Below are 144,179 nucleotides of genomic sequence, written 5' to 3' on the forward strand. Positions count from 1 at the left end.
ACTGGTCACCCCCAAAGTCAATTCCTCCTTTGGATGCCTTTCATTCCAGTTCTCTGCTGCCAATGACTGGAACGAACTGCAAAAATCAATGAAGCAGGAGACTCATATCTCCCTCACTAACTGCACCAGCTGTCAGAGCAGCTCACAGATCACTGCACCTGTACATAGCCCATCTGTAAACAGCACATCCAACTACCTCATCCCCATATTGTTATTTATTTTTCTAATTTGCACCCCAGTATCTCTACTTGCACACTCATTTTCTGCACATCTATCACTCCAGTGTTTAATGGCTATTTTGTAATTATTTTGCCACTATGAACTATTTATTGCCTTACCTCCCTTATCCTACCTCATTTGCACACACGGTATTCTATTTTATTATTGACTGTATGTTTGTTTATTCCATGTGTAACTCTGTGTTGTTTGTGTCGCACTGCTTTGCTTTATCTTGGCCAGGTCGCAGTTGTAAATTAAAACTTGTTCTCAACTAGCCTACCTGGTTAAATAAAGGTGAAATGAAATTTTAAAAAATGTAGCTCAAATTACCCAACTCTCCCCGACAGTTATGTGTTTTAATTCAGTCTGCCCACAAGCACAAGAAAATGGTAAAAGTGATCAGGATTTGGTTGATAGCCTAATTTTGGTGTTTGATTACAACTAACAACAATAATAGTGTTTCCTGGGTGTGTCCCTGTCAGGTGTTTCTCCTTTGGGGTCGGGGAGGGGGCCAGCACTGCTCTCATCTCTGAGGTGGCCAAGCAGGCCAGAGGGCACGCACAGTTTATCACAGGACAGGACAGGATGCAGCCCAAAGTAAGAGCTTATCAGTGTGTGTACATGTGTAAATTGAGGGCTGTATTGGTTACAAACATTTTCATCACCTTCCTTATTCTCTCTTGTTTTATCTCTTTCCTTTTTTAATGACATTTTTTACCACTCTCCCTCCTCCTTAACACTCCTCCCTCAGGTGATGCAGTCTCTCCGGTTTGCCCTGCAGCCAGCTGTGGTGGACATCTCAGTCAAGTGGAATGTCCCAAAGGAGGTGTCTGTCACCCTTCTGTCTCCACCAATCAGAGTGCTCTTCCAGGGTCAAAGGGCTCTTCTGTATGCCCAGCTCACTGGGGAGGTAAGGGCTCTGCCTTCTACTGTTATGTGTGTTAATATTATTTAACATACAATTTTTCAATGTTCAAAGGACATTGGTACGGTCATAATTTATTTGCAAGACAACATTTCCTCTTTTGTTTTATCTCTTTCTCTGTGTCTCTCTCCTTGACTCTTTTCCTCTCTCAAACCTCAGGGGACACAGAGGGCTCGATAACAGTGAAGTACAGCCTGGCCAAGCAGCCTGTTGAGAACCAGCTGATCTTCAGTCTTAAGCCTGCAGAGGACACTGGGTAAAAACAACACTGCAGGCCTTGGTCAGATGCATTAAGGGAATGTGCCACTATTTACAGGCAACACTGCCATGACACTCCATTAACAGAAACTGTGCCAGCACTTCTAATGCACTTCAGCTATGTAGTATGATTTGATATATATAGTACTGTGGGTACCCCCATCTTATTATCGACCCTCATCTTTCCCACTCCGTCTTAATCTCTATATCCCTCCTCTCCCCCACTCCAACACTAAGACATCATTTACAAGTGATGCATTTGTGTTTAGTGAGTCTGCCAGATCAGAGGCAGTGGAGATGACCAGAGATGCCCTGCACATCTGATGAGCGTCGGAGCCGGTGTAGTATGATTCAATCTTAGTCCTGTATTGACGCTTTGGCTGTTTCATGGTTCGTCTGAGGGCATAAGCGTCCAGATTAGTGTCCAGCTCCTTGAAAGAGGCACCTCTAGCCTTTAGCTTGGCGCGAATGTTGCCTGTAATTCATGGATCCTGGTTGGGAAATGTATGTACGATCACTGTGGGGACGAAGTCGTCGATGCACTTATTGATGAAACTGGGGACTGAGGTGGTATACTCCTCAATGCCATGGGTGAATCCCGGAACATGTTCCATTCTGTGCTAGCAAAATAGTCCTGTTGCGTATAGTATACTTTTTTCCCTCTTGTTGCACTTGTGACATTCTGGTAGAAATGAGGTAAAAAGGATTTAACTTTGCCTGCATTAAAGTCCCCGGCCGCTAGGAGCACCACTTCTGGATGAGCATTTTCTTGTTTGCTAATGGTTTTATTCAGCTCGTTGAGTGCGGTCTTAGTGCCAACATCGGTTTGTGGTGGTAAATAGTCGGCTACGAACAATATAGATAGTGTGGTCTACAGCTAATGAAGTATTCTACCTCAGGCGAGCAATACCTTGAGACTTCCTTAATATTAGACATCGCGCACCAACAGTTATTGACAAATATACACACTTCCCCGCCCTTCGTTTTACCAGACGTATCTGCTCTGTCCTGCTGACGCACGGAGAAGTCAGCCAGCTCTATATTATCCGTGTCGTCGCTGGGGTATCTGTACTTTACTTTATTATTTATATTCTGGACAACTTTTACTCTCTGCAGGGAGCCTAGTGGTTGGAGCATTGGGCCAGTAACTGAAACGTTGCTGGATCAAATCCTGAGCCGACAAGGTAAAAATCTGTCATTCTGCCCCTGAACAAGGCAGTTAACCCACCTTCCCAAGTAGGCTGTCATTGTAAATATGAATTTGTTCTTAACTGACTTGCCTAGATAAATAAAGGTTCAATTTAAAATACAAAAAATATTTTTTACTCCATACATTTACTACTTTTTACTCCATACATATTCCCTGACACCCAGACATAGTAGTTACATTTTGAATGCTTAGCAGGACAGGGAAATGGTGCAATTCACACACTTATCAAGAGAACATCTCTGGTCATCTCCACTGCCTCTGAATCTGGCAGACTCACTAAACACAAATGCTTCGCTTGTAAATTATGTCTTAGTGTTGGAGCGTGCCCTGGCTTTCCATTTTTTAAAATTGTGCTGTCTCATTTGTTTAATATAAGGAATTTGAAATTACTTTTACTTTGGATACTTAAGTATATTTTAGCCATTACATTTGCTTTTGATACCTGAGTATATGTAAAACCACATACTTTTAGACTTTTTCACAAGTAGTATTTTACTGGGTGACTTTTACTTGAGTCATTTTCTATTAATGAATCTTCACTCAAGTATGACAATTGGGTACCTTTTTCGCCACTGTTGAACACACCTGATTAATAGGGTCCATGAGGAGTGGTTCGGTACCTCCTTATGAGGATGAGTAGGCTAGAATAGCGCCCACACAGACACTCTAGGATGATTTTTTTCGGGAACACACTCTGGACGACGCTTCGGAATCTAACCTCCCCTGGAGTTGCAGGGATACTCCCAATACATCCTTCACACTGTCAGATCAACCCTACAACCGACTATTCTTAGCTGCTTCAACAGTGCCCAGACCTATTTTCAACTCACTTAATCTCTAAAATCCTTTTAGTTTTTTCTGCTTTAGTGAAATAAAACCATAACGTCTTATTAAACCTAATATGGGCAGCAGAATGTCGTAACACCGTACTTCAATCTCACAGAAGATATCTAATGAATTGACGGTCTACAAGCACAATGACCAGACGCCTATGTTTAGTGTTCAGTCCATTGACGAATTGCTATAGCCAATTGAAATATGTGCATAAGGTAGAAAAAAACTGCACTACAGACGCAAAAACAACGATTGGTTGAATAGGCCCAATGTGTCTTTTCACCAATGGTAAGGAAGATGGCAGGCGTGACTATGAACACTGGCCAATGAGTTGATTGGGCAATGTGTTCTATTGACGTTAATCTTTATATACCAGGAAGACGTAGCCTACTCTGATATTAATGCTACACGAACGTTGAAACGGTGTGATTTTATCTCCAGGACCAGTAAAAGGAAATCATTGAAAACTAGCCTATCACATATGTCAAGGTAATATGTTACATGACTGCGTCGTTTGGGGATGATTCTCCTATTTATCTCAAAATATTCAACATATGTTGAAATGAAATGAACCTACTTTGCTTATTAATGTTGGTGGCCAATAAATGTTCGCCAGAAATAGCCATTCATTTCGATTACACCCACATATCATACCATACTTATTTTATGGATGTATTTTATGGGGGTTTAGGTTGCTAGAATTAACGCAATGACAGCGGAGCAACGAGCAAAGTGACCACGCCTCAGTGTCTGTTCTAGAGTGCGCAACGTTACAGAACGTTCAGAAATTAATCATTTTGGGGAGACCAGAGGCAATTGTGATTTTGTGTGTGTTACTCTATTGCCCGGAGCCCACTTGAACTAGGCCAGTCATTTTTCTTATGTAAGACACTTCCATCCATAGCTGCTTGAAGTAGGGGTGTTGAGGGTGCTGCAGCACCCCCTGATAAACTTTAAAAAATAAACTCACTTAATTTATATTGTTGACGTCAGAAGTTCACATACACCTTAGCCAAATACATTTAAACTCAGTTTCACAATTCCTGACATTTAATCCTAGTAAAAATTCCCTGTCTTAGGTCAGTTAGGATCACCACTTTATTTTAAGAATGTGAAATGTCAGAATAATAGTGATTTTTATTTCAGCTTTTATTTATTTAATTTACCCAGTGGGTCAGAGGTTTACATGCATTCAATTAGTATTTGGTAGCGTTGCCTTTAAATGGTTTAACTTGGGTAGCTTTCCATATTAAGTTTGGTGAATTTTGGCCCATTCCTCCTGACAGAGCTGGTGTAACTGAGTCAGGTTTGTAGGCCTCCTTGCTCACACACGCTTTTTCAGTTCTGCCCACACATTTTCTATGGGATTGAGGTCAGGGCTTTGTGTTGGCCACTCCAATACCTTGACTTTGTTGTCCTGAAGCCATTTTGCCACAACTTTGGAAGTATGCTTTGGGTCATTGTCCATTTGGAAGACCCATTTGCGACCAAGCTTTAACTTCCTGACTGATGTCTTGATGTTACTTAAATATATCCACAATTTTCCCACCTCATGATGCCATCTATTTTGTGAAGTGCACCAGTTACTACTGCAGCAAAACATCCCCACAACATGATGCTGCCACCCCTGTGCTTCACGGTTGGGATGGTGTTTTTCGGCTTGCAAGCCTCCCCTTTTTCCTCCAAACATAACGATGGTGATTATGGCCAAACATTTTTGTTTCATCAGACCAGAGGGCATTTCTCCAAAAAGTACAATCTTTGTCCCCATGTGAAGTTGGAAACTGTAGTCTGGCTTTTTTATGGCAGTTTTGGAGCAGTGGCTTCTTCCTTGCTGAGCGGCCTTTCAGGTTATGTTGATATAGGACTTGTTTTACTGTGGATATTCCTCCAGCATCTTCAAAAGGTCCTTTGATGTTGTTCTGTGATTGATTTGCACCTTTCACACCAAAGTACGTTAATCTCTAGGAGACAGAAGGCATCTCCTTCCTGAGCGGTATGACGGCTGCGTGGTCCCATGGTGTTTATACTTGCGTACCATTGTTTGTACAGATGAACGTGGTACCTTCAGGTGTTTGATCTAGAAGAAAAAGAAATGCACACCTATTAAGACGAGGTGCTGGCTAGCGGAGTAGAAACTTGAAAATAAAAGAAAGCCGCACCTTCAGGTGTTTGGAAATTGCTACCAAGGATGAACCAGACTTCTGGAGGTCTAAAAATAAAATTATGAGGTTTTGGCTGATTTCTTTTTTGGATTTTGCCATGATGTATAATATAATATAATAATATATGCCATTTAGCAGACGCTTTTATCCAAAGCGACTTACAGTCATGTGTGCATACATTCTACGTATGGGTGGTCCCGGGGATCGAACCCACTACCCTGGCGTTACAAGCGCCATGCTCTACCAACTGAGCTACAGAAGGGCACTGAGTTTGAAGACAGGCCTTGAAATACATCCACAGGTACATCTCCAAGCTTCTAAAGCCATGATATCATTTTCTGGAATTTCTCCAGCTGTTTAAAGGCACAGTCAACTTAGTGTATGCAAACTTCTGACCCACTGGAATTGTGACAGTGAATTATATGCAAAATAGTCTGTCTGTAAACAATTGTTGGAAATATTACTGTATATCATTAACGTTTATGAATTAGCAAATTATCTAGCCTAGGCAGCCAATGTGCATATCGAGCACGCATTATTGGCTTCCTAGGCTACATATCATCATCATCATCATATATAGCTATTTCTTTACATAACCAATATTTACAGTTACACCCCTGTTTCTGCATGAACATTTTGTTCCTCTCAAAACATCTTGAGTAGTCTGATGGTGCCCAGAATATATTGTTTGCAACTTATTTGGCTTTCCACTTCTGGGAGTACTTGGCCCATCCACAGGGGGTACTTGAGAAGACTCATGAGACCATAGGCCTACTGGTAAAATATACATAAAGGGGGTACTTCAGTGGTACTCTGAACAAAGCAAAATGTACTTGGTGTTACATTAACTGAATAAGGTTGGGAAACCATTGCTCTACAGGATAGCAAGGCTATTTAAAGACATTTTTTGTAGAATTCGTACCATCTTCAGGTTAAAATCACTTGTTTTCATAATTCAGCTGCTTGGCTCAGGATCATTTTAATACTGCGCTACAATTGCTCCAACCCTAGCAGTCTTGACAACCTCACGTGCCTAGCAAGAGACAACAATAGTCATGTCATTTATGCTATCCAACATATAGACGTTAATGCTCAGAACAGTACAATGACCAAAATGGGCGTACTGAGTGAGTTTCATCACTCTAGCTTGTATCGGTTTGTAGAAATTCAAGGTGTTTCATTTGCTTCCGGTTACAATTGCCCCTGGTCTCCCCTGAACAGACATGAATCACAGGCTCAAACTTATTTATCTGCTGTGGTTAATGTTGCACTATTGCATATTCTACCTCAGGTATGATGGGATAAAGTAGCCTAAATGCAAGTGTGTGTGTTTGTTCTGAGAAGCTTCTTGCAAAATGTTTATAAAATCCTGGTTGATCAAACTAGTGTGAAACGTTTACTTGCATCTGTAACTCCGTTTGTGGTAGCCTAAATCTCTGAAAGATGACATGCCTGACCTCCAGGTGGCAGGTAGGCCTACCTCCTGACATTATTGACTACATATATATTTTTTTATTTATTATTATTTATTACAAAAAACACAAGGAAGGGGTAACATTAAAGTATTAGAACATGAAGGACAAACAATACAGCATCAAGACACTATCAAACATGTATCAGTCTTTCTGCAACAGAGCCATCCTTATGTGAGGGTGCATGATAGTGATATAAAATATGTAAGTTTCCTTTTTCATGATCACAATCTTGTGAAACCCGAACCCTCCAAGATCCCCCCACAGTTCCCCAATAGCCGTCCCTCAACCATTCGAGACCCATCCCACAGTCCCATCCCCAAGAACCCCCCCGAGAAAAAATAAATAGATCCAATGAATTCCATTTCCCATCCCCAAGAACCCCCCGACTGCACCAACAGCCAAGAGAATGAACTAATGAGAAAAAATAAATAGATCCAATGAATTCCATTTCCCATCCCCAAGAACCCCCCGACTGCACCAACAGCCAAGAGAATGAACTAATGAGAAAAAATAAATAGATCCAATGAATTCCATTTCCCATCCCCAAGAACCCCCCGACTGCACCAACAGCCAAGAGAATGAACTAATGAGAAAAATAAATAGATCCAATGAATTCCATTTCCCATCCCCAAGAACCCCGACTGCACCAACAGCCAAGAGAATGAACTAATGAGAAAAAATAAATAGATCCAATGAATTCCATTTCCCATCCCCAAGAACCCCCGACTGCACCAACAGCCAAGAGAATGAACTAATGAGAAAAAATAAATAGATCCAATGAATTCCATTTCCCATCCCCAAGAACCCCCCGACTGCACCAACAGCCAAGAGAATGAACTAATGAGAAAAAATACGGAAGAAAACAGCAAACAACAACACATTTTATTTTATTTTATATTTTTTAGAATACATTTTAAACAAAGGACATCAAGGACAAATCATAACAGCGATGCCTACTTTGTTTGTGTGCATGTCTGGCACTATTACATGTATGTGTGTGTTCTTTTATGTGTTTATTTGAATGAGAGTGTGTGTATATGCATGTGTACAAAAACCTGCATGGCATCAGTCTCAGGCAAACCGGCATTAGTTGTAAAAACACGGCCACTTAGTGTCATTCTACTTTTACTATGTTTTGTTTAGACTTTTTTTCTCTCTCTCACAGCAACTTCACTCCCACTTGTCTCCAATTCCACACACCAACCCTCAGCTTCCCTCAGCTCATCCCATCTATCTCTGCTGGCCACCCACTTCGTGTTTCTACACAACACATATCTTTCAACTATGCTGTGATGTTTAATGTACAATTTCAATCTATCTAATCGTATAAAATCTACAGATTGCGTGTTGAAGATAAATACTTTTACTAAGAGTATTAGTAATTGACTCACCCGGTCTCCAAATCTCCTAACAGTACTATTTATTATTGACTATTGCATTCCATTCTATTTTACCAGTTCAACCAGAGATTACACTGGCTGGACATATATTGACATTATTTCATCAGGCTGCTGTGGTTTCATACTTTGTTGTTAACAATAACTTCATGCTTGAAAATGTACATTTCTGCACAAAGCTTCTGTTTTTTCAGGAATTACTGTATGTTCTGGAGAGACCAATATTGTATTACTGTACAAAGCAATGTTCTTTTTCAGCAACCAGCAGTTCTGGTGCATGATCAACCAGGGCTTGATACAAACTTAAACCAATTTAATGAAGAAGCAACATTAGCACGGGAATGCCCCTGTCGGTGCGTGGGTCAGGGTTCCACGTACAGGGCTGCACAGTTAAGCTAAACACTCCAGGCCAGATGATCATCCCTGTCAGTGCCAGTTAAAAAAATAAAATGTTTGTAATAATGCTATTTTTAATCAACCTATTTAATTCCATTACAGATGAATTACCGAAGCTGTTTGTTGGTTATGTAGATTATTATTCACACGTGTGCTGCACACACAGCCTGTATATCAGGGATCATCAACTAGATTCAGCCACAGGACATATTTTTCTTGAGTAGATGGATGGGGAGCTGAACATAATTACAAATAATTTGTTGACTGATCTGTGGGCCACAATCTAGGGAACCCTGCCATAGATAGTCTCTGTCTGGCAAAAATAATGTGCAGCTTTGAAACAGTTGGTTATTGAGTGGTGCTGAAAGTGGTTCAAAGTGTTGGTTGAATCCTTGGGACATCCCTACCCTAACCCTTTACCTAATCATTGTACATTTCAACTTCAATAGCATGTATTTCAGAAGACATTGCAGAGCTACATTGGAAGTGTGTGTGTAACTGACCACAAGATGGAGTAGAAGATGCTCTTTCCTCATCCAGAACAATTCATAAACTTCCATTGGAATAATACAACCTTAACCAAGGACTGTTTACTTGAACTGATAGCAGGTGCAAATGGTAATACTATATGGATACCTTTTCCCAACCCATGTTAGAGCCGACAGGGAAACCTTCTTACAACTTACAACCTTCTTACAATCCAGTTCATGGCAGTTCAATGGCAGTTCAATAGTTCAATGGCAGATCCCCAGGCTTAGTTCAATCCAATCCATTTGCACTAAAGCATTCTGCCTCAATGAAGGAGCACTTTCTTGGCACAGCTGTCAGTCCTTCTTTCCCAACCGCAGTCAGGACTGGCTTTTAATACCATTCTGACCATGTGACCTGGACTGGCTGTGTGGAGCTTTCCCTGGCCAGTTACTTCCCTCTGTGATGCCATTCCATCCCTTCCCAACCCAATCCAACAGGAACTAACACTGGCATGCAGACCAAAGCATGAATTGCCTGAATGAATTTACTCCTACCTCCGCTCCCCCATTCTTAAGAACTGGAACTACAGTTTTGATGAATTCAAATATGTTCACTACTCATTTTGGGATCTTATGAGTGTTGAAACATTTGGACAGTGCAGTCTTTGTTTTCTTGTTTATTTATATGGGCTCCGAGTGGTGCAATTGTCTAAGGCACTGCATCTCAGCGCTAGAGGCATCACTACAGACCCAGGTTAGATTCCAGGCTGTATCACAACCGGCCGTGATTGGGAGTACCATAGGGCGGCGCACAATTGGCCCAAAGTCGTTAGGGTTTGGTTGGGGTAGGCTGTCATTGTAAATAAGAATTTGTTCTTTACTGACTTGCCTAGTTAAGTCAAATTAAACGGTGCAATCTCGATTGCATCAATTCCTTTGTTTGGAGAGCATATGTCTGGTTTGTCCATAATACGTAGAATGTATGCACACATGACTGTAAGTCGCTTTGGATAAAAGCGTCTGCTAAATGGCATTTATTATTATTATTATTATAATGTTTCATGTGTGAACCCGCATGCTTGAGCATGCATAGATATACCTGGCCTGGGCACCAAGAATAGGTATGGCCAAATGTTTGGGATGTTCACGTATGGTAACTCAATGGGGAGGCTGCATTTAAGCCTAGGAGTCTCTACCTGTGCCTTGTATGGTTAGGTTTTGCTTGAGAAGAGGCCCTTTTTGTTTTGAATGCTCACATTTTTAAAGTCAGAAGTTTGTAAATATAATTGAATTCTACATTTATCATGTCATCACCAGCGCTGTGTAAATAAATCTAATATTAATTTCCACCTCTCTGCCTGATTACTGCAAAATCTTTGTCCTTATGACTGCTACACGGTCCCTATTTTACAGCAGTATGCTGTCTATTTAGTCAGGCAATGCCCACATTATTCACATATTTAGAATGTGGTAATGTTTATTTGTTTCATTTTTTTTCTGTCGGCTATTAAAACGATTAAACATCAAATGTAGGTCTTTGAAAATTACAGTTAAGTGCTTGAAGTGCCCAAAGAGGAACAAGAATGTGGTCCTCCTGAGCACTGCACAAAACGGCTGAGATCAGTGATCGTGAGAACATGAAGCCAGCCATCATCCTAGACTACAATCACAACAAATGCGGCGTGGACAACCTGGACACGGTAATTGGAACTTACAGCTGCAGGAGGATGACTGCCCACTGGCCCCTGGTCATCTTCCATAACGTCAATGATGTTACAATGCCTTTGTAATATGGAACAAGATCAACCCTACCTGGATGCCTGATAAGTGGAACAAGAGGAGGGTGTTTCCGGAGCAGGTGGGAAAGGCACTTGTAACACCACACATTCAAAGAAGGGAGCGCCTCCCCCGTACAGCAGCCTCTGCAGTGCTTGTGAAAGCTGTTCTGAGGCTGCAGCTGGGGCAGGCAAGAAGAGGAGATGCCAATTCTGCCCCCCCCCCCCCCCAAGAAGGACTGTAAAACCAATATGATGTGCTGCACATGTGAGAAATACATCTGCAAAGGCCATGCACACACACTTGCATATTGTCCTACATGAGCTAATTAGAGTTGATTGATTTATGTTCTTTAAGTTTTTGTTTTGTATCTATCTTATTGTATTTGTATTTATTGTTGTTTATACACCTTGTGGGTGGGGACAATAGTTTAAAAAAATGGGAGAAGAATAGTGTTTTGTAGTTGAATTCCTCATTGTACAGTATATAAGAATATATCACCATGTTGCCAAAATTGTTTGACTGTTATTGTTTTCCTTCAATAAAATGCATTCAAAACTACTTTCTGCATATTTCTGCTACTTTCTTAGGTAATCTCTTGCTAAAACAGTTATTTTTACACTTATGCTGTACCTTTAGCAATAATAATAAACCTCTACTTTAGTAAAGAAAACAACTATGACAGGTGTGTTGTAATAAAAACGAGTGGTGTCCACTGATTAAAGGCAGGCTCATTATGGGACACAGGCCAGGTCATTATCAATTATAAAAAGTGAGACCAAATCATGTGATTGGTGCAACACCTGAATGTTGGTAGCAGTAGACCCCAGAATAAATACCTGTCCACCGAGAGAGCCACAAGATTGAACTTCTCTCCAACTTTCTAGAGTTTTCCCTGTTAACACCATCAGCATTTCCCTTTACCGTGTCAATTGGGATCGAATTGACGTAATATTAGCCACTTTAAATGCAACGCACCAAAACAAACTATGCAAGAGATTTTGTTGTAGGCAGAAGGCACCAGAGTAGGATTCTATGGTACTCCTTTTGTGCACGACTCAGCCCCTACACTACACAGACCGGTGCAGCATTAACAGAGTTGCAGCAGGCTTATATGCCAATACACTATTGCCATATATGGATGTGTGCAATTTAGTTTTAACTGGTCTGTGTTTACAGCTGTGAACGTGAGTAGCTGTGCTTGATTTGAGAAGAAAGTTGCATGTGCAAATTTTGTTCATATCCTTTGCTCGTTAGTAATTAGCCCAGTTGTTATAGATCATTTGTAGTCAGAAATAGGGGAGTGAATGCTTCCTACAAGAGCACACAATGTGTGCTTGAATACGCTAAGTAGCCAATAGGCAGAGGGAAGCATCATTTGTCTGATTCTCTGTAATAATGGTATGGGAATAATAATGCATAATATTTTGTAAAGTGATTTATTGCATCAAACACATTTTCATTCACCTCCTTATATGAAGGACAAGTGGATAAACAGGTTAATGTCAAACCCTGCATGTTTAAAAAAATATATATTTTTTAAGTCTCATGTAATGTATTCATACATTGAACACCACACATTGTCTGTGACTGTAGGCTGAATGATAGAACAGCTATTTCCATGTTAAGAAGTTATGGGATGCATTTTTCTCCATTGTTTTGATGGTAGGCCACTGGTAGACCTTCAGTAGGATCAAATAGCCACTGTAGCCTACTTGGCCACAGTTAAAACTGTAACTGAAAGTGGGTACAGCCTCTGTGTTCACAATTAAACGCGCGCTGGAAGTTACACAATATTTAAAACATGTCCAGTTTGCTTTCAGCAGACTTGAAATTTGCTCCGTGGTAAAAAAATGTTTTTAGGGAACATTGTTGGAGAGCCCTGCCAACATAGTTAGATAAACCTCTCAATGACTGTCATCCTACTGTCAGTGGTTGCATTCTGTGGCTGCCTTTATAAAACAATTCATCATAGACACTTGGCATATTACCATTAACTGTTTACTGTTGTACTGCAATGAACTTTATTCATGTAAGATGCCGGTAAAAGGACAATGATATGACACCTGACTTCTCCATACAGGAGCCAAAATGGAGAACTGCTGTGGATTGGTAACTGTCAAGAATGAACCAGGTACGGTTTGAAAGCAGACATGATTGTTTACTTCCAGTGTCTGTTTCTCTTCCTTTTTATGAAATAAATACTTCAGAACATTTCACCACATTTATATTGTTTTTCACTAAATTAAACATTTACATGAGATGAGCCATGAATTACATTGACTATTTCCAAGTTGTTTCCAAACATTGTCATTGTCAGTTCTCTCTTCCATCTGTTGCTCCATCCATCCCTACCTCTCTCAGTGCCTCTGAAGAGTATTGCTGTGGAAGTGAGTGTTCAGGGGCATGTGGCCACTGTGAGCTCCACTCTGCAGTATGAGAACCAGGAGCAGAGCCCTCTGGAGGCCATCTTTGTTTTCCCTCTGCCGGGAGAGGCTGCTGTCTGCAGGTTCAGCGCAAAGATAGGACAGACTGAGGTGGTGGCTGAGGTTCAGGAGAAACAGAAGGTGAGGAGAGATGACAAGTCAATAATGAGACAAATGCAACTATAGACATTTGTATGAAATTTTCTGAGATCTACAAAAGTATAATTTATTGCAGGATTTGGGTTGATTTCATGTTAATACCAATCAATAATATGTTAGTACAAATGTTGTTACTAGTGTAATTAGAGCGTTACTACACAGTTTTAAGAGCAACTCAGTTCCATGGCAACCTAATAATTATCCTCACCTCCACCATGTTATCTGGTGTGTGGTGAGCATTCTGGCACAAAATGGTTGCTGTGTATCACCCAGGTGGGTACCACACATTGATGGTGGATGAGATGAGTTCTCCCCCTTACTATGTAAAGTGCTTGTGGTACCTCAGTTGGTAGAAAGGCTCTATATAAATCCAATTTAGAACTCTAAAGCCAAAGATGTGTTTGGGATGGACTCTACCTTTCTTAAAAACTACAAAGAGTCACTCATTGGCCCCATTACTAAGGTCACCAACACATCTATTGGTCTCGGTGTGTTTCCAAGGGTATGGAAGTCGGCCATAATAACGGCCATCTTTAAATCAGGCGACCCTGCTGACGTGAGTAACTACAGGCCCATTAGTATACTACCTGTGGTGTCAAAAGTTGTTGAAAAGTGTGTAGCAGAACAACTGATTGCCCACCTCAACAACAGCCCCTTCACATTACACTCCATGCAGTTTGGCTTCAGAGCGAAACACTCCACAGAAACGGCCAACTGCTTTCTTCTGGAAAATGTGAAGTCCAAGATGGACAAAGGGGGTGCTGTTGGGGCTGTGTTTCTGGACCTAAGGAAGGCTTTTGATACTGTTAACCATGAGATTCTCATCACAAAATTGTCCAAGTTCAACTTTTCCCCTGATGCCTTGAGATGGATGAAATCATACCTTGAAGGCAGAACTCAGTGTGTCAGAGTGAGCAATGAGCTGTCGCCCACTCGTAGCTATGATGTGGGCGTGCCCCAAAGGTCAATACCGGGGCCCCTCCTGTTCAGCCTGTACATTAATGATCTGCCTTCTGTCTGTACTGGGTCTGAAGTTCAAATGTATGCAGATGATACAGTGATATATGTGCATGCAAAGAGCAAACAACAAGCTGCACAAGAACTCACTACTGTAATGGTCCAGGTTACAAAGTGGCTCAGTGACTCGTGTTTGCATCTCAATGTGAAAAAATCTGTTTGCATGTTCTTCACAAAGAGGGCAACAGATGCTACTGAGCCAGATGTCTATGTGTCAGGGGAGAAGCTCCAGGTGGTATCCGATTTTAAGTACCTTGGCATCATACTTGATTCCAACCTCTCATTTAAAAAGCATGTGAAAAAGGTCATTCAAATAACCAAATTCAACCTAGCTCATTTCCGATTTATACGAAATTGTTTGACTACAGAAGTAGCAAAACTGTACTTCAATTCTATGATACTCCCCCACTTAACATACTGCTTGACTAGTTGGGCCCAAGCTTGCTGTACAACATTAAAACCTATTCAGTCTGTCTACAAACAGGCTCTCAAAGTGCTTGATAGGAAGCCCAATAGCCATCATCATTGTCACATCCTTAGAAAGCATGAGCTCTTGAGTTGGGAAAATCTTGTGCAATACACCGACGCATGTCTTGTATTCAAGATCCTTAATGGCCTGGCTCCCCCACCACTCAATATTTTTGTTAAACAGAAAACCCAGATATATGGCAGCAGATCCACAAGGTCTGACATGAGAGGTGACTGTATAGTTCCCCTAAGGAAAAGCACCTTTAGTAAATCTGCATTCTCTGTGAGAGCTTCCCATGTCTGGAATACACTGCCATCAGACAAACAGAACTGCACCACATATCACACTTTCACAAAATGCTTGAAGACCTGGCTAAAGGTCAATCAGATTTGTGAACATGGTCCCTAGCTGTGTGTTGCCGCTTTCCATGTTGTCTGTTGTCTGTAGCTTGTGAGGTGTGGAAACACTTTGTTGCTTTTATGAATTTTGTTTTGCTGCTTTTTGTTCTATGTTGCTCTGTCTTTATGCTATGTCTTGCTTGTCCTATGTTGCTATGTCTTGCTTGTTCTATGGTGCTATTGTCTATATTGTAATTGTTTTTAATAACCTGCCCAGGGACTGCGGTTGAAAATTAGCCGGCTGGCTAAAACCGGCACTTTTACTGAAACGTTGATTAATGTGCACTGTCCCTGTAAAAATAAAATAAACTAAACTAAATCCATTACTTATTATTATCACTTTATGGTTAACCAGCAGTCTATGACCTAGGGGCCTTCAAAAGTTATTCAGATGTTTGTTGACAGCTCTCTGCTCTCAGTATTAGACTTTGACCCTGTAAAACTGGTTCCCAACCTACTGCTTTGTCAAAGCGACTCTCTGTCAAACTCCATTGACCTGAATAGTGTCAGTCGGACGGCACCCTCCCCTGGATGTATGCTACTGTACTATACTGTGTCAGGCTGATGATGCGTCCTTGTGGTCCTCTGTCCCTCCTCAGGCACAGGAGCAGTATGATGATGCATTGAGTTCGGGCCAGCAGGCCTTCCTATTGGAGGAGAGTGATGAGAGCCCGGACGTGTTCAAGCTGAGTGTGGGCAGTCTGCCTCCAGGGGAGAAGGCCTCTGTCAGCCTGGACTATGTGACAGAGCTGGCTGTACAGGCTGACGACGGCCTGAGGCTCTGCCTGCCCGCCGTGCTCAACCCCCGTTACCAACCCCAGGGTAAGAACATGGGCCCCTGTATAGAGACACAAACCACTAATACATCATAGGGCAGTGCAAAACAAAGTAAAAACCTTGTGGGCAGCAGTGTGACTAGGAACCAGTACCTGGTCCCATAGGGCAGTGGTCTTCAGTCCTGCTATTGGAGACCCACAGGGGATGGTGCAGGCTTTCGTTATAGTCCCGTTTTAATGAATGAATCATTATTGAATTAATCAAAGTCTTGGTGAGTTGTTGATGAGATGAAAGGAGTGTTAGTGTTGGGCTGGAACAAAAACGTTTTATTCTCTCTCCCCTCTCTCTTCCTCTCTCCCTCACCCATCTCTCTCTAAGGGTCAGACAGTGGCAGTGCTGGCAGTGCCCAGGTATCCTCGGTCCCCGCTGGTTCTGTCCCCTACAGTCTGTCCCTCAGTGCCCATGTGTCGTCCCCTCATCCCATCTCTGGAGTAGAGTCCAACTGTCCCCTGGACCCACTCAACTACCTCAACACAGAGAAAACCCAAGCCACGGTACTGTGTGTGTGTGTTCATATGTGTAAGTGTGTTGCTTTACGTACGTATGAATGTGTACACTGTGTATGTCTGTGTGCTTGCACTCTCACTAGCATCATAAACCATCAGAATCCTTCATAGTTGTTCAATTCCCCCTCTGACTGCTCTGCCTTCATGTGAATGTTCTAACTGCAGGTCAGTCTGGCTGCAGGTCATCAGTTTGACCGGGATGTTGAGCTGTTGTTGTATTACCAAGACACCCATCAGCCTACTGCTATAGTAGAGGCAGCACAGGCTTCTGCCAAGCCAGGTGAGGGGGGGGGGGTGTACTCTGTTGTAGATTGGTGTATATGAGATCAATGAGTAGTCTAGTCTACTACCGTCATCCATGTTTATAGAGAGGGACATGGTAAGACTGAAGGAGAGGCGTCTTACAGAAATGGAGAAAAACTGTTGAACACGTCTTTCTCTCGTTCTCCCCCCCAGGCTCTCTGATGGGTGACCCAGTGGTCATGCTGAGCTTGTACCCAGAGTTCCCCAAGGATGTGATGTCATCTATGACCTCACACGGGGAGTTCCTGTTCGTAGTGGATCGCTCTGGCAGCATGGAATTCCCCATGCACCTTGGGTCTGGGTCACAGGACCGTATTGGCAGTGCCAGGGTACACACACACACACACACACACACACACACACACACACACACACACACACACACACACACACACACACACACACACACACACACACACACACACACACACACACACACACACACACACACACACACACACACACACACACACACACACACACACACACACACACACACACACACACACACACACACACACACAGCAACCATATTCTAGTGAATGAACAGCTGTATTTAGTAGTTTGGCGTTTAGATAGTTTGGCGTTAAATCCAGTACAGTGGTTACTCTGTACGAGTTCTTTAAGACCTCTTTCCCAACTGTATTTAATTTATTTATTTATTTTGCTCCTTTGCACCCCATTATTTTTATTTCTACTCTGCACATTCTTCCATTGCAAAACTACCATTCCAGTGTTTTACTTGCTATATTGTATTTACTTTGCCACCATGGCCTTTTTTGCCTTTACCTCCCTTCTCACCTAATTTTCTCACATTGTATATAGACTTGTTTATACTGTATTATTGACTGTATGTTTGTTTTACTCCATGTGTAACTCTGTGTCGTTGTATCTGTCGAACTGCTTTGCTTTATCTTGGCCAGGTCGCAATTGTAAATGAGAACTTGTTCTCAACTTGCCTACCTGGTTAAATAAAGGTGAAATAAATAAAATAAATAAAAAAGACTGTCCTATAAAGTTTATTGAAGAGTAAAGACACTGGACTTCTCTCTTGCAGGAAACTCTGCTGCTCTTGCTGAAAAGCCTGCCCATGGGCTGCTACTTCAACATCATCGGCTTTGGGTCCAGTTATGAGTCCTTCTTTTCGTGAGTGTTTTCTCCTTCCAACCCCTGTTTCAATCTTGTTTTACATCTAATCATTTGCAGCAGGTAGGGGAAGGATTCAAATGTCCATGGCTTGGGTCTGTATTATGTTGTGGTGATGACCCTTTGACCTTGTGTGTGTATATCTATCTGGACATCAGTAAGAGTGTGGAGTACAGCCAGAAGACTATGGATGAGGCCCTGCAGAAGGTGAAAGAAATGAGGGCTGACCTGGGAGGTACAGAGATCCTCCAGCCTTTAAAACATATCTACAGCCAGCCCTGCCTCCCCGACCAGCCCAGACAGGTATCTAACACACCTTACATTCCTTACAGTGCCTTAGACCGAGAGGCACAGCAGTCTCGGGCACTGCATTTCAGTGCTAGAGGCGTCACTACAGACCCTGGTTCGATTCCAGGCTGTATCACAACCGGACGTGATTGGGAGTCCCATAGGGCGGCGCACAATTGGCCCAGCATTGTCCGGATTAGCGTTTGGCCGGGGTAGGCCGTCATTGTAAATAAGAATTTGTTCTTATCTGACTTGCCTAGTTAAATAAAAATAATAATATACACAAACACTCCCACAGAGAAATGTCTGTACTTTCTGTAACAATGCTTCCATTGTAACAGAACCTCATGCGTTGCTTTACTGTGGGTTATACAATGACAGTCGGGATGATGTTTTTCGTCAGCTGTCCAGCCAAAATGATAGTTAAAATGATCTAGATGAAAATAATAAATTGTGTGCAATGTTATCAGGTAACAATAATGTAAATGCCTTTGCTAAAGCCTGCCACTGTATCCTCCAACAAACATTTCTTTGGAAGTTTCTGAATGTCCTTTTATCTACTTTAGTTTATGCATACGTGTATAGGTGAGGCAATGTATAACGACTGTTACCCAAAATACAGATGATGTATTTTTGATGATGCCAAAGGAACCACTGTATCATGTTTGACTAGGTTTGTTTTTTAGTGTCTCAACTATCTGAGTGGTCAACAAAAATCTGTCAGTTATTGTATCATTGTGGAGTGGCATTTGAATATTTGTTTCTTATAATCTCACTCATTGGCCTTCTATATACCTTACACGCACGCACGCACGCACGCACACACACACACACAGTGATTCATACCGGTTCCTCTTGAAACACCTGAAACTCCTCCCACCTTTCAATGTGTAACACGCAGGATATGAACCCTGGTCTCCCACGGGAGCAACCAATGTCTTAGACCATGAGGGAATTCCCTTTTGGGCATGTTTAGTTACAGAGTACCACACTAGAAAACAGTGTATTTTGAGTGTGGTATTACTGGGACACCAAATAGACTTGTGTTTTTGGTTACTAAGGAAACATTCTCAGTATCAGTGCTGCACGTACATTATTTAACGTTGACACATTATCAACATACCCGCTCTGTCCTCCACAGCTCTTCTTGTTCACTGACGGTGAGGTGGAGAACACCAAGGAAGTCCTGGATCTGGTGAAGACGAATGCCGGTTCTCACAGGTGGGCCCACAAGCACTGTTTCCCCTATCATTACCTAGTTGGGGCAGAGATCCCATAGCTAGCTCTGTCACCTCCCACCTGAAAGAATTGGACTAACTGGTTTTAATAGAGTTTGTTACAGACCCCATTGCACCTGTCTGGAAAGTCAAGGTCTAAACACTGGTCTTTTTGACTCAAAAGATGAATTGTAAAACCCAATCTAAAGTACACCTACCCAACCTGTCTGTGTTTTCAGTCACCCCACGAGGACAAGAAAATGATACAAGTGATAAGGATTTTGGTGTTTGATAACAACAATAATAGTGATTCCTGGGTGTGTCCCTGTCAGGTGTTTCTCCTTTGGGATCGGGGAGGGGGCCAGCACTGCTCTCATTTCTGGGGTGGCCAAGCAGGCCAGAGGGCACGCACAGTTTATCACAGGACAGGACAGGATGCAGCCCAAAGTAAGAGCTTATCAGTGTGTGTACATGTGTAAATTGAGGGCTGTATTGGTTATAAACATTTATCACCTTCCTTATTCTCTCTTGTTTTATCTCTTTCCTTTTTTAATGACATTTTTTACCACTCTCCCTCCTCCTTAACACTCCTCCCTCAGGTGATGCAGTCTCTCCGGTTTGCCCTGCAGCCAGCTGTGGTGGACATCTCAGTCAAGTGGAATGTCCCAAAGGAGGTGTCTGTCACCCCTCTGTCTCCACCAATCAGAGTGCTCTTCCAGGGTCAAAGGGCACTTCTGTATGCCCAGCTCACTGGGAAGGTGAGGAATCTGCCTTCTACTGTTATGAATGTTATTATTGTTTAACATGCAGTTTGTCAATGTTCAAATGACACTGGTAAGGTCATAACTTATTTGCAAGACAACTATTTTTTTGGGTCACGGTCCACGTGTTTCACTCAACCCTGTATTTCCTTGTTTTCTTTCTCTCGTTCTGTCTGTCTCTTTCTCGCTCTCTCTCATTCTCTCCCCTGCTCAGAGCTCAGGGGACACAGAGGGCTCGGTGACAGTGAAGTACAGCCTGGCCAAGCAGCCTGTTGAGAACCAGCTGAGCTTCAGTCTTAAGCCTACAGAGGACACTGGGTAAAAACAACACTGCAGACCTTGGTCAGATGCATTAAGGGAATGTGCCACTATTTACAGGCAACACTGCTATGATGGTCCATTAACAGAAACTGTGCCAGCACTTCTAATGCATTTCAGCTATGTAGTATGGTTTGATATATATAGTACTGTAGGTACCCCCATCTTATCATCGACCCTCCAACTCCCCCACTCCACCCTCTTAATCTCTGTATCCCTCCTCTCCCCTACTCCACCCTCTTAATCTCTATATCCCTCCTCTCCCCCACTCCACCCTCTTAATCTCTATATCCCTCCTCTCCCCCACTCCATCCTCTTAATCTCTATATCCCTCCACTCCCCCACTCCACCCTCTTAATCTCTATATCCCTCCTCTCCCCCACTCCACCCTCTTAATCTCTATATCCCTCCTCTCCTCCACTCCACCCTCTTAATCTCTATATCCATCTCCCCTGCTCCACCCTCTTAATCTCTATATCCCTCCTCTCCCCCGCTCCACCCTCTTAATCTCTATATCCCTCCTCTCCCCCACTCCACCCTCTTAATCTCTATATCCCTCCTCTCCCCCACTCCATCCTCTTAATCTCTATATCCCTCCTCTCCCCCACTCCATCCTCTTAATCTCTATATCCCTCCTCTCCCCCACTCCATCCTCTTAATCTCTATATCCCTCCTCTCCCCCACTCCATCCTCTTAATCTCTATATCCCTCCTCTCCCCCACTCCACCCTCTTAATCTCTATATCCCTCCTCTCCCCCACTCCACCCTCTTAATCTCTATATCCCTCCTCCTCCACTCCACCCTCTTAATCTCTGTATCCCTCCTCTCCTCCACTCCACCCTCTTAATCTCTATATCCCTCCTCTCCTCCACTCCACCCTCTTAATCTCTATATCCATCTCCCCTGCTCCACCCTCTTAATCTCTATATCCCTCCTCTCCCCCACTCCATCCTCTTAATCTCTACATCCCTCCTCTCCCCCACTCCACCCTCTTAATCTCTGTATCCCTAACTCTTATCTCTCTCTCGCTCTTTCCTCTAATTCTTCTCTCTATCCCTCCTCTCCAGAATGACCGTCCACAGGCTGGGTGCTCGAACCCTAATCCAATCCCTGGAGGTGGAAGAGAGGGAGCAGGATGGTGAGAAGGAGGGAGTGAAAGAGAAGGTGATAGAGCTCAGCGTCCAATCAGGAGTGAGCAGTGCCTTTACTGCCTTCATCGCTGTCCACAAAGGAGATGGACAGGCCCTGCAAGGACAACTGCTACACAGACATGTCCCCACACCAAGTGAGTGAGTGTTTGTGTGATGGGGAGAGGCTGTGCAAGGACAGCTGCTACACAGACATGTCTCCACACCAAGTGAGTGAGTGTTTGTGTGATGGGGAGAGGCTGTGCAAGGACAGCTGCTACACAGACATGTCCCCACACCAAGTGAGTGAGTGTTTGTGTGATGGGGAGAGGCCGTGCAAGGACAGCTGCTACACAGACATGTCCCCACACCAAGTGAGTGAGTGTTTGTGTGATGGGGAGAGGCTGTGCAAGGACAGCTGCTACACAGACATGTCCCCACACCAAGTGAGTGAGTGTTTGTGTGATGGGGAGAGGCTGTGCAAGGACAGCTGCTACACAGACATGTCCCCACACCAAGTGAGTGAGTGAGTGTTTGTGTGATGGGGAGAGGCTGTGCAAGGACAGCTGCTACACAGACATGTCTCCACACCAAGTGAGTGAGTGTTTGTGTGATGGGGAGAGGCCGTGCAAGGACAGCTGCTACACAGACATGTCCCCACACCAAGTGAGTGAGTGTTTGTGTGATGGGGAGAGGCCGTGCAAGGACAGCTGCTACACAGACATGTCCCCACACCAAGTGAGTGAGTGTTTGTGTGATGGGGAGAGGCCGTGCAAGGACAGCTGCTACACAGACATGTCCCCACACCAAGTGAGTGAGTGTTTGTGTGATGGGGAGAGGCCGTGCAAGGACAGCTGCTACACAGACATGTCCCCACACCAAGTGAGTGAGTGTTTGTGTGATGGGGAGAGGCCGTGCAAGGACAGCTGCTACACAGACATGTCCCCACACCAAGTGAGTGAGTGTTTGTGTAATGGGGAGAGGCCGTGCAAGGACAGCTGCTACACAGACATGTCCCCACACCAAGTGAGTGAGTGTTTGTGTGATGGGGAGAGGCCGTGCAAGGACAGCTGCTACACAGACATGTCCCCACACCAAGTGAGTGAGTGTTTGTGTGATGGGGAGAGGCTGTGCAAGGAAATGATTTTATGCAGATATGTAAATGGCGCTAAATAAATTGTAACCGCGAGCTGAAGTGTCTCAATCTGTGCCCCCTGCACATGTAAGACAGAATCCTCATCGTTTAGTCATTAATGAGTTTGGTGCGTGTACCTTCATGTTTGTAACCCAGTGACCTGTGTTTTTCCCTTCTTTCTCAGTGTTGAATCTAAGGGGATGTTCACTGACAGGTTTGTGCTACTTTGCCACGGTTATATTGTTACTGTTGCAGATTCATTTCATTTGAACAAACAATACAAGGTACTTATACAAATTGAATTGACTAATTTATTCTTTAAATTAATACCATTGTTGGTGTGGGTGGAAATCTAACCACTTTATAATTTGTATTGTGGATCTTCATGTTTTGTGCAGATTGTGATTTTAGCAGTAGTGTACTTGAGCGCGATATGAAACTATCTGAACTCGATGACCGATCTGATCAGCTTCTGTGCTCTGCGTCAGAGTTTGTGGTCGGCACAAAGAGTAAGTGTAAGTTGCACAAAAGAAGCAGTAAGCCCCCAAGTCTATTTGGTTTAGAAACAAATTTGCATGATTTGAGGATATTACCATATTTCAATTATGCAGAAGTATCCGTTTATGAGTTTATAATAAACATACTAATTCTAGACCCTGTTAATACAATCACTGTTCATTTGTATTAAGGTATGTCTGCTAAAAAGAAGGCCGAAGGTTCGCTCGCCTCTAGGGTGAAGGGTACGTTTAAACTACACTTGTTTAGTTTTAAAAAAGAAATACATTTTAATTTTTGATTTTCGTTGAATGATTGAGGAAGTTACTAATACTGCTCTTCGTCCTTGACCTCCTGGTTTCTTGTGTCCTGGTGCAAATAGGATTCTTCTTTAAACAACGTATGTAATTTGCAAACTTTTTAATATTCTATTTTGACTGTATTATTCCCAGCACAAATATTTTACCGCGATAATTAGGGTCAGGGTTCCAGTTAGGGTCAGGGTGACCCAGTTAGGGTCAGGGTGACCCAGTTAGGGTCAGGGTGACCCAGTTAGCCACTGGCGATTATAATGGGGGGGTTGAGTTATTAGATAACAGTATGTAACCGTTTCGATCATTTGTTGTCCCATCAAACTTTGCCCATTCTGAAGGGAAGCCATTAGTGCCTGGAGATTTGTTTAGTTCTAAAAAAGAAATGCATTTTAATTTGTGTGATGCGCGTTGAATGATTGAGGAAGTTACTAATACTGCTCTTCGTCCTTTATCTCCTGGTTTCTTGTGTCCTGGTGCAAGTTGGATTCTTCTCTAAACAAGGTTTGTAATTTGCAAACTTGTAAAAAAAATAATATTTGGACTATTATTCACAGCACAAATATTTTACCGTGATGATTAGGGTCAGGGTGACCCAGTTAGCCACTGGCGATATAATGGAGCGGTTGAGGTATTAGGTTCCAGTAAATCAAATCAAATTTTATTTGTCACATACACATGGTTAGCAGATGTTAATGCGAGTGTAGCGAAATGCTTGTGCTTCTAGTTCCGACCATGCAGTAATATCTAACAAGTAATCTAACAATTTCACAACAACTACCTCATACACAAGTGTAAAGGAATGAATAAGAATATGTACATAAAAATAAATTAATGAGTGATGGCCGAACGGCATAGGCAAGATGCAGTAGATGGTATAGAGTACAGTATATACATATGATATACATATGAGAAGAGTAATGTAGGCTATGTACACATTATATAAAGTGGCATTGTTTAAAGTGGTTAGTGATACATTTAATGACATCAAGATGGCAAGATGCAGTAGATGGTATAGCGTACAGTATATACACATGAGAAGAGTAATGTAGGCTATGTAAACATTATACATTTACATTTTACATTTAAGTCATTTAGCAGACGCTCTTATCCAGAGCTATGACATTATATAGTGGCAAAGTGGTTGTGATACATTTAATGCATTCACCTTATGACATCCAGTGGAACAACCACTTTACAATAGTGCATCTAAGTATTTTATCCAGTGGAACAACCACTTTACAATAGTGCATCTAAGGGGGGTGAGAAGGATTACTTTATCCTATCCTAGGTATTCCTTAAAGAGGTGGGGTTTCAGGTGTCTCCGGAAGGTGGTGATTGACTCCGCTGTCCTGGCGTCGTGAGGGAGTTTGTTCCACCATTGGGGAGCCAGAGCAGCGAACAGTTTTGACTGAGCTGAGCGGGAACTGTACTTCCTCAGTGGTAGGGAGGCGAGCAGGCCAGAGGTGGATGAACGCAGTGCCCTTATTTGGGTGTAGGGCCTGATCAGAGCCTGGAGGTACTGAGGTGCCGTTCCCCTCACAGCTCCGTAGGCAAGCACCATGGTCTTGTAGCGGATGCGAGCTTCAACTGGAAGCCAGTGGAGAGAGCGGAGGAGCGGGGTGACGTGAGAGAACTTGGGAAGGTTGAACACTAGATGGGCTGCGGCGTTCTGGATGAGTTGTAGGGGTTTAATGGCACAGGCAGGGAGCCCAGCCAACAGCGAGTTGCAGTAATCCAGACGGGAGATGACAAGTGCCTGGATTAGGACCTGCGCCGCTTCCTGTGTGAGGCAGGGTCGTACTCTGCGGATGTTGTAGAGCATGAACCTACAGGAACGGGCCACCGCCTTGATGTTAGTTGAGAACGACAGTTTGTTGTCCAGGATCACGCCAAGGTTCTTAGCGCTCTGGGAGGAGGACACAATGGAGTTGTCAACCGTGATGGCGAGATCATGGAACGGGCAGTCCTTCCCCGGGAGGAAGAGCAGCTCCGTCTTGCCGAAGTTCAGCTTGAGGTGGTGATCCGTCATCCACACTGATATGTCTGCCAGACATGCAGAGATGCGATTCGCCACCTGGTCATCAGAAGGGGGAAAGGAGAAGATTAATTGTGTGTCGTCTGCATAGCAATGATAGGAGAGACCATGTGAGGTTATGACAGAGCCAAGTGACTTGGTGTATAGCGAGAATAGGAGAGGGCCTAGAACAGAGCCCTGGGGGACACCAGTGGTGAGCGCGTGGTGAGGAGACAGATTCTCGCCACGCCACCTGGTAGGAGCGACCTGTCAGGTAGGACGCAATCCAAGCGTGGGCCGCGCCGGAGATGCCCAACTCGGAGAGGGTGGAGAGGAGGATCTGATGGTTCACAGTATCGAAGGCAGCCGATAGGTCTAGAAGGATGAGAGCAGAGAGAGTTAGCTTTAGCGGTGCGGAGCGCCTCCGTGATACAGAGAAGAGCAGTCTCAGTTGAATGACTAGTCTTGAAACCTGACTGATTTGGATCAAGAAGGTCATTCTGAGAGAGATAGCGGGAGAGCTGACCAAGGACGGCACGTTCAAGAGTTTTGGAGAGAAAAGAAAGAAGGGATACTGGTCTGTAGTTGTTGACATCGGAGGGATCGAGTGTAGGTTTTTTCAGAAGGGGTGCAACTCTCGCTCTCTTGAAGACGGAAGGGACGTAGCCAGCGGTCAGGGATAAGTTGATGAGCGGGTGAGGTAAGGGAGAAGGTCTCCGGAAATGGTCTGGAGAAGAGAGGAGGGGATAGGGTCGAGCGGGCAGGTTGTTGGGCGGCCGGCCGTCACAAGACGCGAGATTTCATCTGGAGAGAGAGGGGAGAAAGAGGTCAGAGCACAGGGTAGGGCAGTGTGAGCAGAACCAGCGGTGTTGTTTGACTTAGCAAACGAGGATCGGATGTCGTCGATCTTCTTTTCAAAATGGTTGACGAAGTCATCTGCAGAGAGGGAGGAGGGGGGGAGGGGGAGGAGGATTCAGGAGGGAGGAGAATGTGGCAAAGAGCTTCCTAGGGTTAGAGGCAGATGCTTGGAATTTAGAGTGGTAGAAAGTGGCTTTAGCAGCAGAGACAGAGGAGGAAAATGTAGAGAGGAGGGAGTGAAAGGATGCCAGGTCCGCAGGGAGGCGAGTTTTCCTCCATTTCCGCTCGGCCTTCCGGAGCCCTGTTCTGTGAGCTCGCATTGAGTCGTCAAGCCACGGAGCGGGAGGGAGGACCGAGCCGGCCTGGAAGATAGGGGACATAGAGAGTCAAAGGATGCAGAAAGGGAGGAGAGGAGGGTTGAGGAGGCAGAATCAGGAGATAGGTTGGAGAAGGTTTGAGCAGAGGGAAGAGATGATAGGATGGAAGAGGAGAGAGTAGCGGGGGAGAGAGAGCGAAGGTTGGGACGGCGCGATACCATCCGAGTAGGGGCAGTGTGGGAAGTGTTGGATGAGAGCGAGAGGGAAAAGGATACAAGGTAGTGGTCGGAGACTTGGAGGGGAGTTGCAATGAGGTTAGTGGAAGAACAGCATCTAGTAAAGATGAGGTCGAGCGTATTGCCTGCCTTGTGAGTAGGGGGGGAAGGTGAGAGGGTGAGGTCAAAAGAGGAGAGGAGTGGAAAGAAGGAGGCAGAGAGGAATGAGTCAAAGGTAGACGTGGGGAGGTTAAAGTCGCCCAGAACTGTGAGAGGTGAGCCGTCCTCAGGAAAGGAGCTTATCAAGGCATCAAGCTCATTGATGAACTCTCCGAGGGGACCTGGAGGGCGATAAATGATAAGGATGTTAAGCTTGAAAGGGCTGGTAACTGTGACAGCATGAAATTCAAAGGAGGCGATAGACAGATGGGTAAGGGGAGAAAGAGAGAATGACCACATGGGAGAGATAAGGATCCCTATGCCACCACCCCGCTGACCAGAAGCTCTCGGGGTGTGCGAGAACACATTATATAAAGTGGCATTGCTTAAAGTGGCTAGTGATACATTTATTTCCTCAATTTTTCCATTATTAAAGTGGCTAGAGTTTAGTCAGTGTATTGGCAGCAGCCACTCAATGTTAGTGATGGCTGTTTAACAGTCTGATGGCCTTGAGATAGAATCTGCTTTTCAGTCTCTCGGTCCCCGCTTTGATGCACCTGTACTGACCTCGCCTTTTGGATGATAGCGGGGTGAACAGGAAGTGGCTTGGGTGGTTGTTGTCCTTGATGATCTTTTTGGCCTTCCTGTGACATCGGGTGGTGTAGGTGTCCTGGAAGGAAGGCAGTTTGCCCCCGGTGATGTGTTGTGCAGACCTCACTACCCTCTGGAGAGTCTTACGGTTATGGGCGGAGCAGCTGCCGTACCTGGCGGTGATACTCTCGATTGTGCATCTGTAAAAGTTTGAGTGTTTTTGGTGACAAGCCGAATTTTTTCAGCCTCTTGAGGTTGAAGAGCTGCTGCTGCGCCTTCTTCACCATGCTGTCTGTGTGGGTGGACCATTTCAGTTTGTCCATGTTGTGTATGCCGAGGAACTTAAAACTTTCCACCCTCTCCACTACTGTACCGTCAATGTAGATAGGGGGCTGCTCCCTCTGCTGTTTCCTGAAGTCCACAATCATCACCTTTGTTTTGTTGACATTGAGTGTGAGGTTATTTTCCTGACACCACACTCCGAGGGCCCTCACCTCCTCCCTGTAGGCCGTCTCGTCGTTGTTGGTAATCAAGCCTACCACTGTAGTGTCGTCTGCAAATTTGATGATTGAATTGGAGGCGTGGATGGCCACGCAGTCGTGGGTGAACAGGGAGTACAGGAGATGGCTGAGAACGAACCCTTGTGGGGCCACAGTGTTGAGGATCAGCGGGGTGGAGATGTTGTTACCTATCCTCACCACCTGGGGGGGGGGGGGTGGCCCGTCAGGAAGTCCAGGACCCAGGGAGGGGTCGAGACCCAGGGTCTCGAGCTTAATGACCAGTTTGGAGGGTACTATGGTGTTAAATGCTGAGCTGTAATCGATGAACAGCATTCTTACATAGGTATTCCTCTTGTCCAGATGGGTTAGGGCAGTGTGATTGTGATTGCGTCGTCTGTGGACCTATTAGGGGCGGTAAGCAAATTGGAGTGGGTCTAGGGTGTCAGGTAGGGTGAAGGTGATATGGTCCTTGACTAGTCACTCAAAGCACTTCATGATGACTGAAGTGAGTGCTATGAGGTGATAGTCATTTAGCTCAGTTACCTTAGCTTTCTTTGGAACAGGAACAATGGTGGCCCTCTTGAAGCATGTGGGAACAGCATACTGGAATAAGGATTGATTGAATGTGTCTGTAAACACACCAGCCAGCTGGTCTGCGCATGCTCTGAGGACGCGGCCAGGGATGCCGTCTGGGCCTGCAGCCTTGCGAGGGTTAACTCATTTAAATGTTTTACTAACGTCGGCTGCAGTGAAGGAGAGCCCGCAGGTTTTGGTAGCGGGCCATGTCGTGCTTCTACACCTGCATTGCTTGCTGTTTGGGGTTTTAGGCTGGGTTTCTGTACAGCACTTTGAGATATCAGCTGATGTATGAAGGGCTATATAAATAAATTTGATTTGGTCAGTGGCACTGTATTGTCCTCAAAGAAGTTGTTTAGTCTGTCTGGGAGCAAGACATCGTGGTCCGCGACGAGGCTGGTTTTTCTTTTGTAGTACGTGATTGACTGTAGACCCTGCCACATACCTCTCCTGTCTGAGCCTTTGAATTGCGACCCCACTTTGTCTCTATACTTATGTTTAGCTTGTTTGATTGCCTTGCGGAGGGAATAGCTACACTGTTTGTATTCGGTCATGTTTCCGGTCACCTTGCCCTGATTCAAAGCAGTGGTTTGCGCTTTCAGTTTTGCGCGAATGCTTCCATCAATCCACGGTTTCTGGTTGGGGAATGTTTTAATAATATGTAACTGTTTCGATAATTTGTTGTCCCATCAAACTTAGCCCATTCTGAAGGAAAGCCATTAGTGCCTGGAGATTTGTTTGCTTAGTGCCTGGAGATATTGCATTATTCATTTCTGAAGTGGTTATTTCTGAAGTAAGTCTATCGTGTTGCTCTGTCCCAATTGAGGGGGGATGAAGTACGTTTAAAAACATGCTCTTTCTCTGGTTGCTTGTACAGATTTGTATAGTATGACTCAAATGCATTCTGTATTTCATCCAATTTGCATGTAATCTTTGTTTTAGGGTCTTTTATTTTGAAAATGTTATTTTGTGCTTGTTTCCATCATTCAGCATGCTTGTATTAAGCCTCTATACCGTATTTATTGGTTTGCGGTCAAGGAGTTGAGTTAGGCAAACACCCTTATGATCTGATAAGTTGCTCTGACCGACCCTACAATCCTTAAGCTTGTGCCTTTCTGTACTGCATATAAAAAAGTAGTCTAAATTGGAGTATTCAGTGTGGCGGGCTTAGGGTAAATAAATAAACCATATTCCCTATCTGACATATGGATGTCACGCCATACATGAAGGAGTGCTAAATCCTGTAATATCCTATTGATCTTTTTAGCAACCAGGTTCATTTTCCTATTTAGATTTGTGCTGTCCTATTTTGAGTTTAAAATCCATATTAAAATTCCCTCCACAGATAAGAGTGCCAGAGTTTCTGTGGCAATTACTGTAATTTCTGGACTATTAAGCGCACCTGGATATAAGCCGCACCCACTGAATAAAATAAAAAAAGTATTTTGTACATAAATAAGCTGCACGTGTCTATAAGCCGCAGGTGCCTACCGGTACATTGAAAAAATTTACTTTACACAGACTTTAAACGAAACACAGCTTGTTACAAAAATTAATAGGCTCCGCTATCTTTGCATCAGTGAATTTGCGGAAGTTTGAAACTTTTTCCTCGTAGTTGGGAGGGAGCTGCTGACACAGACTCGTCTGTACCCTGATGGACAGGCTTTTACGTCTCATAAATCTTAGACACCACGATGGTCCACCTCTAAAATCCTCAAACTTCATTCATGGGAAGTTTGAGCTCGCTCGATTTACGTCACATTTTGTGACGGTGCTCAGTTTTTTGGCGGCATGAATCTTGTGAAAGCGGGAAAAATCCATAAATTAGCCGCGTCGTTATATAAGCCGCAGGGTTCAAAGCGTGGGGAAAAAGTAGCGGCTTATAGTCCGGAGATTACGGTAAATCAAACACCTTCCTGTACAAGACCATGTCACTCTCCAGAGGCACGTATGCATTAAATAATGTAAATTCCTTGTTATCCAGTTTACATTTAACAAATATAAATCTACCCTTTTACCCTCTGATATAAACTCAAAGTTAACTGAATTTGGGATCAAGATTCCAATTCCCCTTCTACCCATGTTATAAGAAGAAACAAAGGTATTCCTATGTGCCATTTTCTGGATAAGGAAGTATCCCGCCAGAATAGTATGTTGACTCTCTCCCGTTTCTTCTTTGCTATTACCTTACTTCTCTTGATGGCACTCCCCAGGCCGTTTGAGACTGATGACCTTAAATTCTCGATGACTCATCGATATAAACCATAAAACCTGTGCACCATAACAGCCTGCTTAATATGAACCTAAAAATGAACTCTAAAACAAGAACAATAAAAAGGTAAACCAAAGTGGGAAAATAGTTTGTTATTTGGACTCCCGTGTCAGTGGACTGTCTCTTGCCTCTGGAATTTGAAAGGCCCCTCACTCAAATATCAAAATCCGTGACGCACCTGTTGGAACCAAAAATAAAAAGGGCACCCTTTTCGTCACTTAAACACATTGGTTAATTACAAGAGAAAAAAATAAAGGGAACACTTAAACAACACAATGTAACTCCAAGTCAATCACACTTCTGTTAAATCAAACTGTCCACTTAGGAAGCAACACTGATTGACAATAAATTTCACATGCTGTTGTGCAAATGAAATAGACAACAGGTGGAAATTATAGGCAATTAGCAAGACACCTCCAATAAAGGAGTGGTTCTGCAGGTGATAACCACAGTTATCACCTGTTGTTCCTATGCTTCCTGGCTGATGTTTTGGTCACTTTTGAATGCTGGCGGTGCTTTCAATCTAGTGGTAGCATGAGACTGAGTCTACAACCCACACAAGTGGCTCAGATAGTGCAGCTCATCCAGGATGGAACATCAATGCGAACTGTGGCAAGGTTTGCAAGGTTTGCTGTGTCTCAGCGAAGTGTCCAGAGCATAGAGGCGCTACCAGGAGACAGGCCAGTACATCAGGAGGCCGTAGGAGGGCAACAACCCAGCAGCAGGACCGCTACCCCTCCGCCTTTGTGCAAGGAGGAGCAGGAGGAGCACTGCCAGAGCCCTGCAAAATGACCTCCAGCAGGCCACAAATGTGCATGTGTCTGCTCAAACTGTCAGAAACAGACTCCATGAGGGTGGTATGAGGGCCCGACGTCCACAGGTGGGGGTTGTGCTTACAGCCCAACACTGTGCAGAACATTTGACATTTGCCAGAGAACACCAAGATTGGCAAATTCGCCACTGGCGCCCTGTGCTCTTCACAGATGAAAGCAGGTTCACACTGAGCACATGTGACAGACGTGACAGAGTCTGAAGACGCCGTGGAGAACGTTCTGCTGCCTGCAACATCCTCCAGCATGAGCGGTTTGGCGGTGGGTCAGTCATGGTGTGGGGTGGCATTTCTTTGGGGGGCCGCACAGCCCTCCATGTGCTCGCCAGAGGTAGCCTGACTGCCATTAGGTACCGAGATGAGATCCTCAGACCCCTTGTGAGACCATATTTTGGTGCAGTTGGCCCTGGGTTCCTCCTAATGCAAGACAATGCTAGACCTCATGTGGCTGGAGTGTGTCAGCAGTTCCTGCAAGAGGAAGGCATTGATGCTATGGACTGGTCCGCCCGTTCCCCAGACCTGAATCCAATTGAGCACATCTGGGACATCATGTCTCGCTCCATCCACCAACGCCACGTTGCACCACAGACTGTCCAGGAGTTGGCAGATGCTTTAGTCCAGGTCTGGGAGGAGATCCCTCAGGAGACCATCCGCCACCTCATCAGGAGCATGCCCAGGCGTTGTAGGGAGGTCATACAGGTACGTGGAGGCCACACACACTACTGAGCCTCATTTTGACTCGTTTTAAGGACATTACATCAAAGTTGGATCAGCCTGTAGGGTGGTTTTCCACTTTAATTTTGAGTGTGACTCCAAATCCAGACCTCCATGGGTTGATAAATTTGATTTCCATTGATAATTTTTGTCTGATGTTGTTGTCAGCACATTCAACTATGTAAAGAATATTTCATTCATTCAGATCTAGGATGTGTTATTTTAGTGTTCCCTTTATTTTTTTTAGCAGTGTATATAGGTCATACGTGCATATCATGAATCCTCCCCATGATATGCCTTTCTGCCACCCTGTTGTCCCTGTGTCATTCATTGTTAGCTAATAGATATGTTATTAAGTTGACCAGACATAATGTGTCCATAAAGGCACATACTTTTGGCTACTCACCCTTGCTCAGTAGTGGGGAAAAATAGGGGAGACATTTACCTATTGTCAACCGTAACAACCCAATATGTCTAACAGCTAGCGGTAACTATTAAGTCTGTTAAATCTAATTCAGTGTTTTGCATCTTCTCACTGGAAATGCCTGAGTCTCTGTCGAATGTGAGCATCCTGTTGCCGAGGTGACTTGCTTGAGTCTTTCCGCCGGTGAAGACTACTTTCTCCTGGTGGTATACTTCACTGAGATGCCCCTCGACTTCAGGTCCTCCGCCGCCTCGTCTGCATTGCTCGTATGTAACCGGGCCATTACATTTTTGCCGGGAATGGTGTTTAAAAGTGAATCCCTTTGTCTTTTAGTGCCTTCTTGATAGGGGTGTAATTCCTTACTTCCTTTTCAGTATTTCTCCCGTGTAGTCATGATCAAAGAACACTCGTTGGCCTTGGAAGTTAACAGGCTTTTTCCAGGCTGCGCGGGAAAAAACGATGGGTTTTGGTGGGACACAGCTTTGAGGCCAGAACTCGGTGTGCTCTCTCGAGTCCCAGGTCTGTGTCATTAAGTATTTATTTGAATAGACCCTCCACGAAGGTGGGCATCGAGTCTTTTTCTGTGCCCTCTGCCACGGAATAAAGTTATTATGTTATTATGAAGTGAAAAACTGTCGTTCTGTCACTTTTGCCTGTAGTGCATGATGGCTTTACAAAGACTGTACAAGTGCACCCTTGACTGCAGTGTTATATGTGTCTGTTTCCCAAATGTGCTGATCTGCACCCCACATTTTTGTAGATATGCTGTGAAGTTATTTGTTTTCTTTGAGTTTGTGGTTAATGTCCATGTTGAACTCCTTTAGTTATTTTTGTACATCTTCTCGAAGTTCCTCTTGAAAGCCTGTGAGCGCATTGCGCAAATCCTCCTTTATCACCTCATGAAATTAGGATACTTTTGCTGCTGCTAACTTATTTGCGCTACCATGAGCCATCTCTGTTTAGACTACGATTTTAGCTTCTCCTGTCTTGTTACAAACTATTGTTGTAGCTCCACAACCTTTTCCTGCTTTCTTATTTTCCATTTTAAAGTAAGTTACTATAATGCTCAGAGTAAATACTTGAATTTAGGGGGGGGGGGGCAACCAATGTGCAGTATGAAAAATCAGGCAGCCATTTCCTAAATTGCGTCACAGGAAGCCCTTGACAATACACATTTTATAGCTTTATTTCACATTTCATAGATTTTACAGAAGTGTTGGAATCACATAATTCATATTGATTTATTTTAGATAGAAGTAAACTGTGATTAGATTATTTAGTTAATCAATTATTGATAGACTTGTGTTAATGGGAATATTCAACAAATATACGTTTTTCAGGTGCTCGTGAAGTATTAGAATGTGACGAAGACTGTGATGAAGGTAATTTGGGACAGGTGTTAATGTCTGTTTTAACCTAATTCCAAATACCTGCAAATTGTTACTGTGTTTGATGCTCCCTACGTTATTTTTTTATTGTGACAGAGCAAAAGGATTTAACTGCAATGGTTAGGATTAGAGTTCGGGTTGAGGTATTAATGTACATTAAGGAAGCATTTTGATTTCAATTATGTTGTCCAATCCCAATAGACTCTCCAGCCCCAACCACTAAGTCTGTGAGGGACCCTCTCCTCCAGCTGATCTCCCTTCAGAAGGCCTCTGGTTCCTGGGTCCTGGAGGCAGCATTGGCTGAGGTGCTGGAGAAGACAGAGGAGGAGGTGTCCAAGCCAAAGCCTGAACAGGTAGGTCCACAGAATTAAACTGATACGGCGTTTCGACAGGCAGCAGGATGAACCGAAAATAGATGAGCATGCTGCAAGATGATACACTTTCACAGAATGTCTGCGCGTGTGCTCTACAGAAAGACCATCAGATCTGGACAAAGGCATGATGACCATTGAACTTAATCTCATGTCTCAGTGTCCTTATCTTCTGCCTCTTTCCTCTCTCTTTCTCATGATCTTTCTCTTTCTCTATCCCTTACTCTCTCTGTCTCTCATCAGTCTGTCTCTCCCTATCTAAGGTGGACCAGGAGGTGTGGGCCACAGTTTTAGCCCTGGTATGGCTCTATGGTTTCAAGATGGAGGCTCAGGAGGATTGGCAGTTTCTGGCCATGAAGGCAGTATCATGGATCCAGGCTCAGAAAGGTAGCTATAGCTTACACTCATATCAAATCAAATCAAATCAAATTTATTTATATAGCCCTTCGTACATCAGCTGATATCTCAAAGTGCTGTACAGAAACCCAGCCTAAAACCCCAAACAGCAAACAATGCAGGTGTAAAAGCACGGTGGCTAGGAAAAACTCCCTAGAAAGGCCAAAACCTAGGAAGAAACCTAGAGAGGAACCGGGCTATGTGGGGTGGCCAGTCCTCTTCTGGCTGTGCCGGGTAGAGATTATAACAGAACATGACCAAGATGTTCAAATGTTCATAAATGACCAGCATGGTCAAATAATAATAAGGCAGAACAGTTGAAACTGGAGCAGCAGCACAGTCAGATGGACTGGGGACAGCAAGGAGCCATCATGTCAGGTAGTCCTGGGGCACGGTCCTAGGGCTCAGGTCCTCCGAGAGAGAGAAAGAAAGAGAGAATTAGAGAGAGCATATGTGGGGTGGCCAGTCCTCTTCTGGCTGTGCCAGGTGGAGATTATAACAGAACGTGGCCAAGATGTTCAAATGTTCATAAATGACCAGCATGGTTGAATAATAGTAAGGCAGAACAGTTGAAACTGGAGCAGGAGCATGGCCAGGTGGACTGGGGACAGCAAGGAGTCCTCATGTCAGGTAGTCCTGGGACATGGTCCTAGGGCCCAGGCCAGTTGAAACTGGAGCAGCAGCATGGCCAGGTGGACTGGGGACAGCAAGGAGTCATCATGTCAGGTAGTCCTGGGGCATGGTTCTAGGGCTCAGGTCCTCCGAGAGAGAGAAAGAAAGAGAGAAGGAGAGAATTAGAGAACGCACACTTAGATTTACACAGGACACCGAATAGGACAGGAGAAGTACTCCAGATAAACAAACTGACCCTAGCCCCGACACATAAACTACTGCAGCATAAATACTGGAGGCTGAGACAGGAGGGGTCAGGAGACACTGTGGCCCCATCCGAGGACACCCCCGGACAGGGCCAAACAGGAAGGATATAACCCCACCCACTTTGCCAAAGCACAGCCCCCACACCACTAGAGGGAAATCTTCAACCACCAACTTACCATCCTGAGACAAGGCCGAGTATAGCCCACAAAGATCTCCGACACGGTACAACCCAAGGGGTGGGGGGAACCCAGACAGGCCGACCACAACAGTGAATCAACCCACCCAGGTGAGGCATCCCCCCAGGGACGGCACGAGAGAGCCCCAGCAAGCCAGTGACTCAGCCCCGTAACAGGGTTAGAGGCAGAGAATCCCAGTGGAAAAAGGGGAACCGGCCAGGCAGAGACAGCAAGGGCGGTTCGTTGCTCCAGAGCCTTTCCGTTCACCTTCCCACTCCTGGGCCAGACTACACTCAATCATATGACCCACTGAAGAGATGAGTCTTCAGTAAAGACTTAAAGGTTGAGACCGAGTTTGCGTCTCTGACATGGGTAGGCAGACCGTTCCATAAAAATGGAGCTCTATAGGAGAAAGCCCTGCCTCCAGCTGTTTGCTTAGAAATTCTAGGGACAATTAGGAGGCCTGCGTCTTGTGACCGTAGCGTACGTATAGGTATGTACGGCAGGACCAAATCAGAGAGGTAGGTAGGAGCAAGCCCATGTAATGCTTTGTAGGTTAGCAATAAAACCTTGAAATCAGCCCTTGCTTTGACAGGAAGCCAGTGTAGAGAGGCTAGCACTGGAGTAATATGATCAAATTTTTTGGTTCTAGTCAGGATTCTAGCAGCCGTATTTAGCACTAACTGAAGTTTATTTAGTGCTTTATCCGGGTAGCCGGAAAATAGAGCATTGCAGTAGTCTAACCTAGAAGTGACAAAAGCATGGATTAATTTTTCTGCATCATTTTTGGACAGAAAGTTTCTGATTTTTGCAATGTTACGTAGATGGAAAAAAGCTGTCCTCGAAATGGTCTTGATATGTTCTTCAAAAGAGAGATCAGGGTCCAGAGTAACGCCGAGGTCCTTCACAGTTTTATTTGAGACGACTGTACAACCATTAAGATTAATTGTCAGATTCAACAGAAGATCTCTTTGTTTCTTGGGACCTAGAACAAGCATCTCTGTTTTGTCCGAGTTTAATAGTAGAAAGTTTGCAGCCATCCACTTCCTTATGTCTGAAACACATGCTTCTAGCGAGGGCAATTTTGGTGCTTCACCATGTTTCATTGAAATGTACAGCTGTGTGTCATCCGCATAGCAGTGAAAGTTTACATTATGTTTTCGAATAACATCCCCAAGAGGTAAAATATATAGTGAAAACAATAGTGGTCCTAAAACAGAACCTTGAGGAACACCGAAATGTACAGTTGATTTGTCAGAGGACAAACCATTCACAGAGACAAACTGATATCTTTCCGACAGATAAGACCTAAACCATAGTCCTGGCCACTCTTGTCCTTCTGCCCTGATTGGAAAGAAAAGGTTTAGGTGAAAGCAATTTCCTAGTAGGAATCTACCGTACTGTATTACTTAAATGGCAAATATATTTGTATTTTGAATATAATCATTCACAAAACAATGTTGGTGGTATTTTGTCTTCAAACAAGTGTTGAAGATACATTTTGCCCATCCTTGCCAACATGATGCCACAGTATAATGATGCCTGTCCTGGTGATGTTGTGTGTTTCAGTGGCCAGTGTGTCTGAGTGTGTCCAGGCTGGAAACACCCTTCTGGGTTGCCAAGTGCAGAAAGACACCCTGGGGCTCTGACATGTTCACCCTCCCAGTCCTCAATCTGTCCCCCATACGCCTGCTACTCTACACACAACCCTGCCTGCTCCTAGTCCCCTACTCCAAGCAAACTGGTGGAGCTAGCAACTGTATCTGCCTAAACAATTTTATTGAAATAACGTGGAAACAACATTCTATGTATATTGTATGTATCCATTATCCATGTATATGAGGCCAAATGCATGCAGGAAGGAGTTGTGGATAATATGCAAAGCTGAGTGCCTATCCCAGTGCCTTTACTGTGTGATCATGTAACACTGTGTCTCTGTATTCATGTAATTCCTCATATATGACTGCACTTGATTAAAATCTATCACAATCTACATCTTAATTGGTCATTGTATCTATTTTCTTAATGACTTCACTCTGTTCCTTCTGCATGGAACCTAGAATAGGAGTAGCCAAACCCTCCTGGAGAGTCACTGGGAGTGCAGGCTTTTGTTCCAGCCCTGCTTGAACACACCTGATTAATATAGTCCATGAGGAGTGTTAGGTATGATGAGTAGGCTAGAAGACCCCATTAACGTCTTTTTAAGCCTAATATGGGCAGCGGAATGTGGTGACACCATACTAAACTCTGAGTAGATAACCAATGGATTGACTAGCCATAAACACAATAACCATACAGATATGTTTAGTGTTCAGTCCATTGACGAATTGCTATAGCCAATATAAATAAATGTCTAATAATACGTTTAAAGCATTATAAGTTCGTAAAAACCCGCGCTACAGACACAAAACAACGATTGGTTGAATGGCCCATTGTGTCTTTTCACCAATGGTAAGGAAGATGGCAGGCGTGACTATGAACATTGGCCAATGAGTTGATTGCGCAATGTTTTCTATTGACGTTAATCTTTATATACCAGGAAGACGTAGCCTACTCTGATATTAATGCTACACGAACGTTGAAACGGTGGGATTTTATCTCCAGGACCAGTAAAAGGAAATCATTGAAAACTAGCCTATCACATATGTCAAGGTAATATGTTACATGACTGCGTTGTTTATAGGATGATTCGCCTATGTATGTGAAAGCATTCAGGTTCTCAAAATATTGTACATTTTATTAGACATTTCGAAATGACGTATTACCTACTTTGCTTATTAATGTCGGTGACAAGAAATAGCCATTCAATTCGATATCATCCACATATCACACTATCCTTATTTTTTGGATGTTTGCGTCTATTCAAGTAACCTAAAACCATGACTGTGCAGAGCAACAAGCAAAGACCACACCTCAGGGTCTGTTCAGAAATCGGTCATGTTGAGGAGGCCGGGGGCAATTGTGATTTTGTGTGTTTTTATTTAAATTTTTTAAAATTCTAATCCGCAGAGATCACTTGAACTAATCCTGTAATTTTTAAATATAAAACACTGGGGGTGCTTGTCTTATCATGGGGCGGCAGGGTAGCCTAGTGGTTAGAGCGTTGGACTAGTAACCGAAAGGTTGCAAGTTCAAATCCCTGAGCTGACAAGGTACAAATCTCTCGTTTTGCCCCTGAACAGGCAGTTAACCCACTGTTCCTAGGCCGTCATTGAAAATAAGAATTTGTTCTTAACTGACTAGTAAAATAAAGGTAAAAGAAAAAAGAAAAGAAAAAATCCTCAGAGGGTACTTGAGAAGACTCATGAGACCATATGGTAACTGGTAAAATGCACTTCTGGGGGTTCTTCAGTGGTACTCTGGACAGAATAAAGTGTTCTTGTTGGTACATTAACCGAAAGAGGTTGGGAAACCACTGCTCGAATTGACATCAAGGCTATTTTACATTTATTATTTGTATAATTCATACGATCTTAATTAAAGTTAAAATCACTTGTACTCATCATTTGGCTGCTTGGCTCAGCATCATTGTATTACTGTGCTACAATTGCCCCCAACCCTAACAGTCATGACGGAACCTGATGTGCCTAGCAAGAGACAGTAATAGTCACATGTCATTCATGTCTATGTTTATCCAACATATAGTTTGAATTGTTGGATGTTAATGCTCAGGACCGTACAATAAGTATACAAATGAAATACCTGACCTCCAAGTGGCAGGTCGGGCCTACCTCCTGACATTATTGACCATTGCATTCCATCCTATTTCACTAGTTCAACCAGAGATTACACTGGCTGGACAGATATTGACGTTATTGCATCAGGCTGCTGTGATTTCATTATTTGTTCACAATAACTTCAGGCTTGGAAATGTCAATTTTTACACAAAGCATCTGTTGTATGAGGAATTACTGTCTGTTCTGGAAAGACCAGTATTGTGTTACTGTACAAAGCACTGTTTTATCAGCAACTAGCACTTATGGCGCATGATCAACCAGGGCTTGATACTGCGACCAGAACAGTTGTATTTGTGACCATTTGACTTGGCAGTGCGACACACATTTTGAATTGGTCACAATGGTGCCAATGAGAAATGTACCTGGTCACGGTAGTTTTTAGTTCACCATTTGCTTTTCAAATGTTTATTAAAATGAAATTATTTAATTAAACAGTAATGACCCAAATTGAACCAACCTTCTGAAGAAGCAACCACAGCAGGGGAATTCCCCTGTCCGTGCGTGCATCAGGGCTCCACATACAGGGCTGCACAGTTAGGCTAAACACTCCAGTGCAACATTGACTGTCTGTGCCAGTAAAGAATGTTCTTGTGATAATGCTGTTTTTAATCTAGGCTATATAATTGATTATTAATCACAAGTGCGTTGCACATATAAATGCATATAAATCAGAGATCATCAACTATATTCAGCCACGGCCAATATTTTTCTTGAGTGGATGGTCGTGGACCATAACATAATTACAAATCATTTGTAGACTGCATATTGACTGCAAGAATCTCAAATATATTTGACTAAAACAATCATTTGAAACCTTGCATACATTTGTGTACAATCACTTGGGTTTCTCTATTATGTGTGGGAATACTTGGGATGTCCAAAATAAAAATCACTTTGAGCTCATTTCCTGGTGTTTTTACAGTTTTATATCCAACAATTAAAAATATATTTAAAAATGAAAATTTAAGTTAGGGAAGCCTGCAATAGTCTCTCTGGAATAGAGAATGCACAGCTTTCAAACGTTTGGTTGTTGAGTGGCGTTGAAAGTGTTATAAAGTGTTGGTTGAATATTTGCAATGCCAAATTCAGTCAACGGAATAAGCCTACATGAAATGATATTTTGGCCTTGAAAAGTAATTGAAGTTATGGTAGCATATTTAGAAGTTCTACTGCTCCAATATAATTATTCTGTGATTTTATTTGATTTCAGTTCAGTTTATATGATAGATGTTGCCGCTTTCATTTTGTTTCCCACTGTGTCAATTGAAGGGTGTTGCACTAGTCTGTTGTGCTTGTTGAGGTAAAACCATGTGCGGTTATTATGAGCAAGGCATCAGATGTTTGTTTCAACTTGGTTTTCCATACAAGCGCCTTGCAGTCAACTTGGTTTTCCATACAAGTGCCTTGACGGTCTCCATGTCACCCCTGTTGATGAGGATGGAGTCTTGTCCAGCCTGGTTCCTCCTGAAGTCAACAATCAACTGCTTTATTTTGCTAATGTTGAAGGAGGGGTTGTTTACATGGTGCCACGCCATCAGAGTGCCTACCTCCTCCCAGTAGTCTGACACGTAGTTAATGGTAATCAGGCCTACTACTGTCGTGTCGTCAGTGAACTTGATAATGGAATTGGAACTATGTTAGGCACGCAGTCGTGGGTACACAGGGAATATAGGAGGGGACTGAGGACGCACCCTTGTGGGGCCCCAATGTTGAGAATCAATGTCAAGGAGGTAATGTTGCCTATATTCATCGCCTGGGGGGGACAACCCATTAGGAAGTCCAGGACCCAGTTCAGAACCAGGGCTGTCAGCTTTGTAATGAGCTTATAGGGCACTATGGTATTGAAGGCTGAGCTGTAGTCGATGAACAGCATCCTCACATATGTATCCCTTTTGTCAAGGTGGGTAAGGGCAGTGTGTATTGCAATGTCAATTTCTTTATTTTCTTTGTTTGGAGAGCATGTGTCTGGTTTCTCCGTCATGTTAAATGTGTGAACTTGCGTGCTTGAGAATATATAGATACACCTGGCCTGCCCTCCAAGATATGGCCGGCCACACCTATTCTTTAGAAGTGCCTGATTTGGGATGTTCATGTCTTTTCACGTTTGATAACTCAATGGGGAGGCTGCATTTGAGCCTAGGAGAACCCACATGTGCTTTGTATGGTAAGGATAGTTTTTTTCCTGATAAGAGGCCATTTTCTTTTTGAATGCTCACATTTTAAAGTCAGAAGTTTGTAAATATAATTTAATTGTACATTCATCACCATCACCAGCGCTGTGTAAATAAATCCAATATTCATTTGCACCTCTATCTGCCTGACTACTGCAAAATCTTTGTCCTTATGACTGCTACAAGGTCCATATTTTACAGCAGTATGCTGTCTATTTAGTCAGGCAATGCCCACATTATTCTGACATATTTAGAATGTAAAAAATAATCATCTGAATGTCAATTCGCACATGACTGTAAGTCGCTTTGGATAAAAGCGTCTGCTAAATGGCATATATTATAATTCATAATGCCATTGGGTAGGCCTGGTAAAACATGTTATCCTTACGGTGGTAATATATATACTTTAAAAAAAAGTATATATATATATATATATATATATATACTTTAAAATATATATAATTCTGTTGTCTATTAAAACAGTTCCACTTTTAAATGTAGGTCCTTGTCAATTACAATTCAGTGCTTTAAAAAGTCATTTTAAAATTGTCTTGGTAATGTCTGTGTAAACCCTTCATTGTGGCTACTTGCTCAGTCCACAAATGAAAGATCAAATCACCTGCTATTGAAATTATGCACTCATTCGCTCCCCTGTCACATTTTTACTTGGGCACAAGGGCATGCTAATTTAAAAGATGGCTTGTCATTAATAGGCAGGTTCTATATGGAATTCAGGCTCATTATGGAACACAGGCCAGGTCATTGTCAATTATAAAAAGTGAGACCAAATCATGTGCTTTGTGCAACAACTGAAAAAGTTGGTGTCGAGAAATGTTCCCTCTAAAGTGCGTAGTAGTGCGCAGAAGCTATAAAGTACCTGTCAAAAGTTTGGACACACCTGCTCATTCAAAGGTTTGTCTTTATTTTTACTATTTTCTATATTGTAGAATAAAAGTGAAGACATCACAACTATGAAATAATCATGTTGCAACCAAAAGTGTTAAACAAATCAAACTATATTTTATATTTGAGACTCTTCAAAGTAGCCACCCTTTGCCTCAATGACAGCTTTGCACACGCTTGGCATTCTCTCAACCAGCACCTGGAATGCATTTCAATTAACAGGTGTGGGATTTCTTTCCTTCTTAATGTGTTTGAGCCAATCAGTTGTGTTGTGACATGGTAGGGGTGGTATACAGAAGATGGTCCTATTTGGTAAGAACAGCTCAAATAAGTAAAGAGAAACAACAGTCCATCATTACTTTAAGACATGAAGGTCAGTCTATCTGGAACATTTCAAAAACTTTGAAAGTATCTTCAAGCACTATGATGACACTGGCTCTCATGAGGACCGCCACAGAAAAGGAAGACCCAGAGTTACATCTGCTGCAGAGGAAAAATTCATTAGAGTTACCAGCCTCAGAAATTGCAGCCCAAATAAATGCTTCACAGAGTACAAGTAACAGACACATCTCAACATCAACTGTTCAGAGGAGACTGCACGAATCAAGCCTTCATGGTCGAATTACTGCAAAGAAACCACTTCTTGAGGACACCAAAAAGAAGACTTGCTTGGGCCAAGAAACACGATCAATGGACATTCGACCTGTGGAAATCTATCTTTTGGTCTTACGAGTCCAAATTGTATATTTTTGGTTCCAACCGCCATGTCTTTGTGAGACGCAGAGTAGGTGAACAGATGATCTCTGCATGTGTGGTTCCCACCGTGAATCATGGAGGAGGAGGTGTGATGGTGTGGGGGTGCTTTGCTGGTGACACTGTCTGTGATTCATTTAGAGTTCAAGGCGCACTTAACCAGCATGGCTACCACGGCATTCTGCAGTGATATGCCATCCCATCTGGTTTGCGCTTAGTGGGAGTATAATTTTGTTTTTCAACAGGACATTGACCAAACACACCTCCAGGCTGTGTAAGGGCTATTTGATCAAGAAGGAGAGTGATGAAGTGCTGCATCAGATGACCTGGCCTCCTCAATCACCTGACCTCAACCCAATTGAGATGGTTTCGCATGAGTTGGACTGCAGAGTGAAGGAAAAGCAGCCAACAAGTGCTCAGTATATGTGGGAACTCCTTAAAGACTGTTGAAAAAGCATTCCAGGTGAAGCTGGTTGAGGGAATGTCAAGAGTGTGGAAAGCTGTCATCAAGTCAACGTTACATGATTTCATATGTGCTATTTCATAGTTTTGATGTCTTCACTATTATTTTACAATGTAGAACATAGTAAAAATAAAGGAAAACCCTTGAATGAGTAGGTGTGTCCAAACTTTTCACTGGTACTGTATATCATCCCATGTATAGAACCACAAGATTGAACTTCACTCAACGTTCTAGAGTTTTCCCTGTTAGTCCTTTTGTGACTAGGGGCCAGTGTTTTAATTTTTGGAAAAATAACGTTCCCGTAGTAATACGGGATATTTTGTCATATAATTGTATATAATTGACAGCTTAGGATAGAAAACTCTCAAGTTTCCCAAACTGTAAAAATATTGTCTGTGAGTATAACAGAACTGATGTTGCAGGCGAAAGCCTGAGAAAAATCCAATCCGGAAGTGCCTCATGTTTTGAAAGTGCTGCGTTCCAATGAGTCCCTATTGAGCAGTGAATGGGCTATCAACCAGATGACTTTTTCTACGTATTCCCCAAAGTGTCTACAGCATTGTGACGTAGTTTTACACATTTATGTTGAAGAATACCTGTAAGCGGATATATTGCGAAAGTGATTCTCGCGTAAAATACAGAGGTAGCCATTATTCCAATCGGTCCTACTGAAAAACCTACTGAAAAACCAATTGTCCCGGTGGATATATTATCGAATAGATATTTGAAAAACACCTTGAGGATTGATTATAAACCACGTTTGCCATGTTTCTGTCGCTACTATGGAGCTAATTTGGAATATTTTTCGGCGTTTTCGTGATTGCAATTTCCGGGCGATTTCTCAGCCAAACGTGAAGAACAATTTCACCTACAAAAATAATATTTTTGGAAAAAAGGAACATTGGCTATCTAACTGAGAGTCTCGTGAGTGAAAACATCCGAAGCTCATCAAAGGTAAACTATTGAATTTGATTGCTTTTCTGATTTTGTCCAGCTGCTAGCTGGACAAAATGCTATGCTAGGCTATCGATAAACTTACACAAATGCTTGTCTAGCTATTTTGAAAATCTGAGATGACAGGGTGATTTTCATGAATAGGAATATTTTCTAGGAATATTTATGTCCGTTGCGTTATGCTAATTAGTGTCAGTCGACGATTACGCTCCCTCATGCGGGATGGGGAGTCACTTTTAACACTGTCAACGTTTCTCTTTACTGTGTCAATTGTGATTGAATCAACACAATATTACCCACTATCAATTCAACATAACGAAACAAAACAAACTACGCAAGAGATTGTCATATGAAGAATTCATTAGAGTAGTATTCTATTGCGCACAACTGAGCCCATACTTTACACCGAACGGTGCGGCATAACTAATCAGAGCTGCAGTAGGCCTATATGCAAATAGACCATTGCCATATTTGGATCTGTGCCATTTACTTTGAACTGGACTGTGTTTACAGCTGTGGTCTTGAGTAGATGCGCTTGTTTGGAGATCAAAGCGAGAGCAGCATGTAGCCACGTGTGCACATTTAGTTCATATCCTTTTCTAGTTAGTGAGTTATTAGCCCAGTTATAGATCATTTTTAGTCAGCAATAGGGAGGGATTGTTTCCTGCAAGAGCACAAACCATGTACATTGTTTGTGTTGTACTTTGAGACAGGCTTGAATACGCTAAGTAGCCAATAGGCACAGGTTAGCATAATTTGTCTGATTCTCTGTAATAATGGATTGGGAATAATAATGCATTATATTTTGAAAAGTGGTTTCTTGCATCGAAATAACACAACATATTTTGTCACCTCCTTGTCTGAAGGACAAGTGGATAAACAGGTTAATGTCAAGCTCTGCATGTTTTAAGTCTCATGGAATGAAGCCTACATTGAACACCACTCATTGGCTGCTACTGTAGGCCGAATTATAAAACAGCTATGTCCATGTTAAAATGTTACATTTTCTCCTTGTTTTTGATGGTAGGCCACTCTGGTATACCTACATAATGATCAAATAGCCACAGTAGCCTACTTGGCCACACATGGCAATTAACTTCAGTACCAGGACAATGATATGACACCTGAATTGTTCATACAGGAGCCAAAATGGAGAACTGCTGTGGATTGGTAACTGTCAAGAATGAACCAGGTACGGTTTGAAAGCAGACATGATTGTTTACTTCCAGTGTCTGTTTCTCTTCCTTTTTATGAAATAAATACTTCAGAACATTTCACCACATTTACAGTTGAAGTCAGAAGTTTACATACACTTAGTTTGGAGTTATTAAAACTTGTTTTTCAACCACTCCACAAATGTCTTGTTTACAAACTATAGTTTTGGAAAGTCAGTTAGGACATCTACTTTGTGCATGACACAAGTCATTTTTCCAACAATTGTTTGCAGACAGATTATTTCACTTGTAATTCACTGTATCACAATTCCAGTGGGTCAGAAGTTTACATACACTAAGCTGACTGTGCCTTTAAACAGCTGGGAAAATTCCAGAATATGATGTCATGGCTTTAGAACCTTCTGATAGGCGAAATGACATCATTTCAGTCAATTGGAGGTGTACCTGTGGATGTATTTCAAGGCATACCTTCAAACTCAGTGCCTCTTTGCTTGACATCATGGAAAAAATCTAGAAGAAATCAGCCAAGACCTCAGAAATAAAATTGTTGACCTCCAGAAGTCTGGTTCATCCTTGGGAGAAATTTTCAAACACCTGAAGGTACCACGTTCATCTGTACAAACAATAGTACGCAAGTATGAACACCATGGGACAACACAGCCATCATATCACTCAGGAAGGAGACACATTCTGTCTCCTAGAGATGAACGTACTTTGGTGTCAATGTGCAAATCAATCCCAGAACAACATCAAAGGACCTTGTGAAGATGCTGGAGGAAACAGGTATCTATCTATATCCACAGTAAAACAGGTCCTATATTGACATAACCTAAAAGGCAGCTTAGCAAGGAAGAAGCCACTGCTCCAAAACTGCCATTAAAAAAAGCCAGAATATGGTTTGCAACTGCACATCGGGACAAAGATTGTACTTTGTGTAGAAATGTCCTCTGGTCAGATGAAACAAAAATATAACTGCTTGGCCATAATGACCATCGTTATGTTTGTAGGAGGAAAAAGGGGGAGGCTTGTGTCGTGTCTTTGGCATCATTAAACATAAGACTTATTTATCAAATAACTCAGTAATTATTATTACGATTAAACTGATTAATCATGTAACTGCAATTAACTAGGAAGTCGGACCGAGGAAAAATATTCAGATTACAAAGTTATCATTTCCAAAAATAACTTTTCTGATATTTTATCTGATCAATTAGTCTTCGAATTAATGAATTATTTACTTTACCTCACGTTAGTGTTATGCAGGTGAGTGAAGACCCAAAAGCGACTTAACAGAAACAGAGTTTATTCAAGTCCAAACAGAAAACGACAAATCCTGAATCCTTAACAGGAAATGTCCAAACGGGGAATAACTGAAATCCTCTAGTCTGTAGAGGGGAATAACAGGAGAAGCGGCCACAGACTGCAGGTCGCTTCGGGTAGGCGCAGGACGTAGCTGACCGATACACCTGCTCACTCGCAGCATCTGATGAAGGCAAAAACACGACAGGACGGAACAAGAACACAGCACAGCAAACAAGGATCCGACAAGGACAGAGGAGAAAACAGAGAGAGAAATGGGGACTTAATCAGAGGGCAAAATAGGGGACAGGTGTGAAAGAGTAAACGAGGTAGTTAGGAGAATGAGGAACAGCTGGGAGCAGGAACGGAACGATAGAGAGAGAGAGGGGGAAAGAGAGAGGGAAAGAACCTAATAAGACCAGCAGGGGGAAATGAATAGAAGAGAAAGCACAGGGACAAGACATGACAATCTATGACAAAACATGACAGTTAGTCTCATTCCAAACGTCGTAAATTGTTGGTTATCTGCACGAACCCAGTCTTCACTATGAGTCATCCATACATCAATTGTCTTAAATCATGTATTTATTAAATAACTAAACAATCACAGAAGTGCACACACAAACAAACAAAGTAAATATGGTTACAAGAAATGATAGGGGAATGTGCCCTAGTGGGCTAAACTGGCAAAAGGGGAGTGGGGGTCAGATGAGAAGTCACGACAGAGTTGATAATTATAACAATTGAAATGTGAATCCTTTGCACATGAACTTCCCTCATTCGGGAACAATTGCAATCAATATATAAATTTACGCTCAGTGTGTCGTCTTGATCGCTGTTGAAAAGTTTGATTATTTTGTAGAATTGTCCGTCTCTCTCACTCTGCCATGTTTAGAATGGATAGTTCAGTGACATTCATTCATGTCGTTATGGATAGATGTTTCAGCGGATGTCGTTCTTCGCGTTCAATGATACCGAATTCCTAGCTGCAGACTAGTAATTCATATCAAAGATTTGTTCTATTTCTGTCTGTATCGATAGTCTAAGAGTTTAACCACGTGGGATGGTTAAAAGATTCAGCCATCTACTCAAACCTTGGCCCTCTCATTATCGAGGTAAGCTGGTCTGCAACATTTGTCCTCTCGTGATTGAGAGAAACATGGTCTGTTGAGAAATTCTCACGGTGGGGTTTTATTGCAGAAAAGTGCCAGTACCAGGATGCCTGACCTTAACTGGGCTCATGGGCGGTCCTCTGATTTAGTTCAACTCAAAGGGGAATTGGAGTTTCCTTCATTAAAAAGTCCAAAATCACATTACACAATTTTACAAACAGTATCATCCTCACTCATTCATCTTATACAACAATTAGATGTAAACCTCATATCTGAAGTTATTATATAAACAGTGTTATGGTAATGTGGCCGCACCGTCTACCATGAGCTTCACCAAATTGTACCAACCGGACCAGTTCGTAGCTGGATTCTTCACCAATCTTTTATACCTTCTCCGGAACATAAATGTTGTTCAGACCTCAAGTTCTGTGAGGTGGAAGAAATTCCTTTGTTCTCTTCTATGAAAATTCACTCTGTCTCCTCATGGCCACAGTATAGAGACAATCTCCTCCAGGAATTTACGACCTCTCTGACCACAGCAGCCTAGTTGTAGGAGAGAGAGAGATTGGGATGGTGCTCGCTGTACCCAAAGAGGGCAACGTCATGACACTTGCATGCCGAAGAACACCATCCCAACAATGAAGCACGGGGGTGTCAGCATCATGTTGTCGGGATGCTTTGCTGCAGGAGGGACTGGTGCACTTCGCAAAATAAATGGCGTCATGAGGCAGGAAAATTATGTGGATATATTGAAGCAACATCTCAAGACATCAGTCAGGAAGTTAAAGCTTGGTCCAAATGGACAATGACCACAAGCATACTTCCAAAGTTGTGGCAAATGGCTTAAGGACAACAAAGGCAAGGTATTGGAGTGGCCATCACAAAACCCTGACCTCAATCCTATAGAAAATGTGTGGGCAGAACTGAAAAAGCGTGTGCGAGCAAGGAGGCTTACAAACCTGACTCAGTTACACCAGCTCTGTCAGGAGGAATGAGACAAAATTCACCCAACTTATTGTGGGAAGCTTGTGGAAGGCTACCCAAAACGTTTCACCCAAGTTAAACAATTTAAAGGCAATGCTACAAGTACTAATTGAGTGTATGTAAACTTCTGACCCACTGGGAATGTGATGAAATTTCAGCTGAAATAAATAATTCTCTCTACTATTATTCTGACATTTCATAATCTTAAAATGAAGTCCTGATCCTAACTGACCTAAGACAGTGAATTTTTACTAGGTTTAAATGTCATGAATTTTGAAACTGAGTTTAAATGTATTTGGCTAAGGTGTATGTAAACTTCTGACTTCAACTGTATATTATTTTTCACGGAATTAAAAATCTGTTGCTCCATCCATCCCTACCTCTCTCAGTGCCTCTGAAGAGTATTGCTGTGGAAGTGAGTGTTCAGGGGCATGTGGCCACTGTGAGCTCCACTCTGCAGTATGAGAACCAGGAGCAGAGCCCTCTGGAGGCCATCTTTGTTTTCCCTCTGCCGGGAGAGGCTGCTGTCTGCAGGTTCAGCGCAAAGATAGGACAGACTGAGGTGGTGGCTGAGGTTCAGGAGAAACAGAAGGTGAGGAGAGATGACAAGTCAATAATGAGACAAATGCAACTATAGACATTTGTATGAAATTTTCTGAGATCTACAAAAGTATAATTTATTGCAGGATTTGGGTTAACATGTTAGTACAAGTGTTGTTACTAGTGTAATTAGAGCGTTACTACACAGTTTTAAGAGAAACCTGGTATAAAATGTTACCGGCCAGCTAACCTGGCCCCATTTCCATCATGGCAACCTAATAATCCCTTCATTCTTAATTGGTAAATATCACTCCTCACCTCTCCACCATGTTATCTGGTGTGTGGTGAGCATTCTGGCACAAAATGGTTGCTGTGTATCACCCAGGTGGGTACCACACATTGATGGTGGATGAGATGAGTTCTCCCCTTACTATGTAAAGTGCTTGTGGTACCTCAGTTGGTAGAAAGGCTCTATATAAATCCAATCCATTACTTATTTGTATCACTTTATGGTTAACCAGCAGTCTATGACCTAGGGGCCTTCAAAAGTTATTCAGATGTTTGTTGACAGCTCTCTGCTCTCAGTATTAGACTTTGACCCTGTAAAACTGGTTCCCAACCTACTGCTTTGTCAAAGCGACTCTCTGTCAAACTCCATTGACCTGAATAGTGTCAGTCGGACGGCACCCTCCCCTGGTTGTATGCTACTGTACTATACTGTGTCAGGCTGATGATGCGTCCTTGTGGTCCTCTGTCCCTCCTCAGGCACAGGAGCAGTATGATGATGCATTGAGTTCGGGCCAGCAGGCCTTCCTATTGGAGGAGAGTGATGAGAGCCCGGACGTGTTCAAGCTGAGTGTGGGCAGACTGCCTCCAGGGGAGAAGGCCTCTGTCAGCCTGGACTATGTGACAGAGCTGGCTGTACAAGCTGACGACGGCCTGAGGCTCTGCCTGCCCGCCGTGCTCAACCCCCGTTACCAACCCCAGGGTAAGAACATGGGCCCCTGTATAGAGACACAAACCACTAATACATCATAGGGCAGTGCAAAACAAAGTAAAAACCTTGTGGGCAGCAGTGTGACTAGGAACCAGTACCTGGTCCCATAGGGCAGTGGTCTTCAGTCCTGCTATTGGAGACCCACAAGGGATGGTGCAGGCTTTCGTTACAGTCCCGTTTTAATGAATGAATTATTATTGAATTAATCAAGGTCTTGGCGAGTTGTTGATGAGATGAAAGGAGTGTTAGTGTTGGGCTGGAACAAAAACTTTTTATTCTCTCTCCCCTCGCACTTCCTCTCTCCCTCACCCATCTCTCTCGAAGGGTCAGACAGTGGTAGTGCTGGCAGTGCCCAGGTGTCCTCGGTCCCCGCTGGTTCTGTCCCCTACAGTCTGTCCCTCAGTGCCCATGTGTCGTCCCCTCATCCCATCTCTGGAGTAGAGTCCAACTGTCCCCTGGACCCACTCAACTACCTCAACACAGAGAAAACCCAAGCCACGGTACTGTGTGTGTGTGTGTGTTCATATGTGTAAGTGTGTTGCTTTACGTACGTATGAATGTGTACACTGTGTATGTCTGTGTGCTTGCACTCTCACTAGCATCATAAACCATCAGAATCCTTCATAGTTGTTCAATTCCCCCTCTGACTGCTCTGCCTTCATGTGAATGTTCTAACTGCAGGTCAGTCTGGCTGCAGGTCATCAGTTTGACCGGGATGTTGAGCTGTTGTTGTATTACCAAGACACCCATCAGCCTACTGCTATAGTAGAGGCAGCACAGGCTTCTGCCAAGCCAGGTGAGGGGGGTGTACTCTGTTGTAGATTGGTGTATATGAGATCAATGAGTAGTCTAGTCTACTACCATCATCCATGTTTATAGAGAGGGACATGGTGAGACTGAAGGAAAGGTGTCCTACAGAAATGGAGAAAAACTCTCTCGTTTTCTTTCTCCCCCAGGCACTCTGATGGGTGACCCAGTGGTCATGCTGAGCTTGTACCCAGAGTTCCCCAAGGATGTGATGTCATCTATGACCTCACACGGGGAGTTCCTGTTCGTAGTGGATCGCTCTGGCAGCATGGAATGCCCCATGCACCTTGGGTCTGGGTCACAGGACCGTATTGGCAGTGCCAGGGTATACACACACACACACACACACACACACACACACACACACACACACACACACACACACACACACACACACACACACAAGCACCCTATTCTAGTGAATGAACAGCTCAATCTGCACAGGATTCACCACATGGTAGTTTGGCGTTAAATCCAGTACAGTGGTTACTCTGTATTAGTTCTTTAAGACTGATAAGGTTTATTGAAGAGTAAAGACACTTGTTGGACTTCTCTCTTGCAGGAAACTCTACTGCTCTTGCTGAAAAGCCTGCCCATGGGCTGCTACTTCAACATCATTGGCTTTGGGTCCAGTTATGAGTCCTTCTTTCCGTGAGTGTTTTCTCCTTCCAACCCCTGTTTCAATCTTGTTTTACATCTAATCATTTGCAGCAGGTAGGGGAAGGATTCAAATGTCCATGGCTTGGGTCTGTATTATGTTGTGGTGATGACCCTTTGACCTTGTGTGTGTATATCTATCTGGACATCAGTAAGAGTGTGGAGTACAGCCAGAAGACTATGGATGAGGCTCTGCAGAAGGTGAAAGAAATGAGGGCTGACCTGGGAGGTACAGAGATCCTCCAGCCTTTAAAACATATCTACAGCCAGCCCTGCCTCCCCGACCAGCCCAGACAGGTATCTAACACACCTTACATTCCTTACAGTGCCTTAGACCGAGAGGCACAGCAGTCTCAGGCACTGCATTTCAGTGCTAGAGGCGTCACTACAGACCCTGGTTCGATTCCAGGCTGTATCACAACCGGACGTGATTGGGAGTCCCATAGGGCGGCGCACAATTGGCCCAGCGTTGTCCGGATTAGCGTTTGGCCGGGGTAGGCCGTCATTGTAAATAAGAATTTGTTCTTATCTGACTTGCCTAGTTAAATAAAAATAATAATATACACAAACACTCCCACAGAGAAATGTCTGTACTTTCTGTAACAATGCTTCCATTGTAACAGAACCTCATGCGTTGCTTTACTGTGGGTTATACAATGACAGTCGGGATGATGTTTTTCGTCAGCTGTCCAGCCAAAATGATAGTTAAAATGATCTAGATGAAAATAATAAATTATGTGCAATGTTATCAGGTAACAATAATGTAAATGCCTTTGCTAAAGCCTGCCACTGTATCCTCCAACAAACATTTCTTTGGAAGTTTCTGAATGTCCTTTTATCTACTTTAGTTTATGCATACGTGTATAGGTGAGGCAATGTATAACGACTGTTACGCAAAATACAGATGATGTATTTTTGATGATGCCAAAGGAACCACTGTACCATGTTTGACTAGGTTTGTTTTTTAGTGTCTCAACTATCTGAGTGGTCAACAAAAATCTGTCAGTTATTGTATCATTGTGGAGTTGCATTTGAATATTTGTTTCTTATCATCTCACTCATTGGCCTTCTATATACCTTACACACACACACACACACACACACACACACACACACACACACACAGTGATTCACACACACACAGTTCACTCACACAACACCTGAGACTCACTCCCACACTTTCCACAGTGATTGTAACACTCTTGAAACAGGATGAGACTCCTCCCACCTTTCCTGATATGAACCCTGGTCTCCCACGGGAGCAACCAATGTCTTAGACCATGCTAACACCTTAGCAAACAGTGTATTTTGAGTGTGGTATTTACAGTAACACCCCCTGGCTTACTGGGAGACGAAATAGACTTGTGTTTTTGGTTACTAAGGAAACATTCTCAGTATCAGTGCTGCACGTACATCATATAACGTTGACACATCAACATACCCGTAACATAACTTATGCAAATTACAACAGTGAAAAGGTAACAGTGAGAACGGACAACCACAGACAACTTAAATCTACCGTCAAACACTCATGGTGTATTTGGTAAAGGGGGGGGGGGGGCAGAAAAAGGGACTGAGCTGGACCCAAGGAAAGAAACAAATGTCCAAAAACACCCCTAAGCTAGACTAGCCTACTTCAATACAGCTAACTAACCAAAAGTACAGTGGGTGGTCCACCCAGTTCTAACTAGTGTTCTTAGACAATGTATTCCTACGGGTAATGTAGGCCCATGGGCGACTTGTCTAAGTACCCCCTTTTCCCACCAGCATACAAACAGTCAAACACCATAACAAAAACAATAACTAATACTCACAGGGTAATGGACAAAGTGACACGTAGTTGCTAAACCAAACAAGAGATCTACAGAGAGATTGAGCTCTAGAGTAAACAACTGACAGGGTTTTTAAACCAAGGGAATGTGATCGGGTAAGGGAAAAGGAGCAGGTGTCTTCTGATTGGAGAATGATGATTGTCATCTGTGAGGGGAGAAGGAGAGACAAGAAATACACACCGGATACCTGTATCCGTAACACTCCCACCCTTAAAAGAGCAACCCCGGGGATTGCGACCACAGTATTTACAAATCATTCAAAAATCATAATTTTTAAACACGAGACAAAGCATCTGCCAACACCTTTTCAGAACCTTTTTTGTGGCGGATCTCCAAATGATAATTTGCGCAATAAGCGTCCAACGCATAAGGCGCTGGTTCTAGTTGTACATCCGGTGGAGAAACACTAAGGGGTTATGGTCAGTATATAGGGCCACTGGTAGGGCACTGGAACCAATATATACTTCAAAGTATTGCAGAGCTAACAACAAAGCTGAAGCATCTTGTTCGATGGTTGCATAGTTTGTCTGACATTTGTTAAGGAAATTTACAAGAAAAATAACAAACAGGATGATCCACTCCACTTGTCCTGCTGCAGTAGAACAGCACCAGCACCTCTGGCACTAGCATCTACCTCAAGTTTAAACAGTTGTTCAAAATCCGGAGCAGCAAGTACAGGGGTAATGCATAAGAGTGCTTTCGCAGTATCAAAAGCTACCTTAAAATCAGGGGACCACTCAAATGATCTAGCTGGACTGAGCAAATCGGTCAATAGAGCAACTACAGCAGAGACATTTTTACAGAAACTACGGTAGTAGCCAACCATCCCTAAAAAGCGGCGTAGCTCTCGTCTGGTGGTAGGTGCAGGGAATGCAGTTATAGCCAAGACTTTGGCATCAACAGGGCGCACCTGTCCATGGCTGACCTCTTTGCCGAGATTGGGAAGGCTACTGTTACCTAACTCGCACTTTGCCAAGTTCAGGGTTAGAGAAGCAGCTGCCAAACATTCACATAATACCCTTAGAGAGTCAACATGATCTGAGGTCCAACTTAGTTACATAAGTCACAGCACCAACAGTGTCGATACAGTCGTCCAGTCTGGATAACGGGAACCAATCTGGCATTGTGACAGAATTTACCTTTCGATAATCCGTACATAATCTGGATGTACCATCAGATTTATGAACCAGAATGCAAGGAGAACTCCAAGGGCTTGAACTTGGCGTAGCCACGTCATTCTCCAACAAATATCTCACCTCATCCCGCATTATCTTCCTCTTGGAAGCGTTGATACGATATGGGTGTTGAATGACAGGGGCAGCATTTCCAACATTAATGTCATGTTCCAACACGTTGGTGCGAGTAGGAACGTCATTAAAGAGACATGGAAAACTGTGCAGTAGCCTCACAATATCGTCGGCCTGTCCGTCCGTTAAATGAACCAGAGAGACAGCAGCATTTCTGAGTTGGGCAATCTAATGCACTGCTGCTGAGTATTGCACAACTCTAATCCATCTCCATCAACATCATTAATATGACAGCCCACGATCATAGCAGTAGAAGCAGAGGAGACAGCAGTACCTTCCGCTGTTTTTGAACTATCTACCTGGGTGATGGGTCGGGTCTGGTATGCTTTCAACGTGTTTATGTGGCACACCCGATACTTGCGTTTCTATCAGGAGTTTGAAGCACATAATCAGTTTCACTTCATTTCTTTTCAATGAAATACGGACCAGAGAAACGAGCTGACAGTGAAGATCCTGGAACAGGCAAAAACACCAGTACTTGGTCACCTGGCTGTAGTGGACGAGAAACAGCCTGTTTATCATAATGTATTTTCATACTCCTCTGTGAGGCAGAAAGAGAACAACGGCATTTGGAGCTCAAAATGTGCCAGCTGGAACTGGAGGCAGAGACTGCGAGGCCTCCTCACCAGCTGTCTTCCAACACTTTTGATATTAGTAGGCAGATTGCCTTAGTAACTTTGTATTCTGAGAGTCAGAGGTTGATTCCTATTTTTGTGTTTTTGAACGTATAGCCGTAGCATTGAAATGGCCTGAAGAGGTATGGTGCCTGTTACTTCAGTGTAAATGAACTGGTAAAGCCCAAGAGGTTTTGTCAGTGCTATCTCCGTAACACCTGCTCTGTCCTCCACAGCTCTTCTTGTTCACTGACGGTGAGGTGGGGAACACCAAGGAAGTCCTGGATCTGGTGAAGACGAATGCCGGTTCTCACAGGTGGGCCCACAAGCACTGTTTCCCCTATCATTACCTAGTTGGGGCAGAGATCCCATAGCTAGCTCTGTCACCTCCCACCTGAAAGAATTGAACTAACTGGTTTTAATAGAGTTTGTTACAGAACCCATTGCACCTGTCTGGAAAGTCAAGGTCTAAACACTGGTCTTTTTGACTCAAAAGATGAATTGTAAAACCCAATCTAAAGTAAACCTAGCCAACCGGTCTGTGTTTTCAGTCACCCCACGAGGACAAGAAAATGATACAAGTGATAAGGTTTTTGGTGTTTGATAACAACAATAATAGTGATTCCTGGGTGTGTCCCTGTCAGGTGTTTCTCCTTTGGGATCGGGGAGGGGGCCAGCACTGCTCTCATTTCTGGGGTGGCCAAGCAGGCCAGAGGGCACGCACAGTTTATCACAGGACAGGACAGGATGCAGCCCAAAGTAAGAGCTTATCAGTGTGTGTACATGTGTAAATTGAGGGCTGTATTGGTTACAAACATTTATCACCTTCCTTATTCTCTCTTGTTTTATCTCTTTCCTTTTTTAATGACATTTTTTACCACTCTCCCACCTCCTTAACACTCCTCCCTCAGGTGATGCAGTCTCTCCGGTTTGCCCTGCAGCCAGCTGTGGTGGACATCTCAGTCAAGTGGAATGTCCCAAAGGAGGTGTCTGTCACCCCTCTGTCTCCACCAATCAGAGTGATCTTCCAGGGCCAAAGGGCTCTTCTGTATGCCCAGCTCACTGGAAAGGTGAGGACTCTGCCTTCTACTGTTATGAATGTTATTATTGTTTAACATGCAGTTTGTCAATGTTCAAATGACACTGGTAAGGTCATAACTTATTTGCAAGACAACTATTTTTTGGGTCACGGTCCACATGTTTCACTCAACCCTGTATTTCCTTGTTTTCTTTCTCTCGTTCTGTCTGTCTCTTTCTCGCTCTCTCTCATTCTCTCCCCTGCTCAGAGCTCGGGGGACACAGAGGGCTCGGTGACAGTGAAGTACAGCCTGGCCAAGCAGCCTGTTGAGAACCAGCTGAGCTTCAGTCTTAAGCCTACAGAGGACACTGGGTAAAAACAACACTGCAGGCCTTGGTCAGATGCATTAAGGGAATGTGCCACTATTTACAGGCAACACTGCTATGATGCTCCACTAATAGAAACTGTTCCAGCACTTCAAATCCATTTCAGCTATGTAGTATGGTTTGATATATATAGTACTGTAGGTACCCCCATCTTATAATCGACCCTCCAACTCCCCCGCTCCACCCTCTTAATCTCTCTATCCCTCCTCTCCCCCGCTCCACCCTCTTAATCTCTATATCCCTCCTCTCCCCCACTCCACCCTCTTAATCTCTATATCCCTCCTCTCCCCCACTCCACCCTCTTAATCTCTCTATCCCTCCTCTCCCCCACTCCACCCTCTTAATCTCTGTATCCCTCTAACTCTTATCTCTCTCTCGCTCTTTCTTCTAATTCTTCTCTCTATCCCTACTCTCCAGAATGACCGTCCACAGGCTGGGTGCTCGAACCCTAATCCAATCCCTGGAGGTGGAAGAGAGGGAGCAGGATGGTGAGAAGGAGGGAGTGAAAGAGAAGGTGATAGAGCTCAGCGTCCAATCAGGAGTGAGCAGTGCCTTTACTGCCTTCATCGCTGTCCACAAAGGAGATGGACAGGCCCTGCAAGGACAACTGCTACGCAGACATGTCCCCACACCAAGTGAGTGAGTGTTTGTGTGACGGGGAGAGTAAGTGCAAGGACAGCTGCTACACAGACATGTCTCCACACCAAGTGAGTGAGTGTTTGTGACATGCAAGGACAGCTTTACACAGACATGTCCCCACACCAGGATGAGTGAGTGTTTGTCCTGCTGGGGAGAGGCTGTGCAAGGACAGCTGCTACACAGACATGTCCCCACACCAAGTGAGTGAGTGTTTGTGTGATCCGGGGAGAGGCTGTGCAAGGACAGCTGCTACACAGACATGTCCCCACACCAAGTGAGTGAGTGTTTGTGTGATGGGGGAGGCTGTGCAAGGACAGCTGCTACACAGACATGTCCCCACACCAAGTGAGTGAGTGTTTGTGTGATGGGGAGAGGCTGTGGACAGCTGCTACACAGACATGTCCCCACACCAAGTGAGTGAGTGTTTGTGTGGTGGGGAGAGGCTGTGCAAGGACAGCTGCACACAGACATGTCCCCACACCAAGTGAGTGAGTGTTTGTGTGATTGGGGAGAGGCTGTGCAAGGACAGCTGCTACACAGACATGTCCCCACACCAAGTGAGTGAGTGTTTGTGTGACGGGGAGAGGCTGTGCAAGGACAGCTGCTACACAGACATGTCCCCACACCAAGTGAGTGAGTGTTTGTGTGATGGGGAGAGGCTGTGCAAGGACAGCTGCTACACAGACATGTCCCCACACCAAGTGAGTGAGTGTTTGTGTGATGGGGAAGGCGTGCAAGGACAGCTGCTACACAGACATGTCCCCACACCAAGTGAGTGAGTGTTTGTGTGATGGGGAGAACTGCAAGGACAGCTGCTACACAGACATGTCCCCACACCAAGTGAGTGAGTGTTTGTGTGACGGGGAGAGGTGTTGCAAGGACAGCTGCTACACAGACATGTCCCCACACCAAGTGAGTGAGTGTTTGTGTGACGGGGAGAGGCTGTGCAGGACAGCCTACACAGACATGTCCCCACACCAAGTGAGTGAGTGTTTGTGTGTTGGGGAGAGGCTGTGCAAGGACAGCTGCTACACAGACATGTCCCCACACCAAGTGAGTGAGTGGACCTTGTGTGATCTTGGGGATGGGGAGAGGCTGTGCAAGGACAGCTGCTACACAGACATGTCCCCACACCTGTGCAAGGACAGCTGCACACAGACATGTCCCCACACCAAGTGAGTGAGTGTTTGTGTGACGGGGGAGGCTGTGCAAGGACAGCTGCTACACAGACATGTCCCCACACCAAGTGAGTGAGTGTTTGTGGACGGGGAGAGGCTGTGCAAGGACAGCTACACAGACATGTCCCCACACCAAGTGAGTGAGTGTTTGTGTGATGGGGAGAGGCGTGCAAGGACAGCTGCTACACAGACATGTCCCCACACCAAGTGAGTGAGTGTTTGTGTGATGGGGAGAGGCAGTGCAAGGACAGCTGCTACACTGAGACAGCTGCAGTGTAACACACAAGTGAGTGAGACATGTGCAAGGACAGCTGCTACACCATGTCCCCACACCAAGTGAGTGAGTGTTTGTGTGATGGGGAGAGGCTGTGCAAGGACAGCTGCTACACAGACATGTCCCCACACCAAGTGAGTGAGTGTTTGTGTGATGGGGAGAGGCTGTGCAGGACAGCCTACACAGACATGTCCCCACACCAAGTGAGTGAGTGTTTGTGGGGAGAGGCTGTGCAAGGACAGCTGCTACACAGACATGTCCCCACACCTGTGTCTTGTGTGATGGGGAGAGGCTGTGCAAAACCCAATCTAAAGAATGTCCCCACACCAAGTCTGAGTGTTTGTGTGATGGGGAGAGGCCCACGAGGACAGGACACAAGTGATAAGGTTTTGGTGTTTGATAACAACAGACATGTCCCCACACCAAGTGAGTGAGTGTTTGTGTGATCGGGGGAGAGGCTGTGCAAGGACAGCTGCTACACAGACATGTCCCCACACCAAGTGAGTGAGTGTTTGTGTGATGGGGAGAGGCTGTGCAAGGACAGCTGCTACAAGACATGAGTGAGTGTTTGTGTGATGGGGAGAGGCTGTGCAAGGACAGCTGCTACACAGACATGTCCCCACACCAAGTGAGTGAGTGTTTGTGTGATGGGGAATGTGCAAGGACAGCTGCTACACAGACATGTCCCCACACCAAGTGAGTGAGTGTTTGTGTGATGGGGAGAGGCTGTGCAAGGACAGCTGCTACACAGACATGTCCCCACACCAAGTGAGTGAGTGTTTGTGTGATGGGGAGAGGCTGTGCAAGGACAGCTGCTACACAGACATGTCCCCACACCAAGTGAGTGAGTGTTTGTGTGATGGGGAGAGGCTGTGCAAGGACAGCTGCTACACAGACATGTCCCCACACCAAGTGAGTGAGTGTTTGTGTGATGGGGAGAGGCTGTGCAAGGACAGCTGCTACACAGACATGTCCCCACACCAAGTGAGTGAGTGTTTGTGTGTGCAAGGACAGCTGCTACACAGACATGTCCCCACACCAAGTGAGTGAGTGTTTGTGTGATGGGGAGAGGCTGTGCAAGGACAGCTGCTACACAGACATGTCCCCACACCAAGTGAGTGAGTGTTTGTGTGATGGGGAGAGGCTGTGCAAGGACAGCTGCTATAACAGACCTGTCCCCCACCAAGTGAGTGAGACATGTCCCCACACCAAGTGAGTGAGTGTTTGTGTGATGGGGAGAGGCTGTGCAAGGACAGCTGCTACACAGACATGTCCCCACACCAAGTGAGTGAGTGTTTGTGTGATGGGGAGAGGCTGTGCAAGGACAGCTGCTACACAGACATGTCCCCACACCAAGACATGTCCCCACACCAAGTGAGTGAGTGTTTGTGTGATGGGGAGAGGCTGTGCAAGGACAGCTGCTACACAGACATGTCCCCACACCAGTGAGTGAGCAGTGTTTGACAGCTTCACAGACATGTCCCCACACAAAGTGAGTGATGGAGAGGCTGTGCAAGGACAGCTGCTACACAGACATGTCCCCACACCAAGTGAGTGAGTGTTTGTGTGACGGGGAGAGGCTGTGCAAGGACAGCTGCTACACAGACATGTCCCCACACCAAGTGAGTGAGTGTTTGTGTGATGGGGAGAGGCTGTGCAAGGACAGCTGCTACACAGACATGTCCCCACACCAAGTGAGTGAGTGTTTGTGTGATGGGGAGAGGCTGTGCAAGGACAGCTGCTACACAGACATGTCCCCACACCAAGTGAGTGAGTGTTTGTGTGACGGGGAGAGGCTGTGCAAGGACAGCTGCTACACAGACATGTCCCCACACCAAGTGAGTGAGTGTTTGTGTGATGGGGAGAGGCTGTGCAAGGACAGCTGCTACACAGACATGTCCCCACACCAAGTGAGTGAGTGTTTGTGTGATGGGGAGAGGCCGTGCAAGGACAGCTGCTACACAGACATGTCCCCACACCAAGTGAGTGAGTGTTTGTGTGATGGGGAGAGGCTGTGCAAGGACAGCTGCTACACAGACATGTCCCCACACCAAGTGAGTGAGTGTTTGTGTGATGGGGAGAGGCTGTGCAAGGACAGCTGCTACACAGACATGTCCCCACACCAAGTGAGTGAGTGTTTGTGTGATGGGGAGAGGCTGTGCAAGGACAGCTGCTACACAGACATGTCCCCACACCAAGTTGAGTGAGTGTTTGTGTGATGGGGAGAGGCTGTGCAAGGACAGCTGCTACACAGACATGTCCCCACACCAAGTGAGTGAGTGTTTGTGTGATGGGGAGAGGCCGTGCAAGGACAGCTGCTACACAGACATGTCCCCACACCAAGTGAGTGAGTGTTTGTGTGATGGGGAGAGGCTGTGCAAGGACAGCTGCTACACAGACATGTCCCCACACCAAGTGAGTGAGTGTTTGTGTGATGGGGAGAGGCTGTGCAAGGACAGCTGCTACACAGACATGTCCCCACACCAAGTGAGTGAGTGTTTGTGTGATGGGGAGAGGCTGTGCAAGGAAATGATTTTATGCAGATATGTAAATGGCGCTAAATAAATTGTAACCGCGAGCTGAAGTGTCTCAATCTGTGCCCCCTGCACGTTTAAGACAGAATCCTCATCGTTTAGTCATTAATGAGTTTGGTGCGTGTACCTTCATGTTTGTAACCCAGTGACCTGTGTTTTTCCCTTTTTTCTCAGTGTTGTATCAAACCTCCATGTACATGACGCAGTCGTGTTTTATGGCTCGGTGCAGCCCGCTGATGATGGCGAGTAGTCTGCAGATGAGTGCCCCAGGCAAGTTAAAGTTGAGCAAAAAGAGTAAATGTAAAGGTCAGCACCGAGTTTATTTGTTTAAAAAACCAGTTACATGTCTCCTTTTCAATATGCTTACGTATCACTATTATGAGTTAATACTAAACCCTGTTAATATGATCCCTGTTGATTTGTATTAAGATTGTGATCTTATGGGTTCATGTTTAAAGTCTGCATGTTTTGATGAAACTACATGTTTTATTCATTTCAAATAATTCAGTTTTACAAAATGTGTTTTGACACATTTCATAACTTTTACAGAAATGTTGGAATCAACATGGTTCATGTTGAATTATACTGAACAAAAATATAAAATGCAACATGCAACAATTTTAATAGATTTTACGGAGTTAGAGTTCATATGAGCAAACCAGTCAATTTAAATGCATCCATTAGGTCCTAATATATTGATTTTACATGACTGGGAATATAGATACTGTGTGCATCTGTTGGTCACAAAAAAAATTGGGCCTTAGGATATCATCACGGTATTTCTGTGCATTCAAATTGCCATCGATGAAATGCATTTGTGTTCGTTGTCCGTAGCGTATGCATGCCTGTACCATAACCCCACCGCCACCATGGGGCACTCTGTTCACAACGTTGACATCAGAAAATCACTCACCCACACAACACCATACACATGGTCTGCAGGTTGTGAGGCCGTTTGGACGTACTGCCACGGCGTTGGAGGTGGCTTATGGTAGAGAAGTTAACATTCAATTATCTGGCAACAGCTCTGGTGGACATTCCTGCAGTCAGCATGACAATTGCATGCTCCCTCAATTTGAGACATCTGTGGTGTTGTATGAAAAAACTGCACATTTATTGTCCCCAACACAATATCATGCTGTTTAATCAGCTTCTTGATATGCCACACCTGTCAAGTGGATAGATTATCTTGGCAAAGGGGAAATGCTCACTATCAGGGATGTAAACCAATTTGTGCGCAACATTTTATTTGAGCTTACCGAAAATTTCCGGCATCTTTTATTTCAGCTCATGAAACCAACACTTTACATGTTGCGTTTATATTTTTGTTCAGTGTTTTTTGGGTAGAAGTACTGTAATGTTGAATTGTGATCTTTAATAGATAGACTTCTGTTTGTGGGAATGTACGACACAACATAAACCATTTACATTGGGTTTCAGATTTGGATGATTTAGAAGTATTCGGCTATGACTGTTCTGAAGGTAATTTTTGTAATTTTATTTTTATTTCACCTTTATTTAACCAGGTAGGCTAGTTGGGAACAAGTTCTCATTTGCAACTGTGACCTGACCAAGATAAAGCGTAGCAATTCGACACATACAACAACAGAGTTACACATGGAATAAACAAAACATACAGTCAATAATACAGAAGAACAAAAGAAAACAAAAAGTCTATATAAAGTGAGTGCAAATGAGGTAAGTTAAGGAAATAAATAGGCCATGGTGGTGAAGTAATTACAATATAGCAATTAAATACGGGAATGGTAGATCGGCAGAAGATGAATGTGCAGGTAGAGATACTGGTGTGCAAAGGAGCAAAATAAATCAATAACAGTATGTGGATGAGGTAGGTAGATGGGCTGTTTACAGATGGGCTGTGTACAGGTTCAGTGACCTGTAAGCTGCTCTGACAGCTGGTGCTTAAAGCTAGTGAGGGAGATGTGAGTCTCAAGCTTCAGAGATTTTTGCAATTCGTTCCAGTCATGGGCAGCAGAGAACTGGAAGGAAAGACGACATAAGGAGGAATTGGCTTTGGGGGTGACCAGTGAGATATATCTGCTGGAGCGCGTGCTACGAGTGGGTGCTGCTATGGTGACCAGTGAGCTGAGATAAGGCAGGGCTTTACCTAGCAGAGACTTGTAGATAACCTGTAGCCAGTGGATTTGGCGACGAGTATGAAGCGAGGGCCAACCAACGAGAGCATACAGGTCGCAATGGTGGGTAGTTTATGGGACTTTGGTGACAAAACAAATGGCAGTGTGATAGACTGCATCCAGTTTGTTGAGTAGAGTGTTGGAGGCTATTTTATAGATGACATCACCTAAGTCGAGGATCGGTAGGATGGTCAGTTTTACGAGGGTTAAGGGTTAATGTCTGTGTTAACCTAATTCCAAATACCTGTTATTCAAGGAATTGTAACACTGTTTGATGCTCCTCAGTGTTCTATTTATTGTGATTGTATTACTCAAGCACAGCACAAGGATTTTACCGCAACTGTTAGGATTCCGGTTAGGGTGACCCAGTTAGCCACTGACGCTATAATGGAACAGTTAAGGTATTAGGTATGTAATCATTTAGATCATCTCTAACCGTTCTAACCATTATGTTGTCCAATCCCATTAGACTTTGACTCTCCAGCCCCAACCTCTAAGCCTGTGAGGGACCCTCTCCTCCAGCTGATCTCCCTTCAGAAGGCCTCTGGTTCCTGGGTCCTAGAGGCAGCATTGGCTGAGGTGCTGGTGAAGACAGAGGAGGAGGTGTCCAAGCCAAAGCCTGCACAGGTGGGTCCACAGAAATAAACTGAGATGCCAGGGTTTTTCTTTGTTTTTACTATTTTCTACATTTTAGAATAATAGACAAGACATAAACACTATGAAATAACAGATATGGAATCATGTAGTAACCATATGTGTTAAACAAATCAAAATCTATTTTAAATTCTTCAAAGTAGCCACCCTTTGCCTTGATGACAGCTTTGCACACTCTTGGCATTCTCTCAACCAGCTTCACCTGGAATGCTTTTCCAACAGCCTGTAAGGAGTTCCCACATATGCTGAGCACTTGTTGGCTGCTTTTCCTTCACTCTGCGGTCCAACTCATCCCAAACCATCTCAATTGGGTTGAGGTTGGGTGATTGTGAAGGCAGGTCATTTGATGCAGTACTCCATCTCTCCTCTTCTTGGTCAAATATCCCTTACACAGCCTGGAGGTGTCATTGTCCTGTTAAAAAAACAAATTATTCTCTCACTAAGCGCAAACCAAATGGGGTGGCATATCACTGCAGAATTCTGTGCTAGCCATGTTGGTTAAGTGTGCCTTTAATTCTTAATAAATCACAGACAGTGTCACCAGCAAAGCACCATCGCACCCCCTCCATGAGTCACGGTGGGAACCACACAAGCGGAGATCATCCGTTCACCTACTCTGCGTATCACAAAGACACGCCGGTTGGAACCAAACATCTCAAATTTGGATTCATCAGACCAAAAGACAGATTTCCACAGGTCTAATGTCCATTGCTTGTGTTTCTTGGCCCAAGCAAGTCTCTTCTTCTTATTGATGTCTTTCAGTAGTGGTTTCTTTGCTGCAATTCGACCATGAAGGCCTGATTCACGCAGTCTCCTCTGAACAGTTGATGTTGAGATGCGTCTGTTACTTGTACTCTGAAGCATTTATTTGGGCTGCAATTTCTGAGGCTGGTAACTCTAATGAACTTATCCTCTGCAGCATAGGTAAGTCTGGGTCTTCCTTTCCTGTGGTAGTCCTCAAGAGAACCAGTTTCATCATAGCGCTTGATGGTTTTTGTAACTGCACTTGAAGAAACTTTCAAAATTCTTGAAATTTTCCAGACTGACCCTCTTTCATGTCTTAAAGTAATGACGGACCGTCGTTTCTCTTTGCTTATTTGAGCTTTTCTTGACATAATATGGACTTGGTATTTTACCAAATAGGGCCGTCTTCTGTATCCAATTTGTAAGTCGCTCTGGATAAGAGCGTCTGCTAAATGACTTAAATGTAATGTAAATGTATACCACCCCTACCATGTCACAACACAACTGATTTGGCTCAAACTCAATAAGAAGGAAAGAAAATCAACAAATTAAGAAGGCTCACCTGTTCATTGAAATGCATTCCAGGTGACAACCTCATGAAGCTGGTTGAGCGAATGCCAAGTGTGCAAAGTTGTCATCAAGGCAAAGGGTGGCTACTTTGAAGAATCTCAAAAACAAATCAAAATATATGTTTAACCTTTTAGGTTACTACATGATTCCATGTGTTATTCCATAGTTTTGATGTCTTCACTATTATTCTATTCTATGTAGAACATAGTAATGAAGAGGTGTGTCCAAACTTTTGACTGATACTGTGTATTATGAGCATGCTGCAAGATGATGCACTCAGAGCATCTGCACGTGCGCTCTATAGAACGACCATCAGCTCTGGCCAAGGGCTTGATGAACATTGAATTGAATGTCCCCATGTTACCCATGTCTCAGTGTCCTTATTTTCAGTTTCTCTCTCAATTTGTCTGTTTCTCTCTCTCACTCAGGTGGACCAGGAGGTGTGGGCCACGGTTCTAGCCCTGGTATGGCTCTATGGTTTCAAGATGGAGGCTCAGGAGGAGTGGCAGTTTCTGGCCATGAAGGCAGTATCATGGATCCAGGCTCAGAAAGGTAGCTATAGCTTACACTCATAGTCCTGGCCACTCTTGTCCTTCTGCCCTGATTGGAAAGAAAATGTTTAGGTGAAAGCAATTTCCTAGTAGGAATCTACCGTACTGTATTACTTAAATGGCAAATATATTTGTATTTTGAATATAATCATTCACAAAACAATGTTGGTGGTATTTTGTCTTCAAACAAGTGTTGAAGATACATTTTGCCCATCCTTGCCAACATGATGCCACAGTATAATGATGCCTGTCCTGGTGATGTTGTGTGTTTCAGTGGCCAGTGTGTCTGAGTGTGTCCAGGCTGGAAACACCCTTCTGGGTTGCCAAGTGCAGAAAGACACCCTGGGGCTCTGACATGTTCACCCTCCCAGTCCTCAATCTGTCCCCCATACGCCTGCTACTCTACCTGGGGTGGGATATATACACACAACCCTGCCTGCTCCTTGTCCCCTACTCCAAGCAAACTGGTGGAGCTAGCAACTGTATGTGCCTAAACAAGCCTAATTATCAACCTCTTACCTATATCAGCCTATTGTCATTTACTGTTGGGACACTTATGTATCTCAATGTATTGGTTGTTATTAACATATCACCATTCATCTACGTGCTACGTATAAAGCTAAACTTGTTTAGACTTTGCTTTGGTTATCAATTCCATATAGACTACTGGAAACAATGTGTATGCAGTACTTGTCATCACTAACCAAAATGCTTGGTAAAAGGCCTTATTATTGTATGTATGCATTATCCACTTATATGAGGCCAAATGCATGCAGGAAGGAGTTGTGGATAATATGCAAAGCTGAGTGCCTATCCCAGTGCCTTTACTGTGTGATCATGTAACACTGTGTCTCTGTATTCATGTAATTCCTCATATACATTACCGTTCAAAAATTTGGGGTCACTTAAATATTTTCTTATTTTTTTAAAGAAAAGCACATTTTTGTCCATTTAAATAACATCAAATTGATCAGAAATACACTGGAATAACACATGGAATCATCTAGTTACCATAAGAGTGTTAAACAAATCACAATGTGAGATTCTTCAAAGTAGCCACCCTTTGCCTTGATGACAACTTTGCAAACTCTTGGCATTCTCTCAACCAGCTTCACCTGGAATGCTTTTCCAACAGTCTTGAAGGACTTCTCACATATGCTGAGCACTTGTTGGCTGCTTTTCCTTCACTCTGCGGTCCAACTCATCCCAAACCCTCTCAATTTGGTTGAGGTCTGGGGATTTTGGAGGCCAGATCATCTGATGCAGCACTCCATCACTCTCCTCCTTGTTAAAATAGCCCTTACACAGCCTGGCGGTCTGTTGGGTCATTGTGCTGTTGAAAAACAAATGATAGTCCCACTAAGCCCAAACCAGATGGGATGGCGTAAACAGCATTCTGCAGCGATAAGTGTTTCTTAAATTCTAAATAAATCAGTGTCACCAGCTGGGAAATGACTGACAACACAGCTCTTAGCTCCCACAGTAGATGCCTACTGGAGAACTTATTGGTATTGCTTTTAATCTTTTTAAATTAATTTATCTTATTAACACTTTGTTCTAGCTATTTGTGTAGGTAGCTATCAAGTAAACCCACCCCCACATCATAACACCTCCTCCATGCTTTACGGTGGGAAATACACATGCAGAGATCATCCGTTCACCCACACCGCGTCTAACAAAGACAATCCAGACCAAAGGACAAATTTCCACCGGTCTCATGTCCATTGCTCGTGTTTCTTGGCCCAAGCAAGTCTCTTCTTCTCATTGGTGTTCTTTAGTAGTGATTTCTTAGCAGCAATGTGACCATGAAGGCCCGATTCACACAGTATCCTCTGAACAGTTGATGTTGAGATGTGTCTGTTACTTGAACTCTGAAGCTTTTATTTGGGCTGCAATTTCTGATGCTAACTCTAACTTATCCTCTGCAGCAGAAGTAACTCTGGGTCTTCCATTCCTGTGGTGGTCCTCATGAGAGCCAGGTTCATCATAGCGCTTTGTTTTTTTGCGACTGCACCCCCCAACCCCCACCTTGTCACAACACAACTGATTGGCTCAAATGCATTAAGAAGGAATGAAAGTCCACAAATGAACTTTTAACAAGGCACACCTGTTCATTGAAAATCATTCCAGGTGACTACCTCATGAATCTGGTTGAGAGAATGCCAAGAGTGTGCAAATCTGTCATCAAGGCAAAGGGTGGCGACTTTGAAGAATCTCAAATATATTTAGATTTGTTTAACACCTTTTTTGGTTACTACATGATTCCATATGTGTTATTTCATAGTTTTGATGTCTTCACTATTATTCTACATTGTTGAAGATAGTCAAAATAAAGACAAACCATGAATGAGTAGGTGTTCTAAAACTTTTGACAGGTATCGTATGACTACACTTGATAAAAAATATCATAATCTACATCTTTATTGGTCATTGTATCTATCTTCTTAATGACTCCACTCTGTTCCTTCTGCATTGAACCTACATCAGGAGTTACCAACCCCTCCTGGGGAGCCACTGGGTGACCGGCTTTTGAACACACCTGATTAATAGGGTCCATGAGGAGTGTTACAGTAGGTCCCCCCTGATGAGGAAGAGTAGGCTAGAAGACAACTTTTAACTAACACTATATAGACAAGTATTTGTGTATTTTCAAATTAGCGGATTCGGCTGTTTCAGCCACACCTGTTGCTGGCAGTTAAAATCAAGCAGAAAATCAAGCAGACAGACATGCAATCTCCATAGGAAAAACATTAGCAACAGAATGGCCTTACTGAAGAGCTCAGTGACATTCAATGTGGCACCATCATAGGATAGAGCTGCCCCAGTCAACCGTAAGTGCTGTTGTTGTGAAGTAGAAATGTCTTGGAGCAGCAACAGCTCTGCCAGTAGGCCACACAAGCTTACAGAACGGAACAGGACCGCCGAGTGCTGATGCGCTTAGCGTGTAAAAATTGTCTGTCTTCTACTGGAACAGTCGCTACCGAAATCCAAACTGCCTCAATGTCAGCACAAGAACTGTTAGTCGGGAGCTTCATGAAATGGGTTTCCCTGGCCAAGCAGCCGCACACAAGCCTAAGAGCACCATGCACAATGCCAAGCGTTGGCTGAAGTAGTGTAAAGCTTGCCACCATTGGACTCTGGTGCAGTGGAAATGCGTTCTCTGGAGTGATGAATCACACTTCATCTGGCAGTCTAACCGACAAATCTGGGTTTAGCGGATGCCGGGAGAACACTACCTGCCTGAATGTATAGTGCTAACTGCAAAGTTGGATGGAGGAGGAATAATGGTCTAGGGCTGTTTTTCATGGTTCGGGCTAGACCACTTAGTTACAGTGAAGGAAAATCTTAACGCTACAGCATAAAATGACATCCTATACCAGTTATTCCCAAACTGGGGTACTCGCAATGCCGTCGGGGGTACGCTAAATAAAAATGTGATTGACATTTAAAAAGAAAAAATGTATCTTCACATTTTCACAGTACATTTATATTTTCCAACGGGACTACACATTTGGGTGAGGTTTTTTTCTTGCCTGAGTAGCCTCGTTATACTGCCAAAAATGGTATTAAACCATCTTGTAATGCTGCGGGTGTCGTGGGTGTGGAGTCAAACGCAGGAGACAGAGAGTGCAATGCTGTGTATCTTTAATAGCACCAACAGGGTGCTCACAATAGTAACGGCCCCAAACACAGGGAATGAAAATGTACGACGGAAAAGTCACGACCAGGCACTAACACGTGTACCTCTACAACAGAGCCGAAGGTTACACTGAAATAATCCCGCACAACAACCAGGCGGGCCGGCTCTCTAATAAAGACAAACTAATCATATATAAACAGGTGCTACCAATCAACATACAAGGAGGGGGAGGAAAGACAATCAGTGGCAGCTAATAGGCCGGTGACGACGACCGCCGAGCGCCACTCGTGACACATCTAGTGTTCAGCGAAATAACAACACAATATCAAATACAGGTAGTCTATTCAAAGAATTAACATCCAGTCACATTAACCGTTACTCTCTCACGGGAAACCTTCACTCTTACGCAGACATTTAGAAATTAAACATGACCATTTTAAAAACAACCCCCCCCGGAGTTTTTTGCGTGAGAAAAAGACTACTTTCGAGTAGTAAGACATCTGTAAAAGCAAATGATGCATTAATAAGAAGGGGCTAGAAGCATCTTATATGGTGAGCTACAGAGTGGCTATGACAGGCAAGCCCCATGCTATTGTGTAAGACTTCATTCTTCCTGCTGCCGCGGTTATGGCTGGGACAATGCTGGGGGAAAAGGCCCAAAAAACTATACAGACCATACCTTCATCAAACGACAATGTTTCACGATGCATCAGTGACATGGCAGGAGATGTTTTGAAACAATAACTGCTTTGCATACAAGCCAGTGAATTATATGCGCTACAGCTGGATGAGTCAACAGAAATGGCCTGGCACAGGTCCTGGTATAGGCCTGGCACAGGTCCTGGGTACAGGCCTGGCACAGGTCCTCGTATAGGCCTGGCACAGGTCCTCGTATATGTCTGTTACGTTTATGGGGGGTCAATTAAGGAAGAAATTATCTTCCGCAAACCACTGGAAACCAGGACAACATGAGAGGATATTTTTAAAGTACTGGACAGGTTTGTGACATCAAATGGACTTTGGTGGTCAGGATGCGTTGGTATCTGTACTGATGGCGCAAAAGCCATGACAGGGAGACATAGTGGAGTGGTAACGCACATGCAAGCAGTTGCTCCCGACACCACTTGGGAATGCCTGACAGCTTGAAAAACATTTTGAACACGACAGTGAAAATGGTTAATTTTGTTAAAGCAAGGCCCCAGAACTCTTGTGTATTTTCTGCATTATGCAATGATATGGGCAGCGACCATGTAACACTTTTACAACATAGAGAATTGCGCTAGTTATCAAGGGGAAAAGTATCGAAGTGGTGGAAGTGCAAATTAACTCAAGCTTACGGACAATGTAAAATGTGATATAGCGAAGCACCTGAGTCAGCTGGATGTGCAATTACGCAGGTACTTTCCCGAAACAGACGACATAAACAACTGGATTTGTTATCCCTTTCATGCCCTGCCTCCAGTCCACTTACCCATATCTGAACAAGAAAGCCTCATCGAAATGGCAACAAGCGGTTCTGTGAAAATTGAATTTAATCAGAAGCCGCTGCCAGATTTCTGGATAGGGTTGTGCTCAGAGTATCCTGCCTTGGCAAATTGTGCTGTTAAGACACGGATTCCCTTTGCAACCATGTACCTATGGGAGAGCGGCTTTTCAGCTCTCACTAGCATGAAAACTAAATGTAACGGATGTGAAACGGCTAGCTTAGTTAGCGGTGTGCGCTAAATAGCGTTTCAATCGGTTACGTCACTTGCTTCGAGGGTGACTGTTGTCGTTGTGTGCAGAAGGTCCCTGGTTCGTGCCCGGGTATGGGCGAGGGGACGGTTTAAAATTATACTGTTACATTGATGCTGTTGACCCGGATTACTGGTTGCTGCGGAAAAAGGAGGAAGGTCAAAAGGGGGGTGAGTGTAACGGATGTGAAACGGCTAGCTTAGTTAGCGGTGTGCGCTAAATAGCGTTTCAATTGGTTACGTCACTTGCTCTGAGACCTTGAAGTAGTGTTTCCCCTTGCTCTGCAAGGGCTGCGGCTTTTGTGGAGCGATGGGTAACGATGCTTCGAGGGTGACTGTTGTCGTTGTGTGCAGAAGGTCCCTGGTTCGCGCCCGGGTATGGGCGAGGGGACGGTTTAAAATTATACTGTTACATAAATACAGAAAATAATTGAAGACAGACTCTCCAATACAACCCAACATTGCAGAGTAATGTGCATAATTTAAAGCACACCCTTCTCATTAGCCTGTGGTGACTTATTCACAATGTTTGTTGATCAAATAAGGTTTTATATGTAATATGGCTAAATAAAGAGCAAAATTATTGATTAATATTATTTGTGCCCTGGTCCTATAAGAGCTCTTGGTCACTTCCCACGAGCTGGGTTGTGACAAAAACACACTAATTCTTAGGTTTAATAAATGTATCGTATAGTGTGTGTGACAGGCTTACAATGATGGCAAACAAATATTTGAGAGTTACTAGAGGGGGGTTACAGAACTATAGAACAATAAAACGTTTGGGAACAACTGTTCTAGACGATTCTGTGCTTCCAACTTTGTGGCAACAGTTTGTGGAAGGCCCTTTCCTGTTTCGGCATGACAATGCCCCCGTGCACAAAGCAAGGTCCAAAAAGAAATGGTTTGTCAAGATCACTGTGGAAGATCTTGTCTGGCCTGCACAGATCCCTGACCTCAACCCCATCGGGATGAATTGGAAAGCCGACTGCGAGCCAGTGTAACCGGTGTGAAATGGCTAGCTAGTTAGCAGGGTGTGCGCTAATAGCGTTTTCGATCGGTGACGTCACACGCTCTGAGACCTTGAAGTAGTTGTTTCCCCACGGAGTTTGTGGAGCGATAGGTAACGATGCTTCCAGGGTATCAGTTGTTGATGTGTGTAGAGGATCCCTGGTTCAAGCCCAGGTTGGGGCGAGGAGAGGGACGGAAGGAAGACTGTTACACCAGGCCAAATCAGACATCAGTGCTGAATGGAAGCAAGTCGCCACCTCAATGTTCGAGTGGAAAGCCTTCCCAGAAGAGTGAGGCTTTTATAGCAGCAAATGGGCTTTCATTGTAAAGGGTTTGCTTTTATAGCAGCAAAGGGGGAACCAACCCATGACATATTTTTTACATTACTAGTCACTTAGCGGACACTCTTATCCAGAGTGACTTACAGGAGTAATTAGGGTTAAGTGCCTTGCTCAAGGGTACATCAACATATTTTTTTCACCTAGTCAGGGTTTCAAACCAGCGACCTTTCCGTTACTGGCCTAGCGCTCTTAGCCACTACGCCAACTCTGACATTTTGGAATGAGATGTTCGACGAGCAGGTGTCAACATACTTTTGGTCATGAGTATTGGTCAGTGTGTCATGATAATTGAAGACAGAATTATTCAGAGACATCATACTATGTAAATTTACCAGTTACTTTACCCTATCCCGAGCAACTCACCAACCATCCTACTTGTTGATTGAGTTTATTTGGCCTCGGCCTCTATCTCTATCTCTGAGCTCTATTGCCATTTGCCACGTAATCTCCCGAGGTCAGAGCATATGCAGAGTTCATATGCTATTCGGAACGAGAAAACGCGGAAATGTCAGACTTGCTAACTGGTTGAAGTTATATACGTGCCGCGTACATGGTTAGCAAGTGGGTAAATGTCCGAGTTTCCTAGCTCCGACTAGCACTTGAAAGCGGCAATAGGTACAAGGGGCGGATTGCGTAGCGGAGCAACACGAGCCTGTCAGAACCGGAGAACACACGGGCAAAATCTTAGCGCATACAAGTTCAAGGGGGGATTGTTTTAGTTTCCCCTGTGAAAACAAAACATTGAAACGTGGATATTGTTGATTAAGTAGGTAAGTGAAAGTAACGCTAATTAGGTTAGCTACTGTAGTTATATTTTCGACTGGTAGAGGTGGCGCAAGTATGTGCCAATGTCAGTGTCGTTATGGCTAGCTACAGAATTCTAGCTAACATTAGGGATTAGCTAGCTCGCAAACGTTTCGTTTTTAACGTTGAAGTTCTTAACGTAGCTAGTTCCTATATCAGGCGAATAATTAGTTAAAAATACCCTGATGCCAAATGTTTACATTATTGCATATGTTAGTCGGTCACATGTTGAGCTCGTACTTCTTCGTGGCTTCATGCACTGTTTGACTGACTTGGGCTTTAGCAACACTGCCCAAATTCGTTGAACAATCAATCAACCAGATAACTACGTGAAATGACACTTGCATATGGTTGCATGATCATCTACTTGCTTTCCTGTCGACTACATGTGGATCTTTCTCGTCGAGAAAACCGAAGATTAGGCGAACTAGTTTAATACTAACGTTACGTATGTATGAACAGTAACGTTACGTATGCATGAACATAAACTGTAGCTATTGGATTCAACATGCTGTTCACATATTTAACTCAGCAAAAAAAGAAACGTCCATTTTTCAGGACCCTGTCTTTAAAAGATAATTCGTAAAAAGCTAAATAACTTCACAGATACTCATTGTAAAGGGTTTAAACACTGTTTCCCATGCTTGTTCAATGAACCATAAACAATTAATGAACATGCACCTGTGGAACTGTCTTTAAGACACTAACAGCTTATAGATGATAGGCAATTAAGGTCACAGTTATGAAAACTGAGGACAGTAAAGAGACCTTTCTAATGACTGAAAAACAGAAAAACAAAGGAGTTAAATAAATAAATACAGTAGGGGGAGAGGTAGTTGTTTGGTTTGATATAGGGAAGATATCATATCAACAGAATATTAGAATCGATACTGAAAAACGACCGGGTCTTTGGCTGAGACCTGTGGATATCATCTCAGTGAACCATTTCCATTCCAGGGGGGCCACAGTCAGGCTAATATTCAATGCATGAATAAAACTCACAACCCTGGCCTTTTAACCAATCTGCTCAAACCAACATCTCAAATCTTCACTTCTCAATCGGTCTCATGCAGGCTCTTTATTCTCTATGAGAGGCCGTGTCAACTAGTAGTCTGAGTGTCAGCATGTGAGGTTTGAGGCTGAGCACTACTTGTACTGGCTTTTTAGTGTCACTTGTATAAATCAGGGCTGGTTAGTGAATTGCCTCCAGACACCCATTATACAAGATCCAACTTCCCCTTTCCAAGAGGAGGGGTTGTTTCAGGAGCCAGGCTACTCATATATATGAGAGAGATATATCTCCTGCTGTGATAAGGAAGGGCAGAGCTGTTTAAAATTATTCAGGGAAGATCTGACTGGGGTGATTGTGTTCTGTAGCCCAGTAGGCTCTATTTATCAGATCTTTTACATTTTTACACTGTTTACATTTGATAAAGAATGCAGTAATATCAGTTGGCACAATATAGAACAATATCCTAATGTATTTGCATCACAGCATGGCCAATCCATATGAAATCCTGGGTCTGATGCATGTCCGTAATGCCAAAAAAGCCTGTCCACTTTAAAAACTTTCACCAGCCTATTTATATTCTGACAGCGGGATGGATATTAGACATTTTGACTGTTCAGTACTCCCAGAGTACTCAACAACAACAAAAAATATGGTATTTTTTTAGAACAGAAGGCCAGCACAGGAAAAAAAATGATGCATTTATCTATACAAAAAAATATGAATGCAACAATTTTATTGAGTTACAGTTCATATAAGGGAATCAGTCAATTTGAAATAAATTCCTTAGGCTGTAATCTATGGATTTCACATGACTGGGCAGTGGCGCAGACATAGGTGCGGCTTGGGAGGGCATAGGCCCACCCACTTGGGAGCCAGGCCCAGCCAATCAGAATTAGTTTGCCCCCACAAGTGGTCTGCGGTTGTGAGGCCGGTTGGACGCACCGCCAAATTCTCTAAAATGACGGAGGCGGCTTATGGTAGAGAAATGAACATGAAATTATCTGGCAACAGCTCTGGTGGACATTCCTGAAGTCAGCATGCCAATTGCATGCTCCCTCAAACATGAGACCTCTTTGGCATTGTGTTTTGTGACAAAACGGCACATTTTAGTGGCCTTTTATTGCCCCCAACACAAGGTGCACCTATAATGTTCATGCTGTTTAATCAACATATTAATATGCCACACCTGTCAAATGGATGGATTATCTTGGCAAAGGAGAAATGCTTACTAACAGGGATGTAAACAAATTTGTTTACAATCTGAGAGAAATAAGCTTTTTGTGCGTATGGAACATTTGGGTTCGATCCCCGGGACCACCCATACGTAGAATGTATGCACACATGACTGTAAGTCGCTTTGGATAAAAGCGTCTGCTAAATGGCATATATTATATTATATATTATTTCTGGGATCCTTTATTTCAGCTCATGAAACATGGGACCAACACTGTTGTTCAGTATATATGCCAACAGTGTGCAACAATGCCTAATTTATCATAACCATTAAAGATAATGAATCCTAATAGCTAAATTGCCTATTATATAGTCAATAAAAAGTGGAATTTTAAGATGAATGAAACAGTAATATCAACTGGTTATATTAGTGTGCTTGGAAAGTATTCAGACCCCTTCACTTTTTCCACCTTTTTGTTACGTTACAGCCTTACTTTAAAATTGCTGAATTTTTTTTTTTACATCAATCTACACACAACTCCCATAATTACTCAGCAAAAAAATGGTTTTAGAAAATATTTGCAAATGTATAATAAAAAAATGACAGCCTCAAGTCTTCTTATGTATGACGCTACAAGCTTGGCACACCTGTATTTGGGGAGTTTCATTCTTCTCTGCAGATCCTCTCAGGTTGGATGGGGAGTGTCGCTACACAGCTATTGTCATGTCTCTCCAGAGATGTTCGATCGGGTTCAAGTCCAGGCTCTGGCGGGGCCACTCAAGGACTTTCAGAGACTTGTCCCAAAGCCACTCCTGTGTTGTCTTGGCTGTGTGCTTAGAGTCCTTGTCCTGTTGGGAGGTGAACCTTCACCCCAGTCTGAGTTCCTGAGCACTCTGGAGCAGGTTTTCATCAAGGATCTCTCTGTACTTTGCTCTGTTCCCTTGATCCTGACTAGTCTCCCAGTCCCTGCTGCTGAAAAACATCCCCACAGCATGATGCTGCCACCAACATGCTTCACCATAAGGATAGTATTGGTGATGAGAGGTGCCTGGTTTCCTCCAGATGTGACACTTGGCATTCAGGCCAGAGTTCAATCTTGGTTTAAACAGACCAGAGAATCATGTTTCTCATGAGAGTAATTTAGGTGCCTTTTGGCAAACTCCAAGCGGGTTGTCATGTGCCTTTTACTGAGCAGTGACTTCCATCTGGCCACTCTACCATAAAGGCCTGATTGATGGAGTGCTGCAGAGATGGTTGTCCTTCTGGAAGGTTCTCGCATTTCCACAGAGGAGCTCTTTCAGAGTGACCATCGGGTTTTTGGTCACCTTCCTGACCAAGGCCCTTCTCTCCTGATTGCTTAGTTTGGCCTTGTGGCCAGCTTTAGGAAGAGTCTTGGTGGTTAGAAACTTCTTCCATTTAAGAAAGATGGAGGCTACTGTATTCTTCGGGACCTTCAATGATGCATACATTTTTTTTGGTACTCTTCCCCGCATCTGCGCCTCGACACAATCCTGTCTCGGAGCTGTACGGACAATTCCTTCGACCTCATTGCTTGGTTTTTGCTCTGACATGCACTGTCAACTCTGGGACCTTTTATATAGATAGGTGTGTGTGCCTTTTTTCTAAATCATGTCCAATTAATTTAATTTACCACCGGTGGACTTCAGTCAAGCTGTAGAAACGACTCAAGTATGATCAATGGAAACAGGATGCGCCTGAGGTTAATTTTAAGGCTCATAGCAAAGGGTCTGAATACTTGTGTAAAATAAGGTATTTGTTTTTTATCTATATTATAATGAACTTGCAATTTCTAAAATCCTGTTTTTGTGTGTGTGTGTGTAATGGCTCTTGCTTGTAGAAGTCTATGGCTGTGCAATGGCATAGCCTTGTCTTGTTAATTCTTGGCGCACCCATCCTGTTAGCAGGATCATTGCAGAGCGCCAAATTCAAATTAAATTACTAAAAATATTTAATTTTCATGAAATCACAAGTGCAATATGGCAAAACACAGCTGTGTTAATCCATCTGGTGTGTCAGATTTCAAAAAAGCTTTACAGCAAAAGCTATCCAAGCGTTTATGTTAAGACATCTCTTTCAGCAGACAAAACATTACAAACAGCTAGCAGCAAAGTAGATTGGTCACGAAAGTCAGAAAAGCAATAAAATTAATCGCTTACCTTTGATGATTTTCGGATGTTTGCACTCATGAGACTCAGTTACACAATAAATGTTCCTTTTGTTCCATAAAGATTATTTTTATATCCAAAATATCTCAATTTGGTTGGTGTGTTTTGTTCAGAAATCCATAGGCTGGAGCGGTCACAACGGGGCAGACAAATTCCAAATAGTATCCATAAAGTTCGTAGAAACATGTCAAACGTTTTTTATAATCAATCCTCAGGTTGTTTTTACAATATATAATCGATAATATTTCAACCAGACTGTAGCTTTTTCAATGGGGGAGAGAGAGAAAATGTCTGCTGCAAGCTGTTGCTCATGCAAAACTCTGGGGGGACACAGCCATCCACTGACGCGATGTGATCCTTCTCGCTAATTTTTCAGAATAAAAGCCTGAAACTATGTCAAAAGACTGTTCACACCATGTGGAAGCCATAGGGAAAGGAATCTGGTTGATATCCCTTTAAATGGAGGGAAGGCATGCAATGGAATAGAGGTTTCAGGAAAAACAGCACTTCCTGGTTGGGTTTTTCTCAGGTTTTCACCTGCAATATCAGTTCTGTTATGCTCACAGATATAAATATTTTGACAATTTTGGAAACTTTAGAGTGTTTTCTATCCTAATCTGACAATTATATGCATATTCTAGATTCTGGGCCTGAGAAATAGGCAGTTTAATTTGGGTATGTTTTTCATCCAAACATCAAATACTGCCCCCTACACTCAAGAGGTTAAATTAGCTGACAAGATGCTCTTATTTCCCTGAGCCCTTATCACAGTCAAGACACCTATTTTATAGTTTATATGTTTATGTGTGTGTGGTGTGTGTGTGTGTGTGTGTATATATGCCCAGTGCGGTATCCCCAATGTAGCGTTGTGGAATGACTTACACACACGCACACACTTACACAATTCCAAAGAACAGGCAGAATCAACTATATCAAACATCTGTGTATCTAAATGTATATCACTGAGAATAACTGAGAATAACTGTTCTAGACCTGAGATGTGCATCACTTCCCATATAACTGTTCTAGACCTGAGATGTGCATCACTTCCCATATATATATATATATATATATATATATATATATATATATATATATATATATATATATATATATATATATATATATATATATATATGCACATTTAGATACACAGATGTTTGATTTAGTTGATTCTGCCTGTTCTTTGGAATTTTCTAATGGATGAACAATTCCACATTGAAAACTGCATGGGGATGAATTACGACCACGACATCTGTTTGATGAGTATGCCTAGGCTTAATGACTCTGATAAATACGCTGATTGTCTTTATCAAACATTTTTGCATATTTTTAGTGTGGAATCTGTCTGTTTAGGGGGTTATAGCCTAGACTAACCAATTCCAACACCTCATGTCCACCAGATCAGTCGAACTCTTTGCGTTCTTGTGTAAGTCATTCCACAACGCTACATTGGGGATGCCGCACTGGGCTGCGGTGTGTCCTGTGAACCGCATCCCTTCAATATCTACAACTCGTGCTTTGCTTTACTGTATGGTGGTGCAAATGGAAGTACACACACAGACTTTAACTAGCTAGCTTTTAGCTAATTGAAAGCAAAGCACATGTATAGAAAATGTGGGTTCGTCAGTTGTCACAAAGTAATAAACCCCACCTACTTTTAAAATGTATCTAATTAAAATCTGAATGTAAACCTTAACCACACTGCTAACCTTATGCCTAATGTTAAAATAAGACCAAAATGCATATTTTTGTTTTCATGAATCTTTACAATATAGCCAATTTTGGCGTTGTCTGTGGTAACTAGTGATAACTGCAAAGTATCCCAAGTGGAAAATGTATTTCAGCTTGTTGTTGGAACACCTAATTCCCTACTTCAGTCAACCATTCCATTTGGAATTTGTGTTAAAACGTGTCATTTGGCAAGGAATGTAGCTGGTTTATCCCATCAGTAGTATATGTAATTATAGGCATTTCTGTATGACTAATGGGAGTTTGTGTGCATGTGTTGAGGGAACGCAAGGGAATTTAGGGCGAACTGTTTGACCTGGTTTCTGCTTAGTTGTGCTCCGTGAATGCACGTGTACAAATGGAACACTAGAGTCAATAATAATAGTTTTGACATCCGTTTGAGTACTCGATTACCAATGGCCATCCCTATAAGGGAGGGGACAATTCAATGCCAAACAATGAGCTAAAGACTAAACATCCTTCTGGAAATACCAGGGTTGTGTTCAATAGGGCACACTGTGAAAATCTAGGTTGTTATTGTTGGACAAGTGCAGATGGTAAGAAGCCTACCTCTCCGTTTAATAATTCAGATACTAGCCTACCTCCCAGTTTTTATTCACTTTGAAAACGTTTTCTTCTTATTGAACATGACCCGGGTCATCTACCTATCAGTCGCTGCTGTGATATGAAAGAATACAGTAGGAGAGCCTCTCCACACAGTCAATCTGAAGGAAGTAGTCCAATACGTCAGAACGTGTGGAACTACTGCTGACTGGTTCAGACTCTCCCTGTCTGCAGCAACAGCCAAGAATGTTTCAGGCACTATAACACTGCTGAGTATTGAGATTGGGACTCAGCCTGCACCAGTCTACCAGAATCCATGGTATATCATCCAGGAGAGATTAAAAATGACATGAAGGCCTTGCGTATATAATGATAGAATATATACCACATCACTTTATGTAGCCTGGAATTCAGCATTCCAAGAGATGTCTTACTCAAAACCCATATTTACATAGTGTGAAGTGACTATGTAAATTTTGCTATGGTAAAATGTCCTTGTTAGCGGATAGTGTTTTTTTTATTTGATTTTTTTTGTATATTAAATAACAACAACAATGTGCTGCAGTTCTGCTGCCCTGTGTTCGTTCGGTTGTCATTTCTATTTCTTCAGAGATCCTACGGTGGAAGCGTTGCCATTAGACGTGCAAGGGGGAAACCAGGGGAGGATGAACTATAATGGTTATTTCATAGCATTTTAGAACTGGTATTTTTGACCATACTCTTGTGGTTTAGGATGATCCTTCATTTGAATTTGGCTAATTGTGTAATATAGATATGGTTAAGTAATGTAAAATATGGTTCTCTTGTCTCTCACTTAAGTCTTAGTCAGACTTAGCCCAAGGTACCAATAAACTAATGAAAATACATAGCTGTAGCCTGATTTGTATACTGTATGTTATCTTCCTGGTCACAGGTGCGTGGTGTTGGCGAGCAAGTGGACCACCAATGACTGCACTTTCAGAACTCTAGAGGCAGTAACTGTCACTGCATCTGCAGGATTTGTCTGAGAGACTTGGCTGACCCTACGGAGTGTTGCAGTGTGCCTGCCCAGGGAGGGCGTCACCATGAGGCAGCTGAAGGGGAAGCCCAAGAAGGAGACATCCAGGGACAAGAAGGAGCGTAAGGCGGCCATGCAGGAGGCCCGGTCACAGGTGGCCACAGTGGTTCTACCCACGCTGGCTGTGGTGGTGCTGCTCATCGTAGTCTTTGTTTACGTAGCCACCATGCCCAGGGCCTTAGAGTAGTGCCAGGTTCCACATACCTCCCCTTGGCCCTAACCCCTTGATGTTAGCATGTCTGTCTGATCTTAATAGGTATACGCAGTGTCAGCATTCTCCAACCCTGTTCCTGGAGAGCTACCTTGCTGTAGGTCTTCACTCCAACCCTAGTTGTAACTAACCCGATTCAGCCTATCAACTAGCTAATTATTAGAATCAGGTGTGCTAGATTAGGGTTGGAGCGAAAAACTACAGGAAGGTATTTCTCCAAGAACAGCGTTGGTGTGAACCTACAGGACGGTAGCTCTCCAGGAACAGCGTCGGAGAGCCCTGAGCAGTGTAGTACTACAGCGTCCACCATATTGCTCCTATCTAATAGATCTTGGCCAAGGGGAAGGGTAGGGGTTGAATCGGGTCCTGCTCTAGGATGGCCGGGCCCCGCTGGGGATGTATGCCTCAGCCCTGCCTCCATGGACTGGGTCCCAATTTACTCAGAGACTTGCTGCACCTGAAGGATGCCCCCGACTCCCAGCTTAATGTACTCATCCCTCATATAGCCATTTTTTTTATGTTATTTTATTTTACCTTTATTTAACTAGGCAAGTTTTCTGGTCACTCATTTCATCCTCTCACCCACACTTCATCTCCTTGTGTCCTCGGGGACCTGCCATTTGTCTTAATTGAAGCTTCCTGCCAAGTGCCATTTTGCCATGAGAGAATTGAGCTGCAAATCAATCATTGAATGGAGAAGTATTACAGGAGTGGCTTCATAGGTGCCTTTTTGATGGATGAAGATGTGTGGCAACTAAGGCAACCATGTTAGCTCAAGGGCAGAACTTTTATCCGCTACATCTCACTCATTCTGTAATGACAGTGGGATTCATGTTGGCTCTGGTGCTGTCTTAGTTTCAATTTCCTGTTTACCAAAGGACTTTCGGTACACACCTTGCCAAGTTTGATCTGGGGATGTTTTATTCAGGTGAAAGGTTGAAGAAGCATTTAATTAAAGTGTGAAAAAATGAATCTACTGGCATTGTTTAGCAATGTGTTTTTCAAGATTAAGGTTACATGACAAAGAGCATTTGACAGTTTTTCAGGCCAGCAGTCCAAGCTATGTCTAGAATGTATACATCCAAAAATTTGCGATTACAAAAAAAAGAACATTTTCACATGCCAGCAATTGGTCCTGTCTGTTCAAATAGTTGAAAGCAACTCAGGATTTTGTCCTGATTGAATGTGGTGTTTTTGTACTAGACAGATTGTGAATATGTCACACAGGAGAACATAATATATTAATGTACAATCACAGCGCTACACACTTTGTACCTTTTTTAAGTTATTGACAACTTTGACTTTTGGGTCGCTCAATATGACATCTGTGCAGATGTGAAAATATGTGCCTTATAACATTTGACAATTCCTCTTTTTCAGTTAATAAAGAACTGAAAACTGTTTGTTGCTCGTGTCCCCTCAAACTCAATTCTGGGCCTCGAAGCCAGTTTTTTTTTTCCATTGTTCCCCTCTATTCAGGGACAGGTTTAGACCTGGGACACATGGTGGGTGAAATGACCTCCTAGGGTAAGAGTTCAATACCCCTGCTCTAGTCTATTTGGTGTAATTGTGTACCTTTGACCCATATGCAGTAATGCAGGCAGCCCGGTGGATCAGTAGTGTCACCTGGCATCCTCTAGGGACACTAAAGAGCAGTGTACCTACTGTCCCCTAGGCGTACTATATGTCTGTGTTGGCCCCTGCCCCTGTTGCCCAAAGTCTGACTTGCTTTGGATGAGGAATGGTTGGATTTTGCTCTGTCCTGTAATATATAATCTGAGAGTGTGCAGGCAAGGATGAACAAGGGAAAGAACATGATCTAAGATTGATTGCTCCTTGATGGAGCACTTAAAGTAAGGACACATTCTGTAATATACTGAGACGGTGGAGAATCCTCTTGTGTACCAGATTGACGTTTTTTTAATGAGCGGCTATCCATAAATGTCAGCAGAGAAAAGGCCTTATCAGTCTTGAGACCCCAACAAAAATACTCTTCATTTATGACTTTCATTTATCTGCATGTCCAGCCCTTATTTAGTGTTTTACCATTTTATTTTCAGGACAACTATGGCTACAAGTAAAATAATTTGACATAAAAAGTTGCATTAATTAGTTTTATTGACTAATGTATATTTATAAAAAATATATATTTTAAAGTGGGACTTAATACAAAAACCTGAATATGAATGGTGTACGTACATAAATTGTTTGGTCAGTGGGAAATGAATATCCAACTAGTCAGTGACAACTGTGCAGTTTGGAGTTTGTTACAGCAACTATGTGCTGTAACACATAGTTGAGTATTATAGGCACTATGTCCTTGGATTTCCTATGATCTTCTTTGTAGAATAACCCCTTACCTTAAGGACTCTTATGTAGCTTGTGAGCGTCAACATGATACGTGCATGTTTGTGAGAGTCAGCTTTTTATAGATCGCTTTTACGTAACTCTACCCAGCCCCGGGCCCCGCCCTTGTCCCACAAACACCGCTCTAGCTCGGCCCCTGTTAATCACAAAGCTGAAGCAGACATAGACAAATCCAAATGTTTATTTTACTAGGCAAGTCAGTTCAGAATTCTTACTTTCAATGACGGCCTAGGAACAGTGGGTTGGTGGCAGAACGACAGATTTGTACCTTGTCAGCTCGGGGGTTTGAACTTGCAATCTTCCGGTTACTGGTCCAACGCTCTAACCACTAGGCTACCCTGCCGCCCCAAATCTAATGGTACAACCCAGAAGTCTGTAGCTCAAACACACAATGTTTAAAAATGGTTAGAAGTCCAAATCGTGCCGGCGACGCGGTGGGACTCATTGGGACCCCTGTGAAATAAAGTTAAGCCGAGACACAAGTACCTCACACCATACCCCCTCCCTTCTTCCAACACACAGCTGCAACATGAAGTTAATCTACTTCTATACAGCAAAAATATCCAGCAGACCATTACCTTGGAGAAGCGCTGTAGTCTAACAAGATGTCTGTTTGAATGGATCCAGCCTCTTTCCTATTCTCCAGTCTTCCCTCTCTTCCTGGTGTCTCGTTAAAAGTTGGAGGGAGACAGATGGTTTGGTGCAAGTCAAGTATGGCTGACTTCGTATGTCAGCTTCTCGATCTCTGTGTGCTCTCACTATCCCCATACTTGCTGGGTTAGAGGTGTGGTTTGGGGTAAGAAGACCTGAGTTTGGGGTCAAGTGCTTGAGAAATGTTAACAATTACTTTATTAGATAAAAATGAATCACATCTAAAAACATTTAAAAATTTGATTTTTTACTAAGACCATAGAATCATGTACACTGTTCATCTGAATAGTTTGAGATGTACAGTAAGACCTCTGATATAAACACGTTGAGAATGGAGGTGGTTCAGAACATTGAAATGTTCAAATCATTATGGAAAATAGAGTATTTTTTTAAGTTGACCGAGAAAATACATTTATCTCCCTTGAACAGGATATTATCTTGAAACCATCTGCCATCCTTCCTTTCTCCTCATTTGAGACCAAGCATGGAGACACTGATGAATAGTCATTGACTGACAGTATTGGTTCAGTGAAATGCAGGTGTGTCATAGTAGACTTGTTAGAAGGACAGAATGCCTTGTGAGGAGTTCAGATACACCCCAACTCTGTCAGTGTTTGAGGAAACGACGTTTGAGGAGTCTCAGGCGCCAGGATTTGTCATTGTAACAAAATAAACAGTTGAGCTCTTTTCCACCACACAGCCTCCCAGTAACAATGTCACAACACCTGAGGATAGTCGTCAAATCTCTCGGTGTGATATAGATTATTCAACTAACATTAATCTAGCACCAGGATCAGCAGTGTTTATGTAACAGAATAACTTTACGTCCGTCCCCTCGCCCATACCCGGGTGCGAACCAGGGACCCTCTGCACACATCGACAACAGTCACCCTCGAAGCATCGTTACCCATCGCTCCACAAAAGCCGCGGCCCTTGCAGAGCAAGGGGAAACACTACTTCAAGGTCTCAGAGCAAGTGACGTAACCGATTGAAACGCTATTTAGCGCGCACCGCTAACTAAGCTAGCCGGCACCGACAGAGATGGCCGCCTCGCTTCGCGTTCCTAGGAAACTATGCAGTTTTTTGTTTTTTTTACGTGTTATTTCTTACATTAGTACCCCAGGTCATCTTAGGTTTCATTACATACAGTCGAGAAGAACTACTAAATATAAGATCAGCGTCAACTCACCATCAGTACGACCAAGAATATGTTTTCCGCGACGCGGATCCTGTGTTCTGCCTTACAAACAGGTCAACGGAATTGACTCCATGCAGCGACCCCCCCAAAAAAACGACTTCGTAAAAGAGGGAAACGTAGCGGTCTTCTGGTCAGACTCAGGACACGGGCACATCGCGCACCACTCCCTAGCATTCTTCTTTCCAATGTCCAGTCTCTTGACAACAAGGTTGATGAAATCCGAGCAAGGGTAGCATTCCAGAGGGACATCAGAGACTGTAACGTCCTCTGCTTCACGGAAACATGGCTCACTGGGAAGACGCTATCCGGGCGGTGCAGCCAACGGGTTTCTCCACGCATCGCGCCGACAGAAACATACATCTCTCTGGTAAGAAGAGTGGCGGGGGCGTATGCCTCATGACTAACGAGACATGGTGTGATGAAAGAAACATACAGGAACTCAAATCCTTCTGTTCACCTGATTTAGAATTCCTCACAATCAAATGTAGACCGCATTATCTACCAAGAGAATTCTCTTCGATTATAATCACAGCCGTATATATCCCCCCCCCAAGCAGACACATCGATGGCTCTGAACAAACTTTATTTAACTCTTTGCAAACTGGAAACCATTTATCCGGAGGCTGCATTAATTGTAGCTGGGGATTTTAACAAAGCTAATCTGAAAACAAGACTCCCTAAATTTTATCAGCATATCGATTGCGCAACCAGGGGTGGTAAAACCTTGGATCATTGTTACTCTAACTTCCGCGACGCATATAAGGCCCTGCCCTGCCCCCCTTTTGGAAAAGCTGACCACGACTCCATTTTGTTGATCCCTGCCTACAGACAGAAACTTAAACAAGAGGCTCCCACGCTGAGGTCTGTCCAACGCTGGTCCGACCAAGCTGACTCCACACTCCAAGACTGCTTCCATCACGTGGACTGGGACATGTTTCGTATTGCGTCAGATAAAAATATTGACGAATACGCTGATTCGGTGTGCGAGTTCATTAGAACATGCGTTGATGTCGTTCCCATAGCAACGATAAAAACATTCCCTAACCAGAAACCGTGGATTGATGGCAGCATTCGCGTGAAACTGAAAGCGCGAACCACTGCTTTTAATCAGGGCAAGGTGTCTGGTAACATGACCGAATATAAACAATGCAGCTATTCCCTCCGCAAGGCTATCAAACAAGCTAAGCGTCAGTACAGAGACAAAGTAGAATCTCAATTCAACGGCTCAGACACGAGGCATGTGGCACGGTCTACAGTCAATCACGGACTACAAGAAGAAACCCAGCCCAGTCACGGACCAGGATGTCTTGCTCCCAGGCAGACTAAATAACTTTTTTGCCCGTTTTGAGGACAATCCAGTGCCACTGACACGGCCTGCAACGAAAACATGCGGTCTCTCCTTCACTGCAGCCGATGTGAGTAAGACATTTAAACATGTTAACCCTCGCAAGGCTGCAGGCCCAGACGGCATCCCCATCCGCGCCCTCAGAGCATGCGCAGACCAGCTGACCGGTGTGTTTACGGACATATTCAGTCAATCCCTATACCAGTCTGCTGTTCCCACATGCTTCAAGAGGGCCACCATTGTTCCTGTTCCCAAGAAAGCTAAGGTAACTGAGCTAAACGACTACCGCCCCGTAGCACTCACTTCCGTCATCATGAAGTGCTTTGAGAAGACTAGTCAAGGACCATATCACCTCCACCCTACCTGACACCCTAGACCCACTCCAATTTGCTTTCCGCCCAAATAGGTCCACAGACGACGCAATCTCAACCACACTGCACACTGCCCTAACCCACCTGGACAAGAGGAATACCTATGTGAGAATGCTGTTCATCGACTACAGCTCGGCATTCAACACCATAGTACCCTCCAAGCTCGTCATCATGCTCGAGACCCTGGGTCTCGACTCTGCCCTGTGCAACTGGGTACTGGACTTCCTGACGGGCCGCCCCCAGGTGGTGAGGCTAGGCAACAACATCTCCTCCCCGCTGATCCTCAACACGGGGGCCCCACAAGGGTGCGTTCTGAGCTCTCTCCTGTACTCCCTGTTCACCCACGACTGCGTTGCCACGCACGCCTCCAACTCAATCATCAAGATTGCGGACGACACAACAGTGGTAGGCTTGATTACCGACAACGACGAGACTGCCTACAGGGAGGAGGTGAGGGCCCTCGGAGTGTGGTGTCAGGAAAATAACCTCACACTCAACGTCAACAAAACTAAGGAGATGATTGTGGACTTCAGGAAACAGCAGAGGGAACACCCCCCTATCCACATCGATTGAACAGTAGTGGAGAGGGTAGCAAGTTTTAAGTTCCTCGGCATACACATCACAGACCAACTGAATTGGTCCACTCACACTGACAGCGTCGTGAAGAAGGCGCAGCAGCGCCTCTTCAACCTCAGGAGGCTGAAGAAATTTGGCTTGTCACCAAAAGCACTCACAAACTTCTACAGATGCACAATCGAGAGCATCCTGGTGGGCTGTATCACCGCCTGGTACGGCAACTGCTCCGCCCTCAACCGTAAGGCTCTCCACAGGGTAGTGAGGTCTGCACAACGCATCACCGGGGGCAAACTACCTGCCCTCCAGGACACCTACACCACCCGATGTTACAGGAAGGCCATAAAGATCATCAAGGACATCAACCACCCGAGCCACTGCCTGTTCACCCCGCTATCATCCAGAAGGCGAGGTCAGTACAGGTGCATCAAAGCTGGGACCGAGAGACTGAAAAACAGCTTCTATCTCAAGGCCATCAGACTGTTAAACAGCCACCACTAACATTGAGTGGCTGCTGCCAACACACTCATTGACACTGACCCAACTCCAGCCACTTTAATAATGGGAATTGATGGGAAATGATGTAAATATATCACTAGCCACTTTAAACAATGCTACCTTATATAATGTTACTTACCCTACATTATTAATCTCATATGCATACGTATATACTGTACTCTATCATCGACTGCATCCTTATGTAATACATGTATCACTAGCCACTTTAACTATGCCACTTTGTTTACTTTGTTTACATACTCATCTTATATGTATATACTGTACTCGATACCATCTACTGTATGCTGTCCTGTACCATCACTCATTCATATATCCTTATGTACATATTCTTTATCCCCTTACACTGTGTATAAGACAGTAGTTTTGGAATTGTTAGTTAGATTGCTTGTTGGTTATCACTGCATTGTCGGAACTAGAAGCACAAGCATTTCGCTACACTCGCATTAACATCTGCTAACCATGTGTATGTGACAAATAAAATTTGATTTGATTTAGCCGTTTCACATCCTTACACTCACCCCCCTTTTGACCTTCCTCCTTTTTCCGCAGCAACCAGTAATCCGGGTCACGGCACCAACATAACAGAATAACTTTACGTCCGTCCCCTCGCCCATACCCAGGCGCGAACCAGGGACCCTCTGCACACATCGACAACAGTCACCCTCGAAGCATCGTTACCCATCGCTCCACAAAAGCCACGGCCCTTGCAGAGCAAGGGGAACTACTACTTCAAGGTCTCCGATTGAAACGCTATTTAGCGTGCACCGCTAACTAAGCTAGCCGTTTCACATCCGTTACATTTAGCATAAACTAAATCAGATATTTTGCTAGCTAATTTAGCGAACGTCGGTAGCCTCAAACCCAGGCCATAATTATATCATATAAATTAGTTAGCCTCCAACTTTGCCCGGTCATACTGCTAGTTGCAGTGAACGGCACCGTCATGTTTTATTAAAAACAATGCTGAAAAAAACATATAAACTATAACAGCCACGGAAACACATTGGTCTGTGTTAATGCTATCACGGTAAATTAATTTACATACTAGGAAGATTGTTGCTTGCTTGCAGGGCCAGGCATACATAGATTAGACAACGGAGATGCTCAAAATCCTGGTAGTTCTTGATTTTTTTTGGACTATTGTCTTTATTTTGCTTTATAATTGACTTAAGACAAGCTACCTAAATGTGACTTATCGGCTAGTACTGAAGCAGGACATGTTTTTGAGTTACGTTTTTAGCCGAAAGCCTTGTAGTATTTAAGCAAAACAACTTAAGGTAGGCAATTTATTCAGCCTGACTGGCTTTCATTTAAATGCTAACGTTAGCTCGCGATTAGCATGAAGACACAGAAAGCTCACAAAGCAAATTTGTCTAGTGACAACCTTTTAAAACCATTGCTAACGTTACATGTCAGCTTTCGAACAGAGTAGACTAATGTGCACGTTTATTTTTAATATATTCCATCGAAGTTTATTAGAATAAAATACCTTCAGGCATATACCTAGTACTGCTTCAAAGGAATAGGGTTCCCATTCCTTCCGCTTTATTTTCACACAATTGTGTCTTGCAGAAGGGAACCATGAAGAGGAGCTTGGAGTGGGCAAGGGAGAGGCTGATAAAGCAGCAGAGGAGACCTGATTAATCAAGTATCAATTAATTTAGGTAATTCTCAACTGGTTGGCATGCACAACATAAGGTATGCAACATTAAGTCCAATCAAATATCCAATGTTATTAAAACATGTATCCCAATTTAAAGTCGAGCAACGTTTGTCATTTGTGTTAATGTTATGAACTACAAACAATCTATAGTTCTTGGAGTCAATGAATCAATTGAAAGTGACTACAATTAGACATTTTAAAACTGTGCCAGTAAAGATGACAAAGTAATCTGCTCTTATGGTTCTGTTTACATTTTTTCCAGACACTTCAATCTGACACTTGTTAATGTTTGACGTCAGGCAAAACATCTTCAGCCACCGTAGGACGGAGAGCCGCTGGTTGGCATTTGACTGCAGTGTCTGTCTGTGTGTACCAGGAAAGAAAGTTAGTAGTTAGGTCCCCATGATATCAAAGCTTCTTACCGTCTCCACTGCAGCCTAGTCGAAATATCGATCAAATAAAATAAACTGGAACAATGGATTGTACGACATTATGTACAACTCCAGTTTGCCTATTGCCCCAACAAATGTCAATTATACATTTTTACATACGTCAGAGTGCATTTTCTTTTATAGCTTTGCGTTCAACGCCATCCTTACCCACAAACTGGTTAGCCGGCTCTGGGTGTAAATCCTGTAATAAATTAGATTTTTTTATATTATAAGAATGTGTATCCACAGAATGGACCTGACACTACCATGGTACACATGAGTACATGAAGGAGCTGTGGGACCTGACAATGGTGATAGGACAAGTTTCAGCATAAGCAAAACAAAGTAGATGGTGATACTTGACCATTCTCCCATCTACTGTACATTGACATGGAGATGAGTTCCTTTTCTGCCCTCATTTACTTCACTCAAAGTCCCACTTGTGCTTCTCCACTAACCTCAAATTTGCTGCACCACGACCTATGTACCAACTACAGTGTCTTTTATTGCCATAACACATGTAAAGGAAATGTCCATATTTACTGTAAGATTTATTTATGGTAACATTGCACATATTGTAACATAGTCCCTTGACATACATGACTTAACTACTTTGCATAATGCTCAGTTTACCCACTAAAATCGTACATTTATTTAAATATTAAAGCTGCATTATGTAATACTGTGTCCAATTGATTCTGATTGGTTGTAATGTTTTTGAAAACCTTCACTACAACATTTTTTTGCTGATGGACAATCTTGTCGGAAACTTTCATAATATCAATTATTTTGGGACACATCAATTAACATTGGCTGCAGTATTCTGAACTTACTAGGTGGTCATGCAATGACCGTTCTGGATAATTCCTCTTAAATTAATTATTTAAATCAAATCAAATTGTCTTTGTCACATGCACCAAATACAACAGGTGTAGTAGACCTTACAGTGAAATGCTTACTTACAAGCCCTTAACCAACAATGCAGTTACAAAAAAAGTAAATAATTAAAGAGCATCAGTAAAATAACAATAGCGAGGCTATATTCAGGGAGAGTACCGGTACAGAGAATGTGTGGGGGTACTGGTTAGTCGAGTTAATATATACATATAGGTAGAGATATTAAAGTGACTATGCATAGAGTAGCAGCAAATAGTCTGGGTAGCCATTTGATTAGATGTTCAGTAGTCTTATGGCTTGGGGGTAGAATCTGTTTAGAAACCTCTTGGACCTAGACTTGGTACTCCGGTACCGCTTGCCGTGTGGTTGCAGAGAACTGTAGCTGTGGCTCCACTGGCAATCCCAGCCTAGGAATGCTGAAGCCCCCGACGTGAAAATGAACATCTCCATGGTTAAAGGGTGTGTTCCCCCCTGAAAAAAGGAAAGGTGGGGACAATAATGTCCATAAGTAACACTTGTTGGAGAACACAATACTCCGAAGTGAAAGTAGTTTAGGATTTAATTTATTACATTCTTAGGGTGCCCATGGAAGAATAAGGCTACAAAATGCTGTCCCACAGTTGTGAGAGTGATTAGGTGATGTTTTACTGATGTGGGCCATCTTACTTCAATGATCTCAGTCCCTCCAGAAACATATGACTCTCTCTCTATTGCTCATTGATTGGTACCAGGTGGGGAGCGCTCTGCTTTGAAGAGAGAAGCTATGCCTTTGGTCAAAAGAGGTTTCTCAGCGTAGATGAAAACCTCTGAAGAGGCTTGAGTGTCTATTCATGTAAGGCAGGAGACCTATACACTCCAGACCCTCTGTGAATCTATAAAGTTAAAAAAGTACATGAATTTGCCCTGAAGAATTTAACTAAACTTGAGATTCCTTAGATATATGGAAACTCACTACTCACATTTACATTTACATTTAAGTCATTTAGCAGACGCTCTTATCCAGAGCGACTTACAAATTGGTGCATTCACCTTATGACATCCAGTGGAACAACCACTTTACAATAGTGCATCTAAATATTTTAAGGGGGGGGAGGGGGGGTGAGAAGGATTACTTTATCCTATCCTAGGTGTTCCTTAAAGAGGTGGGGTTTCAGGTGTCTCCGGAAGGTGGTGATTGACTCCGCTGTCCTGGCGTCGTGAGGGAGTTTGTTCCACCATTGGGGAGCCAGAGCAGCGAACAGTTTTGACTGAGCTGAGCGGGAACTGTACTTCCTCAGTGGTAGGGAGGCGAGCAGGCCATACTCAAGAGCATCCCGTATCCTGCTTTCTAAGTAGAACGTTGTGGCTGATTCCACCAGGGCATCCCTCACCAATGTACGAATGTATCTCACTGGACCCAACATTACCACTTCCTGTGCCTCATCAACAGCTTGTGCTAACTGGATATTAGATTGTTTATTGAACTGTTTTGGGACAAATTAGCAAAACAATAAACTGATTATCACTACCCTTAAAGATTGATTGCCAACAAAAATAAACCAAATCCATTTGGAAAAGTTCTGTTTTTTTTCAAACTTAGTGCAAATTAACAGTAACATAACATCCATCACAATATAAAGTACTTACCTTCTCCAACTTCTCTCATATTCCACAATTTCTTTCAGTTCTGGCACAAGAGGTTTTAGGCCAGACACTTGCCTGTACAGCCTCTCTGAAAAAATGTGGCTCTACACCCTCATGTACCAGACAGACAGCAATCATGCGGCCCACCTGCTTGTATACGTCATCATAGAGTGCTGTCACACAGAAGACAAACCGTAAACAAAGGACACATTACATACAAAAATTAAATGTCTTACTCAAGTCATATATATATTGCTATAAACAAATGTGTCTTTGTTGGTGTAAAAGTGTAACTCACCTTGAGAGTTGCAAGAAAGGCATTTTTGTCAATCAGGCCCCTCAAATATTGCAGAGGAATGGATGGCACTCATTAGCAGCTGGAGAAATTCTCGAGGGACCACCCTCATCAGCTGCCGCTTTTCCATCAGCATCCCTAAAAACCATGTATATTTTTGCCTCCGGATTAAAGCGGGCTCTCTTAAAGCCTCATTGCACAATCATAAATGTTGTCCCTCATGACGTTCATTTGGTTGGCATCTCATTAACTTCAGCAGTGTTTGGAGGTCAACACTAAAAGAGACATTCAGAATAACAAAGCTCAGATACTTCCCACAATTCATCTGTAAAAACAAGACATTTTATTATTTACAGGGATGACTTACTCATTGTCATCACCAACATCAACAGAAGAGTGTGGTGAAGGTGGATGATAAGCCTCAGGGAATGGTGGAGGGGAGGCCACAGGAAGTGGTAAAGGTGGAGGGGGGCCACAAGAAGTGGTGCAGAAGATGGGGTGCCACAAGTGTAGCCTCGTTTGTAGAAGTAGTTTGTAAAAGGTCATTTAAAGGCTTATACATTTCAAAAACATGGAGAAAGCAATAAGGCTTTCCAACATAATGTGATTGCGTTCTGAAAATTATTTACAGAAAAAAAATGTAGCCTCATGCATCACTCACTATAGAATGTAATCCATGTGTAGGTCAAGAAGACTATATAATGTAATCAATGTGTAGGTCTGATAGAGTTCAGTGTGTCAAATCGGAGGGTCTGCTGTCCGGACCTCTGGCAGTCTCTATGGGGGTGCCACAGGGTTCAATTCTTGGACCGACCCTCTTCTCTGTATACATCAATGAGGTCGCTCTTGCTGCTGGTGAGTCCCTGATCCACCTCTACGCAGACGACACCATTCTGTATACTTCCGGCCCTTCTTTGGACACTGTGTTAACAACCCTCCAGGCAAGCTTCAATGCCATACAACTCTCCTTCCGTGGCCCCATATACTACCCACCATTGCGACCTGTACGCTCTCGTTGGCTGGCCCTCGCTTCATACTCGTCACCAAACCCACTGGCTCCATGTCATCTACAAGACCCTGCTAGGTAAAGTCCCCCCTTATCTCAGCTCGCTGGTCACCATAGCATCTCCCACCTGTAGCACACGCTCCAGCAGGTATATCTCTCTAGTCACCCCCAAAACCAATTCTTTCTTTGGCCGCCTCTCCTTCCAGTTCTCTGCTGCCAATGACTGGAACGAACTACAAAAATCTCTGAAACTGGAAACACTTATCTCCCTCACTAGCTTTAAGCACCAACTGTCAGAGCATCTTACAGATTACTGCACCTGTACATAGCCCACCTATAATTTAGCCCAAACAACTACCTCTTTCCCAACTGTATTTAATTTATTTATTTATTTTGCTCCTTTGCACCCCATTATTTTTATTTCTACTTTGCACATTCTTCCATTGCAAAACTAGCATTCCAGTGTTTTACTTGCTATATTGTATTTACTTTGCCACCATGGCCTTTTTTGCCTTTACCTCCCTTCTCACCTCATTTGCTCACATTGTATATAGACTTGTTTATACTGTATTATTGACTGTATGTTTGTTTTACTCCATGTGTAACTCTGTGTCGTTGTATCTGTCGAACTGCTTTGCTTTATCTTGGCCAGGTCGCAATTGTAAATGAGAACTTGTTCTCAACTTGCCTACCTGGTTAAATAAAGGTGAAAAAAATGAACTTTTTTTTTTCTTCACAATGTGTAATGGATTTACACTCCAGTCCAGCTTGTGGCGTGAATGCAGCTTTTGGTTGCCAACTGCCATTTTAGAAGTCACAGAAGAAGAAGTCTTATTTTCGTGGACAGATTTTCGGCAGAGTAAATCAATGGAGTAATGCAAATGATACTTTAGTTCCTCTCGTTTCGCGACTTCCGCTCTGCTGAAACATATTAATATTTTCCATATTGGATAAATATTTTGGTTAATTGCTGCAAAATATATTTTACGATATTCTTATTTTCCTGGAAAAGATAGGTAAGTGTTTGCTAACTGTTAATTGTTCACCTTCTTTGGCCGGTGGTTTATTTGATTTCTGTAAAGGTGTCCAGCAAGCTAACAAGGCCTTGGCTGTTAGCACTGGTAGCTAGCTATTTGCTTAACTACGCGTATGAACCTTGATACTAGGGTTTATATATTTTAAATGTTGTATTTCTATCGTTAAAGCGATTATTTAGCTGGATGTAAAAGTTACAAATTGTGACAATCCAGTCAGCTTTAACTCGGTAGCTAACGTTAGGGGGCGGGACGGTGCTTAGCCGGAGACTTAACTAAGAAATGCACACCGCCATCCAAGCTAGCTTCAACTCACAACGTTTTAGTTTGCTTGACCACAGATTTAATGTTGGCTTGACTAGTTCGCTAGCTAGCTTGCCACCAATATAAACGTAAGATTCACTTGTCTCAATGTATTTTATATTTGACCTCATGGTTGTCTGCATTGAAATTAATGGGTTAGCTTTTCTGATGCAGTTACATATTTAGCCAACGTTACCATCGGAAAGAAACGTTATAGATCGTTATAGAAGATACCAACTCTTACTTTTACGCTTCTTTACACTGAGCAGCAGCGTAAACAAGCGTACCGGTAGGGTCTTTAGCATCATTCTAACCTTTTACAGTCCTTTTAGAGGTTTTTGCTCAATGGGAGTAACTATTGCAGCAGGGCATCATTTGCAAATATACATGTTTAGAAAAGGGAACGTTTTTGTTCCCTACAAGTTGCTAGTGTCCATCTGTAAAAAGCAGCTGAAACAATATATTTGGGTTTTAGATTAGAATGTCAAACTGAAAACGTGTTTTTATCTGATCTATTTTTCCCCTTTTTCTCAGGAGGATGGCTGCTGCTGAGGTGAACAGTAGTTCTGCTCCGGTGTTGGAGGAAAAGGAGCCTATAGAAGTCACCACTGAAGGCGAGCACACAGAGAACTACCAGACACTAATTGATGCCGGACTGCCGCAGAAAGTGGCTGACAGTCTCAACAAAATATTCTCTACTGGTGGGGCATCCGTCATACAATGGCTGAGTAATCTATTTTCCAAAGAAACATGGTGTTGCTCAAGAATGCATGAAGTGGATAAAGGCCAGATTGTAATAGTACAAATCTGTCTTGTACCAACAGGGTTGCTGGCATACACTGACCTAGATGAGAGGGCCATCGATGCTCTGAAGGCGTTCAATGAAGTGGGAGCGTTGTCTGTACTGTCGCAGTTCAAAGAAAGTGACCTGACCCATGTCCAGGTGAGTTAGTGTGACCGAAATGAAAGAGAAGTCAGTTTACATAATTGCATTCAAATGAGTCTAAGAAGTTGACATTGAGGGGTTTATATTTTTTCCTCTGATCATAACACCAATACATGAATCAACTCTGCTGTGGTTTGCTTTCCAGAACAAAAGTGCTTTTCTTTGTGCAGCTATGAAGACATACAGACAGAGGGAAAAGCAAGGAAGTAAAGTTCAGGAATCCTCCAAGGGTCCTGCTGAGTCCAAGATCAAGGTAAAGTGCAGTTGTTTGAACATTCATTCAGTGGGTCAATAGAACCTGCTGTGTGTGTGAACCTGCTCAGGTTGTGCAGTTCTGTTGTGATTATGCTGTTGTCGACGTGTTCTGCAGGCTCTGCTGGCGCGGACAGGATACACCCTGGACGTCACCACCGGACAGAGGAAATACGGAGGGCCCCCACCAGAGGAAGTGTTTAAAGGAGCACAGCCTGGGATTGGAACTGAGGTAAAGCTGCTGGAGATGCTCGATTTTCAAGTAACACTATTTGAAAGGTTTATGGTCATCGCGGCAAAGCTGTTAACTGATATAGAGTAGAGAGATGAATGTCAATTGAGAAGTTTATAGCAATACCACAGCATTCTTCCACGATCACACTGGAACCCTCATTCAGGCGGTTTTCTGCCTTTAGGTGTTTGTAGGAAAGATCCCCAGAGACCTGTATGAAGATGAGCTGGTGCCTCTGTTTGAGAAGGCGGGCCCAATCTGGGATCTGAGGTTAATGATGGACCCCCTGTCGGGTCAGAACCGGGGCTACGCCTTCATCAACTTCTGCAGCAAGGATGCAGCAGCTGAGGCGGTGAAACTTGTAAGTCCTTGCAGTCAGACATGGTCTTAGTTTACCTTCTAAGAACCAAAGGGCTGATTTCCCAGACCCAGATTAAGCCTTGTCCTGGTTTTGAAAACCACTTTCAATAGGTTATCTTCATTGAATGTGCTTTTTAGTCTAGGGCCAAGTTTAATCTGTGAATCGAAACCGGCCCAAGATGTGATGCATATTTAATTTTGGAGGGGCCTCCTGCTACCTTATCAACCCTACAAAGCCATCTTTCCTCTATTCTTGTTTTCAGTGTGACAACTATGAAATCCGGTCTAGGAAACACCTTGGAGTGTGCGTATCTGTAGCGAACAACCGCCTATTTGTCGGCTCAATCCCAAAGAACAAAACCAGAGAGAGCATATTGGAAGACTTCAGCAAAGTCACAGGTCAGTGAAAGTGCAGACACCCCAATTTGATTAACTTGGCTTTATGTTCTGTGGGTAATCATTGGTCCGATATCAGTTATGTCACTCTCGTTCTTGTTCCTCCAGAGGGGCTTCAGGAAGTGATCCTTTACCACCAGCCGGATGACAAGGAGACGAACCGTGGCTTCTGTTTCCTGGAGTATGAGGACCACAAGTCTGCAGCCCAGGCACGCCGCTGCCTCATGAGTGGCAAGGTGATGGTGTGGGGGAACCCAGTCACTGTGGAGTGGGCCAACCCGGTCACTGAGCGTGACACGGATGTCATGGCCAATGTGAGTCATCTCTCACTTTCTCTGTCCATTTCTCGCTTCCGCCCCATCTTGTTTGTTTTACATCAACACATGAACAACCCCCCCTATGTGTTCCACGTCTGACTTTTATTTATACTTCTCTAAATGGAGTTCAACTTTGTCCGTGTGAGTCAGCAGGCGAAGGTCTTGTTTGTCAGGAAGCTTGCCACCTCAGTCACAGAGGAGCTACTAGTGAAGACGTTTTCTGCCTTTGGCAAACTGGAGCGGGTGTATAAGCTCAAAGACTACGCCTTTGTCCACTTTGAGGACAGGGATGCCGCTGTGAAGGTGGGTTACCCTCAGTAAAAAAAAATATTTGTATTTTTTAACATTCTTCAGATATCTGATAAAAAAATGTTTTCTGTTTTTCTCAGGCAATGGTAGACATGAATGGAAAGGAGCTGGGGGGAGAGGCGATTGAAATAAGAATAGCAAAGAAGAAGAAGGCGCGGAAGACTCAGCGCCAGACCACCAGAAACCCAGGGTGAGGCCACAGAGACTGGTATTGACTTATATCTGATTTAGTAGATCTCCCATCATGCGATTACATTGAAAGTTATGTTTTTCCTGTTTTTCAGCAGGAATGACGATTACAACCAGCCACCACCACGCATGCCTCCACCAGATAGGGGCAGGGGCCGTGGTCGCCGCGGAGGCTACGCCTCCTACCCTCCAGACTACCACAGCTACGATGACCACTACGGCTATGACTATCATGAACCCTGCAGGGGTTACGAGGACCCCTACTACGGTTACGAGGACCCCTACTACGGTTACGAGGACCCCTACTACGGTTACGAGGACCCCTACTACGGTTACGAGGACTCCTACTATGGTTACGAGGATGTGTACAGCGAGAAGGGTCGTGGCAGCAGGGGAGTTCCGCCCCCTCCTAGGGCCCGTGGAACACCACCCACACAGGGCCGAGGGGGCTATGTGCAGAGGGGGCCACCCATCAGAGGGCCCAGGGGTGGCAGAGGGGGCCGTGGGGGACTCTTTCAGCCACAGAGGGCCCACAGTACCCGAGGAGCCAGGGGGAACTGTGGGGGCAATGTGGGCGGGAAGAGGAAGGCCGACGTCTTCAACCAGCCTGACTCAAAGCGCCGGCAGACCAACAAGCAGAACTGGGGGTCCCAGCTCATCACCCAGCAGCAAGGCGGCGACTATTCTGATAACTATGGTTAAGGTAATGACACCCTGGAGTTTCACAGGGTTATTATGGGCATTGGTGGAAGTAGACACATGAAAAGGGTATTTGACAACAAAAAAAAGTTGAGCAATTTTTGAATGTCTTTTTAATCTTCATCCTTACCAAAAAAACAATGAATTGTCTGGAATTGCATTTTGAAATGTAAATGTAACCATTTTGCTGAATAATTACTTGTAGTTACATGGGACGTATGTTTTAACACATCACTTATACCTAAAAGTGTAGGTCTAGTGTTTTTCTAGAGGTAGATAAATAGTTTTTAAAATGTATATTATTATACCTTTGTTTTCTTTGGGAAGCCATAGCAGTTTGTTCTCTTTTGTATTTATACATACCTTTCAATTAAACTCAGTTGAGCTTCATTCAATTGCCAGTCTATTCCTCACCTTACCTAAAATATCACATTTGGAACACTATTTTCTCAACTTTTCGCTCAAGGAATAAATCAAGAGACCAAATTAAATTGTAGAATACCAAAACTCCATGGCAGAGCGCACAAACAACATATGAATGACTGAATCTTTTATTTGAACCCTTTTTCTTTTCCAGGAACTCCTAGACTTTTTGAGAGTAGTCTTTTTGCAGTCTTTCCATAGAGAAATGCTAAGAGCAAACCCTTTGGTTCAATGACATCACCATTTTGTTTGTTTTGTCCTTCTATTCCAATTTACACAGGTGGTGAGGTGAGAGCGACAGCGCTTAAGTGAGAAACAAACACACCATGAAATTTGTTCCTTACAAAAGGGTGAGCTATTACTAGTAGTGTCTAGCCCAAACCGTGCTGAATCTACAGATTATTTTGTGAGAAGACCGATTTCCAAGATGTCTCCTGGTCTGACAAACAGTGCTGTAGCTCTGCGCCACCTTCCACTGCCGATGCGGGGATTGAGACGCGGCCCATGCAAACAAATGTCTAGTTTAAACGAATGGATTTTAATGGTCATTTTGTTTATTTGATTTATTATGCTAATTACAGAGCAATTTGCTTGCCTTGCATATGCCATTCAATGTTTTCTCGTCAACTATTAGGATAAAGATTTTTGAGAGTCAAGAAGATGACAATAAAAGAAATCCTGTGAAGGGGCCCGGTTTACAAAGTGTAGGCCAACTTCTAGACTAATCTCTTGTGGACAGATGTAATGGTGAGAATCTGTCAAGGCTCATATAATCACATATGTGATTACGAGCAGCAGTAGTTCCTGGTTTTGGGTTTTCGTCATTGATTTAAGTGGAACGAATCAGGTTTGAGCGACTGTAGTGTAAGAACTGGTGCGAGGAATTTAAGCATGTTTGCGGATAAACGGTTACCACAGCCACAAAGTCACCTGTCTATTTCGTAAAAATTAATATAAACAAGTGTACGTTTTAATCATGTTAGGACACTGGGCATTACATTTCTGTAAAACCAATTCAGTGTGGCTTGAGTCAATCTATTCCTTCACTCAGGGGACCCCTGTCAATGATGAAGGTCCTATCCACATAAATGAAACCTCAGTGACATGAAGTACTTAGACTTCCCCTCACACTAAAGACACAGTATGGCTACCTTCCTCTTTAGTACTAGGCCATACATAGTCCTCTTTAGTACTAGGCCATACATAGTCCTCTTTAGTACTAGGCCATACATAGTCCTCTTTAGTACTAGGCCATACATAGTCCTCTTTAGTACTAGGCCATACATAGTCCTCTTTAGTACTAGGCCATACATAGTCCTTTTAAGTGACATTATAAAAAGGCTCTCTTTTCACACACTGAAGGTCCAATGCCATGTCAATCCATTTGACATCAATGTAAAGGACTTCCCTCACAATATGGACACAGCCTAGACGTGCCCTCCAATTTTAAGTGGCATTGTACACTGAACAAAAATATAAATGCAATATGCAACAATTTCAAAGATTTGACTGAGTTACAGTTCATAGAAGGAAATCAGTCAATTGAAATAAATAAATTAGGGCCGTATCTATGGACTTCAGATGACTGGGTAGGGGCGCAGCCATAGGTGGGCCTGGCAGGGCATACAGTTGAAGTTGAAAGTTTACATACACTTAGGTTGGAGTCATTAAAACTAGTTTTTCAACCACCCCACAAATGTCTTGTTAATTAACAAAGTATAGTTTTGGCAAGTCTGTTAGGACATCTACTTTGTGCATGACACAAGTCATTTTTCCAACAATTGTTTAGACAAGACTATTTCGCTAATAATTCAGTGGGTCATAAGTGTACATACAATAAGTTGACTGCCTTTTAAACAGCTTGAAAATTCCCAGAAAATGTCATTGCTTTAGAAGCTTCTGATAGAATAATTGACATAATTTGAGTCAGTTGGAGGTGTGGATGTATTTCAAGGCCTACATTCAAACTCAGTGCCTCTTTGCTTGACATCATGGGAAAATCAGAAGAAATCAGCCAAGACCTCAGCAAATAAAATTGTAGACCTCCAAGTCTGGTTCATCATTGGGAGCAATTTCCAAACCACGTTCATCTGTACAAACAATAGTACTCAAGTATAAACACCATGGGACCACGCAGCTGTCATACTGCTCAGGAAGGAGATGCGTTCTGTCTCCTAGAGATTAACTTTGGTGCGAAAATTGCAAATCAATCCCAGAACAACAGCAAAGAACCTTGTGAAGCTGTTGGAGGAAACAGGTACAAAAGTATCTATATCCACATTAAAATTAGTCCTATATCGACATAACCTGAAAGGCTGCTCCAAAACCGCCATAAAAAAGCATTTTTAAAATAAAATGGTGATCCTAAAACAGAATTTTTACTAGGATAAAATGTCAGGAATTGCGAAAAACTTAAGTTTAAATGTATTTGGCTAAGCTGTATATAAACTTCTGACTTCAACTGTAGGGCCACCCACTGGGAAGCCAGGCCCAGCCAATCAAGATGATTTTTTCCCCCCACAAAAGGGCTTTCTTACAGACAGAAATACTCCTGAGCACCCCCTCAGACGGGCCTGCAGGTGAAGAAGCCAGATGTGGAGGTCCTGGGTTGGCGGGGTTATATGTTGTCTGTGGTTGTGAGGCCGGTTAGATGTACTACCAAATTCTCTAAAACGATGTTGAAGGGGGCTTATGGTAGAGAAGTTAACTTTAAATTCTCTGGCAACAGCTCTGTTTGATATTTCGGCAGTCAGCATGCCAATTGCAAGCTCCCTCGAAACTTGACAAATCTGGCATTGTGTCAAAAATACACATTTAAGAGTGGCCTTTTATTGTCCCCAGCACAAGGTACACCTTTGTAATGAACATGCTGTTTTAATCATCTTATTGATATGGTGAAAGAATTACCATGGCAAAGGAGAAATGCTCACTAAGAGGGTTGTAAACAAATATGTGCACGAAATTTGAGAGACATGAGCTTTTTATGCTTATGGAATGATTCTGGAATAGTTTATTTCAGCACGTTACAAATTGTGTTTATATTTTTGTTCCATATTAAAAGGCTGTCATTTCAGTTTTTAGCACAAATGAATGGGAAACTACTAGCTCTGTATAATATCAAAGCCTATAGCCAGGTAATTTGACTTGAAGGTTAATCTAATCCATGTGATGTGGTATAGCCTAGCTAGCTGCAGAAGCTGTGGTCTAATAGCACTCCAATGACTATCTGGTAATTCAGAGTTATCACTTCAAACCTCTCAGTACTGGGCCTATAAATCTGATCTGGTGGTGAGTGCCTGTCTTTGTTTCTGCATCGGTGTGATACTTGGATATGTTCATATATAATTATATTTTCCTTGTTTTAATGAGACCATGATACTCTATTATAAAACATGCATCATTAGCATGGACTGCTGTAGTACCCACATGCTATCCTTGGGACATCCCAACCTCATTTACATTTACGTCATTTAGCAGACGCTCTTATCCAGAGCGACTTACAAATTGGTGCATTCAAAATGGAAATTTAAGATGGTTTAGGTAAGGATTATTCTTAGGGTAGGGATGTCAAGGATCCTGAATACCACTGACAATATCACATGGCTGCTTTTACTCTGAACATCTGATTTATCAGAAAAAAAGTAAACATGACTTTAAACGAGTGAGTCCTGTCATGAGTTGTTGGCACCAGGCAGATGTCATAGTGTATAGTGGTCAGCGGAGGGCGCCAGAAGATGTTTTTACTTCAACATCCTGAAGGCTCAGTCAGCAAAAATTGTACCTTCAAATTCAGGATGCAGTGTGTGCACCCCTAGGTAAAGCTAGGTTCTCTGCTAGAGCACGATTGCCAAACCAACCAAGAAATGAAACTGATACAAAAGGCCAGGGATTTCTGCTCTCTCTTGTCTGTGGCTTCCTTCCTCTATGCACTATGTGGTAACAATACCCAGTAGACCATTACCTTGGAGAAGCGCTGTAGTCTACTATTCTCTAATCTCTCCTCTCTTCTGGGTGTCTCATTAAAAGTTGGAGACAGATGGTGCGGTTTAAGTCAAGCATGGCTGACTTCAGATGTCAGCTTCTCTATCTCTGTGTGTGATGTTTAGTGTACATCTTAAGCAGTGTTCAGACAGGGAGCCTAATTCTGATATTAAAAAAATCTCACTAAATTAGTCTTTTGACCAGTCAGATCAGCTCTGAAAAGATCTTATGAGCACAGTCTGACACTCTTCTCCCTTTCTCTCCTGCCCTGAGGGCGAGTGTGTATGCCTAATGGTCCACCCTTCAGGGTTGAGAGTGTGGATGGACTGGTGGGATGAAAGTAGAAAACATGTTGGGGTTAGGAGCTTAAGGAATCCTTCATATAAAAACACATTTGAACATTTCTTATAATACACAACACAAGACCACAGTCATACATATTGTACATGTAATAGTTTGATAAAATGTATTTCCATTATTACTCAAAAATAAAAATACCCGAACCCTGAGAACAATGTACAGAAAAAAAAGCTAAGGAGAAGTTCCCCTTGTAGCTGAACGCAACATATCATACAGAATAGGTCAAACTTTCAACCACTATATTGCATAAGTATGCAGTTCATATACAGTAGGACCTCAGATTGGGAATCCAGGTTCTTTCAAAAACATTCAAATGTTTATAATTTTGCAGTGTACTGGGGGGGAAAGAGTTCAAACAATTATGGATAATATGGAGTATTTCCATGTATTGGTCAACTGGATATGGTCTAGACTCCATCTCTATCATGGACTCAGAAGTACAGCAGTTTATTAGTAAACATTCAACATAATCCTTTTCTCTAGGCCAATTTAAGACCTAACACAGTGACACTGAGGAATAGTCATTGACTGAAAATGCTGGATAAAGTGGTTCAGTGAAGGTGGACTGGAATGTGTGGAGGTGGGTCAGAGTGTCAGAGTAGACTAGGTAGAAGGACAGAATGCCTTGTAAGGAGTTCAGATACACCCCAACTCTGTCAGTGCTGGAAGAGGGGGCAGGTATGACCGTGTGCTCATTTTTGTGCAAGACAGAGAGTTTGAGGAAACCGTGGTTGAGGAGTCTTAGGCTCCAGGATTTGTCATTGTAACCAAGCAAACAGTTATGCCCTTTTCCAACCCTGCTCATGTGTTTATATGCCACACCTACATGAAACCCTTTCCCACTACACTGCCTCCCAGTAACAGCACCCAGTCAGACCCTCTCTACACAGCACCTGAGGACAGTCATTAAATCTCTCTGTGTGAGGCAAACATAGATGATCATCATCCTCCCATGTCACAGTTCGTTGTTAGACAGAGAGAGCGTTTTGTGTGCTGTGTTAGGGTCCAGTGTGAGCGCACAGGCATCTGCAACAAATAGAGGTTAGGAATCGGTACACATGCCAAGATTAATTTATGCTTTTAGGAGACTAGAGAAGTTAACAATGAAAAACACACTTTTTCAGGCCTGGTTTTAAGTAGCACTCTTCATTGTGTTCCACACTAAGGGAAGCAGAGGAACAGTGATTTAGTGACAGAAACAAGACTTGTAACTCAGTGAAACCGGTACTGAATAGTTATTCAGACACAGGTTAAGCCTAGTTTTGGACTAAGGAGCACTTTCAAGTTACTTGATTTACTTTAGTATGAAGAATGGATCGCCCAGTACATCAGAGAGCAGTCTCACTCCTCTGTCTCCTGGGTGATTGTAGCTCAGATCCAGCTCTCGCAGGTGTGAGGGGTTTGACCTCAGAGCTGAAGCCAGAGAAGCACATCCTTCCATTGAGACAAGACAGCCAGAAAGCCTGCAACAGGAAGACATCACTATTTTAAAATACTTAACTACTTATTTCATATGTACATGGTTAATTAATGAAATGGGCGGTGTATGACAATTTCATAATCTAAAGTTAAATTCATAACTACCTCAGTGTCTCCAGTTCACAATGTTTACTCCCCAGTCCAGCAGAGAGCAGCTTCACTCCTGAATTGTGCAGGTTATTGTCACAGAGTACTAGCGTTCTCAGGTATGAAGGGTTTGAACGTAGAGCTGAAGCCAAAGAAGCACAGCCTTCCTCTTTGATGCCACAGGATGACATCCTGCAGGAAGAGTTCAGAGAAATCTTGAAAATATTAAATACCACAATATTTGTGAGATTGTTTAAGGTGTAGTTACAAGGTTAAACCTTTAACATGTCTACCTGCAACGAGCACCAAATGCCAGTTACATCGTAGTAGCAGAGGAATAGAAATCCACGAGCGTAAAACGTACTTTGTAGAACGCTGTCTGATGGTGTAAAAATCTGCCTTTTTATTGTGACTAGCCCGTCCGAATGTCATGTGTGCATCTTCCTGTATTATGATTGGGCCTCGTTGGCGTGGTTGATAAGGTAAGAACCAGTACTAAGGCTGGGTTTACACAGGCAGCCCAATTCTGATCTTTTACCCAATTATTGTCAAAGGATCTGAATTGGGTTGCCTATGTAAACCCAGCCTGTCATTTCAGGTGTTTCAAGGTAGTGTCATTAAGAGTGGCTGCTTATCCGACTTTTCAGATATTTTTTTCTCCAGGCTAAAGATCCCGAAACGTCAGGATGTGCAGATCACATTAGGAGCTCCTGTTTATGCTCTACTTTACACACACTCTGCTCTACTACTCTGAATGGTTAGCTCAAAGCTGAATCAATGTCTGCTAGATCGCATAATCATAACAGAACTGAGTTTAATAGTATTAATGTATGTTATTGTAAGACAAAAAATACATTTTTCCTCCCATGTGGCCGAAACTCAACATTATGCAAAATAAACAGATAAACTATGCTATGGTTTGTAAACACCATCTGTGCAAAAATCTGGTCACTGTACATCATGCAAAAACACTGTATATCTCAGGAAAATCTAAATGCATACCCCCATAAACTGATTGATGTCAAATAGTTGGTATGCAGATGCTGCATGGACGTTTCATCAGTAAAACTTGAATAATTATCATTCACGATTGACAGTGACAAATGTGAAGGGAAGGCAGACTTGACAGGTTTAGCAAAAATGTCTAGCTAAATGACCACAAAACACGCCCACAAGGCCTTTTCGCCTCAATTTGTAGGGACATGGGCTAGAGGTCGACCAATTAATTAGGGATTTGAAATCGGTAATCAGCATTTTTGGTCGCTGATTATGGCTAATTACATTGCAATCCACGAGGAGACTGTATGCAAGGTAAATTGCTAGCTAGCATTAAACCTATATAAAATAAAAAAATCTTCACATAATCGTTGCAATCCTGCGTTGCATATAATGAATGCGTTGCCTGTTAATTTATCATCGAATCACAGCCTACTTCAATTTCGCCAAACTGGTGATTTAACAAAAGCACATTCGCGGGGGGAAAAAAGCACCCTGTCCCTAACCATAAACATCAATGCCTTTCTTAAAATCAATACACAGAAGTATATATTTTTAAACCTGCATATTTAGTTAAGAAATTAATGTTAGCAGGCAAAATAGGAAAATTGTGTCACTTCTCTTACGTTCAGTGCAAGCAGAGTCAGGGTATATGCAGCAGTTTGCGCCGCCTGGCTCTTTGCGAACTGTGCGAAGACCATTTCTTCCTAACAAAGACGAATTCAATTTGCCAGAATTTTACATAATTATGACATTGAAGGTTGTGCAATGTAACAACAATATTTAGATTTAGGGTTGCCACTCGTTCGATGAAATACGGAACAGTTCCGTATTTCACTGAAAGAATAAATGTTGTTTTCTAAATGGTAGGTTTCTGGATTTGACCATATTAATGACCAAAGGCTCGTATTTCTCTGTGTTTATTATATTTATGTCTGATTTGATATAGCAGTCTGAGCGGTGGTAGGCAGCAGTAGGCTCGTAAGCATTCATTCAAACAGCACTTTACGGTGTTTGCCAGCAGCTCTTAGCAATGCTTGAAGCACAGCACTGTTTATGACTTCACGCCTATCGACATTAGGCTGGCAAAACTAAAGTGCCTATAAGAACATCCAATAGTCAAAGGTATATGAAATACCAATGGAATAAAGAGAAATAGTTGACGTGTCATCATTTCTATAGTAACTACAACCTAAAACTAATTAACTGGGAATATTGAAGACTCATGTTAAAAGGAACCAACAGCTTTCATATGTTCTCATGTTCTGAGAAAGGAACTTAAACGTTAGCTTTTTACATGGCACATATTGCACTTTTACTTTCTTCTCCAACACATTGTTTTTGCATTATGTAAACCAAATTTAACATGTTTCATTATTTATGAGACTAAATGGATTTTTATGTATTATATTAAGTTAAAATACAAAAGTGTTCATTCAGTATTGTTGTAATTGTCATTATTACAAATAAATTATATAAAATAAACTCCCTCACTCTTCGACCTCCTCCACGAGAAAATTACCCATTTCTTTTCTGTTTTTGTTGGCTCCCCCATGTGGGGGTTCATGCTCTCTGATTGGCTCAAAGTCACGTTGTTGGCCACTGACAAACATTGCGATTCTACAAGTAGAATGGTAGGTTCGTCACTACCGGGTTGGCATGCTGCAGTTACCGCGTTTGTTCTGGCAAGAGAAAAGGAACGGCCTCCCACTGTGATAAGTACCTATCGGCAGTGAGAGCATGGTGTTTCCTGCTTTAGTCAATCATTCTATAAGAGGTCAAGGTCTCTAGCTTTTCTTTACTACTGAACACGCTTTTCTTTCTGAAAAAAAAAATGCACATACATCAAAGTGTCCAATTTCTGTAGTCCAGCAGAGAGCAGTTTCACACCCGAATCTTGTAAATCATTGCCACCCAGGTCCAGCTCTCTCAGGTGTGATGAGGTTGAGCCAAGAACAGACTCCAAAGCTGAACAACATTCCATTGATTTAGCCTTAGGAAAAAAATATATAGAATTATGGTTAATAGTCATAGCCTCCTACTGTCTATACAGAAATTTTAAAAATCATTCAAAATAGACTACACCAGAAAGCATGATTTGGCCACAGAGGATCATTAGTTTAGGGAAAACAATAAGCTGTGGATTGTTTTAAATCACATTGCCTACAAATCAGAAGGGCGAATTTGGGCAGTGCAAGCTGAAAATACCAAATAGATGGTTGAGTTGCGACTGTCAGCGAAAAGTGGAGGCCCAGCTAGACATACTTTTATTTAACTAGTCAAGTCAGTTACGAACAAATTCTTGTTTACAATGACAGCCTAAGAACAGTGGGTTAACTGCTTTGTACAGTGCAGAACGATAGATTTTGTAGCGATGAGACAAGATAATAATTACTAACAATTGGATACCACGAAATTGGGGAGAAAAGTAAAATAAAAAATACATTTAAAAAAGGTATACTTAACTGGAAATCAACCAATTCTCAGTCGTTAACAAACAGGTAAATTTATGTAAAAATTGGAAGTGTGTAGGCTACGGAGAGAAACAAAGTGAGGTGTGTGCTAGTGGATCTGCACAGGTGTGATGTAGTTGATGTTTGTTTATAAAATATATATAAAAAGGAATAGTCTGCAAATGTGATGATGAATATTGGCTTACCCACGCTGCCTGAGGTAGTCTACACACATACTGTAATTACACCTAAATGTGGCACAAACAAACTAAATTTGCTCACCTCAAGATTTTCAGTTTACAGCTTTGACTACACAACCCATCACAGATCAGATCCATACGAGAGTGCTGCAAGTCATTGTAACTCAGGTCCAGTTTTCGCAGTAATTTTTTTGACTTTATAGCTGAGGCCACTACTCCCCAAGACCACTCTGTGAGGTTACAGACAGCAAGTCTACAACAGAGTAAATACAATTAAACCAACCTCTACAAATGTGTAGGTACAGTGCTTTTGGAAAGTATTCAGACCCCTTCCCTTTTAGTTACGTTTCAGCCTTATTTTAAAATGGATTAAATACATTTACCCTCAATCTACACACAACATCCCATAATGACAAAGCGAAAACAGGTTTCAATTTTTTTGTAAATGTATAAAAATAAATAAAAAAACAGATACCTTTATTTACACAAGTATTCAGACCCTTTGTTATGAGACCAGGGTTAGGGTTACAGGCACACACCTGTCTATATAAGGTCACACAGTTGACAGTGCATGTCAGAGCAAAAACCAAACTGAGGTGGAAGGAATTGTCCGTAGAGCTCAGAGACAGGATTGTGTCGAGGCACAGATCTGGGGAAGGGAAACAACATTTCTGTTGCATTGAAGGTCCCCAAGAACAGTGGCCTCCATCATTCTTAAATGGAAGAAGGTTAGAACCACCATGACTCTTCCTAGAGCTGGCCACGCGGATAAACAGGGGAGAAGGGACGTGACCAAGAACCCGATGGTCATTCTAGTAGAGCTCCAGAGTTCCTCTATGGAGATTGGAGAACCATCCAGGAGGACAAACAGCTTTGCAGCACTCCACCAATAAGGACTTTATTGTAGAGTGGCCAGACAGAAGCCACTCCTTAGTAAAAGGCACATGACAGCCACTTGGAGTTTGCCAAAAGGCACCTAAAGGACTCAGACCATGAGAAACAAGATTCTCTGGTCTGATGAAACCATGATTGAACTCCTTGGCCTGAATGCCAAGCGTCACACCTGGAGGAAACCTGACACCATCTCTATGGGTGAAGCACGGTGGTGCCAGAATCATACTGTGGGGATGTTTTTCAGCAGCAGGGACTGGGAGATTAGTCAGAATCGAGGGAAAGATGAACTGAGCAAAGTACACAGAGATCCTTGATGAAAACATGCTCCAGAGCGCTCAGGACCTCGGAAGGTGAACCTTTGCCCCCAGTCTAACAGGACAACGACCCTAAGCACACAGCCAAGACAACGCAGGAGTGGCTTCGAGACAAGTCTCTGAATGTCCTAGAGTGGCCCAGCCAGAGCCCGGACTTGAATCCGATCAAACATCTCTGGAAAGTCCTGAAAATAGCTGTGCAGCGTCGCTCCCCATGGAACCTGACAGAGCTTGAGGGGATGTGCAGAGAAGAATGAAACTCCCCAAATAGGTGTGCCAAGCTTGTGGCGTCCTACCCTAGATGACTCCATGTGCTTCAAAGGGTCTGAATACTTATGCAAATGTGCTACATTTATTTTTAATACATTTGCAAAAATGTATAAACCTGTTTTTGCATTGCAATTGTGGGGTATTGTGTGTAGATTGAGGGCAAAAAAACTATTCAATCAATTTTAGAATAAGGATGTAACGTAACAAAATGTGGAAAAAGACAAGGGGTCTGAATACACTGTATGTGCATAATTAGCTTAACACTCACAACGCGTTTCTGCAGTACTTGATAAGTGGAATCAGCCTCTTTCGTCCCTCCTCACAAGTGTTGAACTTCTTTAGGTCAGACTCATCCAGAATCTCCCTTGACATCAGCACAGTAGCCAGAGTTGTGCATTTAGCAGGTGAGAGCTTTGTTCCTCCACGATTTCCTAACTTCAGGTACGCTTCAACCTCTTCAGTAAGTGTATTGTCATTTATTTCAGCCAAACAGTATACAAGGTTAATGGATCTCTCGGGAGAGTTGTGCAACCTCAGCTGTTCCTTTATGTAAAACTTTGTTTCTTCAACACTATCTGCATAGCTCTCCGTCTCTGACAGTAGGTCTTGTGTTTGAGTGTTTTCTATCCACACATACTAATCATGAGTGTTTTCTATCCACACATACTAATCATATGCATATACTATATTCCTGGCATGAGCAGCAGGGCGCTGAAATGTTGTGCGATTTTTAACAAAAAGCTGCGAAAAGCTGCTTAGATTCTCGACATCCTTAACAGGCTAGCTCAGTGAGGTTGGATGGAGAGCATTTGTGAACAGCAGTTTTCAGTTCTTTCCACAGATTCTCGATTGGATTCAGGTCTGGACTTTGACCTGGCCATTCTAACACCTGGATATGTTTATTTTTGAACCATTCCATTGTAGATTTTGCTTTATGTTTTGGATCATTGTCTTGTTGGAAGACAAATCTCCGTCCCAGTCTCAGGTCTTTTGCAGACTCCATCAGGTTCTCTTCCAGAATGGTCCTGTATTTGGCTCCAGCCATCTTCCCATCAATTTTAACCATCTTCCCTGTCCCTGCTGAAGAAAAGCAGGCCCAAACCATGATGCTGCCACCACCATGTTTGACAGGGGGGATGGTGTGTTCAGGGTGATTAGCTGTGTTGCTTTTACGCCAAACATAACGTTTTGCATTGTTGCCAAAAAGTTCAATTTTGGTTTCATCTGACCAGAGCACCTTCTTCCACATGTTTGGTGTGTCTCCCAGGTGGCTTGTGGCAAACTTTAAACAACACTTTTTATGGATATCTTTAAGAAATGGCTTTCTTCTTGCCACTCTTCCATAAAGGCCAGATCTGTGCAATATACGACTGATTGTTGTCCTATGGACAGAGTCTCCCACAACAGCTATAGATCTCTGCAGTTCATCCAGAATGATCATGGGCCTCTTGGCTGCATCTCTGATCAGTCTTCTCCTTGTATGAGCTGAAAGTTTAGAGGGACGGCCAGGTCTTGGTAGATTTGCAGTGGTTTGATACTCCTCCCATTTCAATATTATCGCTTGCACAGTGCTCCTTGGGATGTTTAAAGCTTGGGAAATATTTTGTATCCAAATCCGGCTTTAAACTTCTTCACAACAGTATCTCGGACCTGCCTGGTGTGTTCCTTGTTCTTCATGATGCTCTCTGCGCTTTTAACGGACCTCTGAGACTATCACAGTGCAGGTGCATTTATACGGAGACTTGATTACACACAGGTGGATTTATTTATCACCATTAGTCATTTAGGTCAACATTGGATCATTCAGAAATCCTCATTGAACTTCTGGAGAGAGTTTGCTGCACTGACAGTAAAGGGGCTGAATACTTTTGCACGCCCAATTTTTCAGTTTTTGATTTGTTAAAAAAGTTTGAAATATCCAATAAATGTCGTTCCACTTCATGATTGTGTCCCACTTGTTGTTGATTCTTCACAAAAAAAATACAGTTTTATACATTTATGTTTGAAGCCTGAAATGTGGCAAAAGGTCCCAAAGTTCAAGGGGGCCGAATACTTTCGCAAGGCACTGTATATCCCTCAGATTACACAAATCCAATTTTGATCAACAAACCATATCTATTGGGTGAAATACCACAGTATGCGTCACACTCAGACTCAGTCTAAAAGAGCGCGAACTGTACAGCGCAAACATCACCACACGCTACATACAACAAGATCTAGCTCTCTAGACAAATAAGTAGTCCGGATAGCTAGCATACGAGTAGTACTCGTCTCACTACAAAGGAGAGGAATTGAAGAGATGGTGTACGCACCTACGAGACAATCTAACTTTTACAATAAGTAACCTAGTTCACTTTTTTTTTTAAAAATATATTGCAACAGTGAAAAAAATGCAGCGTGGACTGCAGAAGCAACTTACCCGAAAAGGCCATTGTCCTCGTCCAAAGCGGGCTTTGTACTGTACTTTTATTTCCAAGTCAATTTGCTTTGCATATCCCTTCAATGTATGTTTACTCGTCTATTATGATAAAGATCTGTATGAGACAATCCAGCTAAATTCACCGGTGGTGCACATTTCGGGGTTCGTTTTATTCCAGGAATGCAATACAAGCACAATAAAAAATCATTTTATAGTAAAGGGGCGCGGTTTACAGACTGCATGTCCTCGCCAGAAACGAACGTCCATCTGAATCCAAGTCTCCCGGCCTAAACAGACCGTTTCCCTCCAATGATTCATATACACACTAGATTACTTATAGGGGGCGCTGTGTTGAAATGAAATCACCGAGTACGACAGGCGTAAAGCCCATTCACAACAAAGCAGAGTTAAAAAGTAAGAAATATTTGCTAAATAAAAAAGGAAATAGTAAACACAAAAAAATACATTTTAATTTAACACTTTTTGGGTCACTACATATTGATGTGTTATTTCCTATCTTATTATTCTACAATGTAGAAAATAGTTCAAATAAAGAAAAACCCTTGAATGAGTAGGTGTGTCCAAAGTTGACTGGTACTGTATATAAAGACATTTTCCTTAAAGTATCATTTTTTAGAGATGACTAATGTCACTGTCCCCACTACCCTAAAAATGTAATCTAAATACTGTAGAATTTCATTCATTCCTATGGAGGACTGCTCCTACCGGTGGCTTCAAAACCTCTCAATGGCCAATACATAGCATCAGTAATCCAGGGTTTGTAATCCAGGGTTTATACACATTGGTTGCAACCCACAATGTAACAATGTCCCAGATTTTTTTTAAAGTCATCAGTGTAAGTTAATTTTTTCATTTTTCTGCAACTTTGAACCCAGATCCAATGACATGGTTCATTTTGTTTGTTTTTTCACATTGATTGACAACTCAACCAAATGTAAATCAAAATGTTGAACTGATGTCTGTGCCTACAGGCTATATAGAATTAGTGTGTAGCATCATAGTGAAGCACATTTGAATTATGGTAGGAGGACACTAGGAATTAGGATTCCATAAAACCAGTCCAGCAGGGCATTAGTGCCAGTCTCTCTTCACTCATCATGAAAGTCCTATGCAAATAAAGTCAACCTCAGTGATGACATAATTACTAATGGACTTCCCCTCACAATGAATTCACATATGACTACTTTCCTATTTAGAACTAGTCTATAGATAGTCATTAACTTTAAGTGACATTGTAAAAAGGACATATCTTTTCACAGTTTATAGTAGCAAAATAAAGAGGAAATAGCTCTGTATAATATCAAAGCCTATAGCCAGGTAATTTGATCTGGAGGTTAATCCAAACCATGTGATGTGGTATAACCTAGCTAGCTGCAGAAGCTGTGATCTAATAGCACTCCAATGACTATCTGGTGATTGGGAGTGATCACTGCAAACCTCACTCAGGACTGGGCTACTAACTTAGACTTACGAATATGTTCTGGTGGTGTCTGCCTGTCTGTATTTCTGCATCTGCGTGATACTTTGTTGATATGTTCATAATATTCATATGAACAAAGCATACACATTCCTTCAATTCTTTCAATGCACTTTGCAGTAGTTCGGTCACAAAATGTGGCTCTGTTGTTGGCTGTGAATTCACCCATGTTTTGCCTCTGGTGCACAATGTCCTACCTAATTCATAGGCAAAATATTTGCGTGGCAATTATAATTCTCTCCTATTTAAATTAGACTCTGAAACTGTGTTATAAAACAGGCGCATCTGAAGTGTTGGCCCCCATGTTTCATGAGCTGTAGCGTGTAGATAAAATGACAAAGTCAACATTTGTGGGGTCCCTAACAAATAACCATAACGACTACACTATGTTTGCTTTTACTCTTCTCTGAACAGCTGACTTATCAGAAAAAAAATCAACATTACTTTCTTTGGAAAATAGCAAACTTGTGAGGACTGTCAACAGTTGTTGGCTCCAGCCAGATGTCATTGAGTGTAGTGGTCAGCAGAGGGCGCCAGAAGACGCGTTCTCTTTTGCCACACAACGTCCTCAATGCCTCCTCGTGGCGAGCTCAAGTCAACAAAACAATTGTACCTTCAAATTCGGAATGCAGTGTGCACCCCTTGGTAAAGCTAGGTTCTCTGCTAGAGCACACGGTTGCCAAACCAACCAAGAAGTACAACAAAACAGATACAAAAGACCAGGCATTTCTGACTTTATTTTCTATTGTCTGTGAATTGTCCCCCCCATCAAAGGGTGTTCAAGTGATATCCGCAGTGCTTCATTTGTAATTCGAGAGGTGCCAGAACAAACAAAACATAAGCTCTTTGTGTGTGACCTAGGGAGCCCTGAGGTTCCGGAACGCATGAGACATTTTATAAAATATGAGAAAATTATAGGCCTAAACATGCCTTCCAGTTTCACTGGCTCACCCAATGAAGCGCAGCTCACTCGCTTATGATGGCCGATGCGTTCCTGCTAAAAGCCCATACCTCGTGATCGTCTTACTTTGTAAAACACTATTTGGAAGTTAATAAAATATTTAGTTAGCCTACAGCAGACAGATCATAGTTCTCTTTTCAGCAGGAGCCATTTGGTTTCCAACCGGTTTTCCATATTGCGAAAGGACTGTGTGTACTGTTCACTGACAGATTTGCTGCGCGTTCCTTGTTGGACTACACACAATCTACAGCTACGCAATTTTAAAAAATAAACTAGCAATCATCTGTGGCTTAATTAAGGTAATTTAGATGCTGTAGTAGGCTATTCTGAAATATTTCATTTATTTCTGAACAGACAGCAGTTATTCTATAACTTTGGTAAATGTATTTGAATTTATCAGGGGTGCTGCAGCTCCTCTAGAACCCCTTCACGTGGCTATATGAAGTGCAACGCTGGAGAGATGAGAGTTTCAGGCTCATGTCTATCTGAGCAGAGATAAGCCAAACCACACTGCCAACAACAGTGGACACTTTATGGAACCCAAAACCTTCACTATCTCATCCTGGAATATCCAAGGCCTGAGGTCATCTGCCTTTGGTCTAAAGAGCTGGAACCTGGACTTCAAAGAAATCAGATATACAGACATTGTCATCCTACAAGTAACTTGGTATGGAGGAGATGGACCTCACTGGTTGCCTTCTAGGTTACAGAGAGCTGGTAGTCCCATTCACCAAACTACCAGGTGTGGAACAGGGAAGGGAGTCAGGGGGTATGCTAATTTGGTACAGAGCAGACCTAACTCACTTTATTAAATGAATCAAAACAGGAACATTTTACATTTGGCTAGAAATTCAAAATGAAATTATCTTAAGAGAAAAATGTTCTCCTGGGTGCTACCTATATCCCCCCACTAGAATCCCCATGCTTTAATGAAGACAGCTTCTCCAACCTGGAGGGGGAAATCAATCATTTCCAGGCCCAGGGACATGTACTAGTCTGTGGCGACCTAAAAGCCAGAACCTGACACCCTCAGCACACAGGGGGACAAACACCAGCCTGGAGGTGACAGCATTCCCTCCCCCATATGCCACCCTCTGGACAACTATGACAACATAACCAACAAAAACAGCAGCTCTGTTGCACGCTGGGTATGTACATAGTCAATGGTAGGCTTCGAGGGGACTCCTATGGTAGGTACAACTATAGCTCATCTCTTGGCAGTAGTACTGTAGACTACTTTACCACTGACCTCAACCCAGTCTCTCAGAGTGTTCACAGTCAGCCCACTGACACCCCTATCAGTTCATAGCAAAATCACAGTCTACTTGAACAGAGGAATACTCAACCATGAAATGCTATAGATGGAAGGAATGTAGTATGGAAACCTACCAAAAAACTATTAGGCAACAACAAATTCAATTCCTTTTCAACAACTTCCTGGACAAAACGTTCCACTGTAATAGTGAAGGTGTAAACTTGGCAGTAGAAAATATAAACAGTATAGTTGACCTCTAAGCTTCCCTATCAAATCTAAACATTTCAAAACAGGAAACCAAAGAAAATTAACAATGAGAAATGGTTTGAAGAATACAAAAAAACTAGGAAAATAAATTGAGAAACCTGTTCAACCAAAGACAGACACCCAGAAAACCTGAGTCTAAGCTTCACTATGGTGAATCACTAAAACATTACAGAAAACTAAGGAACAGCACATCTCAAATCAGCTCATTGTAATTGAAGAATCCATAGACTAACCACTTCTGGGAAAATTGGAAAACACTAAACAAATAATTATCTATCCAAAATGAAGACGTTTGGGTAAACTACTTCTCCAATCTTTTTGGCTCTATAACAAAGAACAGCAAAAACATATACATGATCAAATTCCAATCTTAGAATCAACTATTAACTATTACCTTGAATGAACTACAGGACAAAATAAAAACCCTCCGCCCCAAAAAGGCCTGTGGTGTTGATGGTATCCTCAATGAAATAATAAAATATACAGACAACAAATACCAATTGGCTATACTAAAACTCTTTAACATTGTCCTTAGCCCTGGCATCTTCCCCAATATTTGGAAAGAATGACTGATCACCCCAATCCACAAAAGTGGAGACAAATTTGACCCCAACAACTACTGTGGGACATGCGTCAACAGCAACCTTGGGAAAATCCTCTGCATTATCATTAACAGCAGACTCATATATTTTCTAAGTGAAAACAATGTACTGAGCAAATGTCAAATTGTTTTTTTTACCAAATTATCGTACGACAGACCATGTATTCACCCTGCACACCCTAATTGACAAACCAAAACAAAGGCAAAGTCTTCTCATTTAAAAAAAGCCTTCAACTCAATTTGGCATTAGGGTCTGCTATGCAAATTGATGGAAAGTGGTGTTGGGGGGGAAAACATACGACATTATAAAATGAATGTACACAAACAACAAGGGTGCAGTTAAAATTGGCAAAAAAAAACACATTTCTTCCCACAGGCCCATGGGGTGAGACAGGGATGCAGCTTAGGCCCCACCCTCTTCAAAATATATAAACAAATTGGCGAGGGCACTAGAACAATCTGCAGCACCCGGCCTCACCTTATTAAAATCTGAAGTCAAATGTCTACTGTTTGCTGATGATCTGGTGCTTCTGTCACCAACCAAGGTGGGCCTACAGCAGCACCTAGATCTTCTGCATAGATTCAGCCAGACCTGCGCCCTGCCAGTAAATCTCAGTAAGACCAAAATAATGGTGTTGCAAAAACGGTCCAGTCGCCAGGACCACAAATACAAATTCCATCGCGACACCGTTGCCCTAGAACACACAAACAAAACAATACATACCTTGGCCTAAACATCAGCACCATAGGTAACTTCCACAAAACTGTCAACGATCTGAGAGACAAGGCAAGAAGGGCCTTCTATGCCATAAAAAGGAACGTAAAACTTACCAATTAGGATCTGGCTAAAAATAGTAGGCCAGCATCCCGGAATCGTCTCTTCACTGTTGACGTTGGGACTGGTGTTTTGCGGGTACTATTTAATGAAACTGCCAGGTGAGGACTTGTGAGGCGTTTGTTTCTCAAACTAGACACTAATGTACTTGTCCTCTTGCTCAGTTGCGCACCGGGGCCTCCCACTCCTCGTTAGATTTTGGTTAGGGCCAGTTTGCGCTGTTCCTTGAAGGGAGTAATGCACAGCGCTGTAGAGATCTTGGGTTTCTTGGCAATTTCTCGCATGGAATAACCTTAATTTCTCAGAACAAGAATAGACTGACGAGTTTCAGAAGAAAGTCCTTTGTTTCTGCCCATTTTGAGCCTGTAATCAAACCCACAAGTGCTGATGCTCCAGATACTCAACTAGTCTAAAGAAGGCCAGTTTTATTGATTCTTTAAATTAGCACAACAGTTTTCAGCTGTGCTAACATAATTGGAAAAGGGTTTTCTATTAATCAATTATCCTTTTAAAATGATAAACTTGGATTAGCTAACACAACGTGCCATTGGAACACAGGAGTGATGATTGCTGATAATGGGCCTCTGTACACCTATGTATATATTCCATTTAAAAAACTTCAATTTCCAGCTACAATAGTCATTTACAACATTAACAATGTCTAAACTGATCACTTTAAAAAAAAAGTGATTTTCTTTTGTAAACAAGGAAATTTCCAAGTTTCCCCAAACTTTTGAACGGTAGTGTATGTTTCCCATGCCAATAAAGCACCTTGAATTGATAAGGAGGGAGATCATAGAAAGTGAACCTCATTGTGCTACTCACACTCACAATGTTACGCAAACCTGGGCTGACCCAACCCGAATCAACTCTTAGAATATTAGGCTTGGGCTGAAATTGAATTTCTTCACATTTGAGCAGTGGTGGAAAAATTACCCAATTGTCATACTTGAGTAAAAGTAAAGATACCTTAATAGAAAATGACTCAAGTAAAAGTCACCCATTAAAATACTACTTCAGTAAAAGTCTAAAAGTATTTGGTATTAAATGTACTTAAGAATGGAAAGTAAATGTAATCGCTAAAATATACTTTATAAAAAGTAAAAGTATGAATCATTTCACATCCCTTATATTAAACAAACCAGACGGCACGGTTTTATTGTTTACATTATTTTATGCATAGCCAGGGCACGCTCCAACACTCAGACACCATTTACAAACAAAGCATGTGTGTTTAGTGAGTCTGCCAGATCAGAGGCAATAGGGATGACCAGGGATGTTCTCTTGATAAGTGTGTGAATTAGACATTTTCCTGTCCTGCTAAGCATTTAAAATGTAACTAGTACTTTTGGGTGTCAGGGAAAATGTAAGGAGTATATTATTTTCTTTAGGAATGTAGTGAAGTAAAAGTTGGCAAAAATATAAATAGTAAAGTAAAGTACAGATACCCAAAAAAAAACAACTTAAGTACTACTTTAAAGTATTTTTACTGAGGTACTTTACACCACTGCATTAGGGTTTGATTAAGTCTTGGACAATTAACAAAGAGGCAACTCGAATTAACTGCGATTGCTTTTATTAGAATTTTGCATTGCAAAATGTGACCATTATTTGTCATGCCATGAGAGGTACCGGATCAAAACAGTCCAAAACACATTTGCAAATGATTAATAAATGATAAATGGATTTATTCACATTGTACTCACAACTGTACAAGCTATTTTGAGTTATATAAACCACACTTTATAAAGGTCCAATGCAGATGTTTTTATCTCAATATCAAATCATTTCTGGGTAACAATTAACTACCTTACTGTGATCGCGTTCAATTAAAATTGTAAAAAATAAAATAGCTTATGAGCAAAGAGCAATTTCTCAAGCAGAAATTTAGCTTAGACTGTCTGGGAGTTGTCTGAGTGGGGAGGTGAAAACTGAAAACTAGCTGATATGGGAAGAAAGGTTTTGTGTATTAACTAATTTACCACCTGGTGATGTCCCCAGGCAGGCCAAAACTCCGTCCTACCAAAACAGGCAGTCTTATCAAACAGCACTCACCCAATGTCACATCTACTCCCACTCCTCATCTCCAGTGCTCAGCATCACCGGTCGTCACAGGTCTACTAACCACCGGTCATGGCAACCTTCATTACGCACACCTGCACCTTATCACTTCCCTGATTACTCCCCCTTTATCTAGAGCTCTTTTTTAATGTTTATTTTTATTTTTATCACCCATCAGGCAGTATTGTTTCTGTGTTATCATCAGATGCTACACTTGTTCCTGTAGCCACTCTGGGTGTTCTTATTAAACACTGACTGCACCTGCTTCCTGACATTAAAAGTGCATCATCACAATTTCACAGTAATATTCCAACCTCATAGTGTGGAAATATGTACACTGTGAAACACAGGAATATCACTTTTTTGACTGCGCTGGTCCTTTAACCATGACCTATTATGACATTTAAAAATGACCCACATTCAATTGTGTAACTTTGTACGTGGTCAAGCTATTGATAATGACGCTGTGATTATACTACACTATCTAAGGCACTAATAGGGATGTCATGTATTGCCCACTTGTTATCCAATTATCAAGTGAGAGGTCACAGAGATAAAAGTGGGAGGTCAGAATTGGGGAGATGGGGAGGTCATAATGAGGGAGATGGGTAGGTCAGAATGGGGGATGGATGGAGGAGGTCAGAATTGGGGAGGAAGGGAGATGGGGAGGCAGAGAGAGTGGACATCAAAAGATTTCGGAACTGCCATTATAAATGGTACTGCTAACGTAGAGTCCATTCAAATGAAATATATACAGGATGACAATGCATCCTAGCAATAACCAAAAACATGCTCCCACACATAAAGTAGTAGGCGTGCGCACACACACACACACACACACACACACACACACACACACACACACACACACACACACACACACACACACACACACACACACACACACACACACACACACACACACACACACACACACACACACACACACACACACACACAGCTTGTGTAAACAATGGCTAATGTGCAGTGTGTGATTGTGTGCAGAGGAATGGAGATGAGAGGAGGAGAGGGTAGAAGTGGAGGTGGGTGTATAAGAAGGAATAGCCTTATGTGGAGCAGCAAATGAACCCCTGAAGAATGTACAGTATGTCACAGCATCCCACCAGTAATATCTGCTGTGAAAGTCAGAATGCGCATGGAGCGCTAGCTGCTGTTTCCCAATCAGTTAATTACAAGCAGGGTTGTGTTGTTCTCTGAGTAATTTGGTTCATTATAGGGTCAACTGACTTGTGGCGTTTCATAATTAGCTTGTTTGTTTCAGAGGGTGCTCAGTTCAGTCAGCTCATAACCAGGGATTTCAGGTTGTTGACACTGGAACATTAACTACCTGGACTTACACCAGATCAGTCTCGGTTTCGAGACCACATTTTGAGTGTCCAGGTCTTGTCTAGATGTCAGATACATTTGTATTCGGTCTTGACGCAGTCTCAGACAGTGAAGACTTGTAATTTCTTCCGGAGACCAGCAGAGTAAAAAACTCACAATTATCAGCTTCCATTCAGTCAGCGCATAAAACCGCTTTGCCAGGCCAAATATATACACTCCTTTCTTGAAACATTAATGCCTGCAGTCTTTTAATTTGAATTTTATTTAACCTTTATTTACCTAGGCAAGTCAGTTAATAAGTTAAGGGGTGGCAGTTAGTCTAGTGGTTAGGGCATTGGGCTAGTAACTGAAAGGTTCTTAGATCGAATCCCCAATCTGACAAAAATCTGTCATTCTGCCCCTCAACAAGGCAGTTTCACCCACTGTTCCTAGGCCGTCGTTTTAAATAAGAATGTGTTCTTAACTGACTTGCCTAGTTAAATAAAGGTTAAAGAACAAATTCTTATTTACAATTAAGGCCTACCAAAAGGCAAAATGCCTCCTGGGATAAAAAATATAAATATAGGACAAAACACACATTACAACAAGAGAGACAACATTACATAAAGAGAGACCAAAGACAACAACATAGCAAGGCAGCAACACATGACAACACAGCATGGTAGCGGTACAAACACTTATTGGGCACAGAAAACAGCACAAAGGGCAAGAAGGTAGAGACAACAATACATCACAAACTTGTGATATATTTACACTATATATACAAAAGTATGTGAACACCCCTTTAAATTTGTGGATTTGGCTGTTTCAGTCACACCCGTTACTGACATGTGTATAAAACCGAGCACACAGCCATGCAATCTCCATAAACAAACATTGGCAGTAGAATGGCCTTACTGAAGAGCACAGTGACATTCAACGTGGCACTGTCATAGGATGCCACCTTTCGTCACATTTCTGCCCTGCTGGAGCTTCCCGGTCAACTGTAAGTGCTGTTACTGTGAAGTGGAAACGTCTAGGATTTGGCGGATGCCAGGATAACGCTACCTGCCTAGATGTATAGTGCCATCTGTAAATTCTGGTGGAGGAGGAATAATGGTCTGGGGCTGTTTTCCATGGTTTTGGCTAGGCCCCTTAGTTCCAGTGAAGGGAAATCTTAACGTAACAGCATACAATGACATTCTAGACGATAATGTGTTTCCAACTTTGTGGCAACAATTTGGGGAAGGCCCTTTCCTGTTTCAGGAAATGAATAGCTGCTTGTGAAATTGTGTCTTAATCCTAATTGATCAAATAATGTATATTTTTTTCATATGAATAACTCCCACCGATAGTCCCTGCAGTCCCTTGAAGGTAAACCTCTGTCAAGGTTTCATTTGCTTTGAAGTAGAAATGAATAGATATTTCTGAGTGTGTCACCCCGAGCTCTCCCCCAACACACAACCTACTTTTTTGGTGCTTTGCACTCGTGTGGGTTTACATTGAGTCAGACTTCAAAAGGATTGGCCCAGACTGTCATGGAGTTCTGTATGTGGTTTAGCTCAGAGGGATAACATAATCTTGTGGCACACAGGATACCCAAGTTTCGAACCCTGGTGGACCACGTTTACCTTGGCTCTAGCATTCAAGTTGTGTGCCCACTTGTTGAACTTACTTTAGCCTCAACTTGTGTGGTCTTAGAGTAAACTCACTTTTGCCACAGACACAAACCGAGAGGAAGTTTGGGAAAAGCAAAACACTTTCTCCCAGTGGCATGTGTACATCACACAGGAGGGGAGTAGCTAGATGAATTAAAATAAAGAAGGACGAAAATGAGAAGCTTCATTATTATCAAACTCTGGAGTCCCATTTCAGGGGTGCATGGGCATTCTCCGGCAAGATGAGACCATCCAGCTGCAAGTGGAACCAGACACCAGCCACCTGTCCAATTACATTTCACCTTTAATTCATGGGAAATAGGCTATAATTAAACTTGCAATAGGCTGAAAATGACAATTTCATTATCATCACAGAGAGTAATTCCAAATACTAACATGATAGGTTGCTGAATTTGTCTGGGGTCCCTAAAGATCCCCCCCCAAAATTCTCCAATTTGTCTGGCTCTTGGGATGCGAGAAATGACAGTTCGAGTGAGAGAACCGGGAGGAAGAAATTATATAGTTTTTCTGGTCTTGCACAAAGAGCGCTAAAAAGACATGAGTATGAAATTAGGAAAAAGCTGTTTCTTCAGCCTCGGTTCAAGGAAGTTAATTACAAAGTTTGGATTTGTCTCCAACAGATAGGATCAGGTAAAGTAGTGTAGAGATGGTCTAGCCTAATTTAAAGTGTATCCCAATAGGGGTGCAGCTAGTGACCTCAAGCAGATGTTACCATGGTCATAGGAGTCATTGTTTTTGTTTTTCTCTCTCTCTCTCTCTCTCTCTCTCTCTCTCTCTCTCTCTCTCTCTCTCTCTCTCTCTCTCTCTCTCTCTCTCTCTCTCTCTCTCTCTCTCTCTCTCTCTCTCTCTCTCTCTCTCTCTCTCTCTCTCTCTCTCTCTCTCTCTCTCTCTCTCTCTCTCTCTCTCTCCCTCTCTCTCTCTCTCTCTCTCTCTCTCTCTCTCTCTCTCTCTCTCTCTCTCTCTCTCTCTCTCTCTCTCTCTCTCCTGAGGAACAGAACCATTCTAGAAAAGTCAATGTGAAAAGAAAATATCCAAACTACCATAGTAAGGTTTTGGTCGGGCATGGTGTTGTCAAAAGGGCACAACAGTATCCTTCTTACTCTGTCCTCCTCTGTCTTTCTCTCTCTCTGTAGCACTCAGTGTTACTCAGCCACTCCACCACACCCTCTCAATGCCTATCTGAGAGCATTTGGTTATTAGTCAGGCCATGGTGCCCCTGTCCTTACCTCCCCTGTCACCAGACATGCAGGTGTCCCGGGTGCCCTACTAGGTTAGCAGTCAGGTGTTCTCCCTAGTTTCCTGCCAGCTGACACCCTAGTTGTTTGGACTGTAACTGACAGCAGCTCCTACACCACTAGAGCAGAGAACCCTTTCCGTCATTTAAGCCCTGGACTAGTTTATTTGTTTTTAGTGGTTATGACTAGCCAGGCACTCTGTTGATTGGATGGCTAGACACCCCTAGACATATGTCTGTTATGTCTGGGTAATTGTTAAGATAGTCCTTCTACATAAAAATTATAGGACTGATGAGCTCAGTTCAGGTGACTTTTTAAGAGGACATTCTACTCCGAAATGAAATAATTATGCTGACACCATCTAAAATAGAATTTCCACCTCCAGAAATTAACCCAATAACACATTGGTTAAATTATTTGTAAAAAATATCTTAACCTATTGGGCCATGTAGAGTATATGGCCAATGCATGGTCCATAATATCAGGTATGCTATTAGCAATAAACATTATCACCTTTAGCCCAACTGATGCAGCAAAGTGCAAATAAATTGGCAACCCCATGCTTCAGCCTATCTCCATTTACCCTATTGGGCATTTCATTTTAAAAAATGTAACCTTTATTTAACTAGACAAGTCAGTTAAGAACAAATTATTTTTTACAAATGACGGCCTACCCGGCCAAACCCAGACGACGCTGGGCCAATTGTGCACCGTCCTACGGGACTCCCATTCACAGCCAGATGTAATAAAGCCTGGATTCAAACCAGGGACTGTAATGACGGCTCTTGCATTAAGATGCAGAGCCTTAGACCGCTGTGCCACTCTTGAGCCTCAACTCAAAATCATTAGCCAGATCTAGTTATCATATTGATGAATTTTATGACCAAAAAAACCTGCATAAACACTGAATGTAATGTAGGCCTAGCTGTTAGGGTAACTCGCCACCTGGGGTAAAAAGTCCCCTGCCTGTACTTCTCACAGAAACCACTTCATGTAACAATCCCCCCCTCCCAACACTTTCCCTGGTTTCTAATACTCTTGCTCAACAGAAAATATCTGTCTCATCACAATTTAAGTCATTCCAAAGAAAGGATTTAAAGGTAGAGGCATTGTACCCCAAGCCACCCTACAATTGACCAGTGTTCTATTTAGCCCCACTCTCCCCTCGTGCTTAACCATTCTTCTGCTAAAAACACTCGGTTTAAAAAGGCTCAGTTCGCTCATATTTAGGAGTTGATAAATAAATAAAGCAGGAATTCCTCTCCTTTTAACAAAAGCCAGTAAAACGGCTGTTTTTGCAATTGCAAGAATTGTTGTGCATTGACTGCTTGTCAGAATGCATGTTTGCCTCCCCATGGCACTTATAACATGAATGTTCCAATAGAGGAATATTTATCTAGCATAGAACACAACAACAACCCGACTAGGTAAATGGATAAACTATTATACCATGGGATTGTTTGATTTTTCTATTAATGACTTGTTTTGTTTGCAGAGGAAAAGTACATGTGGAATGTTCTAGCATCTTCAATGCGCCTCAGCAGAAATATTTTTCCATGTTCCATATTCTTTTGGTTGCGTAGTGGCAATGATTTTGCTGTGGCGCACCCCCGCAGCAAATTGAGTACAGTGGAAACATTGGTCTGGTACATATAGGTACATACAGTAGATTGTGTGAGTGTGACCTGTTGCTTGCTGGGCTACAACCTAGTCTCAGATAACTTCATATTATTCTGTGTGTACATCTGAACACCCCATTTAGTATAGACCCTTTTGCCATATGCGACACACTGACAGATGTGCGTGACTCTTGACTGCAGTAAGAAAGCCATTGCCATCTGCGCCCATTTATCATAGCCTAGATTTACATTTTATTTCTTCTAAACAAAACATCTTTTTGGGGTTCTCATACTCTTACAATTATGTTTTGATTCTTGCTTGAACAGTCGCTAAGATTATATTTGGTTGTGGTCTTTGCAAAATAACTATTTTGGATACAACAGTTGTTAGCTAGAATTCTAACACTCAATATAGCCTGGCTAGCTTTTGCTACAAAGAGACATTTTACTGGTTGAAATTTAAGTGTTTTTTTTTTCAAAAGTATAATGCAGTTGATTTGCCATGATGACAAACATGTTAAGACATTTATACAAGCCTTTAATATCCAACTATAAACCAAAAGTAGTGTGAAATGTACTTATAAGCAACATGTAAATAGACGCCACCAACTTGAACACATCACTCTTGTGCGACAATGTTTGCAAACAGAGAAAGGGTCTATATGGCACTGAGTATCCCGGATTTACATTTACTATGTTATGGCTAGTCTATGAGACCAGGCTGGTCATGTGTGTAAAAATAGCTGCACTATTGTACTGCACTGTTCCAATATGGGACCAGGGCATTCGTTCAGCTCACATGTCATCAGATTTGTACAGGGACTGCACAGAGTTGATGACTGTCAACTCAACTCTAATTAGGGCTACTTCAGGCACGAAGCGAAATAACTAGATAACTGCAAGAGGAATCGTAAATATGTGTACACGTTTCCTTTAAGATTCCCCTTCCCGGATTGACAATTGTAGCGGGTGTGACGTTTTCAACATCTCGTCTGCTAAAGAAAATATGCTGTTCTACGCCTTCTAATCCGGTGAATTTCAACCTGGTAATGAAATTGTAACCAAAGAGGACAGCTATGAATTCATAAACTCAATGGAAGTGTTCCCGTCATTTCAACATCCACCCAAAAAGAACAACAGGACGTCTCGACAGGAACGTCTGGGTTTTGACAGCTTTCGACCGAAGTAGCAAGTTATCATTGCCCTGACTCTGAACCGCGAGGCAGTTTGGTAGGATCATTCAGAACCCCACACTGCGTATGACTAGACTACAATGTAACTAGCTCTAACTGACATTAACATCATTCAATGAGCCACGTTAAATTGATAGCACTGCTGTCGCTGTTCGTGTATCCATAATAGTACGGCTACAGATTTGATAGCTGGCTCCGTTTATTTTTTGTCTGTTCGTTCGAACAACAATAGCACTGATTTATACCCCGTTTCTTATAATGACGGCATATTTTAGCCCACAACTTTTATTGCAAAACCAGTGAATTGCACGTTCTGTTTAGATACGTTGCAATATATTATGCGATAGGCCTAAACTGCTATTAGTTTAGTTAGCTACAATGTGTAATATCACGGAGCTTGCTGGTGTCTACTACGAGCAAGCCAAATGACGTGTCAATAGCGTTGTGAAGATGAATCAATAACATTGTTGATGTTTCCATATATTATCGTATCAGTGGACCAACAGCAAGCCTACCCATCTCGCCCTTTCCTGGCCAGGGCTAATCGCCACACAGTGACAGGACTGTCTGTGTCGACTGCTGCCCAGATGCCCGGTGGAGGATGCCTTCGCAACAGCTAGGTAGCTACTAGCCTCTCTGGGAATGATGATGACGCTGTGATTTAGGGGTTGGAATTAAAGGGAACAACTGTAATTTCCACGTTTTGGTGGAAACAGATTCAGCCGTGCTATTTATTCCCTCCCTCACAGTAGCCTCTTTTTTTGTTGCGATACTAGAGTAGTGGTTCCCAACAAGGGGGTACTTGAGAAAATTCCTGAGACCATAGGTCTGGGGGGGGGGGGGGGGAACCAGTAGACTAGAGCAGCCCATACAATATTGTGCTGTCCAACAACCATTTAAAGACTTTGCTATTGAAGGTTTAAGAGACACTCGTTAAATGAACTACCAATATGACATTTCTTAGTAATAATACTAGTATGATAGTAATATTCCAGTAGTTATTAGCATAACATTATGAGACTTATACTCGAGATTCAACGCTTGCTGACTGACACTCCTGGTTCCACCATTTTGCATGGCATCTTTGTCAACTCTTTACATTGCATCTGATCTGAGCGTTAAGCATCAGTTGCTGAAAGAAAAAGATTGGGTCCTGTGAAATAAGAGTCCATGATGTAGTGTCTTTATAGCCTTGAGCTTCCACCTCAATGTTCTTCTTTCTATGTTAGTGAAGAACGTTAGTGGACTGGTTTTAAGTGGTTTAAATAGATCTGACACATGCAGCTAAAGTGTTCTCTAAATGGTTCCAACAGTGAGTGAGCCACAACCTCTCGCATGCTTTACAGAAAATTACACCTCTTTGCTGCCTCAGACTTACACCATGCCCAAACTTGATGTGCGCAAATTGATTTTGTCCCCCCACACCAAACGTGATCATGACACGCAGGTTGAAATATCAAATCAAACTCTGAACCATATTAATTTGTGGACAAGTTGAAAAGCATTAAACATTTGCTAGCTAATTTGTCCTATTTAGCTAGCTTGTTGTTAGCTAATCTGTCCTGGGATATAAACATTGAGTTATTTTACCTGAAATGCACAAGGTCCTCTACTTCAACAATGAATCCATACATAAAATGGTTAACCAAATGGTTTCTAGGCATCTCTCTTCCCAGGCTGCTTTGTCTTCTTTGGATTTTGTATGGCGATCGGCAACTAACTTTCATAATAAGGTGCATTACCACAATTGACCTCAGTTCATCTTTCAATCACCCACGTGGGTATATGCTCCTAAAAACAATGAGAAGATGGCACGTGGGTATATGTTTCTAAAAATCAATGAGGAGTTGGGAGAGGCAGAATGTTCTGCGGCACAAATAGAAGCAACTTCTATGTTGGTGCATGGCAACACGCGTGAGCTGTGTGGGTGCAATGATTGAATAACATGTATGTGTATTTATTTAGCAAAGCTATAGCACGTGATGCGTCCGATTTGGGCATGGTTTTACATGCTGACCACACCGGTCGGTCACGTGCGCGAGTTTTGCAAAGTGAATGTACACGTTATTCAATCATTGCACCCAGACTGCTCGCAAGCGCCAACGAGCGTGTCAGTTGCCAGGCGCTAAAATAGAAGTTGCTTTTATTTGTGACGCAGAACGCGATGCAGGTCCTGCCTCTCCCATCTCCTCATTGGCTTTTAGATGCATATACCCATGTGCCATCTCCTCATTGGTTATACCCACGTGGATGAATTTAGGTTGATTGTGGTAATGCACCTTATTATGAAAGTTAGTTGCCAATCGCCATATAAAGTCCAAAGAAGAAAAAGCCTGGAAGGAGGAGAGATGACTAGAAATGATAAGGTTGACTGTTTTATGTGTGGATTAATTGTCGGAGTAGAGGACCTTTCAGGTAAAATAACAACTCACTGTTTATATCCCAAGACGAATTAGCTAGCAACAGCAAGCTAGCTAAATTGCCATAAACGTTTCATGCTTTTCGACCTGTCTCCAAATTTATATAATTGGTTCAGAGTTTATTTTGATATTTCAACATGCGTGTCGTGTGTGGGGACAAAATCAATTTGGGGACAAAATCAATTTGCACACAATGGCGCACTCGCATGTCCGGTTTGAGCATGGTGTTAGACCAGCTCTTATTGTTAAGAACACATTCTCAAGGACAAAGAGAGCACATAATTATAGTTTACAATTGAGTCAGTCTAATAATACATTTAGCTGGTAGTATTTCAATGTCAACAGTCCATTGACATTCAATGTCAATGTAAACAGAGAAAGTAGGAGCAACAATGTTGATATTGTAGTTTCTTAAATGGGTAGAGTGAGTGAAGAGGCTGTTTGCAAAGAAGGAAGTCAAGGCATGGTCTCTTTTTCCCTGTGTGTGGCTGGAGGTTGAGGTTGCCATGAGTGAACCCGCTCAAAGTTTAAATAATAGGATTGCAATAGAATGAATAACTGATCTTTGCCCCCTGGCCAAACATCTGAAACCCTACCTCTTCAAAGAGTATCTTAAATAATGCCACAGTGGATTTAACAAGTGACATCAATAAGCTGGATTCACCTGGTCAGTCTATATCATGGAAAGAGCAGGTGTTCTTAATCTTTTGTATACTAATACAATAATTCATGAAAGGTGTTAAAAATATAGATATTACCTATCTGTTCAGATGCTTAGGGGCTAGGTGTTTAGGGCTCAATTTTGGAGGGAGCATTAGATTAAGGAAAACTGTGAACTAGTGACTGACCTTAACCTCTAACCTCCTGGTTAACCCTTCCAGACATGGAGGTGATGACCCCCCTCATCGAGAACCCTGGAGGAGTAGGGCAGGAGGAGGAGAACTCTGAAGAGGACCAGGATCCTGAGCTGCTGCCTGTCAGACACTATGAGCTGGGAAACAGCCACCAGGGCATCACGTAAATTAACACACCTCTCAACTACCTCAACCATGAAACACTTCAAATGCCAAATTCTGAAACGTAGAGGCATTCTCTATTAGTGGATAGAGTTGTTGTACTGCAGGTCTGTGAAAGTGAACACTGAGGCCGATCAGGAATTGAGTTTGACTCCCATGCCATTCAAGATCAAATTACATTGGTCCCAGAGTGGACCCCTATTCCGAACCCTATCTGTTTTCCACAGGTTTACTCAGGCTCTCATCCACCTGCTGAAGGGGAACATTGGAACTGGGTTGCTGGGTCTTCCCCTGGCAGTACGCAACGCAGGGGTCATAGTGAGTAACTTATGTCCCACTACGATTACTACATTTACATTTGAGTCATTTAGCAGATGCTCTTATCCAGAGCAACTTACAGGAGCAATTAGGGTTAAGTTCCTTACTCCAGGGGCACATCAACAGATTTTTCACAGTTGGCTCTGGGGTTCAAACCAGCGACCTTTCGGTTACTGGTCCAACTAGGCTACCCTGCACACCATAACACAAACAGGGCTGGGTCACACTTTACATTACATTACTGTCTTTGTGTACTGCTGTAAGCACATTGTAAGATTGTTTTGGTTTATTCAGTAGAAAAAATTAACAATCTCTTGTGAGAGTCAAGGCATAGAAAAGGCTGGGAACCCACTATATTGGCAAAGAAGTGTTTCAGAAAACTTTGACTTGGTTGTAAATTTACTGAGAGAACTTGCCTGATGTGTCATGCCTACAACATTGCATTATACATTATTGATATTGTTTGGTAAAAATGACTGGGATTCACTAATGCTTTAACAGAAAAGCAAGGCAAGAAACATTAATTGACTGGGCATGAATATGGGTTATGCATAAATATGTATTACATGGTTATCTCTGATCTGAATGTTCATTGGAAGTAATTATATAAAACACATAAGATAATTCTCACGATTCCATTGTTTTATTTAACCAGCAATTCAGTTTGTGTTTTACTGGACCAGTCTGTACAATAGAGGAGCAGAAATTAACACACCTTGTACAAATGAATACACACATAGGCATTAAGCTCCAAGCCTTCAGGTGTGTTAATGTAGTGTTGTGGAAGAGTTAGGAGTCGTTGTACGTGGTGTCAGTGGACCTGCTAGATTCCTCTGTCTACAGACAATGATTCCCTGCTGTGGATCCTGGCTCATGTTAAGTTGATTTGGGGTTTTATATTTGGGCCTCTGTGTCATACAGTTCAAAGGTCATAGTAACTTGTATGTTTATTAACCTGGTTTGCCCCTGCTAACTGGGCAGGGCACACAACTGTTATCTCTGAGTATTACACATGGATGTCAGTGTGCAATTACACAATCATGTACATTGGTTTAAAGTACTGTGTCTGTTTGTCATGGATGTGATATCAGATGAATATTTGCTGGCTGATTAAGCAAGCCTTGCTTCAGAAAAGAAACTGCAGCAATCTACGGATTCGTGTTCATCAAACTAGTCTCCACCACCAATGCTTCAGCACCATGGTATAAACCTGACTGTGTGTCTGCCTGCTATGCAGCTGTGGCACTGGCTAGTGGCTGATCTCAGATCAGTTTGTCTCATATCTTTCCTGTGAATCCTCCATTTGCTAAACGGACAAAGGAGGAAATGATCAGGCTCGACAAATCTCATTATTTGAAAGGACAATCAGGTAAATTTGTAAACTAGACACTAATCTCGTCTACCAGCCGGATCTGTTGCAATTGAGACTGAGAACGAGGTTAGCGTCAGACCAACAGCAGGCACAGATCACTTGTTGTGGAAAATGACTTAATTAGTCAACATACTATGCTGTTTTTACTTAGAGAATTGTCCATTGTTTAATGCTAGTGTTTTTTTCCCTGATGCTGGCTTGTCTTGTATGACTTAGTTCTAAGTCTGGGCGTACAGATAAGAGCCGGGTGCGACAGCATGATGTGACATCCCGTTTTGTACAATCTGTAAGAACTCCTCTGTATGAAAACATGCAGGAAGGAACAGACAATGGTGGCAACATCTTCTATCTTAATCTACACAGCCAAGCGAAACGCCTTTTAAACACTATGTTCCTCACCCCTGTTTGCACACGTCTGCTAACTGCCACATAGACAAAGAGGTTGGACTTTTCTATAAAAGCTGAGAGAGAACTTGTTCGTAGAGCTTTCAACTCGGACTATTCTTAGTGATGGTTGATTGCTTAATTTTTTTTCAAATCTTATATTAAAATTGTTGTTTGAAAGAATCTGCAGTCTCTCTTCCTATAAAATGTATCTGACACTGCTACCATACCAGTGAAACAGAGAGCCTGCATGTCACATTTATGACGTTGCCGGGGTTACATTGCGTTTGCTTGACTTTCCCCACAGAATTTGCAGGCTCCATAGACTAGATGATGTTCCAGTGCTAGTATTGTATTTTTACATTTACATTTAAGTCATTTAGCAGACGCTCTTATCCAGAGCGACTTACAAATTGGTGCATTCACCTTATGACATCCAGTGGGACAGTCACTTAACAATAGTGCATCTAAAACTTAGGGGGGGGGTGGGGTGAGAGGGATTACTTAACCTATCCTAGGTATTCCTTAAAGAGGTGGGGTTTCAGGTGTCTCCGGAAGGTGGTGATTGACTCCGCTGTCCTGGCGTCGTGAGGGAGTTTGTTCCACCATTGGGGGGCCAGGGCAGCGAACAGTTTTGACTGGGCTGAGCGGGAGCTGTACTTCCTCAGTGGTAGGGAGGCGAGCAGGCCAGAGGTGGATGAACGCAGTGCCCTTGTTTGGGTGTAGGGCCTGATCAGAGCCTGGAGGTACTGAGGTGCCGTTCCCCTCACAGCTCCGTAGGCAAGCACCATGGTCTTGTAGCGGATGCGAGCTTCAACTGGAAGCCAGTGGAGAGAACGGAGGAGCGGGGTGACGTGAGAGAACTTGGGAAGGTTGAACACCAGACGGGCTGCGGCGTTCTGGATGAGTTGAAGGGGTTTAATGGCACAGGCAGGGAGCCCAGCCAACAGCGAGTTGCAGTAATCCAGACGGGAGATGACAAGTGCCTGGATTAGGACCTGCGCCGCTTCCTGTGTGAGGCAGGGTCGTACTCTGCGGATGTTGTAGAGCATGAACCTACAGGAACGGGCCACCGCCTTGATGTTAGTAGAGAACGACAGGGTGTTGTCCAGGATCACGCCAAGGTTCTTGGCGCTCTGGGAGGAGGACACAATGGAGTTGTCGACCGTGATGGCGAGATCATGGAACGGGCAGTCCTTCCCCGGGAGGAAGAGCAGCTCCGTCTTGCCGAGGTTCAGCTTGAGGTGGTGATCCGTCATCCACACTGATATGTCTGCCAGACATGCAGAGATGCGATTCGCCACCTGGTCATCAGAAGGGGGAAAGGAGAAGATTAATTGTGTGTCGTCTGCATAGCAATGATAAGAGAGACCATGTGAGGTTATGACAGAGCCAAGTGACTTGGTGTATAGCGAGAATAGGAGAGGGCCAAGAACAGAGCCCTGGGGGACACCAGTGGTGAGAGCGCGTGGTGAGGAGACAGATTCTCGCCACGCCACCTGGTAGGAGCGACCTGTCAGGTAGGACGCAATCCAAGCGTGGGGCGACTTTAACCTCCCCAAAATGTTGTTGTGTATCCTCTTGCTTAATTTCCCCTCCTTTGTGCTGTCTCATAATGATGGTGTGATATCATGTCACATGACAGATCTTGTGTGTGAAGGACAAAACTGAACAGGGCAAAATTACTATCAGATTAACAATCACAACACCGTTATGTGAAATGATGTTTTCCGTGACATACATAGAATATCACAGCGCAATCCCACTACTGGTTGTGTAAGTGAGAAGTAGCCTATTTCTCAGGGTTATATCTGATGCGTTTGCACTACTATGGACTGTTTGCTGTAGTGTTCCTGTCTGGTTCACAGTTGGTTTCAGTTGGTGTTGACGTTACTGACAGTATGTTCAGTCTGTTCTTTGGTTTTTTTATTTCTCCAGGTGGGGCCTCTTTGCCTGGTGCTGATGGGTGTGGTCTGTGTTCACTGTATGCACATCCTGGTTAACTGTAGCCACCACCTGTGTGAGAGGTAATAACACACACACACACACACACACACACACACACACACACACACACACACACACACACACACACACACACACACATAGCAGCATCCTTGCTGACAAGCCCCTCGTGTGTCATGGTGTTTCATATGTCTCATTGTGTTATTTATTAATTTATTATTTACATTAATAATCATTATTTACATGACATAATTTATGAATTACATTCATAAAAACACTTAACCGTCAGGGACCCAGCCGCTCTGTTGATTCATGCTCTCTCTGTCTCCTGTATCTGTCGCTCTCTTCCTTCTTTCTCTCTGAGAGAAAGAGAGAGACAGATGCTTTTTGTTGTCTAAATCCATGTTAGTGCTGAGAGCAGATAACAACCAGCTAGAGTTCTTCACGGGTCCAAAAAGTTGCATCTGTGGCTTTCCCACCTGACCACGATATGCATAAATAATAAATACAAATATTGAGAGCTGTTCTGAATGTACCCGAGGACAGATAGACCTGTTCCGTAAAGGACAGGGGAAACAAACCCTTGCTGGTTCGCATCCGAGAGATCTGTTCAGATCCAAAAGAAGGGGAGAGAGAAAAGGAAACCAAATGGGTGCTTCCAGCGCCATCAATAAACAAGCGATATTGACCAAATGATCTGCAGATACGCGTCCTTAATGTGTAACATATTCAAAACATTATATTGATTTTTACTTCCTAAAACAATAGTGATCCACCTTACGATTCAGCTGTCCGAGATTTGAGCGATAAATGCATCAGTGCATTGCATACATATACTGTAGGCCTATATGCCTAGGCTTCCACTGTGTGATATTCATATTTACTAAATACATATTCAAAGAGAGAAGCTTAGTCTTAGAGACACACAGAGAAAGAAAGAGATGCTGGCGCATGTTCCTGACATCGACATGGATTACTTTATACTTGTCAGGCTACTACTGCTATTCAGATATAAATCACATTTGGTTTGTCACATGCGCCGAATACAACAGGTGTAAGACCTTACTGTGAAATGCTTACTTAACCAACAATGCAGTTTGATGAAAATATATTTAAAGTATCACTAAATAACAATAATTAGGCTATATAGAGGGACTACCAGTTCCGAGTCGATGTGCGGGAGTACAGGTTAGTCAAGGTAATTTGTACATGTAGGTGGGGGTAAAGTGACTATGCATGGATGATAAACAGCAAATAGCAGTAGTGTAAAAACAAAGGGGGTAGAAGCTGTTAAGGAGCTTTTTGGACCTAGACTTGGTGCTCCGGGACCACTTGCCGTGCTGTAGCAGAGAGAACAGTCTATAACTTGGGTGACCATTGTTTTGGGCCTTCCTCTGATACCGCCTAGTATATAGGTCCTGAATGGCAGGAAGCTTGGCCCCAGTGATGTACTGGGCTGTACGCACTACCCTCTGTAGTGCCTTACGGTCAATGCCGAGCAGTTGCCTTACCAGGCGGTGATGTAACCGGTCAGTATGCTCTCGATGGTGCAGCTGTAGAACTTTTTGATGATCAGGGGACCCATGCCTAGTCTTTTCAGTCTCCTGAGGTGGAAAAGGTGTTGTCGTGCCTTCTTCACAACTGTCATGGTGTGTTTGGACCATGCTTAAATCAAATCAAACTTTATTTGCCTTACTGTGAAATGCTTACTTACAAGCCCTTAACCAACAGTGCAGTTCAAGAAGAGTTAAGAAACTATTTACCAAATAAACTAAAGTAAAAAATTAGAAGTAACACAATAAAATAACAATAATGAGGCTATGTAAAGGGGTACCGAGTCAGTGTGCGGGGGTACAGGTTAGTCTGTAATTTGTACACGTAGGTGGGGGTGAAGTGACTATGCATAGATGATAAACAGTGAGTATCAGCAGTGTACAAAACAAATGGAGGGGGAGGGTCAATGTAAATAGTCCAGTGGCCATTTGATTAATTGTTCAGCAGTCTTATGGCTTGGGGGTAGACTCTTTTTAAGGAGCCTTTCGGTCATAGACTTGGTGCTCTGGTACCGCTTGCCGTGCGGTAGCAGAGAAAACAGTCTATTACTTGGGAGACTGGAGTCTCTGACAATTTTTTGGGCTTTCTTTTGACACCACCTATTACATAGGCCCTGGATGGCAGGACGTTTGGCCCCAGTAATGTACTGGGCCGTACGCACTGCACTTCCCTCTAGTGCCTTGCAGTCAGATGCCAAGTAGTTGCCATACCAGGCGGTGATGCAACCGGTCTGGATACTCTCGATGGTGCAGCTGTAGAACTTTGAGGATTTGGGGACCCATGCCCAATCTTCTCAGTCTCTTGAGAGGGAAAAGGTGTGCTTGTCACAACCTGGCTCTTAGATGGTGACAAGCAAGGGAGTCCACACGTTGGCAGTTAAGGAGTAACAAAGTATAAAACCACAAAGGTAAACTAACCTGTGACTTGTGACAGTAGGCATGTGAGGGGTGTCATGGAGATACATGGATGAAGGTATTATGTGTGTTAGTGTTGAAGGGTGCACCTAATCAAAAAACATAATCAACCAGATCTCAAAACAAAATGGTGCTGAGAGGGAGAGAGAGGGGTGCTACTTGTCACCTTAACGACCCAATCAGCTCCACCTATCCCCAATCTGCAAGTGAAAGCACAAACACAGAGGAGCCAGGGTCCTTAGCTTAGTGATGAGCTTCGTGGGCACTATGTTGTTGAACGCTGAGCTGTTGTTAATGAACAGCATTCTCACACAGGTGTTCCTTTTGTCCAGTTGGGAAAGGGAGGTGTGATTGAGATTTTGTCATCTGTTGGGGCGGTATGCGAATAGCAGTGGGTCTAGGGTATCTGGTAGGATGTTGTTGATGTGAGCCATGCCCAGCCTTTCAAAGCACTTCATGGCTACAGATGTGAGTTCTATGGGGCGGTAATCATTTAGGGAGGTTACCTTAGTGTTATTGGGCACAGGGACTGCGGTGGTCTGCTTGAAACATGTTGGTGGTACAAACTCGGTCAGGGAAAGTTTGGAAATGTCATTGAAGACATTCTCTTTATTTGCTTCGGTTTGTGATGGTAAATAGGCGTACAGAAGAAGGCTATTTCATAAATGTTCGCTCAGAATGTGCACTACCGTTCAAAAGTTTACTAAAGAGAACCATTATATTGTTAGTAACTCTCCTAAATAATTCTTCTTCACCCTAAGTTCTGGTGCACACTGCCTTCATAGGCCTGCTGCAGCTAAGCCTAAAATTAGCCATACCACACCAAACCTTCACAAAAGTTGCTTAACTTTATTATCAAAAGTAAGTCAAGTCATTGTTTATAGGGAAAATACAAGTAGGTTCTTATATTGTGGCATTAAATTAATTATCAACAAAGTCGATTGCCTACCCAACAAATGACAGCAATAGGCTAATGCTATTTCTTTTACAACAGGCCTACTTTTAACCTTACTCTAAATACGGAGCACAAAATTAAAGAAAGTTTGATTTAGCCAATGAAAATGTCTCAACAAAATGAAACAAACTCTTTTTGCATAGGCTATTTAAAAAAACAAAAAACAGTTTAGATTATTAAATTGGCCTACAGTAGTAATAATAATGATTTTATAATAATAATGACCAAAACCTTGATGATAAATAGCAAGTGAAATAGCAAAAAATCAAATAAATAGAACAGTAAACATTACACTCACAAAAGTTCCAAAGGAATAGAGACATTTCAAATGTCATATTATGGCTGTATACAGTGTTGTAAGGATGGGAAAATAAATATGGGATGTATTTACAAAAACACCTCAACTGTCACCTGAAATGACATCTACACAGTATTAATCACTGTGATTATTTCAACAGAGGGTTGGAGAGAGTGACTATCCACAGCAGAGTGATGGGACTGTAATGTAATATATTGTAATCGCCTCATCCAAACCAGAACACAATGTACTCTCTTTCAGACTGCCGTCTCAATCTTCCGTTGTCTGGTTTCCAGCAATCTACCACCCCTTCTCTCTCTGTCTGTCTGTCTCTCTCTCTTTTCTGTTGTCCTCTTGTCTGTCGCTCTGCCTACCCAATAAGGACAGAACAGGACTGCAGAGACTTTCTGTCTTTTAATTCCCTCAGATCTTGATCTTGATCATCTTCCTCTTGTCACTGTATCTCTTGGTGCTTCTCTTCTCTCTGACACCAAATATGTACAAAATGTGTGACAGTCATCCTCCTCTCCTCCCCCAGGTTGAAGAGACCTCCCCTAGGGTACAGTGACACAGTGGCCTTCTCCATGGAGCACAGCTCTTACCAGTGCTTCAGGAAGAGTGCCAGATTTGGGAGGTGAGATGAGAACTCTTCATCTGGAGGTCAATTTTTGACCCATCACCGCTGTAGTCACATGACTCCTCTTAGGGCCAGTGGGTGCTAGAAGCTATTCAAATCCCTCATATCTATGACAGAAATGTATGTAGTTCTGTTCTTGAGCTGTTCTTGTCTATTAATGATCTGTATTATGTCATGTTTTGTGTGGAACCCGGAAAAAGTAGCTGCTGCTTTTGCAACAGCTAATGGGTATCCTAATCAAGGCCCTAATGGTAAGAATCGATGATGTTAGCCATAGTTTGAAGTTTAAAGGAGGGATGGTTAACAACACATATCTCTACAGTCAGTTCAGTACTGAGGTTCACCTGCTGTGTGCTCATGCTTGACATAGGGGAAGCTCTAATCTACGTGACTCCCCCATGATAATGGATTGCATTTATGAAGTGCATCTTATGAATTGACTCTCAACTTACAATCCAACAGCACTCTCCATTGATTGGGGTTAACTCACTTAAATTCACTACCACAGCCTTTCATTTGATATTTATAGATACTGTTTTGGTTCAGCAGAACGCTTACTGTTGCTTAAGTGTTATAGATGAGGAAAAAGTGCATTTAATGTAGCGTTTGAATAGAATACAAGGTTTGAGTAGTGTTCTGAGAATGACTGATTGTTTGGCACTACCTCTCAAAGGCTTCAGTTTGACTTCATTGAATATATCTTAATGAAACCTTTCATTACTTATTGTAAGCAACAGCAGTAATATACTACCTGGCAACAACGGCGGTAACGTACTACCTGACTACAACGGCGGTAACGTACTACCTGACTACAACGGCGGTAACGTACTACCTGACTACAACGGCGGTAACGTACTACCTGACTACAACGGCGGTAACGTACTACCTGACTACAACGGCGGTAACGTACTACCTGACTACAACGGCGGTAACGTACTACCTGACTACAACGGCGGTAACGTACTACCTGACTACAACGGCGGTAACGTACTACCTGACTACAACGGCGGTAACGTACTACCTGACTGCAACGGCGGTAACGTACTACCTGACTGCAACGGCGGTAACGTACTACCTGACTGCAACGGCGGTAACGTACTACCTGACTACAACGGCGGTAACGTACTACCTGACTACAACGGCGGTAACGTACTACCTGACTACAACGGCGGTAACGTACTACCTGACTACAACGGCGGTAACGTACTACCTGGCAACAACGGCGGTAACGTACTACCTGGCAACAACGGCGGTAACGTACTACCTGGCAACAACGGCGGTAACGTACTACCTGGCAACAACGGCGGTAACGTACTACCTGACTACAACGGCGGTAACGTACTACCTGACTACAACGGCGGTAACGTACTACCTGACTACAACGGCGGTAACGTACTACCTGACTACAACGGCGGTAACGTACTACCTGACTACAACGGCGGTAACGTACTACCTGACTACAACGGCGGTAACGTACCACCTGACTACAACGGCGGTAACGTACCACCTGACTACAACGGCGGTAACGCACCACCTGACTACAAACGGTAACGTACCACCTGACTACAACGGCGGTAACCACCTGACTACAACGGCGGTAACGTACCACCTGACTACAACGGCGGTAACGTACCACCTGGCTACAACGGCGGTAACGTACCACCTGGCTACAACGGCGGTAATATCAGTGTAATCACCAGATTTCTGAGTTTTACATATGATATGCGGATTCATTTTTGATCAGCTAATCACCAGCTATAGTGAGGAACATATTTAGAGACGGGCTAGAGGAGGAGTCAAGACAGAATTCTGATTAGGTTTTATTGCTACTTTATAAAAATGGCTTGCGAGCAGTGAAAATGCCCTCATGTTCATAGAATAAAATATTAAAGAGTAGAATGGTAATACAGAACTTCTGTATTCTAACATCGTATAAGCCATCCAGATATATAAGAGCTGTTTTAACATGTTTATCTGTCCCTGTCATGTCCTCCTGTCCTCTTCTAGGCACCTGGTCAACTTCTTCCTGGTGTTGACACAGCTGGGATTCTGCAGTGCATACTTTGTGTTCCTGGCAGAGAATATAAAACAGGTAGGCTCTATTCAAACCTATCAAATACAGACCAGTGTGTTGTTCTTAAAAGCCTACCAATCAAAATCAGATGTGTGTTGAGTCTCCGTATACCCACCTATCAAATATAGACCAATATGGCGTGTTCTTAAAAGCTTACCAATCAAACAAACGACTGGAATTGTCTCTGTACTCCTATCTATCAAAAGCAATGGGTGTGTCACAAGTATGTGTCACTGACCAAATCTATCCTGTACCGATACTGAATTGGTATTATTAACTGGGTTGTTTGAGCCCTGAATGGCTGACAGCCGTGGTATACTTAAGCAATAAGGCATGGTGGGTGTGGTATATGGCCAATATATCACGGCTAAGGGCTGTTCTTATGCACTACGCATAACGTAGTGCCTGGACACAGCACTTAGTATATTGGCCATATACCACAAACCTCTGAGGTACCTTATTACTATTATAAACTGGTTACCAATGTAATTAGAGCAGTAAAAATAAATGTTTTGTCATACCCGTGGTATGTTAGCCAATCAGCATTCAGGGCTTGAACCACCCAGTTTATATTAGATCATATACTACGTGTATGACAAAACATTTAGTTTTACTGCTCTAACGACGTTGGTAACCAGTTTATATTAGATCATATACTACGTGTATGACAAAACATTTAGTTTACTGCTCTAACGACGTT

General features: G+C 42.9%; 5 protein-coding genes and 2 long non-coding RNA genes across 27 annotated transcripts in view; 6 read left to right on the forward strand and 1 right to left on the reverse strand.

Annotated features, from left to right (window-relative positions):
- Positions 1-710: 710 nt before the first annotated feature.
- LOC123993857 lies at positions 711-1,401 on the forward strand. Its single transcript, XR_006831527.1, has 3 exons — positions 711-816; positions 971-1,129; positions 1,304-1,401. It is a non-coding gene; the product is annotated as an uncharacterized LOC123993857 (long non-coding RNA).
- A 2,411-nt stretch (positions 1,402-3,812) lies between these two features.
- LOC123992569 (von Willebrand factor A domain-containing protein 5A-like) lies at positions 3,813-38,677 on the forward strand. Of its 10 annotated transcripts, none has more exons than XR_006831279.1 (23): positions 3,813-3,935; positions 13,209-13,259; positions 13,490-13,692; positions 16,194-16,416; positions 16,750-16,925; positions 17,103-17,217; positions 17,394-17,569; positions 18,298-18,386; positions 18,545-18,689; positions 19,816-19,895; positions 20,224-20,338; positions 20,491-20,649; positions 20,867-20,970; positions 22,038-22,255; positions 23,417-23,446; positions 23,631-23,747; positions 23,922-23,972; positions 24,110-24,127; positions 24,522-24,542; positions 34,851-34,892; positions 35,100-35,251; positions 35,513-35,656; positions 38,290-38,677. XR_006831279.1 is itself a non-coding variant. In XM_046293793.1 (23 exons), exons 2-23 carry the CDS (start codon positions 13,217-13,219, stop codon positions 38,367-38,369), a joined length of 2,481 nt encoding a protein of 826 aa, XP_046149749.1. In that variant the 5' UTR covers positions 3,815-3,935; positions 13,209-13,216; the 3' UTR covers positions 38,370-38,677. The 10 variants fall into 10 exon arrangements, 9 of the variants coding, with proteins under 9 accessions (XP_046149749.1, XP_046149752.1, XP_046149751.1 ...); XM_046293793.1 differs by having other exon boundaries at positions 3,815-3,935; positions 35,533-35,656; XM_046293794.1 differs by having other exon boundaries at positions 3,816-3,935; positions 23,631-23,741; positions 35,533-35,656.
- A 559-nt stretch (positions 38,678-39,236) lies between these two features.
- Positions 39,237-68,748, forward strand: LOC123992571 (von Willebrand factor A domain-containing protein 5A-like). 2 transcript variants are annotated; one of them, XM_046293802.1, is made up of 19 exons: positions 39,237-39,372; positions 46,843-46,893; positions 50,661-50,863; positions 51,577-51,799; positions 52,133-52,308; positions 52,490-52,604; positions 52,765-52,940; positions 53,178-53,266; positions 53,425-53,569; positions 57,262-57,341; positions 57,670-57,784; positions 57,937-58,095; positions 58,312-58,415; positions 58,847-59,064; positions 63,229-63,360; positions 64,495-64,536; positions 65,680-65,837; positions 67,607-67,730; positions 68,004-68,748. In XM_046293802.1, exons 2-19 carry the CDS (start codon positions 46,851-46,853, stop codon positions 68,081-68,083), a joined length of 2,382 nt encoding a protein of 793 aa, XP_046149758.1. In that variant the 5' UTR covers positions 39,237-39,372; positions 46,843-46,850; the 3' UTR covers positions 68,084-68,748. The 2 variants fall into 2 exon arrangements, with proteins under 2 accessions (XP_046149758.1, XP_046149759.1); XM_046293803.1 differs by having other exon boundaries at positions 63,229-63,324.
- A 5,970-nt stretch (positions 68,749-74,718) lies between these two features.
- Positions 74,719-84,593, forward strand: LOC123992572. Its single transcript, XR_006831280.1, has 2 exons — positions 74,719-75,221; positions 82,836-84,593. It is a non-coding gene; the product is annotated as an uncharacterized LOC123992572 (long non-coding RNA).
- A 12,364-nt stretch (positions 84,594-96,957) lies between these two features.
- On the forward strand, positions 96,958-102,277 carry LOC123992573 (heterogeneous nuclear ribonucleoprotein R-like). 3 transcript variants are annotated; one of them, XM_046293806.1, is made up of 12 exons: positions 96,958-97,145; positions 98,001-98,167; positions 98,291-98,409; positions 98,558-98,665; positions 98,783-98,896; positions 99,081-99,257; positions 99,520-99,655; positions 99,761-99,966; positions 100,123-100,272; positions 100,359-100,468; positions 100,563-101,170; positions 101,870-102,277. In XM_046293806.1, exons 2-11 carry the CDS (start codon positions 98,005-98,007, stop codon positions 101,167-101,169), a joined length of 1,890 nt encoding a protein of 629 aa, XP_046149762.1. In that variant the 5' UTR covers positions 96,958-97,145; positions 98,001-98,004; the 3' UTR covers position 101,170; positions 101,870-102,277. The 3 variants fall into 3 exon arrangements, with proteins under 3 accessions (XP_046149762.1, XP_046149760.1, XP_046149761.1); XM_046293804.1 differs by having other exon boundaries at positions 96,959-97,145; positions 100,120-100,272; XM_046293805.1 differs by having other exon boundaries at positions 96,959-97,145; positions 100,120-100,272; positions 100,566-101,170.
- A 2,074-nt stretch (positions 102,278-104,351) lies between these two features.
- LOC123992574 (ribonuclease inhibitor-like) lies at positions 104,352-115,333 on the reverse strand. 2 transcript variants are annotated; one of them, XM_046293807.1, is made up of 7 exons: positions 115,043-115,333; positions 111,228-111,398; positions 110,337-110,485; positions 107,515-107,688; positions 107,229-107,393; positions 107,047-107,091; positions 104,354-106,956 (listed from the first exon to the last, which is right to left on the reverse strand). In XM_046293807.1, the coding sequence occupies exons 3-7, from the start codon at positions 110,474-110,476 to the stop codon at positions 106,929-106,931; spliced, it is 552 nt and encodes a 183-aa protein (XP_046149763.1). In that variant the 5' UTR covers positions 110,477-110,485; positions 111,228-111,398; positions 115,043-115,333; the 3' UTR covers positions 104,354-106,928. The 2 variants fall into 2 exon arrangements, with proteins under 2 accessions (XP_046149764.1, XP_046149763.1); XM_046293808.1 differs by lacking the exon at positions 111,228-111,398 and having other exon boundaries at positions 104,352-106,956.
- Positions 115,334-129,226: 13,893 nt separating this feature from the next.
- The window catches only part of LOC123992575 (proton-coupled amino acid transporter 4-like), a 290,293-nt gene continuing 275,340 nt past the window's right edge, over positions 129,227-144,179 (forward strand). Inside the window, exons 1-7 of one of the 8 annotated variants that reach the window (XM_046293810.1) lie at positions 129,227-129,654; positions 130,068-130,192; positions 132,874-133,009; positions 133,236-133,326; positions 137,021-137,109; positions 141,307-141,402; positions 143,413-143,497. In XM_046293810.1, the coding sequence (XP_046149766.1) occupies positions 130,174-130,192; positions 132,874-133,009; positions 133,236-133,326; positions 137,021-137,109; positions 141,307-141,402; positions 143,413-143,497 (516 nt within the window). In that variant the 5' untranslated portion in view covers positions 129,227-129,654; positions 130,068-130,173. The remainder of the gene's footprint in view (positions 129,655-130,067; positions 130,193-132,873; positions 133,010-133,235; positions 133,327-137,020; positions 137,110-141,306; positions 141,403-143,412; positions 143,498-144,179) is intronic. The other 7 variants (XM_046293812.1, XM_046293811.1, XM_046293813.1 and 4 more) reach the window with 7 other exon arrangements.

This window comes from Oncorhynchus gorbuscha, linkage group LG13, assembly GCF_021184085.1.
Source record: "Oncorhynchus gorbuscha isolate QuinsamMale2020 ecotype Even-year linkage group LG13, OgorEven_v1.0, whole genome shotgun sequence".
Taxonomy (NCBI): domain Eukaryota; kingdom Metazoa; phylum Chordata; class Actinopteri; order Salmoniformes; family Salmonidae; genus Oncorhynchus; species Oncorhynchus gorbuscha.

Bases quoted from the DNA above. Each gene is read 5' to 3' on its own strand.
- LOC123992569 (XM_046293793.1), top strand. From the start codon at position 13,217: ATGGAGAACTGCTGTGGATTGGTAACTGTCAAGAATGAACCAG. The intron at 19,896-20,223 runs GTGGGCCCACAA...TGTCCCTGTCAG, and splicing joins ACGAATGCCGGTTCTCACAG to GTGTTTCTCCTTTGGGATCG. The intron at 24,543-34,850 runs GTTTGTAATTTG...TACGTTTTTCAG, and splicing joins TGGATTCTTCTCTAAACAAG to GTGCTCGTGAAGTATTAGAA.
- LOC123992573 (XM_046293804.1), top strand. From the start codon at position 98,005: ATGGCTGCTGCTGAGGTGAACAGTAGTTCTGCTCCGGTGTTGGAGGAA. The intron at 98,666-98,782 runs GTAAAGTGCAGT...CGTGTTCTGCAG, and splicing joins CTGCTGAGTCCAAGATCAAG to GCTCTGCTGGCGCGGACAGG. The intron at 99,258-99,519 runs GTAAGTCCTTGC...TCTTGTTTTCAG, and splicing joins CAGCTGAGGCGGTGAAACTT to TGTGACAACTATGAAATCCG.
- LOC123992571 (XM_046293802.1), top strand. From the start codon at position 46,851: ATGGAGAACTGCTGTGGATTGGTAACTGTCAAGAATGAACCAG. The intron at 46,894-50,660 runs GTACGGTTTGAA...TACCTCTCTCAG, and splicing joins AACTGTCAAGAATGAACCAG to TGCCTCTGAAGAGTATTGCT. The intron at 59,065-63,228 runs GTGAGTGAGTGT...CTTTTTTCTCAG, and splicing joins CAGACATGTCCCCACACCAA to TGTTGTATCAAACCTCCATG.
- LOC123992574 (XM_046293808.1), bottom strand. From the start codon at position 110,476: ATGGAATGTTGTTCAGCTTTGGAGTCTGTTCTTGGCTCAACCTCATCA. The intron at 107,689-110,336 runs GTATGTGCATTT...CTCTTCCTGCAG, and splicing joins CAGAAATTGGACACTTTGAT to GATGTCATCCTGTGGCATCA. The intron at 106,957-107,046 runs GTGTGTTTTTCA...TATTTGTTGCAG, and splicing joins TTAAAACCAGGCCTGAAAAA to ATGCCTGTGCGCTCACACTG.